This window comes from Sycon ciliatum, chromosome 4, assembly GCF_964019385.1.
Source record: "Sycon ciliatum chromosome 4, ocSycCili1.1, whole genome shotgun sequence".
Lineage (NCBI taxonomy): Eukaryota > Metazoa > Porifera > Calcarea > Leucosolenida > Sycettidae > Sycon > Sycon ciliatum.
The window spans coordinates 37,040,172-37,157,671 of NC_088646.1; the positions used below are offsets into that span (position 1 = coordinate 37,040,172).

The window sequence follows — 117,500 nt, forward strand, 5'->3', positions numbered from 1 at the left end:
TCAACCAACGCGCAAAGATCATTATCGATCGCACAGTCAGTCTTGCACCACAACTCAGAATTCTTCGATGACGCATATTTTGGGTCTTGGGTGACGCGCATGACGCAATGGTCAACCGTTGCGTGGCAACTATCCGAAGTGTTCAGCTCACGCACAACCTTGTCCTTGCTGTTTTGTTTGCCGGGCCCGCGGGTTTGATGTGCGATGCCTATCGCCACACTGCCCCCATGTCCAATGCGAGGCCCGAGGGAAGACCGATACATGGCCATGAAATGGGCCAGACTGGGCCTGGGAAAGCAACAAAAAACTTGAAGGCACAGAATGGGAGAGACGTACATGATTGCATTCTGTCCGTGCAGGAGAGAGGTGCAGCTCAAGCTAAAGTGCTTCCTTCTGCCTGGTGCAGCCGTGTCAGTGGCGGCCACAGTTTGGTAGATCACGACGTGCTGGTGCTGGCGCTGGGCTAGGCTAGGCCGGTGTATGCACAGTCCCACTCATGAACTCAGTGGATACCGTTCAAACGAAAGTTTAGCGTTAGCATCTTGCACCATTCACTTGTACATCGAAGTGTTCGTGAGTCGTAAGCAATAATCAGCGGGAAGACCTTGCGGGCTGGGTCGTCCGCTCGACAATGGCGTCGCTTGAGGAGACTGTGAAGCGGACGCAGGATATGTTCAAGGAGTTGATTCGCAAGCCGCCCTTGACGGACAAGCTGCTGTCGCGGCCGCCATTTCGTTACCTGCATGACGTGTTGATGGAGGTGAGTGGCTGATGCATTCATACAGTCACTGTGTCTCTGTCTGTAACTTACTTACTTGTCTCATAATACCGTGTGCGGTCTCTGCGAATGTATCGACTATTTGTACTGATACCGCCGTCCCACCCCACCCCCAAATGCACAGTGACTAAAGTCAAAAAAAAAGAGAGAAGAAAGTGCATGAAACATGATTGTACAGCCTAACGGTTCCTACTTTACTCTCTTCATCAGTATTCAATCGGACAATCCCCTTTGCGGTCCCCGTCACCAGGTCACTAGTCTAGGTGTCAGTAGGCTCTGCCAATGTATTTCCTATGCCTGAACACACATTCCTGTACTAGACGAGTACATTCATGTATCAGATTCAGCACTTACATCTATGCCTTTGTGGGGAGTTTGAGAGTTCAGCAAATCATAGCTCTTTTTTTCCAGCAGCCCCCCCCCCCCCCTTGTGTTCAGAGATTGTGGGTTTGTTTGCGGAGAGGTAGTGAGCCTGGTACAGTAGGTATCGGTTGTAGCGTGGGTGTTTGAAAAACGACTTTCTATTCTTATTTCCGATATTTTTTACACACGATAAATCAAGTGTGACATATCATGTGCATTTGCGCAGAGGCAGGAAGATCATCGTACATGCAATGTAGTGTTAGGTGCATGCGGCTGGTTATAGTCACATAGGCTTACCATGTGGCTATGCAATATGAGTTACATGACCACAACAGTTGAACCTGCAGCACTACGACCCAACGCGAGTCAGATCAGAACTGCATTGGACGGATATTATTACTACAGGCGATATACTTTGTACTAATCTGGCTTGTTTCGCTACACAAATTCCATTCTTAGGACCGATATATTCTACTGTACGATAAAATTGCTTGTAAGAATAAATGTGCACTTGAAACCCACGTTATGATTATGAGAACATGAGAGTTCATTCTTGTAACACTGTACACGCTGTACACTGATGTCTACATGTACATTAAAACGTTACACTGTGGGTGCTCGAGTGCTGCCGTACAGAGCTGGAGTCGATAACGCACAGACTAGAGTCCTAGGCTGACACACTGGCATAGCCATTCCAAACCTCTCGCACTTTACATGTAGTCCTCTAGATATAGGCCACATGTAGGGTGTTTGCCCGGCAGTGTCTGGCTTGCTTCCAAGCATATTTCGACTGAAGAAGAATCAGACACTGATAGGGGTAGGGTGGATATAATTTAAATCGCTTCACGTAAGTTGCGTCCATATGCCCAAAGCTTGCTTTCAGGGGACGCACAGAATGCAAGGTAGGACAGACACCGGCACGCATTGTGCTTTTCTCCATGCCTGTTTCTTGTGTGTGTGTGTTGTGTAGCTTGGACGCAAGCACAAGTTTCTGAAGGGACTCTACTCAGGTGCAGAGCTGGACTCTGAACAATTGAAGGTCGGTGCATGCATTGGTTTAACTGTAGATTGATACTTGTACATGTACATTGCAGTGGAACTCACTTAGTACATACACATGCTCCGATAAGACGTACATTTGTATTGTACAGTCCTGCCCAATGAAATCCAGTCGCGACGTCACTCAAGTAACTGTTAGTTTGCGCCTTGCATCAATAACATGTACACAGTAGTCATGCAGCCGATATGCAATGTGTCATGTTGTGAGTAACAGTTACTACACACTAACTACAGTATTAATCAGCGGGTGGCACTTCGATGTTGTCTTGTAATTTCTTGCGTCCGCTCAACAGGAAAAAGAAGCCAAGCTTGCATTCTTACAGAAGAGTATCGATGCAGTTTGTAAGTATGCCTACAGAAGAGGTTTCTCTCCTCCTCCTCCTCCTCCTCCTCCTCCTCCTCCTCCCCCCCCCCCCCATCTCACCCTCTCCCATCCCAGAAATAATTAGCCTTCCAATATTGGCCTACCTAGGCCAGGCTAGGAAAATAATGATAATTAATTGATACTGTTGCCTCCCCCCCCCCCCCCCCCTCCCCCAATAAGGGGCTCTATAAACTCTCATGATGTTCCATGGTTAGCAGTGTTTGCTGTTTGCAGTTTTCCTGTCCTGTAGTTATTGCAATGCACATGTACGCAAGGGTATTCCCACACTATGGCTTCTGTACAAGAGCAGTGGCTTGCATATCTACTATGTATCTGTTGGTACAGCCGCATGTGCTTAATGAAATCTGAGCGAAATCTTTAAACGTACGTGGGTAACAAACTGTATGGTACCCTGTCCAACTCTATGATGTCTTGTCCAATTCCCCTTCCCCCAACCATCTGTACGGTGCCGTGCCCAGCAGGCTGGTACATGGCAACAGGTACCGCACTGAACCGATTTAACCTTTCCCCACAAGGTCGGACTTTGCTGAGCACAACGTTCATGCTGTACCATGAGCTCTTTGTACGTGCGGTGAGTGGCTCTTGCGTCCAATCATGCCTCCTCTGTTATAGCTTTGAACATGATGGGATGTTTCCGACTGTGCATGTGTCTGTGTATCTCTGCGTGCAGCAATCATACAAGGCGCACCGGTATTATGCAAGGCAGCAAAGATGATCTCCGGTCAAGATGCGGACAAGACTAACGAGTTCCTGCAGCAGATGGCGCAGTGCATTATCACTAAGGTAAGTCAGTGTACGGATTAGGCTACATCGGTATATCAGTGCTGTTGATCTGCACCACCAGAAGCTAGAGGCAGCAAAGCCAAAAACAACACCTGTATTATGTGACCACCTGTCTTGGGAGACAATTCATCTCAGGCCCTGCACCACTTCTCAACATGCAGTCTGACCTGTGTTGAAAGACCACCTGTCTTGAAAGACCAGCAGTCCGAACCCGTGATTCGAAGGTCGCCAAACACCGTGACGGGGTAGAGAGTAGAGGTTGAGGCGTCACTGCACCACGGAATGGACCTTGGAGCATGCTGAAATGGAGTATTGGTGTGTGCACTGAATGTTGTATCTCACGGACGCAACCATTCACTTTTTCTTCTCCGTTCTGTTACCCATTGCGCTGCAGAAAGACAGCTCCGATGCAGTCAAACAGGTATTGGCCGGAAAGGGAGCAAAGAGCAAAGAGCCATCAAAGGCAAAAGAGTCATCGTCACGTGACAAGAAGAGCAAAAGCACCAAAGAACCCACAGGAACCGCGTAAGGCTCTATGACTGGATACTTACTGGAATACTACTTGTATGTGCACTGCCTTGTGCCTTTGGTGCATGTATTTGGCGGCATCTACTAGTATTTTCAGGGAACTCGGGAAGGGGACAGTAGATAAGACAGTTAGAAACTTCACTATAACACAGGGTCCTGCAATGTACTCCGTGCACCTTGGGGCGAGGGGAGGGGGAGGGGAAGGGGGAGGGGCAGGGCAGGCATCAGCACCGTATTATTCCACTTCGGCTACCGCCCCACACAGCCATATATGGCATAATTCACTAGGTACGACAGTATAACCTGAGATAACGTAATGCGCCCCGGGTTCTAGCTAGAAATCAATACTCAAAGCCCCCGCATACCAACACATACAAGCCAGGGACATCACACATGGTACAACCAGTATGACCATGGTCAAATCCGATGTTTTTCCCCGGGGACACCCCGACCCCATCATACCAATCCCCACTGCCCTGTTGCGCCCCATGCAAACCGTGTATGGTGTATGTTGCACAGCTGCGTGGTTGTGATTATGATCGTGATCGTCTGTACAGGGAAGCAGCAGCGGCGGCGGCGCCATCGACGGTGGCAGAGGCCGCTGCCGCCGTGGCTGCGGGCGAGGACGCTGGTGCAGCACGCGAAGGCAGGAGAACAAAACGCCCAAAGGAGGTGCGTTGGCGGCCAGAAGTGGTTTGCTCAGCATGCAGTGATCACCGTTTTAATGAGTTTGAAGACTTTATCACCATAAAGCAACTGCGTTTTAGTTTGCCAAAGACTTAAAGATATTTGAACAGGCCATGGTTAGTGTGATTGTGATATGAATGCGAACATAGTTTTATTTTAGGCATTGCTTCAGTAAAAGATAAATTTAGAATTCAAGTACATTGTGCGTGTACAGTACTGTGGCATGATCAGTCTGTACTCTGCAGTACTGTGGCATGATCAGTCTGTACCAGTCTGCAGTAGACACTACACCGATGCATCACTGTGTACATTCACTGCATGTATAGCTGTTAGCCTGCCAGTACTGCAAAGCCATTGACCGGCAATGTGCACACTTGCCCACAGGACGAGAGCAAGGCGTCCAAATCCCGAGACAAAGACAAGGAGAGAAGAAGAGAGGGCAAGTCGAAGGACGCCGGCGAATCCCACGGCAAAAAGGAAGAAGGGAAACAGGATGACTCTCAACAAGACAGTCGACCGAGCAGAGACGAGGACAAAGAACGGCGCCGCAGGGAACGCAAGGAGCGAGAGCGAGCAAAAGAGGTAGCTGAACATGTTGTGTGCATGGGTAGCTGTAACTGTTAAAAAATAAAAATAAATATAAAATTAGCTTTTTTGCTCTAGTTTTTCTGCTGCACATCATTACTGCACTGCGATTGGCTGTGATTAGAGAGGGGTGAAGAGGACGTCCTACTGGTGAATGGTTGATGTTCTATCAAGTACTGTAAAACGGGTAACGTTTGCGACAATAAATGTTTGCGTTTTACAAATTGAGACTGGTTTGCGCTGTTTAATGTTTGCGATTGAATACACACATATTGAATACATACTTCTTTGAACTTTACATGGCGCGAGTTTGCGTTGTTCAAAGTTTGCGATTCGGGGCCTCTCGCAAAATTCGCAAACATTTTTACGTTGCAATAGTTACCCGTTTTACAGTAACTTGGTCACTGACCATGCACAATGCAGTTTAGAGACCCACTTGCCGATGCCTATTTCCTTTTATCCACACCTGGATGCAGGGCAAGAAGAAGGAAGAAGAGGTCGACGAGAAGACAGCAGCGGCGGCAGCGGCAGTAGCAGTAAGTCCCCGACACAAACACAGTACATGTACAGTCATGCCCCTGGTGATGCTAGTACAGTCAACTTTACGTATAACCACACTTGGAGGGGCATCAGAAAAGTGTCCATATTCGCAAAGCATCCTTATATCCAAGTCTCATTATAACTTATGTAAACCGTTAGAAGGGACTTTGCTCTGGGCATGGAAATTCTGTCGTTATTCGCGAATTGTCGTTATATCTGCAGTCGTTATTAGCCAAGTTGACTGTACACTATTTACATCCGTTTGTTCATGTACCGGCTTGCCGCTACGCTGCACCATTCATTACTATGCGTTCGTGGCACTCGGGTTTTCCGTATTTTTTAGTAGGGCACGACCTCTGCTCTGTCTGCATCCTGATGTTTCAATCTTGACTGTGCTCTGTCTTTCTCACATATAAGACAGAGCATGGCTGTGCACTTTCCCCGGTGATCCTGGTCAGTTTAGTAATGTAGGTTATATACCCAGTGTAAGCTGTTATCAACGAGAAAACCTGACCTCTCCTCACGGACTCCAAGCTTTGCTACCATGATTACAATGCACAGACGGGTACTGGCGAACATGAAGGTGACGTGTGAGTGTGTATACCGTTTGAGGTAGACAAAACTGGCCTGTGTGCAGGGGTCCATCTGCCAACCACAAGGAAGGAGATTGCATCAAGGCTTACGGAAATCGGAATACCCAAATGGGAGAGCAAGGCAATCAGATGATGACAATTGAGTTATGGCAGTAATTCACCTATTCACACAACTATGTCATCGCGTCTTTGGTACTGAATTTGATCATTTGAAAATCTTTGGTATTTGATGTTGCTGTCTTTGTGTAGGCCGAGGGAGCATCAGCAGACGGAGGTGAGAGACCGCCGTCGCCAAAATCTTCCCGGCGTGGGAGACAGGAGGCCGATAAGCCATCTCCCCCGACCGGGAAGAAATCTGGCGATGCGACCGGCATTCAGGAACCCGACTTCCTTCGGCCACCACTCCCACCAGGACAGCGTAGCTCAGGGTAGGAGAGACTGTTTTGGATTTGGAAAGAAACATGCAATGAAATGATTCATACACAATAATTATGTAGTACCTGGTGGATGCAACCCGGCAGTTCTTGGTCTGTTTACTTGTGGATCAGACACTGAGTTCCTTTTTTGTTTGGATTTTGCACCTGCAGTGTATATATTTCTTGACTCTTTCCTTGCTCTTGATTCGGTCTAGGAGTGGCAAGCAGCAACAGCAGCAGCAACAGCAGCGAGGACCTGGTCGACCCAGCAGTGCACGTCCAGCTCCTCCTAAGGTCCGCTCTCGACAGGACTCGGCAGGGTCTGAGGACGCCTTGTCCAGGTGTGTGTGTGTGTGTGCGTGTGTGTGTGTGTGTGTGTGTGTGCACGTGCATGTGCATGTGTGTGTGTGTGTGTGTGCGTGTGTGTGTGTGCACGTGCATGTGCATATGTGTGTGTGTGTGTGTGTGTGTGTGTACGATATTTCCCCGACTATAAGTTGCGACCCCCAGTTTCAGGTTTGAACCATTTAAAAAATAATAATATATTTGTATAAGTAGGATGTCACACTGGATTGGAGGTCCTATCCCTTTCTTTGCCCTTGAAGTTGTAGTTGAAGTTTAGTGTAAAAGTCGCGACTATGTCGGTTCGGAGGAACACGGTATATGTGTATGTGTACTGTGTATATCCGTCCGCTTGTTTGTGTCCTTACTGACGGACCGTATCACGTCTCCACATGTGCGTTCCACTGCACCGTGCTAACCAGAGTCAGCTCCAACGTAACCGTCCAGCAGCCACCATTGGTTGTGGACAACAACGACGACGATGACGACAACGAAGATATGTTCGTGGTGGACTCTGCTGTAGCGCCGAGTGTCGAGGAACAACCGGTTGGTACTGACATACAAGTAATCGAAATGAGTTGGGGGGGGGGGGGGAGGGGAGATGGGGAGAGGGAAGTGGGAGGGGGGGGGGCATCCTTCTTCTGAGTTCAAGTTAACATCTGCTTTTCTGTTTACAAAAATACATAACATTTAATATGCTCAAGTCTATAGTAGACTCTGTACCACAGCAAGTCGAACTCCATGAAGTATCCTGACACAAAGTTTAAATGATGGTGATGCTACAGCTAATATGCATGGGTCTGCATGCTCAGTAAGTCTGGGACATGTGCACCTTTGGAATACTCTGCTACTCTGCTGTGATGTATGTCTTGCATATCGTGTCAGACTGGACCTACGCTAGATGTCAGTGACGATCCTTCGGAGCATGGTAAGCAATCAATACATGACGTGTATGGAGTGGAGTGCGGCGTGTTGTAGTCAATGTGAACACGGTTTGCTCAGTTCCTGGAAGAGTTATCACACATCCAGTCTCACGGGTACTGTCATTACTACTTGTAGTATGCTCTCGGAGGATGTGATTAAGTCACGGAGGTGTAGCCGAGACTAGTTCTTTGGACAATGGCCTTCATAGACTTGCAAGCACTGTGAAGGGTCTGGGATGGAAGTTGTGAGAGAAGCAGGCTGTGAAATATTTTCAAACATTGCAGCAATGGTTTGGTTTCCCTGGATACAAGGTATAATGTAGTCAGGGGCGTCGGAACCGGTGCGGCAGGTGTGGCCAAAGCCACACCAATAATTTCATCTAGTGATTTTTGAAGCAATGGAATATGGGATACAAGTAGTTGAGCCCGATTTCCCTAACATTTTCCTAACGGAAGAGCCCTGGACCCTTCATCCATTCATGGCCGCACCAATGTCGTTTACTTTCCGACGCCCCTGGTAGTGCACTGTTCTGTTGGAATTTGACACTCTGGTATGCAAGGTGCGCTACAGTAGCATACCAGATGTGTACTGGATATCTCGTGTTCTGCACGATTCTTCATGGGAAGCACGCACACGCACGCACTCACGGACACAAACGCACACACACACACACACACACACACACACACACACACACACACACACACACACACACACACACACACACACACACACACACACACACACTTGTACTGAACCTGGAACAAAGGTGGATGCTGGTAATGTTCCTTTTCAATGTTCTTATTCTGCATCTACGTACGCTCAACCTGATGCTCTGCAGGTATGCTTGTGCGAAAGATTCTGGATACGCGGAAAGAACAGGAGCAAAGTCTTGCCAAGTCCGCTCCAGCACAGGTAAGGCGCAGGTTGCACTGGCTATTTACACCTGCTGTAACATCGAGTTGTGGCAAGTGAAATGAAATCCCGTGCACGCAGCACCGCTTGACTGGCCTGAGTGTGGCAACGCGCAGCGGCACACCGTGCCTGCAAGCTTGGCAATCCGGTGCAACCTCCGGTGCCGCTACACTCCATGTACTCCGTGATGGTTGCACATCATTCCTGAATGGAATGTTATTTACTGTGACTGTTTAAAAATATCCTCAGCCAATCCCCTGTGTCTTGTTTCTGTGTTTGTTTCCACATGTCTCTTTGTAGGGCTGTGTTCCCAGAAAAAAGAAAAGAATAAAGTTTACTTATTCAAACTGGTTGGACTATTTGTACTCTGGACCATATCAACTTGTCAGGGTCGCTTCTTTTGATTGATCACATCACTTGTTAGGAGGAGGTGGCTCTTGTTTCAGTGGGAGCAATGCCGGGATTGACAGCCCAGCACTATGCTAAGAGTTCTGGCTGCGTGTCACTTGGTCAATATGAACATGACATATGAACTGATTTGGCCTAAGCAAAAAGTGTTATTCCTGTTCTCCTTGAAGCTTACCTGCAGCCTTGGGTGTAGCTGGGTCCTTGCGACTTTTGCAATGCATACTTACGTTTCCATTGCTTTGCACATGCATGCGGTGATCTGTTCTGTTTAGGAATCTGCCGCCAGCATAGCACAACGGAGAAAGCGAAAAGAGAAAACCGAGAAAGAGGTGGGCGAGCATTTGCTGGATCACGTCACCATGACATCATTATTATTATTATTATTATTATTATAGACAACACCTCATGGCATGAGAAGAAAATCAGCCAGTACGGGAGATGTGGGTGTTAACCAACCATGGTGAATAAAAGAAGAAAAGTAATGGTCAAGACGGAGAAGCATGGGAGGGACATTTGATGGTGAATCTAGTGAGCAGATTTAAATGCGTCCAGGGTACTGGCATTGCGCGTAGTAGCGGGCAGCGCAAGCCAAGCAGAGTAAGCAACAAAGAGTGGAGAGCGTACAAGGGAGGACGTTATGACATCATTATGACATCACTGTTACTGGCACTTACTGCCGATGATTCTAGAATGAACAGCCATGTGCATAACCGAATTACTTGCTGTATTTCCATTTGCCAATGCTGTTGGAGCAGTGCAATGAAATCTTCTTGTGTGGTGTTGATGGTGTGTTAGGCTATGCAGGAATTGGTACAAGATCTTGTTTAAGAGGTCCATACTCCATAGCTAATTAATGCATGATACGGGTCGTGTTTAGCGAAAGCCAAACCTTAGAGAACTTCCATACAAAGTTGGCAACAATGTCAAAAAGAGATTTCCTTCAATTTTTATGAAAGCTGCAAGGTTCATTCTGCTGGCTGCAGCCCATAATTATGGTGTTTGTGTCATGATGCAGTGAGCATTGCAATGGACCATTTCTGGGCTGCATGACTTGTTTGTGAGTGACGACTATCATGCATGACCACTCTGGGTGTTTCCTCGCTGCCCATCTCCAGGTTGCCTCTCTGCGAGAAAGTGTACAGGCGCTGTGCCGTAGCGCTAACCCGCTTGCTAAAACCGTGGATTCTATCCAGGTATGTCACAATGTACAGTTAAACCTGGTGTAAGCGACCTCTGTGTTTAGCGGCCACCTGCTCTTAACGACCGTTTTTTCCATGCACCGACAGTTCTACACAGACACTGTGGAACCTGGTTCTAAAGACCACCTGGATTTAACGACCGCGTTTGCTTGCACCGTGGGGTGGTCGCTTAAACCAGGTTTTACTGTATATAAGATCCAGGTATGTCACAATGTACGTACGGTAGACGGCATCAGAGACGACCCGGAGCATTATTAATGGAGTGTGCACGGTGCATTTCTCTCACCTTGTGCTGGTTCTAGTCACGGTGCAGCAGCAGATCCTCAGTCATGCACAGTCATCTGAATACTGTTTGCTATTTTTAGGCAATGTACTTCCCTCGTGCCGCGATGATTCTAACGTTCCCGGTCATCGAAGCCTCCCCACCTACTTACTCACTGATAAGTATGGGTCATGGTGGGTGGATGCAGGTTTCAGGTTCTAACCAAAAAGGCAAATACCAGCTTAGCACAAAAGAATGCTGGTCCTTGTGAACAGGTGGTCTCACAGTGCAGGTGTAAATATGATGCTAAAGTTTGGTATTGGTCCCAAGAAGATTGGCCTCTAAAGACAGGTGGTCTCTAAATACAGGTGGTCTCTTGCAGCAGTGATTGCTAATGACAGGTGGTCCCTTACAGCAGTGATTGCTAATGACAGGTCTACTGCGTCTCATGGACACACTGTGACCCTCTATGGAATTGCTGATGGTTGGCCTGGGTATGTCGTTGAAACTTGCGCTTCGATGCCCGCAGCACAACAAAACAAAACGTAAGGTGTTCTGCAGCACTGGTGCTTACTGTCAGCAAGAGTACATGAAAACCAGAGTGTGCAGCTCGGATGGGTTGCTGTCACAGCGGAATTCCGTGATTACATCATTTTAGTGATGTAGTGCGTACAAGTAGGATTCAAGCAGGTCTCTTTCTGCACAACTGCAGCTCAGTTGTACGCACTACGCCATTTCCCGCCTCTGATCTGCGCCAAATATGATGTAATCACGGAATTTCGCCGTGACAGACACCCATAGCAGAAAAGGCCCCAAGCTGCACACTCTGGTTTTCATATACTCTTGCTGTCAGTCAAGCACACCGCACCACTGTACAGTTCCCGACTCAGTACTGTTTCCCCGGTGTGTTTGCATGACACCCTCGCACGTGCAGGAGGACGTGGAGAGCATGCTCCGGGAGCTGGATCACTGGCAGGAACAAGGACAGGTCAACTCGGCGGATCTCATCAAAGAGAAAGAGTAAGCGTAGTTCACTTCCCTGACAGTTTATGTTGCACGAGGAAGTGCAGAGCTGTTATGTGTATTCACTGTCACAAGGGCTCTACACATATCTTCAAAAAGGGCATGGTCACGCTGAGCTTGCATCCTTTTTAGTGTTTAAAAGCACTCCGGCTAGTCATCACATGTATGTATATTATTTGTAGATTCATCGGCTGCTAGAACACATTTAGGCACACATCAGTTATTCTATTCCCGTGTCTCGCTTTGTATCCGCTGGTAGATTAACCGAGAGTGAACTGGAACCTCTGAGACAGAACCTGACTGATTTGGAGGCAAGCGTACTTGAAAAGGTAATTGTCTATGTGTGCTGTGGTATATCTTGCTCAGCTACGTCAAGTCTTTCAGGTACACACCTGAAGTGCCTGACACTTTGTGTTCTTGTGGCGTGTGTATTTGCACACCGTTAATCTGCGTGTGTGTGAGTGTGTGTGTGTGTGTGTGTGTGTGTGTGTGTGTATGTGTGTGTGTGTATGTGACATTATACACTGGATATTACAGTAACTATGGTGATTGTGTTACTGTGGTGACTATACTACCACAGTGACCGCATGCTATGGCAACTCTGTCACTATGGTGACTGTGTGAGTTCTTGATCTGTATGCCGTGTTGTGTGCAGATGGATTTGATTTCAGTGCTGAAGGCTAACATTGCCAAGAATGACCAGCAGATCAACCAATTGGTCAGCGGAATAGCGTTGTCGAGCCGCCAGTGATGCAGCATGAATGCAGTGCGCTATCGGCGGTGTAGCAGTGTCTAGGCCCGGCATGCACCTCACAGCTGTGCCAAGTGTAGTCAGGCCTATAGCGTGGAGAAGGGACCTTCATTGTACCCAACTATCCATGCCCTGTACAAGAGTGGCTGTATGTGTGCTACCGAAGGCTGGCCAGACCATGGTGCAATTAAAGTAGCTCGCTATGTCATCCGCCTAATTGTTTTGCCAGTAGCCCGTCATGCTATGGCATCGCCGACCAAGCACTGGCTTGCCCACCAACTGCTGATATGAGTATATAACACAAGCCTGTTGAACGCCGCTGCCGCACATCCCGGGACAATCAAGCGTGTACGTGAAGATACCGTGATAACAAGTGTACTCCGACTGCTACTGGTACAAACATGTCACTGTATGCGCATGGCAGCCGTGTTGCCTTCCATCCAGGCAGGATCGCAAACACAAATAGAATGATAACAAATAACAACAATAACAATAACAGCACGTTTGGAAAAGTTTTGGGGGAAATTTTGCATTTCTGGACCAAGCCAGGGCCAATGAAATTCACGTCAGATTCCTGCCTTGAGATGCTTATTATTATTATACTATTACCCCGTGTCACGTACAAGGCACTGTGCCAGGGTGGGGTGCCTATGATTTGTGTGCAAAATAGAATATTTTTTGGCTGAAAAACAATCAAAACGAGCGAATTGTACATGTACATAACAACGCTCAATGGCAGTGTTGTAGAGAATGTCTCCGGTATGTACGTTCACGAATATGTGGCTCAAATCATAAAAGCTGAACTGGATTACTTGCCGAACAGTGCGACTTGTACTCCGTTGTATTGCAGCTCACTGGTATTGTGAATGCGGGATGTTGCTTTGGATCTTTTGTTTATTGGAGAGGATGTCTCTGCATGGAGGCTGGTTTGCACAAGGTGCTGTCCTCGAAACGTGAACCGCTGCTGAGCGTGAGTAATTTGCTTTCTCACGCAGTAGGTTTGTCATTCCGTGACACAGGACATCGGGTGTGAGGACAGAGCACAAGGCAGCATGAGTGCTTCGCCATGGTAACCATGGCAGCAGAACATCACTGTTGAAGGGCTTGTACCGGGGTTTTCCCCTTGGCTGCCGGGTCGGTGGATTGTGTTTGTGACCAATCCCATGGTAGACATGACAGTGTGAGTGAGTGGGCCCGCCATTAGAGGGTATAGGAGGAAGTAACAAGTTCAGTATGGTGGCTGCATGCGGGTGTGGCTGCGGCAGCTACAGTACTAGCCACCTATCCGGTTGAGTCTGCAGTTGCTGTGCGAGTCTTGTTAACCAAGACCATTGTAAGATGTGGACCCGCGGCTTGCAAGGAAATCACAGCTAAGACTTGCGACCGGAGGTATAGTGGTGACGATGGCTCGAAGCGGCGGGGAAGCCCCCGGCAGCCGGTCCGTGTCCAATATGCATTGGCATGCTAGGACTGAAGGGGTGCAGAATGGTCTTCGACTCGTGACCGCCGGGCGAGAGAAGGGACGAGACACTGCCGGCTGCATAGAGCACCGGCTCACCCGCCATACCCTGCTTATCGTAGCCAGTACTGCTACTAACGGCCACTGAGCCGGCATCGCCTGGACCGCCGCACCGCAGCGGGTCCCTACCAAAGTGTGGCATGGCCGCGGCGGAACCGCTCAGCGAGGTGCGGCGCACCTGCGGCCGTGGCCCGGTCTTGACGCACGTCTCGCGATCTCCCAGGGCACGGTACAGCAACTCTGGCGGGCAGGTGAACTTGTATACGTAGCGCTCTCCGGACACCTTCTGCATGATGCCCTTGTCGTAGTAGTAGCGCAGCGAACGTGACAGTTTGTCGTAGTTCATGGCTGGACGGTGCTTAATCTCGCCCCACCGCACGGCCACTTCCTCCGGCTCCAGGAGGCAGAACTCCAGTTGACTGTGGTCCGTCCACTTGATCAGTGTCGCGTCACCGGTGGTTTCATCGAGCAGTGACAAGAGGAATTGCCACAGCTGCATTGCACCACGACCTGGACAATACACAGACCAAGAACACGCGGCAGGGTAAACCAGCATGGACTTTCGGAACACTTTCAACTCCGAATGATGTACTTTGTAGTAGTGTTGTACATACCGGTACAACACTGAGATAGGCAGGCACCACGTGCACACAATACTCTTTCTGCTGTTCAGGTTAACATGCTTCAAGATACTGCAGGCAGATTTTCCGCTCTACAAAGCAATGCATTGTAGAAAATCAGTCTGCCAGTGTAGTCTGCAATACATTAGCTGTAGTATATTTTGGGACAGGGTAAGGTTGGTATTCACAGAGAATAACTTTGGAATAGTCTGTGGTTCCTGTTACGATCATACTGAACAGCCAAAGCTCAGTCTGTGTTTCACACATACACACACTGGTAAATATACCCCACACTGTAGACCGCATGACTCAGTCCCGGCTGCATACTTTGATTGCTATAGACAGCATTGGCATACATGTCCCATTGAACGCTAAAATAGCCTGGTGTCTTCTTCGCATTTCAGGTGGCTTAGGACTAGTTAGTAGCACCGTCTTTAGCGGTTTAGTGCTAACTTGATGAGGTCGTAGCCAAGGTCTAATTCCAAAGACCACCTAGTTTCCTGTTGGAAGTAACATCGGAGGCATGGGAAACGCTTTGGGGTGGGTACAACAAGGATAGCAACACGTGCTAAAATGAGCCAAGCCGCTGGACTGTAAACATCGTAATGATGTTTCCTGGAGATTCTTGGCTGCTTACTAACTTCCCCAGTACTAGACGTTTCTGCTTGCCTTGCAGAAAGGCACACCGTGTGAGACAGGCGCGCGTTCTCATTTAGTCCTTTTGAGTATGGTACTGCAGTCCATACATCCGAATTGGATTCGGTGAAAAATGGAGATATTGTTAAAAACAACATGGACCACGTATAGATTTCCACCATCTGGCATGTACACAAACCGACCCGGTAATAGGCCCGCGATAACGCTACCACCAAACACATGCATGCTTGCAGACAGCACCCGCCATCTGTACTTACGTTGCGGTAGTCTGACGTTCTTCGGTACTTGTAGCCGACCAGTGGAGAACATTGGCGACGGAGTGCCTCCCATTTGGTCGGCGTGGCCGAACTGCTCTGGCCCAACACCCGCCATGTTAGCTGCTACTCCTCTCGGCTGTAAGGTCGTGTACATGCCACATGTAGACACGGAGGCTAGATCGGCCGCCATAAGCCCGCCACCGTTGCCTCCACCGCCGACTACCGGGTCCAGACCATTGGCGGTGACGTGCAGTGCCGGCTTGATATCTACGGACAGTACATGGGCCGCAGATGTACAAAACACCACAAGTCTCAGTATTGTCGTCTTTATAGAAAAGAAAAGGACCAAGGAACTACAACTTTCACGATAATGAAAATGTCCACTAACACCACCAGTTACTTGACGATCAGCTCATGCGATAACATTGCACGACACTGACCAATGGTACTGACTACTGATGTTCCACAACTAACTGCCAATCAGCTCTAGCACGTCTTGGATGCGCACTCCAACAGCCTTCCAAATAGGAAGGTTCTAAGTTTTAGGAATAACATAGGAGGGGAACCTATGTTAGTCCTATAACTTAGAACCTTCCAACTTGGAAGGCCGTTTGAGTGCGCATCCAAGACGTGCTAGAGCTGATTGGCAGTTAGTTGTGGAACGTCAGTACCATTGGTCAGTGTCGTGCAATGTTATCGCATGAGCTGATCGTCAAGTAACTGGTGGTGTTAGTGGACGTTATAGCGTAACTTGTTTTACTGCCAGAAGTCGTCTTCATATAAGGAGTCAGATATGCCTGTTTGTTGTACGACTTTAAATAAATCCAACCAACCAACCAACTTGTAGTTCCTTGGTCCTTTTCTTTTCTATAAATGTATGCTTGGCTCTTCATCCGAGTTTATTATCATCTTTCATTATTATTTTTGTGTGTGTATTAGATTTAGAGTGATCGATCAAGCTAGGGCGAGGGAGCGTAATACTCTGATTTTTTTTAAAGACTGTCCTTAGTGTCTTGGACTCCTGCGCCTGCTAGATGTGGCACAGTCCTGCCCTTTCAACTTTTAAAGCCGAAGGTGTAAAAAATACCAAAATCGCTTGTAGTTGTCCGAGCACATGCACCGTATGAAACCTACATGTATGTTTTTGCACCCCATCAACCAACTCACGCAATCATTTTTATAATTACACTATCAGCCCGGATCATCCATTCGCGCTATGATCCAAGCTTGCAGCCTATATCAATCTTATCTTCTGAAAATTGTAGTCAAGTTGCTGTCTGATGATCGGTTAAAACCGTGAAACTCGGAGTTACAGAAGAAAAACTTTTCGTCCCTCTCAAGTGTGTGTGTGTGTTCCTATGGTAACCAAACATTTTTCAAATTCTGCCTACGGTAACCGTACTACCCTCCTGGGAGTAGAGTGTGGACCCCGTAACCTAGGTTACCTTGGCTGAAGAACTGGTGGCCTGCTGCATTGGGAAGTGTAGCATTTGCCAGCTGCAAAGGTGTGCCTGTGAAATCCACTGGTGGAGCTGAATCGTGATCCCAGGGTTGTGGCAGGAAGGCTGCGTGTAGGGCCAGTGGATTGTTGCTGTTGCCCACGAGGCCAGCAGCAGCCACTGCAGAGCCCAGTGACTGAGACTGGCCATGCATGGCATGCTGATGCTGCTGGTGGGAGTGCTGCTGCTGCTGTTGATGATGATGATGCTGGTGCGGGTGAGAGTGGTGAGGGTTGTGAGAATGGCTTGCTGCTGGTACGCCACCACCACCACCGCCACCGCCACCGCTGCCATGGTTGTTTCCTTGTCGTAAGCCATACTCATATGTTGCATTGAAAACCACCCGCATCGACGGGTGGGCCGAGTTGCCAGCATTTGGGTGATACGCGGCGGCAGCAGCAGCGGCAGCGGCAGCAGTACTGGCACCAGCGCCACCAGAACTGCTGCTCCTACCTCCAGTAGCCGTGCCGTGTGCAGCCAGCGTCAGATCCGCGCCTGGCTGCTGACAACCGACGATGTGAAAGGAGTTCGAGGGCTGAGCGGACGCCACGTTTGCTACAAGGCCGGACGAGGAGGTGTACACACCGGATGAATCGCTAAATGCGTGCGCCAATGCCTCGTCAGCTGCGGACGGTGCTGCCACGACATGGGCAAAGACCGGATCCGAGTTGAGGTTCTTCAAGACTTCATCCAGTAACTCTAGAGTGCATGCCGTAACAGAGAGAGAGGAGCAGAAAATGATGATGATATCCTCTGCAGGAAACACAATCGATCAGGCACTGCCAGAAACGAGAGTCACACAGACTTCACAGAGCATTCACTGCCCTGAAAACCTACTACTACTGGCGTACTTGGATAGTGGTATCGGTAGGAGCAGGTGTCACAAAGCTTGAAACCACCACACCGCACTCCTGACTCGCCGCAAGCAACGTCCAACAAACCACATGCAATGCAAACGGCAGAACACGCAGCGACTGGAAAACAGCAAGAAGAAGAATCCGAGACTAATGTCACCTGGTAGGCGCACAAGTGAAATGAGAAAATAACGAGTGGGGATCGGTACACAGTACACAGATACAGATACTGAACATTTTCTTACCTTCGTCGTCGTCCTGGCCACCTCTACTACTGTTGGCATCGGACAACGCGAACGGGTTCAGGGAAGCCGGGAGGGAGCAGAAGGCAGCGTCTGCATTTTCCTCAGAATCTAGCGTCTGTTCCGCTTGTTCGACCTACCACGAAACAACACAACATGCAGCACCATCACTCTCACAGAATCACGGTAATTGTTATAGCATTCTGGAGTCCAATGCCTGGCGGCCGATCGTGATAATTGACACGCCACACGCATACATGTATATGCATGGGCAGTGAAATCATAATGAGCTCAGCTCCAGAAGCACTGCACCATGTAGATCTGTGTGTCGCCAGCCAAGCGAAACAGATGGTAGCGAGAGGTGCAAGGACAATGATGGACTGGTGGACTGATGCAATGATGGACTTGACGACTTCATGCATGTAGAATCCACATGAGCACAAACAGACTCCCGAGGCCTGTGTGCCGTTCTAACTTCTACTTCTAGCTTGCGGGTGGTGCCCAGGCTGAATCAAATCCTTTGATAAGCTATCCCGCTGCAATTATGTATTGATTAGCGAATGTTGTGAGTCGATAATGTTAGCAGGTAGACCTACTACACACTACAACACACTACTACACACCAGTCGCTACTGCACTACACTTTTTTTCTCATTTCTACCTTTTTTCTTTTTTTTTGGCATTACTTTACCCTACAAGTACAACTAATTACTTTCAAGTCTCCCTTCTCATGTTCAGCGTCACCTGGCCACAGTGCGGCGATGCTATTCAGCCATTTTCAGTGAACAGTCTGCGGACCTCACCAGGAGTAGTTGAGTCGCATCATGTCAGGCTCATGCGCGTCATGGTCATACAACATTTTGCTTTGAATACAATCATGTACAATGCATACGGATAACCGAAATGCAATGATACCTATTCGTATACTAGTATCTATGTACGAGTACTGAATTCACACCACATGCATATACATGTGCATAGAGTGTCTCGCCCGCGGCCTCCCTTGGGTCTGTTCCATAATCGGCAAGTCCGGGCGCACGAGTTAAAGCCAGTTTTTAGGCCATTGCTGATCTCTATTCAAGGAACTCTTCTGCTTTGCCAAAGCGCACGTCTGGATTGTCCAAACAGTAGCCAGCAAACACCCATGCTATGCTGGTCAACACACACTGCAAGATTGTGTGGTGTGCAGCAACAGCGCACATGTGCACATCAGCTTCAATAGCTTCTCAATAGGCCTCCGTCTCCTATCAAGTCTAGCGCGACCGTAAAGGAGGCCTGGCGTATCACATGGAAGGTCGCACAGTCGTCTGTCTGCACATGACAGTGTGTCACAGGTTCGACTCCCACAATTCCGACTCTGCACATCATCAATTTAGTGGAAGTGTATTACCGTATTTGTACGAGCATTTCGAACCCCAAACAAAGCAATTACTGAATTAGAAACCAGTCCACAACATTCCTTCTTTCTCTTCACATTGACTCGTGGTGGCGTGCACAGGAGTGGTGCATAGCGGAGATTACAAGCGTAAGCGGCGGCGAGGAAATCCACTAACACTAACTTACCGTGATGTGAAGCTTGTCTCCGGTCACTGCTACGGGAACACGGGGAAGGTCGGGAGCACAGGACGAGAGCACCGCCGCTGGCTGCTGTTGTTGCTGGAAATGTCGCTCTTGCTGATCTTGTTGGTGGTGGTGATGGTTTCGATTTGGTCCCTCTTCGCTGTCGCTGCTACTACTGCTGCCGCTGCCAAAGGTGCTATTGTCACTGGTGCTGTCACTATTGCTACTGCTGCTACTGCTGGTGCTGGCGCTGTTGGGGATGATGATATTGTTCTTGTCGCCACTGGTATTGTTGGTAGTGAGATTGGGCGATGCTGGATCGCTGCTGGTGCTCGACTCACAACAGCTCAGGTCGCTGGTGCTACTGGTGTGTGCTTCTTGTGCAGTGCTGGTCATAGTGCAGCCTCACAACCTAACGACACAATTGCGTGAAATTGTCTATCTACTGAATAGAGAATGGCGCGTTCTACGATGTACAGCCTATCTGCTTCCAAACATTGATCCGGTTACAACTCTAGGTACACGGACTGTAGTCGAGACTGAAACAAGGGTAGAAACACCGATCGACAGCTTGTACATCTACGCCTACAGGTAATACTGTAATACTAGTAATACTTGTAATATCACTCTACTGCTGGTTATACTGGTGCTGAAACTGTCACCGGTGACCTAAAAGAGGACTCCCCTTCGTAGTGTGTCAAATTAAAACCGATCGTTCATCTCAAGTTCTCCAGGATGAAGTGCCGAGCTGGAACTATGTCCGACCAAGACATAAGACATGCTGAAGGATGAAAAGCTAAGTCGGGCGATATAGGGTTCATCCAGGCTTTGCTCAGCGCCACGATTCAGTGAGAGAACGATGCGGATTGCGGTGGACTTGAAGGGTGGCGAGAAGCCAGGGGGGTTGTGATGTGCCCGTTGCATGGCTTTGGCCTGTGTGCAGCAAGTCTGTGCGGTGTGTCGCCTGGACTATATATCTTGGCCGTATATATGCGTGTGCGTGTGCGTGTGGTGTGTGTGTGTGTGTGTGTGTGTGTGTGTGTGTGTGTGTGTGTGTGTGTGTGTGTGTGTGTGTGTGTGTGTGTGTGTGTGGTGTGTGCGTGTGTGCGTAAGAATCCAAAGGAAATGAGCTTCATGCAATTCTCTCAGCTTTAACACGTATTATCATGCCATCTCCGCCATCCGGAAGATGGTGACGAACATTGGACCTTGGCCTGACTGAGCTGAGGCCCTGTATCCTCCCTAAAAATATGCATCTATTGTTGTTTTGATGCTGAGGCGTAGAAGCTAGCAGTCACAGCCAGTATGCTTTGGTAATGGTCATTGGTTATTGCTCCTGGACGTGCAGTGCGTCGCCCTTCTCAGCTTCTGACATTCCACAGCACCCCCGAGAAGCTTCGTGCAGAGGTCGTCCGATCCGGCTGGTAAAAAATAGAACGTGTCTATAGCAGTATAGGGCATCACTTGTAGAGTAACTCCTCGACTGTCAGCTGCGTGGGTGGTGGTGAAAGCCTCGCTGGGCCCAGTGCAGTGCAGCGATACCGGAAGGCACGCGCGCAGACAGCTCTCTTCTCTTCAGTTCACTTTCGAACAGGTCCCGGACGCCAGCTGCTTCCTAGTTGGCTGGATCACCTAGTCTGACTCACTCGCTCAGCTGACTCACTCTTCAACATCAAAACTAGTTTCCACGCGCTTTTGAGGTTGATGGCTGTCATCGGGCCCAACTCCGCTGCCTCCTTGCAGATTGCAGTGACCAGTCGTGGCCGTGTGAGCTAAGGGTGCAGCTCACAGCCTCCAAGACACCATCACTTGTCGTAGGACAATGCGGGTCTACGGCTGAGAGGCGGGTGAAAGTGAAAGACGTAGCGTCATCGTAATTTTACTTGTATAATTGTCCCAATGGCGCCCTCAATGCTGTTACTGTGCTGCAATCGAGGGGAGGGGTGCGTGCGGGGTCTGCAAACAATCCGCGCTCCAATAAGATTGTACACAAAACCCGCTACCACTACGTTACTGTAGCCTAGAGCCAGTAGAGGTAGCCCCTTACCTTGCTCATGCAAATCGCGGCATGTCTTCCTAGTACTGTACTTGTTACTGTGTGTATGGATCAGTACATGTGCCGTGTGGTCAGAGCTTCTTGTCGATAGAGTTGTGTAGCCTAATAGCATTAGTATTACATGTGCAGTTGTAGGCATGTGTTATGTGTGTGTACGATCGTGTACCACCGTCTTGACCTGTTTCAATTTGCAACAAGGTCAGATCGGTGGTGAGTGAGAGAGAGAGAGTTCAGTAGGTTTGGTACAATGATAGCTACTGAGCTGGCCCCAAACGCTGGCCGAATCGAGTATTACTCCAGGCTCAAGTGCCGGCGAATTGTGAACGAGTTGAGACGCTTACATCCAGTATTCTGCGCCTAAATATAACCTACGCAGAACGCGTGGGCAGACTGTCCACAACAATACTCAACAGTGTTCTGTGCGTCCCTGTGCCTATATTAATCTCCTATTGTCTTCGGTGGTCTTACAAGCCTTGAACTGATCTCCTTTAAAGACTGAACACAAGTTCATGTGCACTCCTCATACTGTAACGTTAAGTCTAAGTCTAAGAGAGCGCGGGTGGCGCCACCTACAGTACATTGTACATAGTGAAACTATCAAAGAGCATACTATGACATGAAACAGCATTGCCAGTGGGAACTACGGTGCTACAATATCAAAACAGTGACAACTTTTGTACATACAAGTACATGTACGTCTTCCGCACACACAGTTCAGGCTTCAGCTAGGCAATATAGATGTGCAATGTACATGAACCGGTCTTCCACACCAGCATAACATCCTTTGATAGTCAAAAATCATTCCATTCCTTTTTTTCTTCCATAAAAGTTTCTTCATACATGTATATAACGTTCATAGTCATACACATGTAGGAAGGCATAGCTGCCTAATTATGACTATTAGAAAAACATATAATTATATAACAACAGCAGCAACGCCGGCTAGGTGATCTTTGTTGTGCTCACGCGCTTGGATATTGAAGTGTGGGTGGATGTCGTGTTTGCAGACTGCACTCGAAGCAGGTAACGATTTCAGGTGACGGTATACATGACTGTACAGTTTTATCACCTTTCTTAGTACCGCGATCCTCACTGGCTATGGCACTGAATCGGTGTCCCGCCATACTGGGCTTTAAATAGTGGGTTATTTTTCTTGATGTTCATATCACCTGATGAGTGCCTGAGATGGCATGAAACTTTAAGTTGTGACTGATCAGGCCATCTGTTGTTCTGACTAGTGTGACTGTACACAGTCACTCATGTACATTGTGATGTATTATTCCCGAATCCCTCTTGTTGGTCTCTCTCAAGTCGTTGCCAGTCGTGCAGCTATGGAGATAGTATGTAGTATGTAGTACCCACCGTTCTCTTGCCAGGCTAGCTATGATGTACATGTAGACGCTACACAGCCATACACAGTTGCACATACATGTACATGACCTTCAACAGCATCAATATCACTTGCGCGATCATGATACAAGAAGGAATGCCGAGCCAACTATCACGGTATGTAAAAAAATTTAATTATAATCACCATTGAATGCCAATCATGTACAGCCATGTACTACTAGTACAATTTAATGCTGTGCGCCGCAAGCAGAACATCCTACTACCCTGACTTGGTCCAGTGCAGTGGTTGTGAACACACTCACGTTGAAATCGTATCCTACTACAAGTGCAGTAAGTCAGTGAGTGAAGTATCATCTTGATCGTGTAGTTCTGATGTGGTGTAGGTGCGGCTGGGCGATGCCGTGAGAGTGACCTCGGTGAACTCTTGATCGCATCCCATCGTCATACAATGATCATCAAGGCCCCAGCGCTGCAGCAGGAGTCGAGGCACAAATATGGGAAGATCTTCCGTTCGCATTCAGTGCAGGGCTAGCTGTGAAGGCTGATCGTATCCGATCGTCCAGTAACGCCTCTACTATTACAGCGCGTGCTGAAAGGAGTCTTAGCCTGACTTACATGTAGCTGTAGGTAGCCAAAACCGCTACTGTCAGTTTCGGGCTGTCGGGGTCTGTTGTATACACATTCTTGGGCACAACTATTTGTGGATTGACACAGATCGTCTCCCCGCCATATTGGAGCGCCTGAAAACTATGTATTGTCTTGTTATAGTTGCAAGGTGGATCAATCTCACCCGGAAGGTTCCGTACCCCGACAATGTCCTCTGTCCTGTTACATGGCCTTTAACTACTTCCAACCCGAGCAAGCGACAGCCTAAGTTACCCTGCCTTTCCGTATCGATACTCTACATTGTGTGTCATTCCACACTGCGCCTATTTCCTATTCCTTGGCGACCTACGCCGTGGCTGTATTTGTGATACAATGTTCTTGCAGTTGAAAGCGAGCCTCGCATCCTGCTTGCTTTAATGACCTTGCTGTGCATGTATTGTTTAGGACACCGTCTGTGGTGCAAGATAATAAGCAAAACGACACTTTTGTCTTGATCGGTGATGATGTGGGAGCCTTATTAAGTTAACAAAAGCAAGGCTTCAGAGCAAGAACGTACAGTCATCTGGTGACAGGTCAGGCAAGTGCTGCGTCTCGAGCTCCTGTCTTCGGTTGGGCCTCACTTCACTTGTCCTTCCTTCCCCATTTAAGAATATCCACGTTAGGCAAGAAGTGTTTCAGCAGGCAACGATAAGACAGTAGTTTACCCTGTTAGAGCACTCAATGACCGTACCGTGATGGGCAGAGCGCAATACACAAGACGTACACAAAGAACGCAATACACAAGAGGTACACGAAGGAAACTCTTGCACAACTGTACATTGTTTTATGATCTATTTCATGGATGACACAACCTACTCGTGAGAAGAGGAGAGAGGAGCTGCAGGACAAGACAACAATGGGAAGAGTTGGGGCTCCAAGAAGGAACCTGTGCAAAAAGGTCTCGGCGTCACCGCGAGCTTGCGCACCATGAGTTTATAGCCAGGTAAAGGAGAGAAAACAGAATGGAGGCGAGGCTATTGTGAAAAGTAAGGATGCGTGGAGAGAATGATGGGAGCGCAGAAGATGTATGGATGATCAGGGGTGGAGGACAGGAGCATTCTAGATGCTAGAAGGGGTGCACGAATATTGATAGTTGTTCCTAGCGGGAGTCAGTGGCCCAAAGCCAATGACTACGGAGAATATGGTGGTGGACATTTGCCTTGAAAGCTTGGAGGCCGCGGAGTCTTCTTGAGGGATGGCTGTATGGTGAACAGGGAAGCCTGGAGCGTATTCTCGGCCAGGTTGACGCTGAACGGAAATGAATGTACATGATTCTTTTATTGTATTTTATTTTTGTAGCCTTTGTAGGTTTATTATAATTGAGAGTCATGCAGCTACATGTACAGTCGTGATATTATTAGATAAACCGTTGGTGGTTGACAGCATGTTAACATGTTACAAGGCGGAAGAACATCGTGTTCGGAAACAGTGACCTTACTACAAGCATCCCCGTTGGTAGAGCCTGATAGTGATACGTTACTATTTACGACGGGGCGTGATGTGTATCTATATTCATTACGTCATAGTTGTACTGCATGCACGCACACACACAGATTAGTTGAGTGTGCTTCTTTTTCCTGTTGTTCTTTCTCATGACATGTTTTGTTTCCGTTCCCAAGTCTTCACGAATAAATAGTAACGTATCATGGCGCAGTGAACTTGTTCTTTCCTGTGTCCGTGCCTTGTGTCCGCACCTTGTAGTGTTTGCACGGGCCCAGTTGTTTTTTTCCGTATGAAGTAGTAGTTTCCGCGATCGAAACTCTGTCTCAGTTGAATTATTTTAGTAGTGTACTTGTTCGTACTCGTGGACGAGTGACTAATCGTAATGGAACAATCACAGGACGATACCGGATTTGACCTGTCCTCCGCGACCGAGCGACAGCAGGAATCTCAAATGGGTGTCCTGATGAAATTTATGGAGCAGCAGATGCGTGCAGCTGAGGCTCGTGATAAGGCGATGCAAGATCTGTTCAAGAATGTTCAGAGCAGGTCGCTATCACCATCGCAGCCTCAGTTCACTCCGCAGCCCTCAGCACCAGTTCAGTCCACCTCGCAGACCTCAGCACCACGGCCAGTGAACAGTGTTTCCTGCCCACACCTATTGTCGTCTGCGACGCTGGCTGATTTTCACTCCTTCGTTGAAAGCTGGAGAGATTTTAGTGTTTGCCAGCATTTGGCCAGCCAGGCTCGTGAGGCCAGAGTGGCAACACTCCGTCAGTGTTTCGATGAGGAGCTGCGACGTTTTATCCGAGAGGATATTATCTGCATACCAGCTTCAGCTGACGTCGACCTGATGCTGGAGCGCATTCAGGCGTATATCAGACGGCAACGTAATCCACTGTTGGACCGCATAGAGTTTTACCAGCGTGTCCAGCAACCTGGAGAATCATTTGATGCGTTTTACACAGCCCTGTGTGAACTACAAAGTGCATGCGACTTCTTGTCACACAGCCTATGTGGAACGTGTGATGCTCGCTGCTGTGCGCAGTGCAAAGGCCTCGGCCGTACCCTCAAGGAGGAATCTCTGCGCGACCGCGTCGTAATTGGTGTGCGGAACGATGAGACGCGGCACAAGTTGCTCGCAACTCATGGTCTCACGCTCGACCAGGCTGTCACCCTCTGTCGGACGGAGGAAGCAGCATACCACACCAAGGCACACATGCCCAGTCCTGGCCTCCAGGCAAGTGCTGCTAAGCAGTCGGCGTACAAGCAGCAGAAACGTCACAAGCCAGCTGACTCTAAGCCAAGTGAGACATCAAGTGCGACCAAGTCCACTTGTCCAAATTGTGGTCGTTCTGACCACACGAAATCTGTATGCCCTGCCAAGGGCAAGAAGTGCAACTCCTGTCATGGCATTGGGCATTTTCAGCGAATGTGCAAGAGCCAGAAACAGCCCAAGACTAGCTCTGCTGCCAAGCTTGGCCAGCTGAAGCTACAGCGTGCATCTCGCGTGGACCGTCGCACAGTACCTGTTTCGACCATGCTGCAAACAGAGGATCAGCCATCCCAACTGTCCTGGACACCAGACACAGGCAGTGACGTTGATGCCATTGGCGAGGAGCACCTCACGCAGATCGGTGGGTTCGTCGAGAACTTAGATGACGACCACGACTGTGTGCAGGCTGTGACCGGTGAGCCGCTACGCAACCTGGGCAAGATACGTGCGACTCTACGAGTCGGTGAGACGCAGCATGAAACCGTCATCCATGTGTACAAGGGTCTACACGATGCCCTGCTGTCTCATACCTCATTGCGTGCGCTGAAGTTTCTCCCACCTGATTGGCCAGTCCAATTCACCGCTGAACACGAGGGTGCATCTTCACCCAAGATCTGTGCAGCTGTTTCGTCATGCGCTCATCCTAGTGATGCTGAGTTAGCGCGGACACGTGAGCAGCTCCTGCAAGAGTTCGCTGACGTTTTCTCGGATTCTGGTCTGAAGCCAATGGAAGGTCCGCCAATGGAAATTGAGCTACAGCATGATTCTAAGCCTTCCTGTGTGTACACTGCTCGACCAATACCGTATGCGTTCCGTGACCAGATCAAGACTCAGCTCGACGGCATGGTCAGCGACGGGATTATTGAACCAGTGACGGAGCCCAGTGAATGGTGCCATCCGATTGTCATAGTAGACAAGAAGGGCAGCACTGAGAAGCGCCTCACAGTTGACTTCAAGCGGCTGAACGACCAAGTCCGTCGTCCCGCGCATCCCGTACATACGGCACGTGACGTTGTCTCTGGAGTTGGCTCTGCTAAGTTCTTTACGAAGCTCGATGCAAGGCACGGCTACTGGCAGATTCCTCTCAGTGACACTGCTCAGGAATTCACCACGTTCATCACCCCGTACGGCAGATATCGTTATCTGCGGAACCCGCAGGGTCTAATATCTGCTGGGGATGAGTTCAACCGGCGCACTGATGCTGCGTTCTCTGCCATCCCGCGTCTCGGCAAGGTAGTCGATGATTGCCTAGCGTACGACGACGACTTTCTGTCGCATGTCAGCCACGTGCGCGAGATTCTGCTCTGCGCCAGGGAGCATGGTATCACGTTCAGCCCCGCCAAGTTTGTGTTCGGTACGCAACGTGTCCATTTCTGCGGCTACAATGTCACGCCTGATGGCTGGGTCGTCGACGATGATAAGACGTCCGGTATTCGCCAGTTTCCAGTACCCGCCAACAGAACCGATCTCCGTTCGTTCCTCGGTCTAGTGAACCAATGTGGCGAGTTCACTCCACATCTAGCCGAGTTGACCAATCCTCTGCGTGGCCTGCTCAAGACCTCCCGTGAGTTCATGTGGGACGCTAGCCACACTGCAGCGTTTGAACGGACGCAGGAAGCTCTCTTGTCCCCTCCGGTTCTCGCTTTCTATCAAGTTGGTCAAGACCTCCGGCTTGAAACCGATGCATCCGCTCTAAGAGGTCTCGGATTCGTGCTTTGGCAAAAGCAGAATGATCAGTGGCGTATTATTCAGTGTGGATCCCGCTACCTGTCTGATGCTGAAACACGTTATGCTGTCATCGAGTTGGAAATGCTCGCTGTAGTATGGGCCGTGCGCAAATGCCGCATCTACCTGTCTGGTGCGCCATTTGAAGTAGTCACCGACCACAAGCCCCTGATTCCGATCATCAACTCATATTCGTTGGATCAGATCGAGAACCCGCGTCTTCTACGATTACGCCTCAAGCTCCAAGCCTATCAGCTGCAGGCATCTTGGCGAAAAGGTTCTGAAAATGCCTTCGCCGATGCGCTGTCCCGGAATCCTGTTGGCATTCCTTCCACCACTGATGAGCTTGGTGAAGCCCCGTCGCTTCATTGCCGCAGCATTCAGATCTGCATGGTGCACTCGGACACTGAGCCGAATGCGAATCTCAAGGTTGCAGAGCTGCGGGAAGCTGCAGCTGCAGATGCCACGTACCAGTCATTGATTGAGTGTATCTTGACTGGATTCCCTGATCGCCAGCAGAAGTTGCCTGCTCTGTTACGTGCGTACTGGAATGGACGTGAGCATCTCTCCGTCGACCATGGCATTGTGTTGAAGGGCAACCGCATTGTTGTTCCTGAATCATTGCGTGCTCAGGTATTGCACAACCTCCACGCTTCACACCAAGGCCTAGTGCGTACTAAGTCTCGTGCGCGTCAGCTTGTATACTGGTCCGGTATCACCAAGGACATTGATACACTCGTTCGTTCTTGTCCTGCTTGCCGCGAACACCAGTCGTCCCAGCCAGCTGAGCCCCTGCTGAACGACCGAACCCCAACACTCCCGTTTGAATGTGCATCTGCCGATTTGTTCACTTGTCAAGGTCACGACTTTCTTGTGTATGCAGATCGTTTGACCGGTTGGCCCTGTGTCGCGCGTACTGGCCGCACCACCTCATCGCATGACGTGATACTCGCATTCCGTCGCTGGTTCTCTGATGTTGGTGTTCCTGCTGTGCTGTGTACAGATGGTGGTCCCCAGTTCTCCTCGCATAAGTTTGCTGAGTTTTGTAAGCGCTGGCAGGTAAACCATGTCATGTCCTCTCCCCACTACCCGCAGAGTAATGGGCACGCCGAAGCTGCTGTCAAAGCCATGAAGCGTCTTATCACCAAGACAACCGTGAATGGCAATCTTGACACAGATGACTTCCGCCGAGGGCTACTGGAATGGCGAAACACACCTGGCTCCTCTGGTCAGAGCCCCGCTGAGCTCCTATATGGCCGCTCTCTCCAGTCATTCGTCATTGCACATTGGAAGGAGTTTGATTCATCCTGGCTCTCCAAAGCGACGACACGTGATGAGACTGCCATGCCATCCGACGATTCCGTCACAGACAAGTCGTCAACTCGTCGCTCGTTGCCGCAGCTCCGCCTCGGCACCCACGTGGATGTTCAGCATCTGCGCACCAAGCAGTGGTCTATTCGTGGGGTCATTGTTGCTGTCGGTAATCATCGGGACTACCTAGTGAAGTTGCCGAGTGGTCGCATTTATTGGCGGAACCGCAGATTCCTGCGTCCGTATCGCCCACTTGTGCCTGCACCGCTTGTTGTCCAACCGGCTGCTGCTGACGCCTCTTCCCCGCCGCCGCCGTCCCGCCGCAGCGCACGTCAGCGCAAGCCACCCCAGCGTTTAAACATTGGTTCGCATCATGGACAGTCCTATGATTGACACTCTTGATCACTAATGTCAATTTCTGCTGTCTCTGCTTTGTTGTTTTCATTCTTCATTTTGTTTTATTTATGATAGATGTTGCTGTCACAGGTTTCGCAACATCTCGACGGGGCGTGATGTGTATCTATATTCATTACGTCATAGTTGTACTGCATGCACGCACACACACAGATTAGTTGAGTGTGCTTCTTTTTCCTGTTGTTCTTTCTCATGACATGTTTTGTTTCCGTTCCCAAGTCTTCACGAATAAATAGTAACGTATCAGAGCCCTGGTCTTGCGACCATCTGAACCGTATGGGACTGTTAGCCCCGGTTTTGACCCTCTGTATTCTGGAGAGTTGCCTTTGTCTTCTTGTTGTTGTGCCGTCAGTCGTGTATTCTTTGTTCGCTCCTGGTTGTCTTCTTGAATCATCTTGATACTCAGTCCTCACAAACCTTGTAGCGTTTGTTCTGTTCTTCTTTCTTCTCTTTTTTTAATACTTTTTCTTTCTTTTTCCAACTTCTGCCAATGGCATACCTCTCTCAGCTCGTCAGCTGACAACAGTTACTGTCACCATCATCACACTGTCGTGAGAAGGTGCTCTCTGTAGACGAGGTTGGTGATGTTCCGACGCGGCCATGGATGCCTATCTTCACCATGTTGATTCAAGAAGCCATCCAGGAGCGAACAAAGAATACACGAATGACGGTACAACAAGAAGAAGACTAAGGCAACTCCCTAGAATACGGAGGGTCAGAACCGGGGCTAACACCCCTACAGTTCAGATGGTCGCAAGACCCGGGCTCTACCAACCGCGGATGGTTGTAGTAAGGTCACTATTTCCGAACACGATGGTCCTCCACCTTGTCACATGCTGTCAACCAACAACATGTACCTGTACATGTGCTATTACTATTTTAGTATTAGATAAACCTTGTTGTTTGTTCAAACATGTTGTTAGTTGACAGCATGTAACAAGGTGGAGGACACCGTGTTCGGAAACAGTGACCTTTCTACAACCATCCACGGCTAACACCCATGCGGTTTTTTTTAAATATTGAAAATCAAAAACCTTCAGACATGTGAATGTGCACATATACAGTGTCCATACGGTTCAGATGGTCACAACCGACCGGGGCTCAAACCTACCAACCGTGTGGATGGTTGTAGAAAGGTCACTGTTTCCGAACACGGTGTCCTCCATCTTGTTACATGCTGTCAACCGATAACAGTCATAATAATAATTATTATACTAATATTATTAGTACTAGTGCGTTTGTGCAGTCATCATGGTCATTGCTAGCTGTATGCGTGTATTGTGGCATGGCTATGGGGAGTATGGCTCTGCCTGTGGCGTGTGTTGTTGTGCCACCAGCAGACTGTGACCTGCATGCTGGCGGCAGACTATCACTCTTGCGTTCTGGTGTGCAGGGCTGGAAAACGAGCACGCCCGCCCTCACTGTCCTCAGCGACGACGCGATCGACCTGCCAGCCGCACAGAAAATGAAAACCATGCCATGCCACTGCCAGCTACGAGCACCTTCAAGGTTTACCAATATTGCCGTAGCACAGTCAGTATTGCCTGTAGCTTTGGTCTTTGATTTTGACTTTGAGCATTATTTTTATCATTACATGCATAAGCGATTACTATGACCGATACTGCATGCACTTTATGCGGGTGGGGTATCATAATATTATGGCACCGCGGCAGTCTAGCGAAGTGAGTTGGAAAACATGTGCACATGTATGTTGTCCATGGCTCAGCTCTACAATGGTTATCGTCCTATCTGTCCTGTCGTCGTCAATCTGTTCGTTTTTCATGGATCCTAACGGTTATCTGAACCTATGCCCGTAACCTCTGGTGTACCACAGGGTTCGATACTTGGCCCATTGCTCTTCCTATTGATTTGCCCTCTATAGTTACTGGTGTCAGCCTCTTTGCTGATGAACGGCCCTTGTCTACTCTGATAGCTCTCCCGATCCGCTTGTTATTACGATGCAGACTGGGGTAAATTCCACAGTGACCTGGATGGAAACTTGGAAACTCAAGCAGAACCTAGCCATAACGGAGGCTATGTTTGTCTCCCCCTCCCCAGCCCGCCAACCCGTGCATCTCCCTGGTGTCAATTGTCCTATTAAGTTGAAATCGTTACACAGCATAAATAAAACAGTCATCTTGGTGTAATTCTTGGCAGTCAGCTGGCCTGGTCGCCACAAGTTGACTATATCCGAAAGCGCACTAGCACTGCTCTAGGCATGCTGCAACATCACTGTGGCCACTTGAATGATGGCTGCAAAATCCTATTTTACAAGGCATGCATCCTACCAATAATTGACTACTGTGACACCTCGTGGTCTGGCTTATCAGTAGCTCTTACCGACTCCTTGGAAGTTCAACACCAACTGCTTCTGAAGATCCAGATTCTGTTTGGCGAAGACCGCATGTATCCCTCCCAATGTTTGTACAGGCTTGCCCATGCATGCCCCCTTTCAGTTCGACCCCAGCATCATCTTTTTTTGTATCCTCATCCACAGAATACGTCTTTGCAAAGTTCCGCAGCATCTCACGTTATACAATTGGTTTTCGACTTTCCGTCCTCTAGCCAAACACGTTATCCCTTACCCCTTAGCCCTTCACCGTGCTTCATCATCTCTTTACCTCAAATCCCCTATGTTCTCTGGCTATGCCCTTTGGAGTAAACTGTCCTCCCAGATGAAAACCTCGGACACGACAAGCGAGTTCACGATTGATGTTGGGCTGTTATTTTTTGCATCTTTCGTTTGTTTGTTTCGTTGCAGGGGTGTTTTACTGTGTGACTCCAGAATTGTTAGTTCTTATTATCTCAGAGTTGTAACAAAGCTTTCAATCTCTCTCTTGTGTAGTTCTTATCATCCAAATTGCCAACTTGCGTTGATTGCGCAGTTCTTGTGTTCTACATGTATATATCGAGGTTCGCTATGACCAATTCAGGTTGCATTGTGTGTTCTTTGTTTTCATTGCATTTTCGAGCATTACATTCATTGTGTCACTTTCCCGTACAAGAGGCTTTTTCAGACTATAAGTTACTGGTTTTTGTAGGAAAGTAAGGTCCGCACGTTCGCGCTACCACCGGCCGAGCAATTCTTGACAAAGAAAACCAGCTTCGGAAGTTTCGCTTGCGCTTGTACTGGAGTGCTGCCCACTATCATGGTTGGGTGCGTCCCAGTCTACCCTCAACCGGCTGGACCTAGTACAGCACCGAGCCCTAAACTCACATTGACATACCTCTACTTGCACATGACAAGTTGCTAGTAGTTGCACTGGATTGATGATCCCCCAATCTTGATCATCATGATACCCCCGCGGGCAGTTGCTAATCAACACTGGCGCTCCGATCGCCATCACTCGGCATCAGCAAGAGGATCAGCACAAGCACCAACTAGCACAGATACTGCCCGCTGGAGCTCGTAATACTAATAGTGCTACCAGATCATTCCCCCCCCCCCCCCTCAGGCAGGATCCAAGAGCAGAGAATGGAGTCGTCTCCCCTCTCAGACTCTACCCTGCTGCGCCACCTTCCCTAACAGAAGAGAATGCAGGCATTCAAGGAAGGCAGTTACAAGTCTCTCAGCAGTCGAGACTGGCCCTCAGCCACAGTCACAGTCACAGATGCCCTCTGACCCTCCCTGAACACCCTCTCCGCTTGCACCCTGGCTACCCCACTTTACCCTGTAACATGTAACAATCATCTTTCCATTTTTCCCCTCCATGTACATGTATCCTCGATCCCCTTTGTCTTCTCTTCCCCACTCTCAGTCTCTGGTGCACTGAAGAGTCGCCTGGGCCATGGCCATGTCAGACTATGGCATATCGATCATGACCGTATACAATGTAACTGTTAGTCGCGGATAAGTAGGTCACATGTACATGTAAGTAAATTACTCAAATCTGTGGACAGCAACTGTTTCGCTCTGTTAGAGCTCCTCGGCACAGCTCAGAGGACCGAAGCGCAGCTCTTCGCAAATGAAATACGTTTCCGTCAAGCAAAGCATTTTTATAAAGAGCTGCAAACCCCGCCAAGAGTGCTCGAAATGCTCCAAGAGCAGTGAGCGTTGCACAAGGCGAGCGGCAAGGGTTCGCGCTATTTAGGTATTAAAATAATTATCGTGTCCGTTCCCGAAGGCCAGTCGTGGATAGGAGCGACTTACAATCTCGAAGGGTCGGCTGTGAGGTTTTGGAGACGATGGTGGGCAGGACAGTGCCCTTGTATTTTCCTGTTTTTTGGTGTTTTTTTGTTTTTTTTGTTTTTTTTCTCGTTTTTTTGCGTTTTTTTTCACACATACAATTGTTTTCATTTTTTGGTGTTGTGTTCTAATCATTCGCCATGCCACTGTCAATTGTATTCTGTTTGCCCGTAAAAGAGGCCTTTATGATAGGGACTTACCATGAGTCACGACTCTGCCACTCGTCTCTATGTAATGATTGTAATCAAGTCAAGATATACATGTCATGTAGATCTACTTGTAGATAATGATTGTTTGTCTAATACATGTACTAGTAATAGTGTTGCAGGTTGTCTTGTATCTTGGGCGAGCTAACGAGTCAATGACTTCTGTAGCGGAGGTCGAAGTCCATTGAGAAGTGACAAGTCAAGTAGTCATGGCCGCGCCGAGCGCTGGCCTTGCAGCCATCCGCGAGCATGCACTGCAAGTCTGCATTGCAAGTCTGCATTGCAAGTCTGCATTGCTGCGGTCCACTTTTACAGTGACTGTGTTGGTTTGTTTGTTTCTGTTTTACTTCACCTTTGACCTTGACCTTCGCCCATCGCCGGAGCGATGCTGCAAGTCATAGCAACTAAGTTAGTTACCCGGTACTTGTGTGCTGGGATTGCACCATTCAAGAGGCCAGATACAGCAGTACAGGCATAGCACTTCTGCTTTCTCGTCTAACCATACTCTCTCCCCCCCCCGGTCATTCCATCGGATTTCAATGGCCACAACCATGACAACAGTGGTATGGGCGCTTTCACACATTTGGGCCCAGGTTTTATACCGTAATTCTCGAATGGACAGAATGCACGGATTGCGGGCCTTTTGCGGGACGAACTGGACTACACGTAAAAATCGTAAAAGGGGATCACGTTTTTCATCATCGTGGGATCACGCGGCGTCTGGAATTAGCAATTCCGCCCTCTCTTCAGAATTGACGGAATTGGAATTGAGGACGTAATTTGTGTAATCGAACAGTTCATTCACCAAGTAATCGAACGCGCCCAGTCAGTACAGTACTAGTTGTAGCCATGTTGGTACGTCATCATCATGATCATACATGGACCTCTTCGCGACTTCGGCCTTCCTTCTCCGGTTGTCATGACGGAATCCATCAACGCGTTGCTACGACTACGTTTTGGGTAAATGCGATGCTGTTGTTATGGTTGTTGCCACGGACTGCAGACAGGTGACCACTTCGATTTTTTTCGACTTCGAGCTGGACTTCTGGCCTTACTCACTAACTCAGTCGAGTCTCAGATGTAGCGTTCTGAGTTCGGGAGACTAACCAGTCATTTCCCGGGGAGGTTGTTGTTGTATCGCTGTGTTGTTGAGCTCCCCTAGTTAGCGAGGGTCAAGGTGGACCGAACTTTTGTCTACCACCTTACACTTTCTGAGGTGTTCGTTACTCTAGATGAACTTCACTGTGAACGAAGGTTTCAGAGGGGTTCGTGCTCATCCATGAATCGCGTGTTTTTCCTGTAAATAAACTGCCCAATTGCTGATTGGAGTCGAGCCCCGGATAGTCCATCATAGCTCCTGTTCTATATGCCAAACTGTTAGCGAGTGGTGGCAAAGACCATGGCTCAAGCAGAAATAACACCCCGCTATGCGTTCGGAGTACGTCCCGACATACCCGGTAGCGTCGTGTTCAGCAGCGATCGAAGCCTCGTCTACTCGTGCGGCAAGAACCTGGTCATTTACAACACGGAGACGCTCCAGCAGCAGCTCATCAGCTACGCCACTGCCGGCGGCGATGTGGACGGTCTCAGCGCCGTGTCTATCTCTCCGAGTCGCCGCTTCCTGGCGGTGGCGGAGCAGGGTGCGAGCAGCGAGGCACACGCCCTAGTGACAATCTGGGACTTGCACACGCTGCGCCGGCGCAAGGTGATGCAGATCAAAGAGAGCCAGAGTCCGACTGTGATCAGCATGAGCTTCTCAGCGGATAGTAAGTATCTAGCGACGCAGAGTTCCAAACCAGATTGGTCTCTGACGCTGTGGAACTGGGAGAAGCCCAAGAGCATTGCCACAGTCAAGTCCTCCAATATCACCACAGCAGCTGTGTACCAGGTGAGGGTCAGACAGGTACTGATCATGAATACAGCGTGGCAGTAGTGACAATGGGACAATGGGACAATGGGTAATGGGAAGTACTGCTCTGAGTCTGGATATTGAAATCCAGTGGAGTGATGGGGGGGGGGGGGGGGGGTACCCTTACTGCCTTAGGCCGTACACACAGTACACAGTGTATGTAGTTCCCCGTCACACTGTGAACATGGACCGGCAGTGCTCATGGCTGCAAGGCCACCACCCCGTGACCGCTTCATTTCTCAACAGATTCCAATGTCCACAACAGTGGTACCACTGTCCTGTTATTGTGCTGCTGTGGCCAGTGACTGGTAGAGCATGAAAGGACCAGCTAGCCTCTTTTCTGCCGGTCATTCCAATACTCTATACAGTCTGCATCGGCTACAGTGATATTGGTACGAAATATCCAAAGCAAAACGTATTTTATCCGGTACAAATATCACTATAACCAATATTATCGGATGTAATGATATATCGGATATTATGATGGCAACAAAGAATCAAAACATGCATAACACACTATATTATTATCGGCTATAGTGATAACTTTAAAATGATACATGTAGCAATAATATCAAAGGCCCTATTTTTTTACTTTCTTCACGTTGCTTATTTTTATAGTGATACATGTACATGTACGTAACAGAATTTTTTATGGAAATGCGGGCACTGTCAACTATGCAGCATGCTCATTTGTCAAAACGGCATGCTGGAAGTATTTCCTTGCCTTTCATGTGTCGATCGAAAAAAGAAAAAATCGATCGTATCGCATTATAGTGATGCATCGGTTATAGTGATAAAATCACGGAAATCAAAAGGGTACGCTATAGCCGATACAGACTGTATATCCCATTACAGGTACTGTATTAAAGGGGAAGTTAAGGCAAAAATTAAAATTTCACCAGTTGTAGTCTTCGGGGTGCTGAGTCGAATGGTCTTGGTCCGAGAAAGCTGAGACGCTCCCTTCCTACTTGAATCCCAATCGAACTCGCGCACTTCCACCGAAACTGGGTGACTGCGCCCTACTAGATGGGGATTTGTATGCAAAATGTCACTAAAAGCGCCATTTCGTTCTTATAAAAGCACGGATGACCGCGATTGGCCCATATGTTGTAGTCTTTTGGACGCTGAGTCGACTGGTTTTGGTCCGAAAAGGCTGCGATGCAGCGTTCCTCCTTTATTCCCAATCGAACATGGTTGAACAAGCGGTCACGTGCTCCTGGGTGCCCAAATCACCTGGTCACCACGCCAGCAGGCGACAACTTTCACACCAAGGTTCAACTCGAGTGACAGGACTGCACCCAAAAAAGGTCAAACAGGCTAGTTAGTTGTACCCTGCAAGCACGGTGACCAGGTGACTGGCGTACGCAGGAGCACGTGAAGGCTTGTTCAACCATGTTCGATTGGGAATAAAGGAGGAACGCTGCATCGCAGCCTTTTCGGACCAAAACCAGTCGACTCAGCGTCCAAAAGACTACAACATATGGGCCAATCGCGGTCATCCGTGCTGTAGTAGGGCGCAGTCACCCAGTTTCGGTGGAAGTGCGCGAGTTCGATTGGGATTCAAGTAGGAAGGGAGCGTCTCAGCTTTCTCGGACCACGACCATTCGACTCAGCACCCCGAAGACTACAACTGGTGAAATTTTAATTTTTGCCTTAACTTCCCCTTTAAAGTCGACAAAGTTTCGGCCCATTCAAATTTCGGCCTGCCAGGGCTAAAACCCATTTTGGCAGCATCAAATTTTCGGCTTGGACTGCTGCTGCCTGTATACACTGTCACACTGAATCTTGAAAAACAATTTTCGGCCAAAATGTCCAGGCCGAAAATAGCACAGTAGCTTGTAATAAGTGTGGATATTGAAAGTATCCTGACAGTTATCAGCATGCTACCCTTGGCAAAGCCATGGGCAACCGAGCCGCGTACCGGCCCTTATGTGTTTGAAATGCAATACTCCTACTGGGGAACTGCACCATTGGAGCACATAGCAATGTTATACGGTTAATCGTGCTAGTGAAGCCGAACACTCGAAGCGGAAAGCAGGATATAAGGGATGACCTGATCAGCATTATCTGCACATTTTCAAGTCTTGTGCATGTGCTGGAAGTCGGAATAGAAGTGCCGGGTTGTTTTTTCTTCGAATAACCTGTTACCTTACGAAATGGACAACACACACTGACAGGTTACTAGTGCCCTGTTCCCATATCTTGTACTGTGATAGTGTACTTTCGCATTTGTGTGTATACGTCCATTTTTCACACTTGTAAGTATGTGTACGTACAATCCTGGCCAGAGAAATCCAGCCTCGGGAATTATACATGTAATAGCGCCGGTGGCTACCCGGTCCTAGCACTGCACATGCTCCACTTGGCGTACTTCAGCGCAGCCCTGCTTCATTCATGAGGTCAGGTTTCCCCGGCTGGCCAGAACTGTATATGTCGTGCACGTTTCACACCTGCAAGTTCATGTACATGTACATGTACATGTATGCATGGCAATGCGCATTGTGTTTGTACTTACCTATTAAAGACTGTGCTGTTTTTTGTTTGCACTTGCCTGACCATGCTGCATACTGCCGGTGCCGGACATCCATCGCATAGGTGCTGTTCAACCTGGTGGACAACACTCTGCTATCGGTGGTCGGTGACGGCATCCTCAAGGTGTACCGCTATAGCGAGAATGCACTGAAGGTGATCAGCGGCTTCAAGACTGAGCCGACGGTCATGCGATGCCAGCACTGGGTCGCCGAAGACAAGCTGCTGGTCGGAAACGATGCGGGCGAACTACTCATATTCCTCAAAGGAGAGCTCAAACAGAAGCTCATATTCGAGATGCCGTTACCGGAGACGGAAGAACTTGATGGAGATGGGTAAGCTGAACAAAATTGTACTACTCCGGAAACTTTCACGAGAGATTGAATTTTCTTAGCTTGGCAACCAACGCATCCACAGGCGCAATCTACCGTTCTGGGCCAGAGAAACTCGACCTAATGACTAAAGTTGTGTCTCGTTCGAGTGCAATGAATAGTGTGTGTGTGTGTGTGTGTGTGTGTGTGTGTGTGTGTGTGTGTGTGTGTGTGTGTGTGTGTGTGTGTGTGTGTGTGTGGTGCTAGGGTCACGTAGCGTCCGTTGCTATTGTATTCATGAGGTAGAATTTCTCTGGCGAGAACCTACACCACATCAAGCTATCCTGTACACTGTTTGAAGACAGCACACAATCCGAAAAATCGAGGATCTGGATCCGGATTTGACCAAACATCACATCCTTGTACTATGGGCTACAGTTGTGGCTACGCTCGCTGTGAGGTTTTTCTCCCTGTGCCTGTTTGTTTGCATACCGTCCATGTGTGTGAGCACAAGCATACGTGATCAGTGATCACATACGTATCATGTGCCAAGTACTATTCATGTATTGTTGCAATGCACAAAAAAACCAGTGGACTGAAGCATCCAGTATCTGAGCAGGTTAGTACCCATGGGGCTCTCGGATAATGGATACTCCACTGTATTGAGTGGTTGGGTATCTATCACATGACCGCTCGGGACAGCCCTGTTGGTTCAAACTTGCATTTACAGGTCACATGATGTCGGCCATGTTGGCTCCACTGTCCACATTCCATGATCACTTTCTACGAAAAGCTAGTAAAATGACAAAGATGAGAAACCACTCAAATAAATAATTATTGTATTTGTATTTGTTACATTTCCAACACATGCAAGACTCAGTAAGGCTATGATCTTTTGGTCAGATCCGGATCCAGATCCAAATCTCAGATCCGTCGGATCCTTCAGAATCAACCGATCACTTTTTCTCGGACCTTGGCTGTTCGTACGAAAAGTCGACTAGTTGTACGGCAATGAGTACAAAAATGATTTTTACCCGCCATATACGCACAAAGGTCACATTTGGATCCGATGGATCCAGTCAACCCTGCTCCCGGGGCAGGGTTGCTCGGATCCAAATCCGAAGGATATGGATCCGGATTCGGCCAATCGATCACTGCAGATCCAGTGGACCCGACGGATCAGGATCTGGATCCGACCAAACGATCACGGCCCAAGACTACTGGCCAATTATAGAAATATTTTTTACACATGTACACATACTATTTCACTGACTTTGAACGCTGTGCACATCGTAATTGTGTTACTTTTGCAGCCAGCGAGTTCACGAGCCTCTTGAGGGCGACGATGCCTTGAACGCCAGACGAATCCACGCCCTGGTGTCCGGCAGTCGTCATGTGTATGTCTCTTTCAATCACAGCATGCAGTACTTGGAGAGAAGTGAGGACGGACGATATGAGAGAGTAAGTCACATGGTCTTACACGGATTGTATGCCTGCAGTGTTGCAAACACGCAGGCTATTTGAGCCGTTGGGGGAAGGTGGTGTTGGGGGCCGGGTACCGGGGACTTTGAGCTCGATGGACACACGGACACCTTCTTGCGTAAGCCACTGGACACTGACTGCATCACTTGACCATGCTTCGGGGGTCGGCATGGTAACCATTTTCCCATCATGTGGCTCGCTATGTGTTTCTAGTTCTATCAGGATCTGTCGAGCCCAGCTGTTTCCTATTTCATCCATGTGTGTGTGTCTGTGCGTGTGCGTGTGTGCATTAGTGCGTGGGTGTGGGTGTGTGTGTGCATGTGTATGTTTGTGTGTGTGTGTGTGTGTGTGTGTTTCTTTCTTTCTTTCATGGTCCAGGCTGGTGAGCTGGCTCTGCCGCTTCCCAAGGACACGCGTCTCGACTCTGCTCATGACATCATCCAAATTGTTCGGGCGCCAAGTGATGATGTAATTGCAGCAGTCACCCGTGGCAACCAGATTTACACGGTCCCGTCTGGGTTCTCGGGCACTTTGAAGGTACTTTGGTCACTTCATGTTGTTTAGCCACTTAGTCTCCCCAAGTATTGCAGCCACACATGAAAGCTGGAAGAAAGATTTGGAAAGAGGGAAAATCTGAAAAGTTTCGTGATGATTCCGGATGAATCTGACAATGTCTTGTGTATAATGGGAAAATTTCTTACATCTGTTCTACACATGTTCTGTCTTTTTCTTCTTCCCCTCTGTGACCTGCATTAGGGAATGGGGAACAACCTGACGCGCCTGACACCGACGTTCCACAGCAAAGCGATAACTGGCATGAGCATTTGCGTGTGGAAGTCGCTCATCGCCACTTGCTCCACCGACAAGTCCGTGATCCTCTGGGACTTTGAGAGTTGGTAAGGCGTACGGTACTGCATGTATTGCCGCTGTTGCATGGTGTGTTTATTTGCATGGTGTGTTGCCTTGCCTTGCATGGTGTACAGTCCACTTCGCTTATAACAATACTCGGCGGGGCATCAGAAAAGTGTCCTTATTCGCGAAGTGTCGTTATACCCGAAGTCTCATTATATGTAATTACGGTTGGATGGGACTTTGCTCTGGGCATGAACATTCTGTCGTTATTCGCGAATTGTCGTTATATCCGCAGTCGTTATTAGCGAAGTTGACCGTAGTGCCTTGCATGGTGTATTGCCTTGCATGGTGTATTGCCTTGCATGGTGTATTGCCTCCATTGCACAGTGTTCTGATGGTGATCACCACAACACATTACTAGTAACTTAGTCCCTGTTCACAGGCATCTGTGGTAATATCCTGCTTGACTTGTGCCAGTGAGAGGGACTGACTTGTATCCCAGTTGTGTCAAGGCTCCTGACATGGATCTCTATGATAATAAAACCAGGAGTGCTTAGAAGGTTCTGCTATATGCCTCCCCATCCCCCTCCCACCTTTCTTTATCCACCCGTCACTCAGTCTGCAGGCAAGTGAAACCAGTCCTTAAGTGAAGCAGAGCAACGGTCACTGGACGTTCCAGTGTTCACAAGGCTATGCCGCGTATAAAGCCCCATCTGAAGGCCACTTAGCTCCATTGTTGGGGTGCTTAGCCCCATCTCTGGGCCTCTTAGCTCCCGGGCCATCTTTGGGACATTTAGCTGAGTTAGCCACTCCATATCTGGGCCACTTACCTCCATCTCAACATCACATAGCGCCGTCTCTGTTCAATTCATGAGCTTGGAATTCACACTCCATTGTGTCCTTCCCTGCGTATTTGCGTCTGCATCCGTATGTGTTTTTTTTTGCACCCGTATAATCATGTGTCTGCACCCCTCCCCTCTTTGCATTTCGGTTGTGTTTTCTAGCCAGCAGGAACTGGCGATTCAAAGCAAAGAAGAGGCGTACAGCGTGGCCCTGCATCCCAGCGGGCTGTACATGCTGGTCGGATATGCGGACAAGCTGCGGCTCATGGGCCTGCAGATCGATGGCATGAGGGAGTGCAAGGCGTTCACGATTCGAGCGTGCCGAGAGGTAGGAATGCCATGGCGACTGCGGGTCAGGTCTGGTGACAGTGTATGTTGCCATGGTTACTTGTACACTGTGCTTGTACCAAGTGACAGGTTATGTACAGTTAAACCTGCACTAACCGGATGCGCTTTGGTGCAGCGGAAACTGTCCTTATATGACAGGATTCCGCTTGATCCAGGGATGCACGTTCGACCCACAGCACTTTGGTGCATGAAAATTCGTCCGATGAATACAGGATTCCGCTTGGTACTGTACAGGGTGCGGCAAACACAGGTGTTATTGTACTACATGTAGCTGTGCACATGTCTATGTTAGCACTGTTACACTGGGAACGCTACCAAACCCTCTCGCCAGATGCAATTATGTGCTCGCAGGAAGCTGAGCGCACGTGATCGAAATAACTAAAAGTTGTGCAGCTGCCAGTTATGCAAACAGATTTCAGTTCACAGATGCAAGCATGTGTATGTGCATGGTTGATGTGCTGCTAGTGGGTTGCCTATGTAATGATAGCCAGTACAAATGGGCTTGGCACTTGTTTTCTTCTTGGACTGGTCAATCTCCTGAACAAGAAGCTGTCGGACTTAATGAAAACCTAGTGTTCACCTGGGCAGACTTGTGTGTTTTTCTGTATCGGCTGTGCCCGCCACTGTGCAGTGTGTGTTCAGCAACGGTGGCCAGTTCTTCGCTGCCATCAATGGCAATCTCATACAAGTGTTCAACACGTATACGTATGATGTCGTGGCCAACTTCAAGGGACACAGCAACAAGGTGAGTGAGACGACCTTGACTATACGGAGTATTTAAAATAAAGGTGCTGCATTGTGGAGAAGCAAATTCGCTGTGACAGCTGTTGCGCTCGGCTGAAGGTGTTGCTGCTTTCATAGCTATAAAGGTTATGTGAATGATTTAATGGGACGAGTCAGCGGAATCGCTGATGGGCACTAAGTATACAACGTGAGTCAGCGGATTCGCTAGTGGGCGCTATGTATGCAGCGTCAGTCGCTAGTGCCGAGTCGCTGTGCCGCGACTTTGCCAAAGCATCTCAACTGATGATGTCATCGCATAACCTCTTTAGCCTGTTAACATCTTTCACATGACAGATCACATTACCCTATGGGCAACCATGTTGGCTGCAACTCCCATCAACCCCTGCATCTTGCAACTCCCATCAACCCCTGCATCTATGGGTCACATGATGTCAGCCATCTTGATTCCACTGCCCACATGACATGATTACTTTCTGCACAAACTTGGTCACATGACAAATATGTGAAACCACTCTATGCCAGTACTGTACTCTGGTGTAGGACTTAGCTCGTCATGCATGCATGAGTGAATAGATCTATCAATAGTGTCCATATACTGTGTTATGTGTGTATCCATGTTTGGTCTCCTGTTGCTCATGACAACCGCTCCCGGACCAGTCCCAATTTGGATTCGGGAACAATCTGGGTGTTCTAGAAAATGATAATATGATGTGGGTGATTGTTATAACCAACCAACCTGTGCATGCTTTGGCAGATCCGAGGCTTGCAGTGGAGTCCAGATGACAGGACACTGATATCCTGCGGACTGGATGGCGGTGTGTACGAATGGCTGATTGATGAAGGCAAGCGTAATGGAGAATGCGTCACCAAGGGACACCACTACTCGAGTCTGCTGTACACGTCGGATCTCAAAAACATCCTGGTCGTGGCTGCAGACAGCAGCATCAAGGAGATCAGCGCGAAGGTGTGTATGTGTGCATGTATGTGCCATGTGTCTGTATGTGAGTATAATATTAAGTTACAGTCCATATCAACTATGCGGCTCGAAGCTGAAGGTATCATGTCACTGCCAAGCCGATGACATGACAACGCTGACGTTTGGACCGAGTAGCAGTCTAGGATCTAGTTACTGCATGGATATGTAGCCTGTACACGTTTGGTGCAGTTGCCTTCATTTTGTAGCGACACCTCCGCCAGAACCAGCTTGCCTTGGCCCTTGTAGCCAGGGATCCATTGCTGGTGGAGAACAAGTTCACACACTGGCATGCGACCTGAGAGCTAGCCTGAGGGGGATTCCCACCAGATGCTGCACTTTGCTAGATTGGATACAATTTTACTGTGACGCGAATAACGTTATTTTTCCTGATGTCATCACTTAAAGTCCAAACCTGTGGTATTTGTGATTGTTTGCCGGTTATGCCTGGCTTACGTATGATGGCAATGCCCGGCATACTATGTGACGGCATGGAGATTCTATTCACCTTGGCTGTATGTAACATGTAACTTGCATTAGGATTTCATCAGTGGGTATACATTTTCATCATGGCATCTGACTATGCACTGCAGACTTCGGAGGTACAACGCTCCTTCAAGACGATCGCCCCGATCACTCAGATTACTGCTGGCCATCAGGGTCGCATGATGTTTGCAGGGGCTGCTAACGGGACTGTGCTGTCGCTCAAATGTCCCTTGGCGTCGGCCATCGAGCACAATGAGCTGATCGCACACAGCGGCGCCGTTAGCAAGGTGAGACCGGGGACATGGTGCCGTGGTACTGCGTGTGTACCTGTGTGTGTGTGTGTGTGTGTATGTGTGTGTGTGTGTGTGTGTGTGTGTGTGTGTGTGTGTGTGGTGTGTGCGTGGTGTGTGTGCGTGCATGCGTGCATGTATGTGTGTGTGTGTGTGTGTGTGTGTGTGTGTGTGTGTGTGTGTGTGTGTGTGTGTGCATTCTAGAATCTCTGGATTCTGCTTGATATGGATTGAAGGGGCTCAGACTGACACGCTATTCAGGCAGCTGGCATACACCAATGCATGATCCAAACATAGGATGACCTCATTGAAGTACATTATGACCTCATGGAAGCATAGGATGAACTCATTTAAGGACAGGATATCCCCATTTCAGTTAAAGCATGTGATGACCTCATTGAAGTGCAGGATGACCTCATTGAAGCACATTATGACCTCATTGAAGCACATTATGACCTCATTGAAAACACATGATGACTTTATTAAGGCACATTATGACCTCATTCAGGCACATGACATGATTGTAATAATGGAATTTTAGGGTGGCATTAACCTACCTGGGCTGCACACTCTCAAGGGCAGGGCTGTAGCCCAAAAAATGCTGGAACTTGATACAATTACAAATTTCCTTTAAAAGACATACTGATGATAGTACACCATCATATACCATCCTGGCAAAACCTGAGAGATACTAGAGTACCTGCCGCACCCCCTTGGATCTGCTCCTGCTCTCTTGCTTTCATGTACTCTTGCCCAAGCCCACCCGTGACTCTCTGGATATGCGTCTGTAGCTGATAAGTTTATCGTACATTGGCCCTTGTGCTTTTCTTGCTGTTGTCTTAGATTGCTTTGTCTAATGACGGGCAGCATCTCTTCACGGCTGGAGAGGATGGATCTCTTTTCTTCTTCAAAGTCCAGGCCGGGGATTCGTTCGGAGGCAGCATCTCACGGACTCAGTACTCGGATGATGTTCTCATACCCAAGAACATGCTGAAGGACAAGGTGGGCTAGTTTTCTTAAATGATTAATTCTAGGCCATCATAGTACTCTTTGGAACACGCCAATTTGAGAGATCTGACGTTGATTTGCTCATGTGTGTGGATTTGTGGATATCAGCGTCTGGAATTGTATTCTTATAAACCGTATTCTAAGTTTTAACTGTTTTGCGTTCTTCTCCTCTCTGTGAGCTGTATTTATTCAAGCATCCACGTGTACATGAATCTGTATGTGTGTGTGTGTGTATGTGTGTGCGTGTGCCATATGGCGCAGTGGTATGTGCAGCGATTTCCAATCGATAGGTTGCGGGTTCGATTCCCGACGATTATGGTCACACACGTCTTTCTTCTCTTTCTCAGACTCTTCCTGACTTTTCTTTCATTCTCCTGGGTGGTTACCAACAGCCAGTGCATGCCGGAGTATGTGGTGTGATGTGTGTGCGGGAAAAAATAAAAAAGACCAAAAAGTAGGGATTCACTGGCCAGAAAAAGTCACTTCATAGCTGTGTGGTGTAGACCAGGCTGAATAGTGGCGGTCAATTCTTCAGCCTTGCAAGCTGTTGAATGGTGCAATCCCAGCACAAGCTGCTATGGCTTCTGCTGTAGCATCGCTATTATCGCCTCCGGCGATGGGCGTCCAATGGTCCAATGGTGTGCGTGTGTGTGTGCGTGCACGTGCATACACGTATGTGCATTTGTGTGTGTGCATGTGTATGTGTCTGTGTGTGCGTGTGTGTTTACGGTGTGTGTGTGTGTATGTGTGCACGTGTGTGTTACGGTCTGTGTGTGTATTTGTTTGTTTTTCACTGTACAGGACAGCGCACTGCATGATCTCAATCAACGTGTGGACGAGCTACAGGTAGAGAACGAGTACCAACTGCGTCTGAAGACCTTGGCTCACAATGACGTGCTGATGGAGATGACTGAGAAGTTCCACAAGGAAATGGAGTCGCTGCAGAAACAGCTTACGGTAAGCAGGCAGAACCCACATCTCAGTCAATGCTGTGCTTGCTGGAGCTGATGGCTGCTAAAGGACTTACAAGTGATGATATCAAACACAACTGGGTAGTGGTAATGCAGTTTAAGATTGGATTACTACTCTTGGGCCCACTTTCCGGAAGTCTTTGTGTGTACGGTCCCCTCTGAGTGGCCTCATGTCGCATGCTGGTGGGATTTCTCCTTCACCAGGCGGGGTGTGTGTGTGGTGGTGGTGGTGGTGGTGGTGGTGGTGGTGGTGGTGGTGGTGGTGGTGGTGGTGGTGGTGGAGGTGTGTGTGTGTGTGTGTGTGTGCGTGTGTGTGTGTGTGTGTGTGTGTGTGTGTGTGTGTGAAGGTGGGGGGGGGGGGGGGGGGGATCATATACAATGACTGCCCTGGCTCCAAGTGTTATGATGTGGAGAGATGTAGACCCACACAAAGACTTTTAAGTAGTTCCTGAAATTACACCTATGTCAATGTGAACACAGTTTCTAGTAGTGCAACCAGGCAGGCAATGACAAAAGACTAAAACTTGGCGCAATTATCTGTGCTGGCTCTTTTCCAGGCCGTCACGAATGAGAAGTCAAAGATGCAGAAAGCGTACGAAAAGGAGAAGCTATCGTTCCTGGAGAACAAAGGCCAAGAGTTTTTGGAAATGGGTGAGTCAAGATGGATTTGTTGTGGTCGATGAATTTATTTTGATTCACTGACCAAAACCGACAAATATATCTAATAACAATGGGGTGAATAAGGAGAGGCACAGTGCCATAAATGTATGACTCCAAGAGAGTGAGAGTGATTGAGAGATAGTCCAACCTACCATTTACAACAAAAACGTTTTTTCCTCAGAAGAATACATCCTTTGGGTCAAGTGCGTGGAACATACGGCTTGTCAGCTCAAAGCCTGTCGCAATTTCTTTCGCACACAGCTACTACCGTAACTAAATCATTGAATCCTTCTTGAAGTTATGTTGATGAGGGTGTTCTGGGCTGGCTAAATGAGGAGAAGACCTTCTTTCCAATATGGTATTGCAGGAAGCGGACATGCAAGAACATTGCAAACTCGCTGGTCAGTACACGTGGTGCTTAAGTTAAAGCAGCTTTGTTCCTTCTGTGGAGGAGTCCCACAATGTTTTTTTTTAACGGTTCGCTTTATTTTACAACCTTGTGCTTTGCAGAGACATCGAACAACATGAAGTTGATGGATGAGTACGAGAAATATGAAGAGCTTCAGGCAAAGTGCCAGCGGCTTGAAGAGGTAACGTGTTTGTGTTTGACTGGCTTTGCCGATTCCGCACTGAAGATACATGGTATGGTATGGTATTGATTTATTTGAATTCGGTATCTCAACAGTACATTGTACAACTTGGGAAGATCCGAATGACATAGATACATAAACATAAAAGTGGAGTACTTCCTCCGCGTCATCGAAATTGTCGCAGTTTGACTTTTGACATAAAACGGGGTATTTACTCACCAGCACTCGTACTAGAGGCAAGGAATTGGACATAGGCGATAGTCATCAGTATAGGGTGAGGGCAAAGTTCTATTTTCTGTTATTGGAAGCTGGAATTTTTGAACTAGACGCAATTTCTTCGCTGATGTCGCTGCGATGGTAATTTCGACACGGTGAGATCAGTCAGGCGTGGCAGCCTGCACATTTCTCGTGCTTATGGCCATTCACTCAAGCCTCATCACTGTTTTACCTTAGCTGGGGTGAGAATGACTTCGTGGAACAAGTGGCAGCGCTTAGAGAAACATCGAGGGGTCAGCAAACTAAACGCCTGCAACAGCGATAAAATTTGTCGCTCTGGCCGAGACACTCAGTACATGATTGTACCTGCAAGAGCCGTGTAGACTCTACACGTAGTGCTAGTGATGCACGCGCAGGTGCCGTACCATGGTATACCAGTGAATCAGGGCCGGGCAGTGATGCTGAAAAAGAGGGCGCGCTGGATCCATGGACGTGATAGTACACTTACCTGCATGAGCTGTGACCACACAGCTAAAATAAATGGGCATGCCACGGCTAAAAAAAGTTCATTTCAAGATCGAGGTGATTCCGTCGACGGTAATCAACCGACCTCGCAACGATCGTGTATTCTTACTAGGCTTCGTTGGTGGTGAAGTAGAAATCATCCAGAGCTAGCAGACGACAAGCATAGCAGCTCTTGTCCTGTGGAGAAAGTCAAAGCGTTTGAGATGAGGCGCGACCAACTTTCAACCTTCCTTGAAATATTTCGGAACGAAATTTTTGCGTCCATTGACATCAGCGACGACGAGGACTTCATTTCTGCATGAAAACTCTCAGTCCAACTGTCCTGGAACGTTACTCTAGTCTTCAGACTATCATACTGTGTAATAAGTTTTGAATGGCTTAGCTTATGGAGTTGTCAGTAACAAGTGACAAGTCATTAGTCAAACTGCGACAATTTCGATGACGCGGAGGAAGTAGGTGCTACAGCGGATCATTTTATCGCAGATTGTGGGACTAAACTAATACCAGTATGCAAGTACACAAGAAATAAAAGCTGAATAAATACGACTGCATGACATTGGAGAAAAGCACCAATTAGAGCAAAACAAAGCGACAGATCACTCATCGAAAACATTTTCAAAAAGGAGCTGTTTTAACCGGGTACATTGTCGCCCGTCATTAAGAAGGCAGGCAAGATGGGCGGGGATACATAACCTCCATGTTGCCTGTCTTCTCTGCAACATCAGCCCTGTGCCTATAATCAAGGCTTACCTGCTGACAAATGTATTGGTATGAAAGGGATGTACAAGTAATGTGTTACTACTTCATCACACGTACTTAATATACACATTAATACCGTAGTACACCGTGCACCGTGAGTATTAGTGCACATACTCGCACTGCCCTTGTCTTCTCCTCCTTGCGAATGGACAACTTAAAACCGTAACTATGCCTTCGAGAATATAAATGTTACAATCATTATGATGATGGCATGAATCGCTCTCATGACCACGCAGGAATATGCAGGTTTTTTTGGGGGGAGGGGGGCGCATGACAGCATCATTGACAAAACAAAAATAATAGTGTGCTGTGTACAAGCAGTAACTACTGCACTAGGTTAGGTGATCAACTATATATGCTTACTCCGTTATTTCGTGCAAATGTGCGAGCATGCGCACACACGTATTCGTGTACGCACCTCCATACCCCGGATGGTTTGCTGCTGTCACAGACTCACGAGAAGAAAATGAAGGACCTGACACAGATGAACGAGGCAGCGCAGCGTGAGATCCGCCTGCACTACGAGGCTAAGCTGAAGGAGATGCACGACGAGCTGGAACATGTAAGTATGCATGCCACTGTCACCTCTCTCCTCTCCTCTTTCTTCCACTTCCTTTCTTTCCTCTTTTCCTCCACTCCCTTCCTCCCCGGGCCTCCTCAAGGTATGTCACTGGCATTCGCACATGTCAGTACGTTATCCCCGGCAGCTCAACAGCTGAGTATGCTCGGCTGCTAGTATTTTGCCGAAACCCCAGGCCCGTGGCAGCCTCATTCCGGTTGGTCCGGCAATATCCAACCCGAGTCAATTAGCACCCCCCACCCCCACCCCCACACACACACCGTTATGCTTCGTACTTTGCAGAGCAGGCACATTCTACATGTACGTGTATATTGAGCCCTGGCAATCGCGACGCTACCTGCATGTTCAAAGAATCCTGACTTACTTAGTCATACCTTCTTCCCAGTAGATTCTACGATTACCCATAGGTACATTTTTTTGTGAGAAAGTAAGCTCTCACTTCATATCTGCAAGGAATTTCTTTTGATGATCACATTGCTTACAATTACGCATGATGGCTCCTGACCGAAAATTTCGAGCCAGAAAATAGTGAATACGCCGGCTACATACAGACACCTCTCAAGCTTGAACCGATTTTTTGTCCCAACATTGGTCCGGCAACTACCGGACCTGCTGGACCGGTCGCTACGGCCCTGAATCTCCTTTGTATAATTTACCGCCATAGTTTGTACCTGTGTTCTTGTCCTGTAGGCGGAGGATCTGAGGTCTGAAATGAAAAGAGATTTTGAGGAGATGAAGGCTCAGATTGAGGAGGACTGCGATCGCGAGATTCTCGACGACGCCAACATGTTTGAGACGAAGATGAGAGAGGCGAAAGAGCAGAACATCAAACTGGCTGGAGAGGCAGGTGTAATGAAGAAGAAGGTGAGTTCTAGTCGGGACTGAACTGTGATCCCTGACATGCCTGTTCTGAACAAAGATCAAAAGATTAACGAAGGGGGGGGGGGGGGGGGTGCATATGCCCTTGTGCCCCTCACAGCCTATGCGCCTGCAAACAAAAGATTGAAAAGAACATGGCTCTCATATGGGGACTGTCAGTGCATCACTGCTGGTTGTCTGTATGTTAGCTGATCCCAGCTACACGTATCCTGTTGGGTTGTGGTGGAGACTGCTAGGGTACTGAGGCAGTCTCATCAATGTGCGTGCTTCACTGCCCCCGAATAGCAAATGTCTTGCTTGCTATTTGTGTGTCACTAGAAAAGGCTTGTGTGTAGTGTGAGATTGGGTATGGTACTCTCCGTACATCTACATGCATACACTTCGTACATGTAGATGCATACATGTCGTACAATTGCGTGCATACACTTCGTACATAAACACGCCGCACACATGTACATGACGATTGTATACACGTTGCATGCATGGCCCCTGCCAATAGTTGAAAAAATCCATTCTTTTGATTAGGTGAACTCGCTTGCCAAGGAAATCACTGAGCACAAGGCAACGATTGAGAAGCTGCAAGGAGAGCGGAGTAAGTTGCAGGGCGTCATCAAGACGTTGGAAAAGGACATCCAGGGGCTGAAGAAGGAGATGCTGGAGCGGGAGGAGACAATCTCGGACAAGGTCAGTCGAGAGGGTGACAATGCTTCACTTCTCATAGAACTGGTGTATCTTCAAAACAACAGACTAATCTTCAGTTTCACAAGAAGAAAGACCAGGTTTTCATTACGCATGCGCAATATGAGACATGTGAACTAGGTAGTCGTAATATTATAACTACCTGTACATAGCAATAACCACTAGTGGTTGACGCATTCCGTTGAAACTAACTTTGTCGCATTGGGTAAAGTACTTCTGTCATTGCTTCAACTCCTGTCTTTGCGTGAAATATCTTTGCTTAACAACATCGTTGATTACACCGTTGATTACGTGATTGATTTGTTCTGAATCTTGGCTGGCAGGAGAGACAAATCGTTGACATTCGGAAGAAGAATCAGGAGTTGGAGAAGTTCAAGTTTGTCCTTGACTTCAAGATCAAGGAGCTGAAGCGGCAAATCGAGCCCCGTGATGCCACCATAGCACGCAAGGAGAGCAAAATCAATCGGGTGAGAATCAATGACTGCCGTTGGTTTGGGGTGCTTCTTGTCAACAAGTGCATGTAGAATGCCGTACTATTGGGATGTTGGAAGCTATATGCACACTCTCTAAAAGTTAGGGGTGCAAGAGAGGTTGTATTGACATTCAGTACCTCTCTTGCTCCAAGTTGAACCTGTACTGTCTTACCATATAAGGCATGCTGTCTCTGCTGCTTTCCTCTTAGATGACTGCCGAACTGTCAGCGTATGAGAAGGCATACCATGCGTACAAGCACGAAGCCACTGGCTACAAGCAGAAGCTAGAGTCACAGGAGGGTGAAATGCTACAGCAGCAAGAGAAGGTCAGAGCCGGGGAAAAGGCCAGAGGCATATGAAATTTGAGCTGTACCATAGCTGCTTCTGTTGCTCGTGTTATTGTTGTTGCGTTTTTGTATTGAATTCTTTATTCTCACGATGGAACCATCGCCAATAAGAGATGTTGTTGTTGTTGTTGTTGTTGTTGTTGTTGTTGTTGTTGTTGTTGTTGTTGTTGTTGTTGCTATCTGCTTCGGAATCACTGTTTCTTGCATGTTTTTGTTGGCCCAGATCCGCGTACTTGGACTTCTTATCAAAAACTTGAAGAAAGACCTGAGCGATGCCCTGGGTCTCATCCAGTATCCCAAGGAGTTGAAGAAATCCGTCATAACAATGGGAGAAACATATCTCCCCAAGGACAAGAAGCCGGTAAGCCTAGCCAAGCCGCAAAGCACGGCCGCACTGTATGGCGTGTGGCTAAGTCCTGTGATTAGTTTACTGGCTGCCGGCTGGATGTGCGCAAGTCGGCAAGGTTACGGGCGCGAATCCTGTAACGTTCAAGATTGTGATCATTGATCGGTCCCAGGTACACTCAGCCTTGAGGTGTACCTGCCAATGCTGGGGAGGAAAGTAATTGCAACCTTCCTCATTTACACATATTCCTCCCGAATGTTATGCTCAGTTCCACCTTTTTACCGTATTGTCCGGAGTTTAAGCCACACTGGAGTATAAGCCGCTCACAGATTTTTTGTCATGAAACACGGACGTCTATCCTATATATCACTGCTAATTTGACCATGGTAGTATTTTAGCCACACCGACGTTTTTAGGTGAATTACCAGTGTTTAAAGTGTGGCTCATATTCTGGAAAATACGGGACACTAAAAACTCCACAGCCCAAAGATACACTCGAGGGTGATTTATAATGGGGGAAGCATGGCATGCCGTTTGCCGCAAAATGGAAACAAGTCTGAATCCACTCTTCAAAGTTTATAAAATGAATATGGAAATCATTGACTTTCATCTCTCTTTCTTCATGCAATAGTCAAACCAAAACAAACCTCAACCACCGAATTTGTTGAACTCTGGGCAGAGCTCACACTGGTCCGCGTGCCGTGTTGCTAGGCAGTAGCCAGCTGTCAACCAAGTCGTATGTTGGAGTCAATGATGTGTGTATATGTGTGTGTGTGTGTGTGTGTGTGTGTGTGTGTGTGTGTGTGTGTGTGTGTGTGTGTGTGTGTGTGTGTGTGTGTGTGTGTGTGTGTGTGTGTGTGTGTGTGTGTGTGTGTGTGCATGTGTGTGTGTGTGCGTGTGTGTGCTTGTGTGCGCATTTGCTTCATAGGAGGAAGTTGTCCAGAAACCGTCAATGATGTCAGAGTCCGAGAACTCTGCGTACGTCATTAATTGCCTGGAGCGTAGCAATGAGGCGCTGGATAAGACACTGTCAAAAGACCGCAAGATCCACAGGGAAGAGAAGGCGCGAATCTTGGCAGTAAGGTCATGATGTGCCAATGTCATATTTGCAGCATACTGAGTTAGTATGATTTTTTTAACCCTGTGCGATTGCTACAGTGACATGGAAGGCGAGTGCGCTTAAAGCCCCTTAGGGGATATCCCTGCTAGTGCTTGTATTGTCATGTATCTAGCTGATGATTATGAATTAGGAACAAAGTGTGACATTTGGACAGGAGGCATGGTGCAAAATATCGCGTTTGTCGGAGCATAATGCGCACCCGGGTATAATGCCGCAGCCCCGTTTTTGACAAAAATTATAGCCAGTCAAGGTCTAAAAGTCTGGGGAATGCTTCAGCTAGGTGCGACTTCCAAAAGTGACTGCGGCGAAACTTGGCAGGTACAGGCTCGACTCTCGTAACCAGTAAATGATGTAGGGTACAAGTACTTGAAGCATTTGGTGATTGTCGGGTCAAAGAGGTGACCCACCGGCAACCCGCTTGATAAATAATTCCCTTGACAAGTGTCTGGGGCCTTGTACATGCATTTCAATATTCGGAGTATGTAAAGTGCACCCACGATTTTGAGCCCGGAATAGTGCTTTTTAAACGCGCACTATGCTCTGGAGGACTTCTGGGTCCTCCCCCCCCCCCCCTCCCCCTTTTTGATGCCTGATTGCAAGGCTGACACCAATACCTCTTGTCGGTTCAGTTGCTCTCAGCACGCTGGCACGTTGTCCCTACGTCCTCTTTGTCTTGTTTCATGTTGCTCTCCACATGTATCCCAGTAGGACTGTGTTTATATTTAGAACAAAGACAAACAAACAAAAAACATGTTATTGCACAAGATCGATTCAGCTTGTCTTACTGATTGCGGTAAACAAAAAAACAGCCGAGAATCATTTCCGCCAGAATCAACCATCCCTACTTCCTTCTTGTCACAATAGCATCGTGTCTGATCCTTAGCCAGCAAGAACACGACAAAGTGTGCTGGTGTGACTCTCGATGGATGTGCTTCTCTTTTCTGCATTGTCGCATAGGAAAATGTTCAACTCATCAAAGAGATCAACGAGCTGCGAGGGGATTTGAAGTCGACGAGAACGCGCGTGCACGATTTGGAAGTCGCCGCCAAGTCTCAGCGCACGTTGCGCTTGCAGCAGGTAGCGGCCTCGGCATCGGCAGTGGGTATGACTGCTGGTTCTAGCAGTGCCAGTTTGACGGCGCTGGGTGCGAGCCCGGTGGCTGGATACGGCACCGCTGTCAGCTTGCCACTCGGCCGCCAGGACAACGCCGGCCAGCAACGTGTCCACACCGGCACTGCCGGTCCTGACGACGTGTCTGAGCTGCGGCAGGTCATCGAGCAGCAGAAAGAGGAGCTCACAGCGCTGCGGGTCAAGTACCGTGCCGCCCTGTCTGGCCAGAGAGCAACGGTTGTCAACTTCCCTATGATACGCTCCACCTCGGTTACTGGTCAGTGATGCGGTCGGATGAGTCTTATTATGCATAGATAAGACACTCAGTGCTGTTACTGTGCTACCTGCAGCATGCTGTGTGCTCAGCATCTTGACGGCAGGGGCACACGGCATGTTGGTACCGGACTTGATGATGTGCAGTGCATGATTACATTGTACCCAATGGTAGGTGGCTGGACGCTGGACGGCCTTTGTCCACAACCTCATGGGAACTTGACTCTAGATCGGCGGACCGTGACTTCCTGCTAACACACTTGGCACGAATCTCAGCGTTAACTTGTATTCACCTGCTCTTGCCATTCTTCTTTCCAATGGTGCAAGGATTTCTCATACTCATAGGATGATTATTGCCACCGAGATGTGATGAGTTCCATAAGACCCTGAGAGTACATTAGAACTTACATCTAGAGTTTTCCCTAACTGTCAATCAAATTTAATCCAAAATGCTAGTCATTGTTGAACAAATGGATAGTTGTCCTCATCTACTTGCATCTATTCGAGTGGCTGTACGTACATTTCTGATAAAGCTTGAAATGTTTTTGTCACAATACCATTATCAGCGGTACGAGCTGATTCTTTATCAAAGACAAGGCTAGAGCCTCAGTGTACGAACATGCGCATGCGTATGTGTGTGTGTGTGTGTGTGTGTGTGTGTGTGTGTGTGTGTGTGTGTGTGTGTGTGTGTGTGTGTGTGTGTGTGTGTGTTGGCCAGCTACAAGTATCGTTCGTTCGGTTGGTAGGTTCACGTATGCCAGATAGTGTTGGATCTATAACCCACGGGCTCAGTGGCTTGAAGGTGTATTGTTGTACCTGTCACCTTTGTTGGTTTCAGGGTTCGCATGCTTTCTTTTAGAAGTATACTTCGAAGTACATACATTGTACCTGTTTTAAAAGTTTTAAAAGCCAATATCAGATTCACTGTGATTCAGCCACCCACACCGGGTTTCTTTAAACTAGTGTAGGTGCACTTTATAGTTAGTCAATCAGAGTGAATAAGAATCAAGTATTACTATTACCTTCACTGGGGGCAGGTGTAAAATTAATGAAGTTGGATCCTGGGGCAGGTACAAGTACAAGTCATGTACATTGCATTGTACTACGACACCTCGTGTAGCGAGTGAAAAGTGCAAGCTGTCATGAAGTGATGAGCGGTCAAAGCACATGACACAACACTCAGTGATACTGATAGATCAGATCTCTTCGGCGGGGTTTGCACGGCTCTAATGTCAAGCCAGGTACCTCTAATAGTAATACTACCAAGATTATCATCTCTGCCTGGGATCGAGCTGGAAGCATGCATGACTGACTGGCTGATCGGACCACGGACCAACAATACCCACTACATGTGGTACAATGACTTTGAGCAATGCTCGAAGAGCGACAATGAGAAAGAAAAAAGTCCGCACCAAAAAAACGGAGAAGAAGAAACGTTCTTCGTATGGAGATCAGCGGAGTCGGAGAGAAGCTACGGCTGAAAGTGTGATCATTCATATGCATGTCTGTACATGTACAGTGTATGTGTAAACATGCTGAGTCTGTGTTCATGCCTGAAGGCAATATCAGTCGATATGCAGTCAATAGGCAGTCGTTATCACTCCCTTAGTATTGACTCCCATAGAATTTTGCCATACCTAAGCAGTCAAATATTCCTGCATATTTCACTCCTCTAATAGGGCTATATTGACCGCTTATATTTGACTCCTTTTTAGCGATTGAACACATGCTTTGGTTAGTCGTGATAAATCTAATATTGACTTCGTACTTGGTCAGTATGTAGGAATTAAAAGACCTCGTAAAAGACCTCGGCTTCGCCTCGGTCTTTTACTCGGCTTTTATTTCCTATATATCGTAAAAGACCTCGGCTTCGCCTCGGTCCTTTACTCGGCTTTTTTTTCATATTTTGACCTCGTACTCAGTCAATATTAGATACATAGCATTGAGTCTAGTCGATATTTGAGTCCATTGTTCCACCTGGAAGTACGAAGGAACTACCATACAGTCATGTATTACCTTCACTACGGGCAAGCGTAGATGAAGTATTAATTGGATCCCATGACAGATAATATCTTGATGCTGTCAATCCTTTTTTTCTCCGCCTTGCGCTCACCCACGTACTGAGGTGTGTCCGGCCCACACGTGGGATTACTTCCAAGTCTACCCACACTGGTGTGGCCACAGTCTGGACATTTCAGGGTGTATGAGCCTTTACTTGGCTTTAGGCGGTTCCACTCCACTACATGTACTACTCCCTGCACAGATTGCCATGGTTATTTGACGCGCTTCTTCAGACCAAGTCACCATGGTCACCCCGTTATTTCCAGGATATTCGAACCACATCGGACTGGTAGTGCCAAGTGGTAAGCAGCAGCAAGCACCTGGGGGCGCTTCACGATGATTGACTCTTCACTTTCCTGATCATTTTAATGATGTTTGTCGTCGCACTAGCTTCACTCTTGGAGCACTCACTTACCACTATTCCCACCTTCCTCATAAATCCTTTTCTATCATTACTATCGTTTGCTTACGCCGGATCCGGACCGAGCTAGTCTAGCCAGATGGCACCACATTATGGCATGTTGAACTGTCACATTACATTCAAGGTGGATTTTAACAGATGTCACGAGAACCGCGTCGCGTGACTACATGTAGGTAACAGTCCGCGCCAGCCTCCGCGTCAGTCCGCGATGGCGCGATCCGCCATGGGAGTGACCAGGGAGTTGTAAAAACAGGTTTTTACAACTCAACAGGTTTTTACAACCAAACCGGTTTTGCAACTAAACATGTTGGTAAGAGGCCCAGCCCCTGACACAGATAACATTCGAATTCGCTGTGGGAATGCAGCCCTTGCAGTTGTGGAACAAGCGCGGTACCTGGGCGTAATGGTAGATGGGCAGCTCTCCTGGGAGCCTCACGTCAATCACACAATCCAGCAGGTGCGGAAGTCAGTAGGTGCGCTGTGGCGGAGCCGCCGAAGCCTCACCCTGGCGTCAAAGATCCTGTTTTACAGGTCGATGATCCAGGGTAGGTTGTCGTACGCTTCCAACGCCTTTTATCCGTCACTTCAAATTGGCAACATGGAGCCCCTCACACGTCTAACGAAGTGCGCTATCCGCGGCTTCTTCGGTCTGCCACCGTGGTCGCGCACGAGCCCGATCTTTGAACAGCTCCGCCTCACCACCCTGGAGGACATGTTTAACATTAAGCTCCTCATCTTTGTCCGTCGTTGTCTGTTCTCCCGAGCTAGCTCCCTCTTCACCAGCTTCTTCATGAGAGTTACTGGTGACCGCACTCGGGGAGCAGCACATCACCTCGTTCGAGTACCATTTTGGCCCGGTCCTGCGGGTCGAGCGACCATGCAGTTCATCGGCGCAGTCCTGTGGAACCAGCTCCCGCCTGATCTCCGTTCCGAGCCCAGCCACCTTCAGTTCTGTGCCCTGCTAAAAGCGCATCATGGCTCCGTTTAAATGCTTTTCGGCTAGTGTGTTTCTGTGGTATAGCGGACTGAAGAATAGTAAACGTGTTTTGCAATATATGTATGAAGCTATTTTGTATATAGTATGTTCCCATTCCGTTTTTGCTTTGGTGTAGCCCTGAGGTTGATTGCTTATTTATTTCTACCCTTCCTCTCTCCATACTTCTGTCCCCCCCCCCCCCTCTCTCTCATTCCTTCTGTCGTCCACATGTATCAAAGGAGGCGAAATCGCCTGTTTGTGGTGCGACGATAAATAAACTTCTACAACAACAACAACAACATGTTTTTACAACTCCCTGGGAGTGACGCGCACGCATGGCAGCTGTAGCTCGTGATCGCATCTGCTGAGCATATTCCGGATATTGTTTGTTTGTTTGGCTTTCTTCAGAGTGGAGTTCCAAAACAGGCCTAAACCTAATGACAATGGTCCCACTGATAATAAGAGAAGAGAAAAATATATAAAAATAAGCGGACAAACAGAACAAAGAAGAAGATAAGTTAGATAACTAATATGAGCACGGCAGCAGGGGAAAAAATGTCACAAGCACGGCAACCGGGAAGAAAGGAGAGAGAGAGAGAGAAAAAAAAGCTTCACTACCTTCACTCTTGGAGCACTCACTTACCGCTATCCCCACCTTCCTCATAAATCCTTTTCTACCATTGCTATCCGCATGTTTTGCCTCTGCTCGACTACGCAGCTAGTCTAGCCAGATGGCACCACATTATGCCATTTATGCCAAAGTGTCACATTACATTCAAGGTGGATGTCACGAGAACCTTGTCGCGTGGCCCCACAAGCGTCACACGCGTGACTACAGACATGGCAGTAGGGAACAGTCCGTCAGACTCCGCGTCTATGCCACCGCGACTGGGAGAAGTAACCAGGGAGTTGTAAAAACAGGTTTTTACAGCTCCCTGGGAGTGATGCATGGCTCGACTAGCACGTGATCGCATCTGCTGTGCATGCACATTCCGGATATTCCGGTGCTACAGTAGGCGGATAGCTCGGTTCACAGAGCTCTAGAGGCGTCACCGATCCTGTAGCTACATGAACACGACATGTATGAGCGGGCTCTGATGAGAAATCACATTCCATGATCCACTTTCCAGTCCCGATCCCCGCCGAGCGGGGCTGCACGGCCATGGCGCTTACCAACACTGGGCTGTGCGCTGAGCGCGACTTTGCTTTATATACTAGCATTTTAGCAATGCTACATCAGAAAGTTAGTTTATCACTCAACAGTTACAAGTACTACAACTGAAGTAGCGCTGAATCTACGGTACTTGAAGGAGAGAGAGAGAGAGAGAGAGAGAGAGAGAGAGAGAGACCGGCTGCACGTAATTCTGTAGTCAGTTTCAATTCTATCATCATACCGGTGGTGCACTTTCCGACTCGAAACTACCGGTACACCTCGCCTCAGCCCGGATTGTAGCCGATTATTCCGAACTCTAGCAAAATGGCCTCGCCGGCTGGGCCAGCTCAGGTCCCTATCCGAATGTATCATGTCACGAATCAGCTTAGTCAGAACAGTGACGGAACCCCACCCACCTGGCCTGAACTGCGCCTGTGCTTTCCGAATTGCATGAACTTTGATGGCGACCTGGCAGGACTTCCCGTGGTGTGCATGACCACAACGTGTTACGATACTAAAGACGCCTTGCCTACAACATCGCCCTACCCTTGCAAAGCGAAGAGTGGGGTATATCACCACCGTGTCCACGTTCCGTTTCACCTGGAATCCTATCATTTGTTCCTGCTCACAAAGTATGACAGCAAACGCAGCGAAGACAGCAAAGACAGCGAAGACAGCGAACCTCCCGGCGGTCAGCGACAAGTACTTTGCTTACCCAAAAGTGAGGCTGACATGTATCTCCACGAGCGGGTTCTGTTAGTGCTGCTTCGAATCAAATACAAGGAACTAACCGCCGAGAACGACTATAAAATCAGCGACAATGAAAGCCTCTTTCCTGTCGTCGATGGCACTGGACCACCTCGTACTAATACCAAGTGCTACAGAGCTAACGTATACAATTACCCTGGAGAGAAAAACTTTGTAAACGTCCACTTTGTGAGGCCAGTTTCCCTGTCCGTCGTCGCGGGCAAAAATTGGGACACGGTGGAGCGCAGTGATGCTGGAGTACCCGCCAAGGTGTATACAAAGGGCACCACCTCACTACGAGAGTGTCTAGTGTCTTGGATATTGGAAGCGGCCAAAGACAAAGCTCTGAAAGCTAAGCGTGTCGACATAATGGATGGTTTTCGGAATGCTGTATACCAGGTATACACCGAGGAAATTCCTCGAGATACGCCGTGGAAGAAGTGGAAAGAGGTCATCAAAGACCGCCTACTTGGTGACAAGGCCATGTCGTCAGTGTTCCATGACGAACAGCAGGAAGATAGTCTCGCCGCTGCCTAACGCTGGCGTTAGTCACTTGGCGGTCAGCGAAAACAAATGACGCACTCTGTGATGAGTCACAGGTACTAGCCTCACAGGTGGACGAGGCAGGCATGCGTTGTGTTTGCATGTGGACGATTCCCAGGCATGGTCCAATCTGCATTCCCTGGTCAGCGGCCCTGGTGGAGGCTGTTGTTACTTTTCATTGCACTGTTGTTTGTGTTGCTTCTGCTGTCTTCTTTGTCACCTAGTATCTACTACATAATTGTACTCTAGCATCAAGACTATGAATGACGTCATGTTTAAGCACTGGCCAGCCTTACCTTCTTGGAGTTTTGAGGGAGTTGGAGCTGCACCAGACTTACATTTGTTGATTCGTGCCTCCACTGGTCTTCTCAGTCTCACTGGGTACAGTAGGTACCTGTACTTGTGCAACTGTGTAGCCGTATGCCCGGCTAACTTTTACTTGCATCCACTGTGCCTCGCTGCGGCTTGTTTACAAATTCTTCACATTTCGCGCATTCCATTTCCTCCACATGTACCCATACCTGCCAACCCAGCCAAAGCAAATCCCTTGCTGGCGTTAGTCACACACCCAGTTTCCCTTAATTTTCTTAGATTTTTCTCCCATTTCCCTTATTTTTCTGGTTTTCATCCTACTGTTAGGTACCTCCTCCCGTACCTTTTCTAGCTGGCCTGCATGCACTTACGTACTCACCTTTTGTCTCCTTTTGCTCCGTTGGCCTGGGTAGCTACTTGCGCGCCCATATTTGCCATAGCTACTAGGCTTTTCCACATTATGTTTTGCATAATTTTTGCATCTTGGGGGTAAAAATGAATCCCCGTTGTAAAAATGCATCTTTCGTGATTTTTACCAGATTTTCTTCAAAAACAAAAAAAGTTTGTGTGGTTTTTGTCAGATTTGTAACGTGCGTGATCTAAGGCTAGGAGGCTACTACCCACAGTCAGTCAACCAACGTATCTGAACTTACTCCGGCACGGCCTGGAGGTTACTGTGAATGATCTTATATCAAAGTGAAAGTGAACTTGTTCTCTCTCAACCACGACTCTCTCGTATGAGATGCAAACTAGAGAACTTATACAGAATCTAACAAGGCTGTTGGCAAGGGGGGCCAGCTAGGAAGCTTCAGCTGGGGTCTATTGCGGGAAACAAGCAGCAGGCAGCAAAACAGCTAAAGAATGTATGCGATAGTGTAGCAAGCAACCTGGAAATGCCATTGATTACTCGCAGCGCCTCAGTGCTACAAAGGAAGCATTGGAGCATGAGGCTGATATCGCAGTGCAGATAAGTCCATACAACTGCACAAGGACCTCTTGCAAATGAAGCATAGCGGCACAAGTATTGTATTTTGGAAACAATGAAGACTACTGATAATTAGTGTTGGTCTAGCTACTCTCCAGTGTGTAGTGGCGCCATGCAAGGATCATGGAAGAACAATCGTAAATGTAGGAAGTACTGTATGCTTCTAAACAATAAGAGTCATGCAAAATACATGTACTACTAGTCATGTGTAAACTGTAAAGCAGGGATACTACAGATTTTCTTCAAAAATAACAAATTTGGCGTGATTTTTGCCAGATTTTCCTCAAAAACAACAAATTTTGCAAGTGCTAGCTAAACTTTAGCCGACAGGCATTTTCTTCTGCTGGCAAAACTTGACCTTGCCCCGCACCTGACGTAACCTGACTCTTGTCAGTCTCGAAATATTCCCGGCACTGGGCCATGGGGCCGGCAGGCGGCAGTGCATGATGATGTGCATGCATGCACGAGTACATGTCCAGTCCTGTAGGGTTCCCTGTGATGCCAACATGTACATGCTTCGAACCAGGGAGTCGTAAAATACCGGTATTTTACGACTCCCTGCTTCGAATGAATTTGGCAGCCATCTTGTTGCCATGGCAACGGGTGAATAATTTTCGCACATTGGGTGATTTTTTGAATTTTTTTAGATTTTTTTCAAATCTATCCATTTTTGAGAATAACATCATTCCCCAAAAAAATTTTTTTTTTTTCATACGTAATGACTGATAGAATGCTACACTTGTGAAGAAAAAGACCCCCCCCCCCCAAAAATCGAGTTTCACATCCACATCTTTCCAATATTTTTTCGAATAATGTGGAAAAGCCTAAGTAGTAATAGCTACCCGGGCCCTTTATCTTGCCGTTTAGACTTGATCTCTCTCTCTCTTTCTCTTTTCTCACTCGTCAATAATCACCATGTAGTCGTTTCGTTCGTCTTGGTCTCTTGTCTCGTCGTCTATAATAAATGTCGTTCCCACTAACTTGTTCCCGTTGTCAGTCGTCCTGTTTCGAACTCAACATTGGCGCCCGATTATTGATCGACTCACGACCCTGAGATCATCCCATGCCCAGCCGTCCTCAACCGCCATTCGTCTTGTCTATGTCAAATTGTCAACCTCGTCTCGTCCATGTCAGTCTCGTCTCTCCTACGCCAACCTCGTCTCGTCTCTATCAACCTCGCCTCGTCTCTATCAACCTCGTCTCTCCTACGCCAACCTTACTTCGTCTATTCTCGTTCAAGCCATGCAGGTCAGCTATCTTTCTCTCTTTCTTTTTTTGTATGCTTCTTCGTCAAATTTATTTTCCTGAATTTTTTGTAGTGTGTGCGCGCGCGTGTGTTCGTAAAACATTACCAAGTTAGGGGTCCGATCATGGTGAGCCACGCTCTAATTTTTTGGATGTTTAGCAAAAGTGTAACTAGGCTGTATTAGCCGTGCAAAATACTAGTAATTCACGTTCCTCGTCAAACTCCAATAGTTATTACACACAATAAGTAGTACAGGAATGACCTGTAGTGCATTTTTAGTAAACACTTTCGTGAGATCCGTGCGCGCGTGCAGTATGTGTGTGTGTGTGTGTGTTTTCTCCTCCAGTTCATTTTTTTTAAATCTTTTTCTCTCTTTTTTTTCTCTCCGCGAGGACGCGGGATTTTTTTCATGGAGGGGTGGTATGTTAGGTACCTCCTCCCGTACCTTTTCTAGCTGGCCTGCATGCACTTACGTACTCACCTTTTGTCTCCTTTTGTTCCGTTGGCCTGGGTAGCTACTTGCGCGCCCATATTTGCCATAGCTACCCAGGCCCTTTATCTTCCCCTTCTTGCCTAGCCTTGTCTTGCTTGCCTTGCCTGGTCTTTGTCTTGCTTGCCTTACCTTATCCTATACCGAACCTCTGAGATTCCTTGTCGTTGTCGACTTGATCCGATCGTCCCATTGTGACTGTGCCTGTCCTATCACTACAATGAAAACTTCACAACCACTAGTGAAAAATGCTGTCACACCACAAAACAACCTTTTCAGTGCCAATAACGGTAGTTTTTTGATCAAAGTCAAAGATCCCCGGTATGCGGATAATGCTCGAAAAGGTGGCAGATTCTGCTCGAAAAGCAGTGAAATTGGCAGAACTATACAAACCGTATGGCGGGCAATTCCTCGAATTCTGCTCCATTTCTTTATCCACACACCAAACATGCATGAAACTTACCAGAAAAAGTACCGAATTCTGCAAATTTTTCTGCCGGCATATCCGCCAAGACCTACCGGTAGTAACCCTAGTTTTCCAGTAGTATACTGGGAAAACCGGTATGATTGGCAAGTATGTACAGTACCTGGTATCACCACACTTCATTATTACTACATGTATTATTAGCTTAACCATCACACCGACAGTATGCTCTCGGCGTCTGTTTAGCGCAGCTTCACGAGAGACTCTGAGCATAACTATAACAACTATACTAAACAATCAGCTCATGTTATAACATTGCACGACACTGACCGACGGCACTGATGTTCTACAACTAACTGGCTATCAGCTCTAGCACATCTTGGATGCGCACTCCAACACGCCAACAGCCTTCCAACTTGGAAGTTTCTAAGTTACAGTGAATAATGAATAAACATTGTCCAATGGTCTTGCGGCCAGTATCGTCATCGACATGCATGTACCGGCACATGTACATCCGCCAACGGTTATACGTCCTTCACAGCTTAGACTTTCAGCTCGTGCTTGTCTTGGTTGCGCTCACCTTCCCCTCCTATGTTATCATAACTAACGTGTTACTTAGAACCTTCCACTAGTTGAAAGGCTGTTGGAGTGCACATCCACGATGCGCTAGAGCTAATAGCCAGTTAGTTATGTAGTTGACTTGTAGAACGTCAGTACCATCGGTCAGTGCCGTGTATTATGTTATCGCATGAGCTTTAGTAACTGGTGGTGTTAGTGGACATTATAGCGTAGCTTGAAGTTCCTTGGCCCTTTTCTTTCCTATAAAAAAAGGACAGGGAGTATTCCACACAGCATCAAGGCAGGAGACGTACTGCACTGTGAAGGACTGTGTTACAGACCAGAAAAACAACTCCCTAGTATAATGAGGGTCAGAACCAGGGCTACCACACATACTGTTCAAATGGTCGCAAGACCGAGGCTCTGACAACCGTGGATCGTTGTACATGTAGTAAGGTCACTGTTTCCGAGCACGGTGGTCCTCCGGGCTCCGGCCCTCCGCCTTGTAACATGCTACAGGTCGTCCCCCGTTAATAAATAAATTTAGGAGTGACAGGCAGACCCCTTCGCTGGCTCATCAGCTACCTCAGTGAGCGGACACAGCGAGTTTGTTTCGGGGCCAGCAGCAGCACAATCACCTCTTGCAGCTGCGGTGTGCCCCAGGGATCAGTGCTCGGCCCGTTGCTCTTTAACGTGTACACAAGAGATGTTCCTCAAGTAGCCCAATCCGCAGCCACGATCCAGTTCGCCGATGACGTCGCAGTATATTGTAGCGCTGACACGACTCAGGCTGTTGCCAGTACGCTCTCCACCGCAGTCTCCTCCTTGGCTGCATGGCTGGAAGAGCGAGGACTGATTCTGAATGAGAAGAAGAGTCAAGTTCTCACAGTCTTTCCTGGTAGAGACGCTGGACCCCGGGTCACAGTCCTCTGTCGCAGCCAAGCTCTGCCGACAGTCACCAGCGCGAAGTACCTTGGCGTCATCATTGACGAGGGGCTGAACTTTCAGCAATACCTGAAAGCCATTACAGCAAAGGTGTCCCGCAAAGTAGGTGCCCTCTGGCGGTCTCGGAGATGCTTGAGCCTGGCGGCCCGAGTCACCTACTTGAAGTCCGTGGTGATGCAGGATCTGACCTACGCATCAAGTTGTTTCGTGTTCTGTCTAACTGCCCAGCAAGCAACGGATCTCCAGACGCTGGAGAACAAAGCGGTTCGCGCAGTTTTTGGCGCTCGGCCATACGACTCTGCTCAACCTCTGCTCCAACGGGTGGAACTCTACCGAATCTCAGAGCTGCACAAGCAAAAGGCGCTATTGCTCACCTGGCGATGCATCCACGGCATTGCGGGGAACCGGCTCTGTGGACTGATTTCAAGGTCACCAGATCGGCGTACCCGCTTGCAGAAGGACATCGGAGCGCACTACCACCCGCCGCAAGCCGCGCTGGTCAGGCTAGGTTCTCTGTTGTCGCTCCCAAGCTGTGGAACGCACTACCCAGCGACATCCGCACCATCCCCCAACGCAGTGTGTTCAAGATGTCAGTCATCCCACATACGCTCGCTCCATGAAACGTATCACCCATTATTCCAGTCACTGTTGCTGTCGCATCCACTCGTATGTCGCATCCACTCGTAGTCCACGTCCACTGATGTCGACCGATGTAGCTCTCTTGCTACTGTGTAATAGTGACATGTACCCAGCTAATGTCTCTGCTTCATTCAGGGAATTCAGAATAGGAAGTCTGCTGTACCACCCGCTCTTTTCTTTTTACTTTTAAAAGCGATTATTTGTAACATGGAAATTTGTTCCTTGGCTCACCATCTGAGTTCTTAAAGCTATTATTCATTTTCTGCTGCCCTCGGTTATTTCTTTTATTAGTATTAGTATTTTCTTTATACATGTATGACTGTATACATGCGACCGTGGCAACGTAAACCTATAGTCTGTTTCAAAAAGATTTACAATCAGGTTTGAGTCTTAAAAAGTATGAAGATAAGGGAAATTTGGACAACAAAATACATAGAATGGCTGGTTAGGACACGGCAAATTGTTCTGTGAAGGTTTCGGAACAATTGGACCAACCGTTAAGGAGTTAGAATTTCGGCCAGGTTTCCGGCCTTTTCCCATGGTTTACAATTTGCCCAGGAAGCCAGTATCGATTTGTTATCAAAACCCACGATTTATCCTTTCCTTTTTGGCCTTGTGGTTATGAATGCTGTCTGCTGACCATGAAGTTGTGAGTTCAAATCCCAACCTATCCTCAAGTCAAACTTTTTTTCATTGTTTTGGTGATCAAGCTGGTACATACAAGACAAAGAAGATGGCTACACCAAACGACTTGTTGTTGGAGCTCGCGCTTCCTGCCGAACTGACACTTGACTGGCTCACGCCATGTGAACACACCCACCACACTGAGTGAATTATAATGGAAGTCATCGCGCTGTAGCTTTTAGAGATTTATTTTAGTATTTCAAGATCGCCAATTTATTTGAATTTAGCAGTCAACGCCGTCTTCTATCAGCGTTCACAAGCGTCTGCTTTTCTCAAAATGTCGTCGAAGTCACACGGATACCTTTGCCAAGTCATGGCCTTGGGAATATGTCCGTGTCGATGTCGTTTTCGTCACACGGTGAGTAAATTGCATCGCAGCTCAAAGGAACTATTTTGGTCACAAAACGAATTGGGACCCATGCAGCTCGTCAACATTTACAACACTTTCGTTTCGACATGTCCTCTCTGACTCCATTATCGATACGAGGAAGAACTCGTTTGTTGTAAACCAGACGTGCATGACAGTATCAACGTGAGTGAGTTGTCAATTTTCCTGCTTTCGCGCGGAATATTTCTTCGAGTTCACAGTGAGTTTTTCCAGGCAGCGCTCGAGTGCTCATACGGTAAGACGCCAAACTCCGCAGGCGATCGCCAGGATTGTAAATCTTTTTGAAACGGACTGTAGTACAGTTGCTGCTGCTGCTGGTGCGACTACATGCTGCTGACATGACACCGCGTGGCCAGGCTGTGTGCGCTTGTGCATGTGGAAGCAGGCCCACGGTACGTGTACATGTGAGTTACCTAGTACTAGTGATGACAGTGATCATGGTGATGACAGTGATGATGTGGCGTGTGGTGTTGAACCCAATCTACCGACTGTAGAAAACGCCACCAACACTGATGCTGAGCAGTACAACCTGGAAGATGAGCTGCTGCCCAAGGAGATTAGTGATGTAACGGAGGAGTTTTTTTAAATTTTTTTTACGAGAAACCACGAACCTCGAGAACAGAATACTGCATGGTAGAGGTGGTTGCAGACGCAACTGTGGTGGTGAAAACTGGAGCATCTCCGCCGAGTTGGAGAAGAGGTATCGTGCAGAGGTCGTGGCCGACATAGCACAGCGACAATGCCTCCCTAATCCAACAAAAAAGCATGTACAAAATAAATTATTATACAGTGTTACCGCCATGGTCAACTCTCAGCTCAAGCTTGTGTGTCGCCGGCTATTTCCTGATGGTGAGGCGTCGCTCCATGAGATCAATTGCCTCGTGTATGCTGGTGCTTGCGTTTGCATATCGACTATCCAAGGCAGTCAGAATCATCCGACTGGCAATGCCAAGCAAAACGGAAGTGACAAGGACCATCCACCGCAGTGGCAGATCCGATTGACAAAGGAAATCGATCAACTCCGCTCGGATGTTTCCCGACTCACCAGCATGCTACGATATCCATCGGAGAAACATCATGACTTCTGGAGGAGATAATGAAGTTGAAGTCGGAAACACAGACGAGTTGGAAATGAAGCTACAGGGAAAGAAAGATCGACTTCTTGCGCTAGCAGCCAGAATGCGTCGATACCGAGAAAATGAAAAGGCCAAAAAAGCCAACAAAATGTTCCAAATGAATGAGCGTGCTTTCTACCGGACGCTTCGGGAGCCTGCACACTCTGTTAGTGGTGCTTTAAATCGATTGGAGACGCCGCAATTTCCAGAGGCGGGTGAAGCCACCGAATTCTGGAGTGATCTTCTGTCTACACCTGCGCCGTTCATCGCTGGTGAGTGGTATGTAAGGCAAGCAGAATATTATGAAGAACACGTCCCTGTGCAGAGTAGCGCAGTTATCACCCAGGACATCCTGGCTGACTGCCTACGCAAACTAGCCTTGTGGAGGGCTCCGGGCCATGACAAGTTGCATGGGTACTGGTGGAAGAGGCTGACAAGCCTGCACTCTTACCTTGGGAGAGCCTTCCAGAGGGTGATAGATGGCCACAGTGACATTCCGGGATGGTTGACGTCTGGCGCTACTACTCTCCTTCCTAAGACTTCTCCACCTTCGGCAATGCCCAAAGATTATAGACCAATTACGTGTCTTCCGATACAGTACAAGCTCTTTACCGCCGCCATATCGAAGATTATGCGGCAGCACATCAATCAACATGAAATACTTGCAACGGAGCAGCGCGGTTGTGCAGCAGCTGGTCTTGGTTGCAAGGAGCACCTGATGGTGGATAAGATGATTCTGGAGGATGCCCATACGAAAGGGCGAAATCTGGTCATGGCATACCTGGACTTCAAAAAGGCGTTTGATAGTGTGTCGCATGAATGGATTCTACATGCTTTGACGATGTATCGATTCCACCCGTCTTTGGTCACAACTATTGCCCGTAGCATGCAGAACTGGAGAACGACAATGCACATATGCGACCAGGGAAGATGCAGGGTCACTACCGGCAACATGTCTATAAGAAGAGGCATATTTCAAGGTGACACATTATCCCCGTTACTGTTTTGCCTGGCGCTAAACCCAATCAGTTTTGAGCTGAACCGATTGCCTTTGGGGTACAGAGTCAGCTGCAGAGATGCCGAGTTGACTATCAATCACTCTTGGTACATGGACGACATTAAACTCTACGGGAAAACTACAAAGGATGTGACTACCCTCCTGTCTACCGTGTGTGGCGTTGGTGATGACATCGGCATGAATCTCAACCCGGCCAAGTGTGCCGTGCTGCACGTCAGGAGAGGAAAACCAGATGAAGGATGCTCTATCCAGGTTGGCAATGAGATCATTGCAGAGTCGCTACGACTCAATGAAACATACAAGTACCTTGGAGTAGTGCAAGCAGCCATGATACCTCACCCGCAGCTCAAGACGCAACTCACTGCAGAATACAAAAAGAGATTGTATTTGCTTCTTAACAGTGGATTGAATGCGCGAAACATGATCAAGGCCATCAATACGTATGCTCTGCCGGTTATGACATATAGTTATGGAATCGTAAATTGGACCGAGGCTGAAATCAAGACCACAGATCGAGCGACAAGATCAGCCTTGACTGCGTCTGGATTTCACCACCCCAAAGCCTCAGTCAACAGGCTATACATGAAGAGGGGAGATGGAGGCCGGGGCTTGGTCTCTTGTGAGGATATGCACGGCCGGAGCATGTGTGGCCTGGCCCGCTACATGAGTACCAGCCCAATAGACAGAATAAGCCTGCTTTATCAGTATCATCAACAAAAACCTACAACAAAAAGCCACTCAATAACTGCAAAGGCCGCTAAGTTCCTGTCGAGTTTGGATCTGCGAGCAGCTGGACCAGCTTTACCCAATAAGCATACCATTAAACAAGCGTGCGCTGAGCGAAAATCCAAAACACTTTCCACTATGCCGCTGCATGGGAGATATTGGAGCGGATTGGAGGAGAATCACCTAGATAAGGAGCTTACCTTCATGTGGTTGAAATCAAGGACACTGAAACCTTCAACTGAAGGCATGATTATGGCAGCACAAGACCAATCCCTCAAAACGAAAAATTACCAATACGCCATAATGAAGTCAATTGCTCGAACTGATGCCAATTGCAGGCTTTGCAAGGGCAGCTTAGAAACAATTGACCACATTGTCAGTGCCTGCCCAGTTCTTGCTCGGACCAGTTACATCGAACGTCATAACCGGATAGTAAAGTATGTGCACTTCGAAATGTGTAGAGCACGAGATCTACCTACTGGTGCTTCACGATTCGACCACCAGCTCAAGGCATTGGTCAAAAGTGATCGGTATCGGCTCTATTGGGAGTATTCGGTTCCAACTGACCTGAAACTATCAGCAAACAGGCCCGATCTGCTCCTTGTTGATGGCAAGGAGCGCATCGCCTACATTATAGACATCAGCGTTCCTGGTGAGAACAACATCAATAAGAAAATGGCTGAAAAGCGCTCGAAATATTATGATTTGAAGCCGGAGATTTCGAGGATTTGGTCCCTCACCCAGGTTGACGTGGTCCCTGTGGTTGTCGGTGCACTGGGAGGCTTGGTGAGGGAGACTCCTCAATGCCTCCGGACTGTGCAGGGAGGAGACCTGGCTATTGTACAACAGGAGGCTATACAAGGTTCGATTAAAATACTAAGAACTATCCTTAACATGTAGATGCACCTCTGCTGCATTTGCATGTTCAATAGCTAAGAGACTTGAATAACGACTGATAAAGACTAATATTTCCTTTGTTACTCCCTTCATTGGTTGATGTATTTTGCCTGTCGCTGCAAATTCTTTATTATTGTTTTGATGTTGGAGTTCGGATTGAGATTCTTTCCTTTCTTCCCCTTTCTTCAACTATTTCTTGTCCCTTTGGTTTTTAGGTTTTATTTATTTATTTATTTTTGTTTGTTTTTTCACTTTCTTTTTGCTGTCCCACCCATGGAAATATTTCCCGGTGGGTCTGGCTTATCGCCTTCGAAAGAAGTGAATAAAGGAGAGATAATAATAAAACAGGTCGCGTAATGAAGCAGCATAACGATAGATGTGCAAAGTCATGATGCCTGGTCCGCTTCTGTCCTGGGTTCACTACCCCGTGCGTTGCAGCCGCGAGCAAAACCAGCTCAGGCTGAGAGTTCCCTCCACGATTGCTTGTCCAAAGCGCGCATTCTGAGCCCACTCAGATCAGTCCATGGTCTTCAGTGGCATGTCTCTGGCAGCTGTGCTTGCCTTGACTGCCGTGGCCAGGTTCGATTTCGGGCGTCCACGCACACCGGTGACATTTCGATGGAAGTAATTGTCCATTGCCTGCTGTGGCGGGGCATCTGAGGGCATCCTCAGAACATGACCCAACATCCGGAAACGGCGGACAGCAACGGTGTGCGAAAGTGGCTGTGTGTGTGCTCTGGAATAATTATAGGTCTTTGTTGGAGATGATGGCGGGATACCTAATTCCGAACAAGTTCCGTAGTTGACGTCTATGGAAGGCGTTCAGCTTCTCCAGTGCAGCCTCTGTCAGTCCCCAGGTTTCGCAGTTGTATAACAGTGTTGGTAGGACGATGGCATTGTAGAGACGAAGCCTGGTTTCCTCGGATACAAGTTGACGTCGTATCCAGAGCGAATACATGCGGCCATACGATGTTGATGCTTGGTCCATTCGTCGGCTCAAGTCCTCCTCTTCCCCCAAGAGAGAGCCAAGTTGCTTCGATCTTCGCCATTCGGTGCTGTAGGCAGAGATGTGAAGCCACTCTGTTTTGCTGCTGTTAACGTTGAGTGACCAGTCACCCAGGCCGTCAGCTATCACGGGTAGGGAGTTGGCAAGCCATTGTCGCTCAGTCGAATAGAAGGAAATGTCATCGGCATATCCTGTTTCCTGTGGTATTGCTGCATCAGTGTCTGGCCGTGGTGGTAGTTTGCTTCGAGTCTCCCTCAGTGCTGCTTCCAGGTAGCAAACAAACAGAACCGGGCTCATTCCATTTCCTCATGAAACGTGACCAGCTGCCACTCTAATGTTACCATACACCTACAGTCCGTTTCAAAAAGATTTACAATCCTGGCGATCGCCTGCGGAGTTTGGCGTCTTACCGTATGAGCACTCGAGCGCTGCCTGGAAAAACTCACTGTGAACTCGAAGAAATATTCCGCGCGAAAGCAGGAAAATTGACAACTCACTCACGTTGATACTGTCATGCACGTCTGGTTTACAACAAACGAGTTCTTCCTCGTATCGATAATGGAGTCAGAGAGGACATGTCGAAACGAAAGTGTTGTAAATGTTGACGAGCTGCATGGGTCCCAATTCGTTTTGTGACCAAAATAGTTCCTTTGAGCTGCGATGCAATTTACTCACCGTGTGACGAAAACGACATCGACACGGACATATTCCCAAGGCCATGACTTGGCAAAGGTATCCGTGTGACTTCGACGACATTTTGAGAAAAGCAGACGCTTGTGAACGCTGATAGAAGACGGCGTTGACTGCTAAATTCAAATAAATTGGCGATCTTGAAATACTAAAATAAATCTCTAAAAGCTACAGCGCGATGACTTCCATTATAATTCACTCAGTGTGGTGGGTGTGTTCACATGGCGTGAGCCAGTCAAGTGTCAGTTCGGCAGGAAGCGCGAGCTCCAACAACAAGTCGTTTGGTGTAGCTGTAGCGTTGGCACGCTAGTAACTTACACAGCTGCAGCGTGTCTTTCAATGTATTGGTCACGCGTGTTGCACCGCACCCTGCACTTGCAACTCTTACTACCGTGCTTGCAGACCCATGACGTGCATAGTAACTAGTCTCACTGTGTTCATGTATTACTCCCACACACTAGGATGACCTGAGGAATACTAGCACATGTACCCTGTAGACCCTTTTGATACATTTCACTTTCGACCTCCTTTTCATTTATCTACACACATCCTAATGAGACTTCCTTAGAATTCCTAATGGCTGTCTTCCCGGTACCTCTTTTACGCCCATTGCCCACACTGTTATTCAGCTCCTTCTTCTGCATAGAATCAAATGGCATTCCTTGTGCAATGACTGTGGCCCACACATCTTACTGTGACCTTTCTTCTTCTACTCTACGTATCCCCTGGCTATAGGCTAGCTTACTTACACTAACAATTCCTCACCCTATAAAAGCTGCTGTTCACAATTCTCTTCATGTCAGTTTAGAGTTAGAGTTCAACCTTCAATCCAGTCTTTAGTAATAATAAAGTTAACAACAGTGTGTTCACTGAGATCCATCTGCATTTGCCTCCGAGAGAGACTGCGGCCCGTTACAGAATTGGTGGCAGCGGTAAATTCATTTTTTTCATTCTATAACTTACTTTGTTACTTTCCACGTTACTTCGATACGATGGCTCAACCTAATGTACCTGCCGGGGCACCCGCCGCCGCGCCCGCCGCAGCCCCAGCTCCGCCCGCTCCTGCCCAACCACCGAGAGGGGCGTACCATGTGCAGCCGGAGAAATACAAGGGTCGCCTGGAGGACAACTTCGCGTCCTGGCTGATGCATTTCGACCAGGTCGCCGCGGTAAACAACTGGACCCCCGTCCAGCAAACGCAGTTCCTGGGCCTCGCACTGGAGGGCGAGGCCCAGCTGTATTACCAATCGCTCCCTGCGGCCACCAGGAACGGAGGCCGCCAACAGCTCGTCCAGGCGCTCCAAGCTCGGTTTGAGCCAGCGCAGCGCGTCGACCTCCATCGCGCAACATTTCAAGCTCGTCGCCAGGCCAAAGAAGAACAACTGGGGGCTTTCTGTGAGGCTGTTCGCTCCCTGGCCCGGCAAGCATACCCCCAGATGGCCGCGGGGGACCTCGACAGTCTAACCAAAGACCAATTCATCTCTGGGCTCGACTCGCGGGGCATGCGGGTCCGCGTTCGGGAGCTCAACCCGCAAACGACCGACGGGGCACTCCAGGCCGCGCTCCATCACCAGGCAATCATTCCTCACCCTATAAAAGCTGCTGTTCACAATTCTCTTCATGTCAGTTTAGAGTTAGAGTTCAACCTTCAATCCAGTCTTTAGTAATAATAAAGTTAACAACAGTGTGTTCACTGAGATCCATCTGCATTTGCCTCCGAGAGAGACTGCGGCCCGTTACATAGCCATCTTCTTTGTCTTGTATGTACCAGCTTGATCACCAAAACAATGAAAAAAAGTTTGACCTGAGGATAGGTTGGGATTTGAACTCACAACTTCATGGTCAGCAGACAGCATTCATAACCACAAGGCCAAAAAGGAAAGGATAAATCGTGGGTTTTGATAACAAATCGATACTGGCTTCCTGGGCAAATTGTAAACCATGGGAAAAGGCCGGAAACCTGGCCGAAATTCTAACTCCTTAACGGTTGGTCCAATTGTTCCGAAACCTTCACAGAACAATTTGCCGTGTCCTAACCAGCCATTCTATGTATTTTGTTGTCCAAATTTCCCTTATCTTCATACTTTTTAAGACTCAAACCTGATTGTAAATCTTTTTGAAACAGACTATAGCTGCAGTAGCAATAGTAGCACTAGTAGTAGTAGTACTAGCAGTAGCAGAAGCACCAGCACCACCGCAGCACCCCGCCAGGCCACGGTCGCCTAGCGCTCCAGTCGCCATGGCTTCCTCACATAGCGCATCCCGAGACGCCTCTGGACTGGTCTCCGTCCTTGCTGGTTCTTCTGCCGTGCACTGCTGACGAATGGCCTCGACATCGGCGGAGGAGAGTCGTCCGCTCTTCCGAATTTCTCGCAACTGGTTGGCCAAATTTACCTCGCTTACCTGTCTCTCCAGGCCCCTGCCACACCAAGCATCGTGCATCCGTCTCATGTACCCACGAGACTGGACACCTCCAGGCGTCGCAATTGCGTAGCACTCAGCCAACACTCTCACTTCCTCCTCCGACCAGCGCTTTCTCCGGGCCCCCTGGCCCCCATTTCCATCCATTATTGAAATAAGTATTACAATGAACAAAACGTTCAATTTTCTGAGCGGACGAGCCATTGAGCCACGCTAAGGAAGCTCTGCTCATCAGAGCTCAGAAAGTGCAACCGTTCACATCGTTAGGAAAATTATTATTATTATTATATCTGGTGGTGACAGTCAATTTTTTCTTCAGACTTTTCCCGTTTGTCTCTTTCCCTCAAACCAGTTAATATTATTTTTTTATTTTATTTATTTTTTTGTGTAAGTGCAAGCCTCTTTTACGGGCAAAAATTAACACAATGTATTAAAATGCAATACAACATACACTGGAGAAGAAATCAGGAAAATAAAATATGAGCTCAAAAATGGAACGAAAAATAGCAAATAGAATCAAAACTCACGATGGAATCAAACTCATGATGGAAACTACAACCCAATGAGTTGGAAAACCAACCACAGAATTAGATATTGGGAATAGAGGCAGACACAACAACAACCGAAATCAGTACACCAAAAATCTGTCCTACAAAAACAAAGGAAGAAGAAAAACAAGAAAGACGAAGTCCAAAGAATCCCCAAAAAAGAGGGGAGAACGGGATGAAAGAGGACCGGAGAGCGGCAAACCCCAGGAGGACTTAGCGTCACGTAGTGGCGGGAATGCGGGCCTCCACAGAAACGGCATCCACATCCGCCGCCAGACCAGGTGCACGGAATGCACGGCGACTCCCACGAACCATCAGGACGGAGTCGCGGACAAGGCTGAAAGCCAGGTCCGTCCGCAGCTTTCCCATCACGAGGGGATAAGGCTGCGAGAGCTTGGTGGAGAGCTTCGTTCCGAGCAGCTTCAGGAACCGGGTGGCCTCCTTCGCCAGGGCACCAGCAGAAGACAAGACGATCGGGGTGAACGACGCGTGCTCAACTTCCCGGATCCGGGCACCGTATGCCGACTGCTTCTGACGCTCGTGCCATTGGAACACCTCAGCCAGCGGGCGAGATCGGTACGACTGTGCGTTGGGATAGAACACCCTTACATCAAAAAATGCATCAGTCTGTACCGACCAAAACCCCCTGGCCTTGATGTCCGGTCTGGCGTCGTCCGCAGTGAGCAGGGCAGGACCATGGTCAAACGTGCGGACCGTCGGTAGAGGTTGCAGCGGTGGCTCCAGCTGCACATCCTCAGACACTTGAGAAAGAAGTTGGCCCAGTCTAATGGTGCAATCTGTGATACGGATGCAAAATTTGAAGCTCTGTATGTATCGTTCCCAAGCCAGTGTATAACGTCAAAGCCAGAGTTAACCTTTCTGTAGATGTAATAGTAGCAGTGTAAGAACAGAATATCAGTGTCTGTGGGACTGCGCTGTGGTGGTTTCAGTGGTCAATTCGAAATCGAACATGTCGCTCGAAGGGTTGACACGGGTGCTTTCCGCTCTGGCAGGAGCTCCACCAGGGGAGGACTCTCTCAAACGGAAGCATGTCACCCGGAGTGTGGAGACATCACCAAGACCTGATGCTGAGATAGTGACAACGCAGCCGAAGTCACCTCAAAGCCAGTCATCCCTTGGTCCAAGGAAACCATCTGACACGGATTATCCAATTAGTAGCAATACGCCCGCCTTCTCACCCGTCCCTGGTCGCACTTTCCCCTCCCACCTAGCGACACCTACCGAGGGAATTGTAAGTGCAGACCACCTTGTTGAGCAATTTCGTACATGTATGAGCACTTTATTGGATGGCAAAATGACAACAATTCTCAAAGCTATTGAAAATAATTGTTCTCAAATATCAGATTTGAAACTCTCAGTGGAAGCACGTCTTGCAACCCTCGAAACACGGATTGATACGGTAGAGAACTCACACCATGATACGGTACGGGAGTTAGAGGAAAGCGTGGCATTCCTCTCTGCCAAGTATGATGAGACCAGGGAGTAGTACAATACGTAATATGGTATTGTACTACTCCCTGGATGAGACAGAGATAACAAGACAAGCTGCCACCAACAGCAATGATCAGCAAAATGCCGCAATACGTTCACTTGCAAATCGGGTTGACAATGTAGTTAGAGATGTGGACCAAGCTATGTTCCAATTATCCACCAACATGGACAGCTTGAAGCAGAATACAAGTGGCTCAGCAGCTGCAAGCGAAGACATAAAGAAGACCTGCCAAGACCTGCATAGACGAGTTCAGATCCTCGAAACCCCAAACCGGACCCCCTGTGAGGCATGCCCTGTCGTACCACCTGCCCAAAACCAGCCTCCCTTACCCGTACCCCAACTATGCAATACGGTACGAGAGATTGTTCAAGAGGACCGCAGGCAGATTGAAATCCGAGACAACGCCATCATCTCGGGTCTCCCAGAGGTGGACAACGAAAATCTCCCACAACTCATTCGTACTTTGGTACCTGAAATCAACCCTGCCACAATCGAGGTAAAGCGAATTGGCAAGCCATCTGGGGACAAACCAAGGTTAATTCACGTAAAAACCAATGCAGATACGAAGGCGCACCTCATGAAAAATCGTTTTGGCCTGAAGCATGGTGCACATAACGTATACGTTAATCATGACCTGACAAGAAAGCAACAGGAAACTCGACGCCGTACCCTACCAACATTCAAGAAACTCCGCGCCAATGGTGTCAAATGCTCCCTTCCACTTGACAGCATACTTGTCGAAGGTAAAACAGCTTCAGATGCAGAAATTCAGAGGTTACTGCAGACCAACTCGGCATAGGAACCCCGGGGATCTCCGAAGCAAAAAGCATGCCGAATATGTATTTCCAACTGTTGTAGTCTCCTGAGTAAACAAGCCGAAGTATTGAACCTATTGACACAAGAATCTCTGGATATTCTTTGTCTAACAGAAACGTGGCTAAATCCCACCATTCCTGATAATGTTGTAACCATACCAGGTTATAAACTATACCGAAAGGACAGAAGCAGTACATCCCTACCATGGTCACAGCTTGGTGGGGGTGGCGTAGCAATCTATGTTAAGGACCACTTGAGCTGCGATTTTCACCCAGAATTTACGTATGGTAGCTGCGAAATGATGACTGTTGAGATCAAGCATCCAAGCCGACCTGTTTTCTTATCTGTTTGGTACCGGCCCCCAAGACAACCTATACGTTCTTTAATATCTACGCTCGATCAGCTCTCTGATCTGTTTGACCAACACAATAGCGTAATTGTAGGCGACTTCAATGCCAAGAACCGAGCCTGGAAAGACACTGACACCACAGACTGCAATGGTAGGGCTCTGCAGTCGGCTTTCGTGAAGTTCGGTTTCAATGTGATAAATGAAGGGACTGGTACACGACCTAATCTTAGAAGCGGTCAAAACCCGTTGCTCGACATCATAGCAACCAACATACCAGACATGATATACTCTACACACACACTTGAGCCCTTATCTGATCATTGTCCTGTCATTGCCTCGCTATCTCTCTGCACACCAACCCAGCGTCGAAAATGTCGACTACGCAGAACAACGGATTTCGCCAGACTGCGCATACTAATAGAACAGGAACTGTTTCTTGAGCGCGTAATGGGGACTGAACTTGTGGATTCAGCTTGGAAAGCGTGGGAATCTCATTTTCAGAATCTAGTAGACAGATCTTCTATCTTGACCAGTCAACAGGAGCGTCGAAAGCAGAGCTGGTACACGCCAAATCTACACAAACTGAAGCGGAGACCGAATGTACTGTACCGTGCCTACCTGCGCAACCCTCAGTGTATTGAGGCGAAAGCAGCCTATTGCTTATCGCGGAACTTTTACAGAAAGAAGCTTCGAGCGGCCAGACACGCTTTCCTTGACCGTGAGGCTGCTAGTAGTATATCAAAGAAGTGCAGTAAGGGTGGATATGTATGGTGGAAAAGGGCCAAGCAGTTTTGTAACATTGCTGGCAGCAAGTCGTCAGTCCCTGATCTTACAGATGGTGACGCCAGCGCCACCACGGAGCATGAAAAATGCGATCTTCTTGCTCAACATTTTGCAGCCCAGTGTTCAGTGCCACCGGCAGTGAATGGACAACCCTCTCAAGCGCCATCATTAAGTGCTTGCACCACTTTGTACAGCATTTCTAAATTTAGTCCTGGTCAAGTCCATTACGACCTAACACACCTATCCCCCCGAAAATCCACCTCAGCAAATCACATGATACCGATACTACGCTCAATGGCAGATTTACTGTGTGAATCCCTCTCATTCCTGTTTAACTTAAGCTTATCTACTTCGTGCTTCCCCAATTCCTGGAAATCGGCCTCTGTTACCCCATTATATAAAGGCAAAGGAAGTGCCTCTTCACCAACAAATTATCGTCCTATTTCACTGCTGCATCCCGTCAGTCGCCTTTTCGAATACCGGATAGCACTGAGTCTCAGCAGCTTCCTGCATCGCAACAAATTAATATCACCGTCCCAATTTGCATATGTTCCACAGCGATCAGCAACGGACCAACTTATCCTGCTTACTCACCAGATGGCTCGTGTCTCGGCCTACACAACAGATATGATTGTGCATTTCTTGACTTCAGGAAAGCCTTCGATAAGGTTCATCATCCAACCCTGATTGAGAGGCTGAGTACTTTTATGACTCGAAACTCAGTGAAATGGCTTGAATGCTATCTCAATCAGAGAACGATAGCTGTCAAGATTAAGGAGACGATCTCTCCCCAATATCTTTTGAATTGTGGTGTCCCTCAAGGCTCACATCTTGCACCCCTGCTGTTTTTAACCTACATCAATACCCTTCCCGACACATTGACCCACAGCGCCCCTTATCTATTTGCTGATGATGTTACACTGCTCAACACTCATAACATCGGTTTACCTGTTGGTGAGAATCTGGCCAATTTCCAGTTGGATTTAACAAGCTGCCAGCGCTGGGCTAGAGGCATTCACGGGGAGTTTTCTGCGGCCAAGACCACCATGTTCTCCAACTATGCTCCTCCACCCTCTTCGTCTGTCCAAATGGACAACGTACCACTCAATGTTAAAAGTACCGTAATCCATCTAGGCGTTGAGATCAGCACTAATCTTAAATTCCAAGACCATTTCACTACTGTGTTCAAAAAGTTTCGCCAACGTGTAAATTTGTTATGCTTTATGGGCCGTCATCTATCGCATGCACATATTGCCCTACTCTACAAGTCATATGTACGACCCACAGTAGAGTACGCTATCCCTGTCTGGTGCTTCAGACTTACTGCTAGCCAGCTAGAATCGCTTGACATTTTACAAGCAAAGATCTGCAAATGCCTGCTGCGGTCTGCGAAGATTGATTTTGATCGCTATGAATCGAAGAATAATTTAAATAGGCTGTGTAATTTGGAATCCCTTCACTTCCGACGCACTTACATTTCCATCACCGTTTTGTTCAAGTATATCCATTGGCACCCAGATTATCTATCCCGCTTTGACATCAATATCTCTTCTAGCGCACGCCGACCAAACAAACTGATTTTCAATTCTCATGGCCGCATCTCTTCCTCTCTCTTTCTGCATAAAATCGGAAAGCTGTGGAACTGCCTTCCACCAAGGCTGACATCCCAAGATTCACTTTCTAAATTTCAGCAGCAATATCGCTTGCACGTGAAAAGTTTTAAATTTGACTGTAGTGGTATATCCCTGGACATTTAAATTAATTGTTTTATTTTTAACAACCCAGCCCTGTGTTCATTGCTAATTTATGTAGCATATACTGTAACACGTGTAGTTTTCCTCACTGTTTATTTCTATTGCATGATTTGCATCAGGAGATCCCCTCGACAGGCCATCGCCTCTGGGAGATCCTTTAATAAAGATTATTATATATTATATGAAGAATGCGATGTAGGCCTTGACGGATTATGCTAGCATAATTTTTCGCATAATTCCTATCAAAATCGAATAATCGCATAATTCGAGGCAAATTGCATACGAATCACATAAAATTGGAATAATCCGCCTGTTTGCATCAAATTCCATACAGTTGTACATGTTCTACAAGTACAAGTACAAGTAGATGCACCAGGAAGTCGTAGGTTTACGACTCCCTTGATAACATTTATTTATTTTATTTATTTATTTCTGCACATGTCCAGTCCACTACAATCAGTGACGGTCGTAGCTAGGTCGGACGGTGCGTTGACCCCGTTGAACTTTTGCTACTACAGTACAACGCCCTGTACAAAACAATTCCCCTGTTATTTTGCACAGAACCATTATACATTAGCAGCATATGTGAGCATAATGCGGCATAATATGATAACTTTTAGCATAAAAATAGCATAATTCTGCAATTTTTTCAGCAATGCGAAAAGCATAATTTCACGAAAATATTAGCATAATCTGTCAAGGCCTAATGCGATGTCGAACATATCAACGTCCCACCCGTGCCCGCCCTTATGTTCTCCAACGCTCGCAATACAAAAGGCCAACTGGCTGAAGGGTAACACGGGCTATTTTATACAAGCATGCGCATGAAAACGCACAAAAACAAAATAAAACATAAATTATTCACTACAAAAAAGCTGTCACATGCTAGGAAACTAGGCCAAACACGTTGATATGTTCGACATCGCATTCTTCATATAATCCAGAATAGCTGGCAACCACTGCGTGGTCTGAGCCATTCTGCAACTTTATCCCTGCAGTTGCATCTTTTCTCTGCTCTCTGTTGATCATCTTTCTGCTTCTTCCGCAAGACCGAATTGTTGTGTGCCTTTAGTACACCAGACATGTTCTGCATGCAGCTGTAACTTACTTTTACTGTGTTACTGTTGAATATTTTGTTTAGGCGTGAGCGAGGTGGGAAATGCTTCTCGACGAGGTGTAAGAATCTTTGCGCGACATTCGTGGCTACTGTTTTGCTGAGCGGAGGATTGTACCAGATGATGTTTCGTCCGCGGTTTTTCTTCTTTTTCTCTTCATCTTTTTCTCTCTTCTTCATGTACACGATCTGCTCGGCGTAACCGCTGGCCTTGAGCGCACTGTTGTACAGAGGTGCCGCCTCCAGGAAGATGTCTCTGTTGGACGAAATATCTGTCAATCGTCTGCTGATAGACTTGGGTATTTGTTGGATGATGGTTGGCGGGTGGTTGGATAGTGTGTGGATGTACATCGGCGTGTCATTTGGTTTTCCGTAGGGGCGGTAAGTCCCGTCGGCTAGATTGAGTGTTACGTCGAGGTAGTTTACGACCTTCATGCCGGCATCGATGGTAATTGTCAGTTAGCCCCCTTGTCGGGCATTGGTTGTGAGACTTACCACCTCACCCTCGCCGTTAGGCGCTGCATCTGCCACCCTGGTAGCACAGGCATGGTGGTGGCCTGGCACATGCGAAACTTCCTAAGCTGGTTGTGTTTCTCAACGCAATTGTATAGCCGGTGGTAACGCGGACGTGCAAACTTTACTTTTTTTTACATACAGGCGCCTCTAGCTTGACCCGATTTTTTTGTCCCAACATTGGTCCGGCAACTACCGGACCTGCTGGACCGGTCGCTACGGCCCTGAACCCCCTTTGTATAATTAACCGCCATAGTTTGTACCTGTGTTCTTGTCCTGCAGGCGGAGGATCTGAGGTCTGAAATGAAAAGAGATTTTGAGGAGATGAAGGCTCAGATTGAGGAGGACTGCGATCGCGAGATTCTCGACGACGCCAACATGTTTGAGACGAAGATGAGAGAGGCGAAGGAGCAGAACATCAAACTGGCTGGAGAGGCAGGTGTAATGAAGAAGAAGGTGAGTTCTAGTCGGGACTGAACTGTGATCCCTGACATGCACGTTCTGAACAAAGATCAAAAGATTAACGAAAGGGGGGGGGGGGTGCATATGCCCTTGTGCCCCTCACAGCCTATGCGCCTGCAAACAAAAGATTGAAAAGAACATGGCTCTCATATGGGGACTGTCAGTGCATCACTGCTGGTTGTCTGTATGTTAGCTGATCCCAGCTACACGTATCCTGTTGGGTTGTGGTGGAGACTGCTAGGGTACTGAGGCAGTCTCATCAATGTGCGTGCTTCACTGCCCCCGAATAGCAAATGTCTTGCTTGCTATTTGTGTGTCACTAGAAAAGGCTTGTGTGTAGTGTGAGATTGGGTATGGTACTCTCCGTACATCTACATGCATACACTTCGTACATGTAGATGCATACATGTCGTACAATTGCGTGCATACACTTCGTACATAAACACGCCGCACACATGTACATGACGATTGTATACACGTTGCATGCATGGCCCCTGCCAATAGTTGAAAAAATCCATTCTTTTGATTAGGTGAACTCGCTTGCCAAGGAAATCACTGAGCACAAGGCAACGATTGAGAAGCTGCAAGGAGAGCGGAGTAAGTTGCAGGGCGTCATCAAGACGTTGGAAAAGGACATCCAGGGGCTGAAGAAGGAGATGCTGGAGCGGGAGGAGACAATCTCGGACAAGGTCAGTCGAGAGGGTGACAATGCTTCACTTCTCATAGAACTGGTGTATCTTCAAAACAACAGACTAATCTTCAGTTTCACAAGAAGAAAGACCAGGTTTTCATTACGCATGCGCAATATGAGACATGTGAACTAGGTAGTCGTAATATTATAACTACCTGTACATAGCAATAACCACTAGTGGTTGACGCATTCCGTTGAAACTAACTTTGTCGCATTGGGTAAAGTACTTCTGTCATTGCTTCAACTCCTGTCTTTGCGTGAAATATCTTTGCTTAACAACATCGTTGATTACACCGTTGATTACGTGATTGATTTGTTCTGAATCTTGGCTGGCAGGAGAGACAAATCGTTGACATTCGGAAGAAGAATCAGGAGTTGGAGAAGTTCAAGTTTGTCCTTGACTTCAAGATCAAGGAGCTGAAGCGGCAAATCGAGCCCCGTGATGCCACCATAGCACGCAAGGAGAGCAAAATCAATCGGGTGAGAATCAATGACTGCCGTTGGTTTGGGGTGCTTCTTGTCAACAAGTGCATGTAGAATGCCGTACTATTGGGATGTTGGAAGCTATATGCACACTCTCTAAAAGTTAGGGGTGCAAGAGAGGTTGTATTGACATTCAGTACCTCTCTTGCTCCAAGTTGAACCTGTACTGTCTTACCATATAAGGCATGCTGTCTCTGCTGCTTTCCTCTTAGATGACTGCCGAACTGTCAGCGTATGAGAAGGCATACCATGCGTACAAGCACGAAGCCACTGGCTACAAGCAGAAGCTAGAGTCACAGGAGGGTGAAATGCTACAGCAGCAAGAGAAGGTCAGAGCCGGGGAAAAGGCCAGAGGCATATGAAATTTGAGCTGTACCATAGCTGCTTCTGTTGCTCGTGTTATTGTTGTTGCGTTTTTGTATTGAATTCTTTATTCTCACGATGGAACCATCGCCAATAAGAGATGTTGTTGTTGTTGTTGTTGTTGTTGTTGTTGTTGTTGTTGTTGTTGTTGTTGTTGTTGCTATCTGCTTCGGAATCACTGTTTCTTGCATGTTTTTGTTGGCCCAGATCCGCGTACTTGGACTTCTTATCAAAAACTTGAAGAAAGACCTGAGCGATGCCCTGGGTCTCATCCAGTATCCCAAGGAGTTGAAGAAATCCGTCATAACAATGGGAGAAACATATCTCCCCAAGGACAAGAAGCCGGTAAGCCTAGCCAAGCCGCAAAGCACGGCCGCACTGTATGGCGTGTGGCTAAGTCCTGTGATTAGTTTACTGGCTGCCGGCTGGATGTGCGCAAGTCGGCAAGGTTACGGGCGCGAATCCTGTAACGTTCAAGATTGTGATCATTGATCGGTCCCAGGTACACTCAGCCTTGAGGTGTACCTGCCAATGCTGGGGAGGAAAGTAATTGCAACCTTCCTCATTTACACATATTCCTCCCGAATGTTATGCTCAGTTCCACCTTTTTACCGTATTGTCCGGAGTTTAAGCCACACTGGAGTATAAGCCGCTCACAGATTTTTTGTCATGAAACACGGACGTCTATCCTATATATCACTGCTAATTTGACCATGGTAGTATTTTAGCCACACCGACGTTTTTAGGTGAATTACCAGTGTTTAAAGTGTGGCTCATATTCTGGAAAATACGGGACACTAAAAACTCCACAGCCCAAAGATACACTCGAGGGTGATTTATAATGGGGGAAGCATGGCATGCCGTTTGCCGCAAAATGGAAACAAGTCTGAATCCACTCTTCAAAGTTTATAAAATGAATATGGAAATCATTGACTTTCATCTCTCTTTCTTCATGCAATAGTCAAACCAAAACAAACCTCAACCACCGAATTTGTTGAACTCTGGGCAGAGCTCACACTGGTCCGCGTGCCGTGTTGCTAGGCAGTAGCCAGCTGTCAACCAAGTCGTATGTTGGAGTCAATGATGTGTGTATATGTGTGTGTGTGTGTGTGTGTGTGTGTGTGTGTGTGTGTGTGTGTGTGTGTGTGTGTGTGTGTGTGTGTGTGTGTGTGTGTGTGTGTGTGTGTGTGTGTGTGTGTGTGCATGTGTGTGTGTGTGCGTGTGTGTGCTTGTGTGCGCATTTGCTTCATAGGAGGAAGTTGTCCAGAAACCGTCAATGATGTCAGAGTCCGAGAACTCTGCGTACGTCATTAATTGCCTGGAGCGTAGCAATGAGGCGCTGGATAAGACACTGTCAAAAGACCGCAAGATCCACAGGGAAGAGAAGGCGCGAATCTTGGCAGTAAGGTCATGATGTGCCAATGTCATATTTGCAGCATACTGAGTTAGTATGATTTTTTTAACCCTGTGCGATTGCTACAGTGACATGGAAGGCGAGTGCGCTTAAAGCCCCTTAGGGGATATCCCTGCTAGTGCTTGTATTGTCATGTATCTAGCTGATGATTATGAATTAGGAACAAAGTGTGACATTTGGACAGGAGGCATGGTGCAAAATATCGCGTTTGTCGGAGCATAATGCGCACCCGGGTATAATGCCGCAGCCCCGTTTTTGACAAAAATTATAGCCAGTCAAGGTCTAAAAGTCTGGGGAATGCTTCAGCTAGGTGCGACTTCCAAAAGTGACTGCGGCGAAACTTGGCAGGTACAGGCTCGACTCTCGTAACCAGTAAATGATGTAGGGTACAAGTACTTGAAGCATTTGGTGATTGTCGGGTCAAAGAGGTGACCCACCGGCAACCCGCTTGATAAATAATTCCCTTGACAAGTGTCTGGGGCCTTGTACATGCATTTCAATATTCGGAGTATGTAAAGTGCACCCACGATTTTGAGCCCGGAATAGTGCTTTTTAAACGCGCACTATGCTCTGGAGGACTTCTGGGTCCTCCCCCCCCCCCCCTCCCCCTTTTTGATGCCTGATTGCAAGGCTGACACCAATACCTCTTGTCGGTTCAGTTGCTCTCAGCACGCTGGCACGTTGTCCCTACGTCCTCTTTGTCTTGTTTCATGTTGCTCTCCACATGTATCCCAGTAGGACTGTGTTTATATTTAGAACAAAGACAAACAAACAAAAAACATGTTATTGCACAAGATCGATTCAGCTTGTCTTACTGATTGCGGTAAACAAAAAAACAGCCGAGAATCATTTCCGCCAGAATCAACCATCCCTACTTCCTTCTTGTCACAATAGCATCGTGTCTGATCCTTAGCCAGCAAGAACACGACAAAGTGTGCTGGTGTGACTCTCGATGGATGTGCTTCTCTTTTCTGCATTGTCGCATAGGAAAATGTTCAACTCATCAAAGAGATCAACGAGCTGCGAGGGGATTTGAAGTCGACGAGAACGCGCGTGCACGATTTGGAAGTCGCCGCCAAGTCTCAGCGCACGTTGCGCTTGCAGCAGGTAGCGGCCTCGGCATCGGCAGTGGGTATGACTGCTGGTTCTAGCAGTGCCAGTTTGACGGCGCTGGGTGCGAGCCCGGTGGCTGGATACGGCACCGCTGTCAGCTTGCCACTCGGCCGCCAGGACAACGCCGGCCAGCAACGTGTCCACACCGGCACTGCCGGTCCTGACGACGTGTCTGAGCTGCGGCAGGTCATCGAGCAGCAGAAAGAGGAGCTCACAGCGCTGCGGGTCAAGTACCGTGCCGCCCTGTCTGGCCAGAGAGCAACGGTTGTCAACTTCCCTATGATACGCTCCACCTCGGTTACTGGTCAGTGATGCGGTCGGATGAGTCTTATTATGCATAGATAAGACACTCAGTGCTGTTACTGTGCTACCTGCAGCATGCTGTGTGCTCAGCATCTTGACGGCAGGGGCACACGGCATGTTGGTACCGGACTTGATGATGTGCAGTGCATGATTACATTGTACCCAATGGTAGGTGGCTGGACGCTGGACGGCCTTTGTCCACAACCTCATGGGAACTTGACTCTAGATCGGCGGACCGTGACTTCCTGCTAACACACTTGGCACGAATCTCAGCGTTAACTTGTATTCACCTGCTCTTGCCATTCTTCTTTCCAATGGTGCAAGGATTTCTCATACTCATAGGATGATTATTGCCACCGAGATGTGATGAGTTCCATAAGACCCTGAGAGTACATTAGAACTTACATCTAGAGTTTTCCCTAACTGTCAATCAAATTTAATCCAAAATGCTAGTCATTGTTGAACAAATGGATAGTTGTCCTCATCTACTTGCATCTATTCGAGTGGCTGTACGTACATTTCTGATAAAGCTTGAAATGTTTTTGTCACAATACCATTATCAGCGGTACGAGCTGATTCTTTATCAAAGACAAGGCTAGAGCCTCAGTGTACGAACATGCGCATGCGTATGTGTGTGTGTGTGTGTGTGTGTGTGTGTGTGTGTGTGTGTGTGTGTGTGTGTGTGTGTGTGTGTGTGTGTGTGTGTGTTGGCCAGCTACAAGTATCGTTCGTTCGGTTGGTAGGTTCACGTATGCCAGATAGTGTTGGATCTATAACCCACGGGCTCAGTGGCTTGAAGGTGTATTGTTGTACCTGTCACCTTTGTTGGTTTCAGGGTTCGCATGCTTTCTTTTAGAAGTATACTTCGAAGTACATACATTGTACCTGTTTTAAAAGTTTTAAAAGCCAATATCAGATTCACTGTGATTCAGCCACCCACACCGGGTTTCTTTAAACTAGTGTAGGTGCACTTTATAGTTAGTCAATCAGAGTGAATAAGAATCAAGTATTACTATTACCTTCACTGGGGGCAGGTGTAAAATTAATGAAGTTGGATCCTGGGGCAGGTACAAGTACAAGTCATGTACATTGCATTGTACTACGACACCTCGTGTAGCGAGTGAAAAGTGCAAGCTGTCATGAAGTGATGAGCGGTCAAAGCACATGACACAACACTCAGTGATACTGATAGATCAGATCTCTTCGGCGGGGTTTGCACGGCTCTAATGTCAAGCCAGGTACCTCTAATAGTAATACTACCAAGATTATCATCTCTGCCTGGGATCGAGCTGGAAGCATGCATGACTGACTGGCTGATCGGACCACGGACCAACAATACCCACTACATGTGGTACAATGACTTTGAGCAATGCTCGAAGAGCGACAATGAGAAAGAAAAAAGTCCGCACCAAAAAAACGGAGAAGAAGAAACGTTCTTCGTATGGAGATCAGCGGAGTCGGAGAGAAGCTACGGCTGAAAGTGTGATCATTCATATGCATGTCTGTACATGTACAGTGTATGTGTAAACATGCTGAGTCTGTGTTCATGCCTGAAGGCAATATCAGTCGATATGCAGTCAATAGGCAGTCGTTATCACTCCCTTAGTATTGACTCCCATAGAATTTTGCCATACCTAAGCAGTCAAATATTCCTGCATATTTCACTCCTCTAATAGGGCTATATTGACCGCTTATATTTGACTCCTTTTTAGCGATTGAACACATGCTTTGGTTAGTCGTGATAAATCTAATATTGACTTCGTACTTGGTCAGTATGTAGGAATTAAAAGACCTCGTAAAAGACCTCGGCTTCGCCTCGGTCTTTTACTCGGCTTTTATTTCCTATATATCGTAAAAGACCTCGGCTTCGCCTCGGTCCTTTACTCGGCTTTTTTTTCATATTTTGACCTCGTACTCAGTCAATATTAGATACATAGCATTGAGTCTAGTCGATATTTGAGTCCATTGTTCCACCTGGAAGTACGAAGGAACTACCATACAGTCATGTATTACCTTCACTACGGGCAAGCGTAGATGAAGTATTAATTGGATCCCATGACAGATAATATCTTGATGCTGTCAATCCTTTTTTTCTCCGCCTTGCGCTCACCCACGTACTGAGGTGTGTCCGGCCCACACGTGGGATTACTTCCAAGTCTACCCACACTGGTGTGGCCACAGTCTGGACATTTCAGGGTGTATGAGCCTTTACTTGGCTTTAGGCGGTTCCACTCCACTACATGTACTACTCCCTGCACAGATTGCCATGGTTATTTGACGCGCTTCTTCAGACCAAGTCACCATGGTCACCCCGTTATTTCCAGGATATTCGAACCACATCGGACTGGTAGTGCCAAGTGGTAAGCAGCAGCAAGCACCTGGGGGCGCTTCACGATGATTGACTCTTCACTTTCCTGATCATTTTAATGATGTTTGTCGTCGCACTAGCTTCACTCTTGGAGCACTCACTTACCACTATTCCCACCTTCCTCATAAATCCTTTTCTATCATTACTATCGTTTGCTTACGCCGGATCCGGACCGAGCTAGTCTAGCCAGATGGCACCACATTATGGCATGTTGAACTGTCACATTACATTCAAGGTGGATTTTAACAGATGTCACGAGAACCGCGTCGCGTGACTACATGTAGGTAACAGTCCGCGCCAGCCTCCGCGTCAGTCCGCGATGGCGCGATCCGCCATGGGAGTGACCAGGGAGTTGTAAAAACAGGTTTTTACAACTCAACAGGTTTTTACAACCAAACCGGTTTTGCAACTAAACATGTTGGTAAGAGGCCCAGCCCCTGACACAGATAACATTCGAATTCGCTGTGGGAATGCAGCCCTTGCAGTTGTGGAACAAGCGCGGTACCTGGGCGTAATGGTAGATGGGCAGCTCTCCTGGGAGCCTCACGTCAATCACACAATCCAGCAGGTGCGGAAGTCAGTAGGTGCGCTGTGGCGGAGCCGCCGAAGCCTCACCCTGGCGTCAAAGATCCTGTTTTACAGGTCGATGATCCAGGGTAGGTTGTCGTACGCTTCCAACGCCTTTTATCCGTCACTTCAAATTGGCAACATGGAGCCCCTCACACGTCTAACGAAGTGCGCTATCCGCGGCTTCTTCGGTCTGCCACCGTGGTCGCGCACGAGCCCGATCTTTGAACAGCTCCGCCTCACCACCCTGGAGGACATGTTTAACATTAAGCTCCTCATCTTTGTCCGTCGTTGTCTGTTCTCCCGAGCTAGCTCCCTCTTCACCAGCTTCTTCATGAGAGTTACTGGTGACCGCACTCGGGGAGCAGCACATCACCTCGTTCGAGTACCATTTTGGCCCGGTCCTGCGGGTCGAGCGACCATGCAGTTCATCGGCGCAGTCCTGTGGAACCAGCTCCCGCCTGATCTCCGTTCCGAGCCCAGCCACCTTCAGTTCTGTGCCCTGCTAAAAGCGCATCATGGCTCCGTTTAAATGCTTTTCGGCTAGTGTGTTTCTGTGGTATAGCGGACTGAAGAATAGTAAACGTGTTTTGCAATATATGTATGAAGCTATTTTGTATATAGTATGTTCCCATTCCGTTTTTGCTTTGGTGTAGCCCTGAGGTTGATTGCTTATTTATTTCTACCCTTCCTCTCTCCATACTTCTGTCCCCCCCCCCCCCTCTCTCTCATTCCTTCTGTCGTCCACATGTATCAAAGGAGGCGAAATCGCCTGTTTGTGGTGCGACGATAAATAAACTTCTACAACAACAACAACAACATGTTTTTACAACTCCCTGGGAGTGACGCGCACGCATGGCAGCTGTAGCTCGTGATCGCATCTGCTGAGCATATTCCGGATATTGTTTGTTTGTTTGGCTTTCTTCAGAGTGGAGTTCCAAAACAGGCCTAAACCTAATGACAATGGTCCCACTGATAATAAGAGAAGAGAAAAATATATAAAAATAAGCGGACAAACAGAACAAAGAAGAAGATAAGTTAGATAACTAATATGAGCACGGCAGCAGGGGAAAAAATGTCACAAGCACGGCAACCGGGAAGAAAGGAGAGAGAGAGAGAGAAAAAAAAGCTTCACTACCTTCACTCTTGGAGCACTCACTTACCGCTATCCCCACCTTCCTCATAAATCCTTTTCTACCATTGCTATCCGCATGTTTTGCCTCTGCTCGACTACGCAGCTAGTCTAGCCAGATGGCACCACATTATGCCATTTATGCCAAAGTGTCACATTACATTCAAGGTGGATGTCACGAGAACCTTGTCGCGTGGCCCCACAAGCGTCACACGCGTGACTACAGACATGGCAGTAGGGAACAGTCCGTCAGACTCCGCGTCTATGCCACCGCGACTGGGAGAAGTAACCAGGGAGTTGTAAAAACAGGTTTTTACAGCTCCCTGGGAGTGATGCATGGCTCGACTAGCACGTGATCGCATCTGCTGTGCATGCACATTCCGGATATTCCGGTGCTACAGTAGGCGGATAGCTCGGTTCACAGAGCTCTAGAGGCGTCACCGATCCTGTAGCTACATGAACACGACATGTATGAGCGGGCTCTGATGAGAAATCACATTCCATGATCCACTTTCCAGTCCCGATCCCCGCCGAGCGGGGCTGCACGGCCATGGCGCTTACCAACACTGGGCTGTGCGCTGAGCGCGACTTTGCTTTATATACTAGCATTTTAGCAATGCTACATCAGAAAGTTAGTTTATCACTCAACAGTTACAAGTACTACAACTGAAGTAGCGCTGAATCTACGGTACTTGAAGGAGAGAGAGAGAGAGAGAGAGAGAGAGAGAGAGAGAGACCGGCTGCACGTAATTCTGTAGTCAGTTTCAATTCTATCATCATACCGGTGGTGCACTTTCCGACTCGAAACTACCGGTACACCTCGCCTCAGCCCGGATTGTAGCCGATTATTCCGAACTCTAGCAAAATGGCCTCGCCGGCTGGGCCAGCTCAGGTCCCTATCCGAATGTATCATGTCACGAATCAGCTTAGTCAGAACAGTGACGGAACCCCACCCACCTGGCCTGAACTGCGCCTGTGCTTTCCGAATTGCATGAACTTTGATGGCGACCTGGCAGGACTTCCCGTGGTGTGCATGACCACAACGTGTTACGATACTAAAGACGCCTTGCCTACAACATCGCCCTACCCTTGCAAAGCGAAGAGTGGGGTATATCACCACCGTGTCCACGTTCCGTTTCACCTGGAATCCTATCATTTGTTCCTGCTCACAAAGTATGACAGCAAACGCAGCGAAGACAGCAAAGACAGCGAAGACAGCGAACCTCCCGGCGGTCAGCGACAAGTACTTTGCTTACCCAAAAGTGAGGCTGACATGTATCTCCACGAGCGGGTTCTGTTAGTGCTGCTTCGAATCAAATACAAGGAACTAACCGCCGAGAACGACTATAAAATCAGCGACAATGAAAGCCTCTTTCCTGTCGTCGATGGCACTGGACCACCTCGTACTAATACCAAGTGCTACAGAGCTAACGTATACAATTACCCTGGAGAGAAAAACTTTGTAAACGTCCACTTTGTGAGGCCAGTTTCCCTGTCCGTCGTCGCGGGCAAAAATTGGGACACGGTGGAGCGCAGTGATGCTGGAGTACCCGCCAAGGTGTATACAAAGGGCACCACCTCACTACGAGAGTGTCTAGTGTCTTGGATATTGGAAGCGGCCAAAGACAAAGCTCTGAAAGCTAAGCGTGTCGACATAATGGATGGTTTTCGGAATGCTGTATACCAGGTATACACCGAGGAAATTCCTCGAGATACGCCGTGGAAGAAGTGGAAAGAGGTCATCAAAGACCGCCTACTTGGTGACAAGGCCATGTCGTCAGTGTTCCATGACGAACAGCAGGAAGATAGTCTCGCCGCTGCCTAACGCTGGCGTTAGTCACTTGGCGGTCAGCGAAAACAAATGACGCACTCTGTGATGAGTCACAGGTACTAGCCTCACAGGTGGACGAGGCAGGCATGCGTTGTGTTTGCATGTGGACGATTCCCAGGCATGGTCCAATCTGCATTCCCTGGTCAGCGGCCCTGGTGGAGGCTGTTGTTACTTTTCATTGCACTGTTGTTTGTGTTGCTTCTGCTGTCTTCTTTGTCACCTAGTATCTACTACATAATTGTACTCTAGCATCAAGACTATGAATGACGTCATGTTTAAGCACTGGCCAGCCTTACCTTCTTGGAGTTTTGAGGGAGTTGGAGCTGCACCAGACTTACATTTGTTGATTCGTGCCTCCACTGGTCTTCTCAGTCTCACTGGGTACAGTAGGTACCTGTACTTGTGCAACTGTGTAGCCGTATGCCCGGCTAACTTTTACTTGCATCCACTGTGCCTCGCTGCGGCTTGTTTACAAATTCTTCACATTTCGCGCATTCCATTTCCTCCACATGTACCCATACCTGCCAACCCAGCCAAAGCAAATCCCTTGCTGGCGTTAGTCACACACCCAGTTTCCCTTAATTTTCTTAGATTTTTCTCCCATTTCCCTTATTTTTCTGGTTTTCATCCTACTGTTAGGTACCTCCTCCCGTACCTTTTCTAGCTGGCCTGCATGCACTTACGTACTCACCTTTTGTCTCCTTTTGCTCCGTTGGCCTGGGTAGCTACTTGCGCGCCCATATTTGCCATAGCTACTAGGCTTTTCCACATTATGTTTTGCATAATTTTTGCATCTTGGGGGTAAAAATGAATCCCCGTTGTAAAAATGCATCTTTCGTGATTTTTACCAGATTTTCTTCAAAAACAAAAAAAGTTTGTGTGGTTTTTGTCAGATTTGTAACGTGCGTGATCTAAGGCTAGGAGGCTACTACCCACAGTCAGTCAACCAACGTATCTGAACTTACTCCGGCACGGCCTGGAGGTTACTGTGAATGATCTTATATCAAAGTGAAAGTGAACTTGTTCTCTCTCAACCACGACTCTCTCGTATGAGATGCAAACTAGAGAACTTATACAGAATCTAACAAGGCTGTTGGCAAGGGGGGCCAGCTAGGAAGCTTCAGCTGGGGTCTATTGCGGGAAACAAGCAGCAGGCAGCAAAACAGCTAAAGAATGTATGCGATAGTGTAGCAAGCAACCTGGAAATGCCATTGATTACTCGCAGCGCCTCAGTGCTACAAAGGAAGCATTGGAGCATGAGGCTGATATCGCAGTGCAGATAAGTCCATACAACTGCACAAGGACCTCTTGCAAATGAAGCATAGCGGCACAAGTATTGTATTTTGGAAACAATGAAGACTACTGATAATTAGTGTTGGTCTAGCTACTCTCCAGTGTGTAGTGGCGCCATGCAAGGATCATGGAAGAACAATCGTAAATGTAGGAAGTACTGTATGCTTCTAAACAATAAGAGTCATGCAAAATACATGTACTACTAGTCATGTGTAAACTGTAAAGCAGGGATACTACAGATTTTCTTCAAAAATAACAAATTTGGCGTGATTTTTGCCAGATTTTCCTCAAAAACAACAAATTTTGCAAGTGCTAGCTAAACTTTAGCCGACAGGCATTTTCTTCTGCTGGCAAAACTTGACCTTGCCCCGCACCTGACGTAACCTGACTCTTGTCAGTCTCGAAATATTCCCGGCACTGGGCCATGGGGCCGGCAGGCGGCAGTGCATGATGATGTGCATGCATGCACGAGTACATGTCCAGTCCTGTAGGGTTCCCTGTGATGCCAACATGTACATGCTTCGAACCAGGGAGTCGTAAAATACCGGTATTTTACGACTCCCTGCTTCGAATGAATTTGGCAGCCATCTTGTTGCCATGGCAACGGGTGAATAATTTTCGCACATTGGGTGATTTTTTGAATTTTTTTAGATTTTTTTCAAATCTATCCATTTTTGAGAATAACATCATTCCCCAAAAAAATTTTTTTTTTTTCATACGTAATGACTGATAGAATGCTACACTTGTGAAGAAAAAGACCCCCCCCCCCCAAAAATCGAGTTTCACATCCACATCTTTCCAATATTTTTTCGAATAATGTGGAAAAGCCTAAGTAGTAATAGCTACCCGGGCCCTTTATCTTGCCGTTTAGACTTGATCTCTCTCTCTCTTTCTCTTTTCTCACTCGTCAATAATCACCATGTAGTCGTTTCGTTCGTCTTGGTCTCTTGTCTCGTCGTCTATAATAAATGTCGTTCCCACTAACTTGTTCCCGTTGTCAGTCGTCCTGTTTCGAACTCAACATTGGCGCCCGATTATTGATCGACTCACGACCCTGAGATCATCCCATGCCCAGCCGTCCTCAACCGCCATTCGTCTTGTCTATGTCAAATTGTCAACCTCGTCTCGTCCATGTCAGTCTCGTCTCTCCTACGCCAACCTCGTCTCGTCTCTATCAACCTCGCCTCGTCTCTATCAACCTCGTCTCTCCTACGCCAACCTTACTTCGTCTATTCTCGTTCAAGCCATGCAGGTCAGCTATCTTTCTCTCTTTCTTTTTTTGTATGCTTCTTCGTCAAATTTATTTTCCTGAATTTTTTGTAGTGTGTGCGCGCGCGTGTGTTCGTAAAACATTACCAAGTTAGGGGTCCGATCATGGTGAGCCACGCTCTAATTTTTTGGATGTTTAGCAAAAGTGTAACTAGGCTGTATTAGCCGTGCAAAATACTAGTAATTCACGTTCCTCGTCAAACTCCAATAGTTATTACACACAATAAGTAGTACAGGAATGACCTGTAGTGCATTTTTAGTAAACACTTTCGTGAGATCCGTGCGCGCGTGCAGTATGTGTGTGTGTGTGTGTGTTTTCTCCTCCAGTTCATTTTTTTTAAATCTTTTTCTCTCTTTTTTTTCTCTCCGCGAGGACGCGGGATTTTTTTCATGGAGGGGTGGTATGTTAGGTACCTCCTCCCGTACCTTTTCTAGCTGGCCTGCATGCACTTACGTACTCACCTTTTGTCTCCTTTTGTTCCGTTGGCCTGGGTAGCTACTTGCGCGCCCATATTTGCCATAGCTACCCAGGCCCTTTATCTTCCCCTTCTTGCCTAGCCTTGTCTTGCTTGCCTTGCCTGGTCTTTGTCTTGCTTGCCTTACCTTATCCTATACCGAACCTCTGAGATTCCTTGTCGTTGTCGACTTGATCCGATCGTCCCATTGTGACTGTGCCTGTCCTATCACTACAATGAAAACTTCACAACCACTAGTGAAAAATGCTGTCACACCACAAAACAACCTTTTCAGTGCCAATAACGGTAGTTTTTTGATCAAAGTCAAAGATCCCCGGTATGCGGATAATGCTCGAAAAGGTGGCAGATTCTGCTCGAAAAGCAGTGAAATTGGCAGAACTATACAAACCGTATGGCGGGCAATTCCTCGAATTCTGCTCCATTTCTTTATCCACACACCAAACATGCATGAAACTTACCAGAAAAAGTACCGAATTCTGCAAATTTTTCTGCCGGCATATCCGCCAAGACCTACCGGTAGTAACCCTAGTTTTCCAGTAGTATACTGGGAAAACCGGTATGATTGGCAAGTATGTACAGTACCTGGTATCACCACACTTCATTATTACTACATGTATTATTAGCTTAACCATCACACCGACAGTATGCTCTCGGCGTCTGTTTAGCGCAGCTTCACGAGAGACTCTGAGCATAACTATAACAACTATACTAAACAATCAGCTCATGTTATAACATTGCACGACACTGACCGACGGCACTGATGTTCTACAACTAACTGGCTATCAGCTCTAGCACATCTTGGATGCGCACTCCAACACGCCAACAGCCTTCCAACTTGGAAGTTTCTAAGTTACAGTGAATAATGAATAAACATTGTCCAATGGTCTTGCGGCCAGTATCGTCATCGACATGCATGTACCGGCACATGTACATCCGCCAACGGTTATACGTCCTTCACAGCTTAGACTTTCAGCTCGTGCTTGTCTTGGTTGCGCTCACCTTCCCCTCCTATGTTATCATAACTAACGTGTTACTTAGAACCTTCCACTAGTTGAAAGGCTGTTGGAGTGCACATCCACGATGCGCTAGAGCTAATAGCCAGTTAGTTATGTAGTTGACTTGTAGAACGTCAGTACCATCGGTCAGTGCCGTGTATTATGTTATCGCATGAGCTTTAGTAACTGGTGGTGTTAGTGGACATTATAGCGTAGCTTGAAGTTCCTTGGCCCTTTTCTTTCCTATAAAAAAAGGACAGGGAGTATTCCACACAGCATCAAGGCAGGAGACGTACTGCACTGTGAAGGACTGTGTTACAGACCAGAAAAACAACTCCCTAGTATAATGAGGGTCAGAACCAGGGCTACCACACATACTGTTCAAATGGTCGCAAGACCGAGGCTCTGACAACCGTGGATCGTTGTACATGTAGTAAGGTCACTGTTTCCGAGCACGGTGGTCCTCCGGGCTCCGGCCCTCCGCCTTGTAACATGCTACAGGTCGTCCCCCGTTAATAAATAAATTTAGGAGTGACAGGCAGACCCCTTCGCTGGCTCATCAGCTACCTCAGTGAGCGGACACAGCGAGTTTGTTTCGGGGCCAGCAGCAGCACAATCACCTCTTGCAGCTGCGGTGTGCCCCAGGGATCAGTGCTCGGCCCGTTGCTCTTTAACGTGTACACAAGAGATGTTCCTCAAGTAGCCCAATCCGCAGCCACGATCCAGTTCGCCGATGACGTCGCAGTATATTGTAGCGCTGACACGACTCAGGCTGTTGCCAGTACGCTCTCCACCGCAGTCTCCTCCTTGGCTGCATGGCTGGAAGAGCGAGGACTGATTCTGAATGAGAAGAAGAGTCAAGTTCTCACAGTCTTTCCTGGTAGAGACGCTGGACCCCGGGTCACAGTCCTCTGTCGCAGCCAAGCTCTGCCGACAGTCACCAGCGCGAAGTACCTTGGCGTCATCATTGACGAGGGGCTGAACTTTCAGCAATACCTGAAAGCCATTACAGCAAAGGTGTCCCGCAAAGTAGGTGCCCTCTGGCGGTCTCGGAGATGCTTGAGCCTGGCGGCCCGAGTCACCTACTTGAAGTCCGTGGTGATGCAGGATCTGACCTACGCATCAAGTTGTTTCGTGTTCTGTCTAACTGCCCAGCAAGCAACGGATCTCCAGACGCTGGAGAACAAAGCGGTTCGCGCAGTTTTTGGCGCTCGGCCATACGACTCTGCTCAACCTCTGCTCCAACGGGTGGAACTCTACCGAATCTCAGAGCTGCACAAGCAAAAGGCGCTATTGCTCACCTGGCGATGCATCCACGGCATTGCGGGGAACCGGCTCTGTGGACTGATTTCAAGGTCACCAGATCGGCGTACCCGCTTGCAGAAGGACATCGGAGCGCACTACCACCCGCCGCAAGCCGCGCTGGTCAGGCTAGGTTCTCTGTTGTCGCTCCCAAGCTGTGGAACGCACTACCCAGCGACATCCGCACCATCCCCCAACGCAGTGTGTTCAAGATGTCAGTCATCCCACATACGCTCGCTCCATGAAACGTATCACCCATTATTCCAGTCACTGTTGCTGTCGCATCCACTCGTATGTCGCATCCACTCGTAGTCCACGTCCACTGATGTCGACCGATGTAGCTCTCTTGCTACTGTGTAATAGTGACATGTACCCAGCTAATGTCTCTGCTTCATTCAGGGAATTCAGAATAGGAAGTCTGCTGTACCACCCGCTCTTTTCTTTTTACTTTTAAAAGCGATTATTTGTAACATGGAAATTTGTTCCTTGGCTCACCATCTGAGTTCTTAAAGCTATTATTCATTTTCTGCTGCCCTCGGTTATTTCTTTTATTAGTATTAGTATTTTCTTTATACATGTATGACTGTATACATGCGACCGTGGCAACGTAAACCTATAGTCTGTTTCAAAAAGATTTACAATCAGGTTTGAGTCTTAAAAAGTATGAAGATAAGGGAAATTTGGACAACAAAATACATAGAATGGCTGGTTAGGACACGGCAAATTGTTCTGTGAAGGTTTCGGAACAATTGGACCAACCGTTAAGGAGTTAGAATTTCGGCCAGGTTTCCGGCCTTTTCCCATGGTTTACAATTTGCCCAGGAAGCCAGTATCGATTTGTTATCAAAACCCACGATTTATCCTTTCCTTTTTGGCCTTGTGGTTATGAATGCTGTCTGCTGACCATGAAGTTGTGAGTTCAAATCCCAACCTATCCTCAAGTCAAACTTTTTTTCATTGTTTTGGTGATCAAGCTGGTACATACAAGACAAAGAAGATGGCTACACCAAACGACTTGTTGTTGGAGCTCGCGCTTCCTGCCGAACTGACACTTGACTGGCTCACGCCATGTGAACACACCCACCACACTGAGTGAATTATAATGGAAGTCATCGCGCTGTAGCTTTTAGAGATTTATTTTAGTATTTCAAGATCGCCAATTTATTTGAATTTAGCAGTCAACGCCGTCTTCTATCAGCGTTCACAAGCGTCTGCTTTTCTCAAAATGTCGTCGAAGTCACACGGATACCTTTGCCAAGTCATGGCCTTGGGAATATGTCCGTGTCGATGTCGTTTTCGTCACACGGTGAGTAAATTGCATCGCAGCTCAAAGGAACTATTTTGGTCACAAAACGAATTGGGACCCATGCAGCTCGTCAACATTTACAACACTTTCGTTTCGACATGTCCTCTCTGACTCCATTATCGATACGAGGAAGAACTCGTTTGTTGTAAACCAGACGTGCATGACAGTATCAACGTGAGTGAGTTGTCAATTTTCCTGCTTTCGCGCGGAATATTTCTTCGAGTTCACAGTGAGTTTTTCCAGGCAGCGCTCGAGTGCTCATACGGTAAGACGCCAAACTCCGCAGGCGATCGCCAGGATTGTAAATCTTTTTGAAACGGACTGTAGTACAGTTGCTGCTGCTGCTGGTGCGACTACATGCTGCTGACATGACACCGCGTGGCCAGGCTGTGTGCGCTTGTGCATGTGGAAGCAGGCCCACGGTACGTGTACATGTGAGTTACCTAGTACTAGTGATGACAGTGATCATGGTGATGACAGTGATGATGTGGCGTGTGGTGTTGAACCCAATCTACCGACTGTAGAAAACGCCACCAACACTGATGCTGAGCAGTACAACCTGGAAGATGAGCTGCTGCCCAAGGAGATTAGTGATGTAACGGAGGAGTTTTTTTAAATTTTTTTTACGAGAAACCACGAACCTCGAGAACAGAATACTGCATGGTAGAGGTGGTTGCAGACGCAACTGTGGTGGTGAAAACTGGAGCATCTCCGCCGAGTTGGAGAAGAGGTATCGTGCAGAGGTCGTGGCCGACATAGCACAGCGACAATGCCTCCCTAATCCAACAAAAAAGCATGTACAAAATAAATTATTATACAGTGTTACCGCCATGGTCAACTCTCAGCTCAAGCTTGTGTGTCGCCGGCTATTTCCTGATGGTGAGGCGTCGCTCCATGAGATCAATTGCCTCGTGTATGCTGGTGCTTGCGTTTGCATATCGACTATCCAAGGCAGTCAGAATCATCCGACTGGCAATGCCAAGCAAAACGGAAGTGACAAGGACCATCCACCGCAGTGGCAGATCCGATTGACAAAGGAAATCGATCAACTCCGCTCGGATGTTTCCCGACTCACCAGCATGCTACGATATCCATCGGAGAAACATCATGACTTCTGGAGGAGATAATGAAGTTGAAGTCGGAAACACAGACGAGTTGGAAATGAAGCTACAGGGAAAGAAAGATCGACTTCTTGCGCTAGCAGCCAGAATGCGTCGATACCGAGAAAATGAAAAGGCCAAAAAAGCCAACAAAATGTTCCAAATGAATGAGCGTGCTTTCTACCGGACGCTTCGGGAGCCTGCACACTCTGTTAGTGGTGCTTTAAATCGATTGGAGACGCCGCAATTTCCAGAGGCGGGTGAAGCCACCGAATTCTGGAGTGATCTTCTGTCTACACCTGCGCCGTTCATCGCTGGTGAGTGGTATGTAAGGCAAGCAGAATATTATGAAGAACACGTCCCTGTGCAGAGTAGCGCAGTTATCACCCAGGACATCCTGGCTGACTGCCTACGCAAACTAGCCTTGTGGAGGGCTCCGGGCCATGACAAGTTGCATGGGTACTGGTGGAAGAGGCTGACAAGCCTGCACTCTTACCTTGGGAGAGCCTTCCAGAGGGTGATAGATGGCCACAGTGACATTCCGGGATGGTTGACGTCTGGCGCTACTACTCTCCTTCCTAAGACTTCTCCACCTTCGGCAATGCCCAAAGATTATAGACCAATTACGTGTCTTCCGATACAGTACAAGCTCTTTACCGCCGCCATATCGAAGATTATGCGGCAGCACATCAATCAACATGAAATACTTGCAACGGAGCAGCGCGGTTGTGCAGCAGCTGGTCTTGGTTGCAAGGAGCACCTGATGGTGGATAAGATGATTCTGGAGGATGCCCATACGAAAGGGCGAAATCTGGTCATGGCATACCTGGACTTCAAAAAGGCGTTTGATAGTGTGTCGCATGAATGGATTCTACATGCTTTGACGATGTATCGATTCCACCCGTCTTTGGTCACAACTATTGCCCGTAGCATGCAGAACTGGAGAACGACAATGCACATATGCGACCAGGGAAGATGCAGGGTCACTACCGGCAACATGTCTATAAGAAGAGGCATATTTCAAGGTGACACATTATCCCCGTTACTGTTTTGCCTGGCGCTAAACCCAATCAGTTTTGAGCTGAACCGATTGCCTTTGGGGTACAGAGTCAGCTGCAGAGATGCCGAGTTGACTATCAATCACTCTTGGTACATGGACGACATTAAACTCTACGGGAAAACTACAAAGGATGTGACTACCCTCCTGTCTACCGTGTGTGGCGTTGGTGATGACATCGGCATGAATCTCAACCCGGCCAAGTGTGCCGTGCTGCACGTCAGGAGAGGAAAACCAGATGAAGGATGCTCTATCCAGGTTGGCAATGAGATCATTGCAGAGTCGCTACGACTCAATGAAACATACAAGTACCTTGGAGTAGTGCAAGCAGCCATGATACCTCACCCGCAGCTCAAGACGCAACTCACTGCAGAATACAAAAAGAGATTGTATTTGCTTCTTAACAGTGGATTGAATGCGCGAAACATGATCAAGGCCATCAATACGTATGCTCTGCCGGTTATGACATATAGTTATGGAATCGTAAATTGGACCGAGGCTGAAATCAAGACCACAGATCGAGCGACAAGATCAGCCTTGACTGCGTCTGGATTTCACCACCCCAAAGCCTCAGTCAACAGGCTATACATGAAGAGGGGAGATGGAGGCCGGGGCTTGGTCTCTTGTGAGGATATGCACGGCCGGAGCATGTGTGGCCTGGCCCGCTACATGAGTACCAGCCCAATAGACAGAATAAGCCTGCTTTATCAGTATCATCAACAAAAACCTACAACAAAAAGCCACTCAATAACTGCAAAGGCCGCTAAGTTCCTGTCGAGTTTGGATCTGCGAGCAGCTGGACCAGCTTTACCCAATAAGCATACCATTAAACAAGCGTGCGCTGAGCGAAAATCCAAAACACTTTCCACTATGCCGCTGCATGGGAGATATTGGAGCGGATTGGAGGAGAATCACCTAGATAAGGAGCTTACCTTCATGTGGTTGAAATCAAGGACACTGAAACCTTCAACTGAAGGCATGATTATGGCAGCACAAGACCAATCCCTCAAAACGAAAAATTACCAATACGCCATAATGAAGTCAATTGCTCGAACTGATGCCAATTGCAGGCTTTGCAAGGGCAGCTTAGAAACAATTGACCACATTGTCAGTGCCTGCCCAGTTCTTGCTCGGACCAGTTACATCGAACGTCATAACCGGATAGTAAAGTATGTGCACTTCGAAATGTGTAGAGCACGAGATCTACCTACTGGTGCTTCACGATTCGACCACCAGCTCAAGGCATTGGTCAAAAGTGATCGGTATCGGCTCTATTGGGAGTATTCGGTTCCAACTGACCTGAAACTATCAGCAAACAGGCCCGATCTGCTCCTTGTTGATGGCAAGGAGCGCATCGCCTACATTATAGACATCAGCGTTCCTGGTGAGAACAACATCAATAAGAAAATGGCTGAAAAGCGCTCGAAATATTATGATTTGAAGCCGGAGATTTCGAGGATTTGGTCCCTCACCCAGGTTGACGTGGTCCCTGTGGTTGTCGGTGCACTGGGAGGCTTGGTGAGGGAGACTCCTCAATGCCTCCGGACTGTGCAGGGAGGAGACCTGGCTATTGTACAACAGGAGGCTATACAAGGTTCGATTAAAATACTAAGAACTATCCTTAACATGTAGATGCACCTCTGCTGCATTTGCATGTTCAATAGCTAAGAGACTTGAATAACGACTGATAAAGACTAATATTTCCTTTGTTACTCCCTTCATTGGTTGATGTATTTTGCCTGTCGCTGCAAATTCTTTATTATTGTTTTGATGTTGGAGTTCGGATTGAGATTCTTTCCTTTCTTCCCCTTTCTTCAACTATTTCTTGTCCCTTTGGTTTTTAGGTTTTATTTATTTATTTATTTTTGTTTGTTTTTTCACTTTCTTTTTGCTGTCCCACCCATGGAAATATTTCCCGGTGGGTCTGGCTTATCGCCTTCGAAAGAAGTGAATAAAGGAGAGATAATAATAAAACAGGTCGCGTAATGAAGCAGCATAACGATAGATGTGCAAAGTCATGATGCCTGGTCCGCTTCTGTCCTGGGTTCACTACCCCGTGCGTTGCAGCCGCGAGCAAAACCAGCTCAGGCTGAGAGTTCCCTCCACGATTGCTTGTCCAAAGCGCGCATTCTGAGCCCACTCAGATCAGTCCATGGTCTTCAGTGGCATGTCTCTGGCAGCTGTGCTTGCCTTGACTGCCGTGGCCAGGTTCGATTTCGGGCGTCCACGCACACCGGTGACATTTCGATGGAAGTAATTGTCCATTGCCTGCTGTGGCGGGGCATCTGAGGGCATCCTCAGAACATGACCCAACATCCGGAAACGGCGGACAGCAACGGTGTGCGAAAGTGGCTGTGTGTGTGCTCTGGAATAATTATAGGTCTTTGTTGGAGATGATGGCGGGATACCTAATTCCGAACAAGTTCCGTAGTTGACGTCTATGGAAGGCGTTCAGCTTCTCCAGTGCAGCCTCTGTCAGTCCCCAGGTTTCGCAGTTGTATAACAGTGTTGGTAGGACGATGGCATTGTAGAGACGAAGCCTGGTTTCCTCGGATACAAGTTGACGTCGTATCCAGAGCGAATACATGCGGCCATACGATGTTGATGCTTGGTCCATTCGTCGGCTCAAGTCCTCCTCTTCCCCCAAGAGAGAGCCAAGTTGCTTCGATCTTCGCCATTCGGTGCTGTAGGCAGAGATGTGAAGCCACTCTGTTTTGCTGCTGTTAACGTTGAGTGACCAGTCACCCAGGCCGTCAGCTATCACGGGTAGGGAGTTGGCAAGCCATTGTCGCTCAGTCGAATAGAAGGAAATGTCATCGGCATATCCTGTTTCCTGTGGTATTGCTGCATCAGTGTCTGGCCGTGGTGGTAGTTTGCTTCGAGTCTCCCTCAGTGCTGCTTCCAGGTAGCAAACAAACAGAACCGGGCTCATTCCATTTCCTCATGAAACGTGACCAGCTGCCACTCTAATGTTACCATACACCTACAGTCCGTTTCAAAAAGATTTACAATCCTGGCGATCGCCTGCGGAGTTTGGCGTCTTACCGTATGAGCACTCGAGCGCTGCCTGGAAAAACTCACTGTGAACTCGAAGAAATATTCCGCGCGAAAGCAGGAAAATTGACAACTCACTCACGTTGATACTGTCATGCACGTCTGGTTTACAACAAACGAGTTCTTCCTCGTATCGATAATGGAGTCAGAGAGGACATGTCGAAACGAAAGTGTTGTAAATGTTGACGAGCTGCATGGGTCCCAATTCGTTTTGTGACCAAAATAGTTCCTTTGAGCTGCGATGCAATTTACTCACCGTGTGACGAAAACGACATCGACACGGACATATTCCCAAGGCCATGACTTGGCAAAGGTATCCGTGTGACTTCGACGACATTTTGAGAAAAGCAGACGCTTGTGAACGCTGATAGAAGACGGCGTTGACTGCTAAATTCAAATAAATTGGCGATCTTGAAATACTAAAATAAATCTCTAAAAGCTACAGCGCGATGACTTCCATTATAATTCACTCAGTGTGGTGGGTGTGTTCACATGGCGTGAGCCAGTCAAGTGTCAGTTCGGCAGGAAGCGCGAGCTCCAACAACAAGTCGTTTGGTGTAGCTGTAGCGTTGGCACGCTAGTAACTTACACAGCTGCAGCGTGTCTTTCAATGTATTGGTCACGCGTGTTGCACCGCACCCTGCACTTGCAACTCTTACTACCGTGCTTGCAGACCCATGACGTGCATAGTAACTAGTCTCACTGTGTTCATGTATTACTCCCACACACTAGGATGACCTGAGGAATACTAGCACATGTACCCTGTAGACCCTTTTGATACATTTCACTTTCGACCTCCTTTTCATTTATCTACACACATCCTAATGAGACTTCCTTAGAATTCCTAATGGCTGTCTTCCCGGTACCTCTTTTACGCCCATTGCCCACACTGTTATTCAGCTCCTTCTTCTGCATAGAATCAAATGGCATTCCTTGTGCAATGACTGTGGCCCACACATCTTACTGTGACCTTTCTTCTTCTACTCTACGTATCCCCTGGCTATAGGCTAGCTTACTTACACTAACAATTCCTCACCCTATAAAAGCTGCTGTTCACAATTCTCTTCATGTCAGTTTAGAGTTAGAGTTCAACCTTCAATCCAGTCTTTAGTAATAATAAAGTTAACAACAGTGTGTTCACTGAGATCCATCTGCATTTGCCTCCGAGAGAGACTGCGGCCCGTTACAGAATTGGTGGCAGCGGTAAATTCATTTTTTTCATTCTATAACTTACTTTGTTACTTTCCACGTTACTTCGATACGATGGCTCAACCTAATGTACCTGCCGGGGCACCCGCCGCCGCGCCCGCCGCAGCCCCAGCTCCGCCCGCTCCTGCCCAACCACCGAGAGGGGCGTACCATGTGCAGCCGGAGAAATACAAGGGTCGCCTGGAGGACAACTTCGCGTCCTGGCTGATGCATTTCGACCAGGTCGCCGCGGTAAACAACTGGACCCCCGTCCAGCAAACGCAGTTCCTGGGCCTCGCACTGGAGGGCGAGGCCCAGCTGTATTACCAATCGCTCCCTGCGGCCACCAGGAACGGAGGCCGCCAACAGCTCGTCCAGGCGCTCCAAGCTCGGTTTGAGCCAGCGCAGCGCGTCGACCTCCATCGCGCAACATTTCAAGCTCGTCGCCAGGCCAAAGAAGAACAACTGGGGGCTTTCTGTGAGGCTGTTCGCTCCCTGGCCCGGCAAGCATACCCCCAGATGGCCGCGGGGGACCTCGACAGTCTAACCAAAGACCAATTCATCTCTGGGCTCGACTCGCGGGGCATGCGGGTCCGCGTTCGGGAGCTCAACCCGCAAACGACCGACGGGGCACTCCAGGCCGCGCTCCATCACCAGGCAATCATTCCTCACCCTATAAAAGCTGCTGTTCACAATTCTCTTCATGTCAGTTTAGAGTTAGAGTTCAACCTTCAATCCAGTCTTTAGTAATAATAAAGTTAACAACAGTGTGTTCACTGAGATCCATCTGCATTTGCCTCCGAGAGAGACTGCGGCCCGTTACATAGCCATCTTCTTTGTCTTGTATGTACCAGCTTGATCACCAAAACAATGAAAAAAAGTTTGACCTGAGGATAGGTTGGGATTTGAACTCACAACTTCATGGTCAGCAGACAGCATTCATAACCACAAGGCCAAAAAGGAAAGGATAAATCGTGGGTTTTGATAACAAATCGATACTGGCTTCCTGGGCAAATTGTAAACCATGGGAAAAGGCCGGAAACCTGGCCGAAATTCTAACTCCTTAACGGTTGGTCCAATTGTTCCGAAACCTTCACAGAACAATTTGCCGTGTCCTAACCAGCCATTCTATGTATTTTGTTGTCCAAATTTCCCTTATCTTCATACTTTTTAAGACTCAAACCTGATTGTAAATCTTTTTGAAACAGACTATAGCTGCAGTAGCAATAGTAGCACTAGTAGTAGTAGTACTAGCAGTAGCAGAAGCACCAGCACCACCGCAGCACCCCGCCAGGCCACGGTCGCCTAGCGCTCCAGTCGCCATGGCTTCCTCACATAGCGCATCCCGAGACGCCTCTGGACTGGTCTCCGTCCTTGCTGGTTCTTCTGCCGTGCACTGCTGACGAATGGCCTCGACATCGGCGGAGGAGAGTCGTCCGCTCTTCCGAATTTCTCGCAACTGGTTGGCCAAATTTACCTCGCTTACCTGTCTCTCCAGGCCCCTGCCACACCAAGCATCGTGCATCCGTCTCATGTACCCACGAGACTGGACACCTCCAGGCGTCGCAATTGCGTAGCACTCAGCCAACACTCTCACTTCCTCCTCCGACCAGCGCTTTCTCCGGGCCCCCTGGCCCCCATTTCCATCCATTATTGAAATAAGTATTACAATGAACAAAACGTTCAATTTTCTGAGCGGACGAGCCATTGAGCCACGCTAAGGAAGCTCTGCTCATCAGAGCTCAGAAAGTGCAACCGTTCACATCGTTAGGAAAATTATTATTATTATTATATCTGGTGGTGACAGTCAATTTTTTCTTCAGACTTTTCCCGTTTGTCTCTTTCCCTCAAACCAGTTAATATTATTTTTTTATTTTATTTATTTTTTTGTGTAAGTGCAAGCCTCTTTTACGGGCAAAAATTAACACAATGTATTAAAATGCAATACAACATACACTGGAGAAGAAATCAGGAAAATAAAATATGAGCTCAAAAATGGAACGAAAAATAGCAAATAGAATCAAAACTCACGATGGAATCAAACTCATGATGGAAACTACAACCCAATGAGTTGGAAAACCAACCACAGAATTAGATATTGGGAATAGAGGCAGACACAACAACAACCGAAATCAGTACACCAAAAATCTGTCCTACAAAAACAAAGGAAGAAGAAAAACAAGAAAGACGAAGTCCAAAGAATCCCCAAAAAAGAGGGGAGAACGGGATGAAAGAGGACCGGAGAGCGGCAAACCCCAGGAGGACTTAGCGTCACGTAGTGGCGGGAATGCGGGCCTCCACAGAAACGGCATCCACATCCGCCGCCAGACCAGGTGCACGGAATGCACGGCGACTCCCACGAACCATCAGGACGGAGTCGCGGACAAGGCTGAAAGCCAGGTCCGTCCGCAGCTTTCCCATCACGAGGGGATAAGGCTGCGAGAGCTTGGTGGAGAGCTTCGTTCCGAGCAGCTTCAGGAACCGGGTGGCCTCCTTCGCCAGGGCACCAGCAGAAGACAAGACGATCGGGGTGAACGACGCGTGCTCAACTTCCCGGATCCGGGCACCGTATGCCGACTGCTTCTGACGCTCGTGCCATTGGAACACCTCAGCCAGCGGGCGAGATCGGTACGACTGTGCGTTGGGATAGAACACCCTTACATCAAAAAATGCATCAGTCTGTACCGACCAAAACCCCCTGGCCTTGATGTCCGGTCTGGCGTCGTCCGCAGTGAGCAGGGCAGGACCATGGTCAAACGTGCGGACCGTCGGTAGAGGTTGCAGCGGTGGCTCCAGCTGCACATCCTCAGACACTTGAGAAAGAAGTTGGCCCAGTCTAATGGTGCAATCTGTGATACGGATGCAAAATTTGAAGCTCTGTATGTATCGTTCCCAAGCCAGTGTATAACGTCAAAGCCAGAGTTAACCTTTCTGTAGATGTAATAGTAGCAGTGTAAGAACAGAATATCAGTGTCTGTGGGACTGCGCTGTGGTGGTTTCAGTGGTCAATTCGAAATCGAACATGTCGCTCGAAGGGTTGACACGGGTGCTTTCCGCTCTGGCAGGAGCTCCACCAGGGGAGGACTCTCTCAAACGGAAGCATGTCACCCGGAGTGTGGAGACATCACCAAGACCTGATGCTGAGATAGTGACAACGCAGCCGAAGTCACCTCAAAGCCAGTCATCCCTTGGTCCAAGGAAACCATCTGACACGGATTATCCAATTAGTAGCAATACGCCCGCCTTCTCACCCGTCCCTGGTCGCACTTTCCCCTCCCACCTAGCGACACCTACCGAGGGAATTGTAAGTGCAGACCACCTTGTTGAGCAATTTCGTACATGTATGAGCACTTTATTGGATGGCAAAATGACAACAATTCTCAAAGCTATTGAAAATAATTGTTCTCAAATATCAGATTTGAAACTCTCAGTGGAAGCACGTCTTGCAACCCTCGAAACACGGATTGATACGGTAGAGAACTCACACCATGATACGGTACGGGAGTTAGAGGAAAGCGTGGCATTCCTCTCTGCCAAGTATGATGAGACCAGGGAGTAGTACAATACGTAATATGGTATTGTACTACTCCCTGGATGAGACAGAGATAACAAGACAAGCTGCCACCAACAGCAATGATCAGCAAAATGCCGCAATACGTTCACTTGCAAATCGGGTTGACAATGTAGTTAGAGATGTGGACCAAGCTATGTTCCAATTATCCACCAACATGGACAGCTTGAAGCAGAATACAAGTGGCTCAGCAGCTGCAAGCGAAGACATAAAGAAGACCTGCCAAGACCTGCATAGACGAGTTCAGATCCTCGAAACCCCAAACCGGACCCCCTGTGAGGCATGCCCTGTCGTACCACCTGCCCAAAACCAGCCTCCCTTACCCGTACCCCAACTATGCAATACGGTACGAGAGATTGTTCAAGAGGACCGCAGGCAGATTGAAATCCGAGACAACGCCATCATCTCGGGTCTCCCAGAGGTGGACAACGAAAATCTCCCACAACTCATTCGTACTTTGGTACCTGAAATCAACCCTGCCACAATCGAGGTAAAGCGAATTGGCAAGCCATCTGGGGACAAACCAAGGTTAATTCACGTAAAAACCAATGCAGATACGAAGGCGCACCTCATGAAAAATCGTTTTGGCCTGAAGCATGGTGCACATAACGTATACGTTAATCATGACCTGACAAGAAAGCAACAGGAAACTCGACGCCGTACCCTACCAACATTCAAGAAACTCCGCGCCAATGGTGTCAAATGCTCCCTTCCACTTGACAGCATACTTGTCGAAGGTAAAACAGCTTCAGATGCAGAAATTCAGAGGTTACTGCAGACCAACTCGGCATAGGAACCCCGGGGATCTCCGAAGCAAAAAGCATGCCGAATATGTATTTCCAACTGTTGTAGTCTCCTGAGTAAACAAGCCGAAGTATTGAACCTATTGACACAAGAATCTCTGGATATTCTTTGTCTAACAGAAACGTGGCTAAATCCCACCATTCCTGATAATGTTGTAACCATACCAGGTTATAAACTATACCGAAAGGACAGAAGCAGTACATCCCTACCATGGTCACAGCTTGGTGGGGGTGGCGTAGCAATCTATGTTAAGGACCACTTGAGCTGCGATTTTCACCCAGAATTTACGTATGGTAGCTGCGAAATGATGACTGTTGAGATCAAGCATCCAAGCCGACCTGTTTTCTTATCTGTTTGGTACCGGCCCCCAAGACAACCTATACGTTCTTTAATATCTACGCTCGATCAGCTCTCTGATCTGTTTGACCAACACAATAGCGTAATTGTAGGCGACTTCAATGCCAAGAACCGAGCCTGGAAAGACACTGACACCACAGACTGCAATGGTAGGGCTCTGCAGTCGGCTTTCGTGAAGTTCGGTTTCAATGTGATAAATGAAGGGACTGGTACACGACCTAATCTTAGAAGCGGTCAAAACCCGTTGCTCGACATCATAGCAACCAACATACCAGACATGATATACTCTACACACACACTTGAGCCCTTATCTGATCATTGTCCTGTCATTGCCTCGCTATCTCTCTGCACACCAACCCAGCGTCGAAAATGTCGACTACGCAGAACAACGGATTTCGCCAGACTGCGCATACTAATAGAACAGGAACTGTTTCTTGAGCGCGTAATGGGGACTGAACTTGTGGATTCAGCTTGGAAAGCGTGGGAATCTCATTTTCAGAATCTAGTAGACAGATCTTCTATCTTGACCAGTCAACAGGAGCGTCGAAAGCAGAGCTGGTACACGCCAAATCTACACAAACTGAAGCGGAGACCGAATGTACTGTACCGTGCCTACCTGCGCAACCCTCAGTGTATTGAGGCGAAAGCAGCCTATTGCTTATCGCGGAACTTTTACAGAAAGAAGCTTCGAGCGGCCAGACACGCTTTCCTTGACCGTGAGGCTGCTAGTAGTATATCAAAGAAGTGCAGTAAGGGTGGATATGTATGGTGGAAAAGGGCCAAGCAGTTTTGTAACATTGCTGGCAGCAAGTCGTCAGTCCCTGATCTTACAGATGGTGACGCCAGCGCCACCACGGAGCATGAAAAATGCGATCTTCTTGCTCAACATTTTGCAGCCCAGTGTTCAGTGCCACCGGCAGTGAATGGACAACCCTCTCAAGCGCCATCATTAAGTGCTTGCACCACTTTGTACAGCATTTCTAAATTTAGTCCTGGTCAAGTCCATTACGACCTAACACACCTATCCCCCCGAAAATCCACCTCAGCAAATCACATGATACCGATACTACGCTCAATGGCAGATTTACTGTGTGAATCCCTCTCATTCCTGTTTAACTTAAGCTTATCTACTTCGTGCTTCCCCAATTCCTGGAAATCGGCCTCTGTTACCCCATTATATAAAGGCAAAGGAAGTGCCTCTTCACCAACAAATTATCGTCCTATTTCACTGCTGCATCCCGTCAGTCGCCTTTTCGAATACCGGATAGCACTGAGTCTCAGCAGCTTCCTGCATCGCAACAAATTAATATCACCGTCCCAATTTGCATATGTTCCACAGCGATCAGCAACGGACCAACTTATCCTGCTTACTCACCAGATGGCTCGTGTCTCGGCCTACACAACAGATATGATTGTGCATTTCTTGACTTCAGGAAAGCCTTCGATAAGGTTCATCATCCAACCCTGATTGAGAGGCTGAGTACTTTTATGACTCGAAACTCAGTGAAATGGCTTGAATGCTATCTCAATCAGAGAACGATAGCTGTCAAGATTAAGGAGACGATCTCTCCCCAATATCTTTTGAATTGTGGTGTCCCTCAAGGCTCACATCTTGCACCCCTGCTGTTTTTAACCTACATCAATACCCTTCCCGACACATTGACCCACAGCGCCCCTTATCTATTTGCTGATGATGTTACACTGCTCAACACTCATAACATCGGTTTACCTGTTGGTGAGAATCTGGCCAATTTCCAGTTGGATTTAACAAGCTGCCAGCGCTGGGCTAGAGGCATTCACGGGGAGTTTTCTGCGGCCAAGACCACCATGTTCTCCAACTATGCTCCTCCACCCTCTTCGTCTGTCCAAATGGACAACGTACCACTCAATGTTAAAAGTACCGTAATCCATCTAGGCGTTGAGATCAGCACTAATCTTAAATTCCAAGACCATTTCACTACTGTGTTCAAAAAGTTTCGCCAACGTGTAAATTTGTTATGCTTTATGGGCCGTCATCTATCGCATGCACATATTGCCCTACTCTACAAGTCATATGTACGACCCACAGTAGAGTACGCTATCCCTGTCTGGTGCTTCAGACTTACTGCTAGCCAGCTAGAATCGCTTGACATTTTACAAGCAAAGATCTGCAAATGCCTGCTGCGGTCTGCGAAGATTGATTTTGATCGCTATGAATCGAAGAATAATTTAAATAGGCTGTGTAATTTGGAATCCCTTCACTTCCGACGCACTTACATTTCCATCACCGTTTTGTTCAAGTATATCCATTGGCACCCAGATTATCTATCCCGCTTTGACATCAATATCTCTTCTAGCGCACGCCGACCAAACAAACTGATTTTCAATTCTCATGGCCGCATCTCTTCCTCTCTCTTTCTGCATAAAATCGGAAAGCTGTGGAACTGCCTTCCACCAAGGCTGACATCCCAAGATTCACTTTCTAAATTTCAGCAGCAATATCGCTTGCACGTGAAAAGTTTTAAATTTGACTGTAGTGGTATATCCCTGGACATTTAAATTAATTGTTTTATTTTTAACAACCCAGCCCTGTGTTCATTGCTAATTTATGTAGCATATACTGTAACACGTGTAGTTTTCCTCACTGTTTATTTCTATTGCATGATTTGCATCAGGAGATCCCCTCGACAGGCCATCGCCTCTGGGAGATCCTTTAATAAAGATTATTATATATTATATGAAGAATGCGATGTAGGCCTTGACGGATTATGCTAGCATAATTTTTCGCATAATTCCTATCAAAATCGAATAATCGCATAATTCGAGGCAAATTGCATACGAATCACATAAAATTGGAATAATCCGCCTGTTTGCATCAAATTCCATACAGTTGTACATGTTCTACAAGTACAAGTACAAGTAGATGCACCAGGAAGTCGTAGGTTTACGACTCCCTTGATAACATTTATTTATTTTATTTATTTATTTCTGCACATGTCCAGTCCACTACAATCAGTGACGGTCGTAGCTAGGTCGGACGGTGCGTTGACCCCGTTGAACTTTTGCTACTACAGTACAACGCCCTGTACAAAACAATTCCCCTGTTATTTTGCACAGAACCATTATACATTAGCAGCATATGTGAGCATAATGCGGCATAATATGATAACTTTTAGCATAAAAATAGCATAATTCTGCAATTTTTTCAGCAATGCGAAAAGCATAATTTCACGAAAATATTAGCATAATCTGTCAAGGCCTAATGCGATGTCGAACATATCAACGTCCCACCCGTGCCCGCCCTTATGTTCTCCAACGCTCGCAATACAAAAGGCCAACTGGCTGAAGGGTAACACGGGCTATTTTATACAAGCATGCGCATGAAAACGCACAAAAACAAAATAAAACATAAATTATTCACTACAAAAAAGCTGTCACATGCTAGGAAACTAGGCCAAACACGTTGATATGTTCGACATCGCATTCTTCATATAATCCAGAATAGCTGGCAACCACTGCGTGGTCTGAGCCATTCTGCAACTTTATCCCTGCAGTTGCATCTTTTCTCTGCTCTCTGTTGATCATCTTTCTGCTTCTTCCGCAAGACCGAATTGTTGTGTGCCTTTAGTACACCAGACATGTTCTGCATGCAGCTGTAACTTACTTTTACTGTGTTACTGTTGAATATTTTGTTTAGGCGTGAGCGAGGTGGGAAATGCTTCTCGACGAGGTGTAAGAATCTTTGCGCGACATTCGTGGCTACTGTTTTGCTGAGCGGAGGATTGTACCAGATGATGTTTCGTCCGCGGTTTTTCTTCTTTTTCTCTTCATCTTTTTCTCTCTTCTTCATGTACACGATCTGCTCGGCGTAACCGCTGGCCTTGAGCGCACTGTTGTACAGAGGTGCCGCCTCCAGGAAGATGTCTCTGTTGGACGAAATATCTGTCAATCGTCTGCTGATAGACTTGGGTATTTGTTGGATGATGGTTGGCGGGTGGTTGGATAGTGTGTGGATGTACATCGGCGTGTCATTTGGTTTTCCGTAGGGGCGGTAAGTCCCGTCGGCTAGATTGAGTGTTACGTCGAGGTAGTTTACGACCTTCATGCCGGCATCGATGGTAATTGTCAGTTAGCCCCCTTGTCGGGCATTGGTTGTGAGACTTACCACCTCACCCTCGCCGTTAGGCGCTGCATCTGCCACCCTGGTAGCACAGGCATGGTGGTGGCCTGGCACATGCGAAACTTCCTAAGCTGGTTGTGTTTCTCAACGCAATTGTATAGCCGGTGGTAACGCGGACGTGCAAACTTTACTTTTTTTTACATACAGGCGCCTCTAGCTTGACCCGATTTTTTTGTCCCAACATTGGTCCGGCAACTACCGGACCTGCTGGACCGGTCGCTACGGCCCTGAACCCCCTTTGTATAATTAACCGCCATAGTTTGTACCTGTGTTCTTGTCCTGCAGGCGGAGGATCTGAGGTCTGAAATGAAAAGAGATTTTGAGGAGATGAAGGCTCAGATTGAGGAGGACTGCGATCGCGAGATTCTCGACGACGCCAACATGTTTGAGACGAAGATGAGAGAGGCGAAGGAGCAGAACATCAAACTGGCTGGAGAGGCAGGTGTAATGAAGAAGAAGGTGAGTTCTAGTCGGGACTGAACTGTGATCCCTGACATGCACGTTCTGAACAAAGATCAAAAGATTAACGAAAGGGGGGGGGGGTGCATATGCCCTTGTGCCCCTCACAGCCTATGCGCCTGCAAACAAAAGATTGAAAAGAACATGGCTCTCATATGGGGACTGTCAGTGCATCACTGCTGGTTGTCTGTATGTTAGCTGATCCCAGCTACACGTATCCTGTTGGGTTGTGGTGGAGACTGCTAGGGTACTGAGGCAGTCTCATCAATGTGCGTGCTTCACTGCCCCCGAATAGCAAATGTCTGGCTTGCTATTTGTGTGTCACTAGAAAAGGCTTGTGTGTAGTGTGAGATTGGGTATGGTACTCTCCGTACATCTACATGCATACACTTCGTACATGTAGATGTATACATGTCGTACAATTGCGTGCATACACTTCGTACATAAACACGCCGCACACATGTACATGACGATTGTATACACGTTGCATACATGGCCCCTGCCAATAGTTGAAAAAATCCCTTCTTTTGATTAGGTGAACTCGCTTGCCAAGGAAATCACTGAGCACAAGGCAACGATTGAGAAGCTGCAAGGAGAGCGGAGTAAGTTGCAGGGCGTCATCAAGACGTTGGAAAAGGACATCCAGGGGCTGAAGAAGGAGATGCTGGAGCGCGAGGAGACAATCTCGGACAAGGTCAGTCGAGAGGGTGACAATGCTTCACTTCTCATAGAACTGATGTATCTTCAAAACAACAGACTAATCTTCAGTTTCACAAGAAGAAAGACCAGGTTTTCATTACGCATGCGCAATATGAGACATGTGAACTAGGTAGTCGTAATATTATAACTACCTGTACATAGCAATAAC

General features: G+C 47.8%; 8 protein-coding genes across 8 annotated transcripts in view; 6 read left to right on the plus strand and 2 right to left on the minus strand.

Annotated features, from left to right (window-relative positions):
- The window catches only part of LOC135815966 (AFG3-like protein 2), an 18,078-nt gene extending 18,065 nt beyond the window's left edge, over window positions 1-13 (minus strand). The window contains exon 1 of the mRNA XM_065329322.1: window positions 1-13. This exon is cut by the window's left edge and continues 165 nt beyond it. The gene's annotated coding sequence lies outside the window, so the exon portion shown is untranslated.
- A 263-nt stretch (window positions 14-276) lies between these two features.
- LOC135815968 (TRAF3-interacting protein 1-like) lies at window positions 277-13,427 on the plus strand. The gene is made up of 18 exons (XM_065329324.1): window positions 277-760; window positions 2,112-2,180; window positions 2,494-2,542; window positions 3,256-3,368; window positions 3,763-3,893; window positions 4,454-4,568; window positions 4,968-5,165; window positions 5,645-5,704; window positions 6,551-6,729; window positions 6,933-7,058; window positions 7,482-7,605; window positions 7,945-7,987; window positions 8,825-8,898; window positions 9,579-9,635; window positions 10,422-10,499; window positions 11,702-11,787; window positions 12,050-12,119; window positions 12,446-13,427. The coding sequence occupies exons 1-18, from the start codon at window positions 632-634 to the stop codon at window positions 12,539-12,541; spliced, it is 1,797 nt and encodes a 598-aa protein (XP_065185396.1). The 5' UTR covers window positions 277-631; the 3' UTR covers window positions 12,542-13,427.
- Window positions 12,895-20,583, minus strand: LOC135815967 (ecdysone-induced protein 74EF-like). Its single transcript, XM_065329323.1, has 5 exons — window positions 19,753-20,583; window positions 18,193-18,325; window positions 17,040-17,792; window positions 15,595-15,861; window positions 12,895-14,570 (listed from the first exon to the last, which is right to left on the minus strand). Exons 1-5 carry the CDS (start codon window positions 20,143-20,145, stop codon window positions 13,912-13,914), a joined length of 2,205 nt encoding a protein of 734 aa, XP_065185395.1. The 5' UTR covers window positions 20,146-20,583; the 3' UTR covers window positions 12,895-13,911.
- Window positions 20,584-25,625: 5,042 nt separating this feature from the next.
- LOC135813553 (uncharacterized) lies at window positions 25,626-29,945 on the plus strand. Its single transcript, XM_065326644.1, has one exon. The coding sequence runs from the start codon at window positions 25,626-25,628 to the stop codon at window positions 29,943-29,945; it is 4,320 nt and encodes a 1,439-aa protein (XP_065182716.1).
- A 5,497-nt stretch (window positions 29,946-35,442) lies between these two features.
- On the plus strand, window positions 35,443-56,236 carry LOC135815970 (cilia- and flagella-associated protein 57-like). Its single transcript, XM_065329326.1, has 21 exons — window positions 35,443-36,246; window positions 38,863-39,131; window positions 40,421-40,568; window positions 40,968-41,126; window positions 41,346-41,485; window positions 42,446-42,611; window positions 43,263-43,376; window positions 44,130-44,339; window positions 44,942-45,121; window positions 45,968-46,126; window positions 46,934-47,089; window positions 47,661-47,754; window positions 48,274-48,353; window positions 50,305-50,415; window positions 51,124-51,297; window positions 51,838-51,996; window positions 52,335-52,478; window positions 52,694-52,810; window positions 53,055-53,192; window positions 54,106-54,255; window positions 55,255-56,236. The coding sequence occupies exons 1-21, from the start codon at window positions 35,758-35,760 to the stop codon at window positions 55,690-55,692; spliced, it is 3,795 nt and encodes a 1,264-aa protein (XP_065185398.1). The 5' UTR covers window positions 35,443-35,757; the 3' UTR covers window positions 55,693-56,236.
- A 4,131-nt stretch (window positions 56,237-60,367) lies between these two features.
- On the plus strand, window positions 60,368-95,136 carry LOC135815974 (uncharacterized). The gene is made up of 2 exons (XM_065329330.1): window positions 60,368-61,637; window positions 94,314-95,136. Exon 1 carries the CDS (start codon window positions 60,616-60,618, stop codon window positions 61,573-61,575), a length of 960 nt encoding a protein of 319 aa, XP_065185402.1. The 5' UTR covers window positions 60,368-60,615; the 3' UTR covers window positions 61,576-61,637; window positions 94,314-95,136.
- On the plus strand, window positions 83,779-88,897 carry LOC135815973 (cilia- and flagella-associated protein 57-like). The gene is made up of 7 exons (XM_065329329.1): window positions 83,779-83,971; window positions 84,508-84,666; window positions 85,005-85,148; window positions 85,364-85,480; window positions 85,722-85,859; window positions 86,767-86,916; window positions 87,916-88,897. Exons 1-7 carry the CDS (start codon window positions 83,819-83,821, stop codon window positions 88,351-88,353), a joined length of 1,299 nt encoding a protein of 432 aa, XP_065185401.1. The 5' UTR covers window positions 83,779-83,818; the 3' UTR covers window positions 88,354-88,897.
- Window positions 95,137-116,441: 21,305 nt separating the features above from the next.
- The window catches only part of LOC135815972 (cilia- and flagella-associated protein 57-like), a 6,087-nt gene continuing 5,028 nt past the window's right edge, over window positions 116,442-117,500 (plus strand). Inside the window, exons 1-2 of the mRNA XM_065329328.1 lie at window positions 116,442-116,632; window positions 117,168-117,326. Of these exons, the coding sequence (XP_065185400.1) occupies window positions 116,480-116,632; window positions 117,168-117,326 (312 nt within the window). The 5' untranslated portion in view covers window positions 116,442-116,479. The remainder of the gene's footprint in view (window positions 116,633-117,167; window positions 117,327-117,500) is intronic.

Excerpts from the sequence above, each read along its gene's own strand:
- LOC135815970 (XM_065329326.1), top strand. The coding sequence starts at position 35,758 with ATGGCTCAAGCAGAAATAACACCCCGCTATGCGTTCGGAGTACGTCCC. Across the intron at positions 44,340-44,941 it reads TCAAGGAGATCAGCGCGAAG|ACTTCGGAGGTACAACGCTC; the intron begins GTGTGTATGTGT and ends TATGCACTGCAG. Across the intron at positions 50,416-51,123 it reads TGCACGACGAGCTGGAACAT|GCGGAGGATCTGAGGTCTGA; the intron begins GTAAGTATGCAT and ends CTTGTCCTGTAG.
- LOC135815973 (XM_065329329.1), top strand. The coding sequence starts at position 83,819 with ATGAAAAGAGATTTTGAGGAGATGAAGGCTCAGATTGAGGAGGACTGC. Across the intron at positions 85,481-85,721 it reads TGCTACAGCAGCAAGAGAAG|ATCCGCGTACTTGGACTTCT; the intron begins GTCAGAGCCGGG and ends TTGTTGGCCCAG. Across the intron at positions 86,917-87,915 it reads AGAAGGCGCGAATCTTGGCA|GAAAATGTTCAACTCATCAA; the intron begins GTAAGGTCATGA and ends ATTGTCGCATAG.
- LOC135813553 (XM_065326644.1), top strand. The coding sequence starts at position 25,626 with ATGGAACAATCACAGGACGATACCGGATTTGACCTGTCCTCCGCGACC.
- LOC135815968 (XM_065329324.1), top strand. The coding sequence starts at position 632 with ATGGCGTCGCTTGAGGAGACTGTGAAGCGGACGCAGGATATGTTCAAG. Across the intron at positions 9,636-10,421 it reads AAGAGAAAACCGAGAAAGAG|GTTGCCTCTCTGCGAGAAAG; the intron begins GTGGGCGAGCAT and ends GCCCATCTCCAG. Across the intron at positions 12,120-12,445 it reads AGGCAAGCGTACTTGAAAAG|ATGGATTTGATTTCAGTGCT; the intron begins GTAATTGTCTAT and ends TGTTGTGTGCAG.
- LOC135815974 (XM_065329330.1), top strand. The coding sequence starts at position 60,616 with ATGGCCTCGCCGGCTGGGCCAGCTCAGGTCCCTATCCGAATGTATCAT.
- LOC135815967 (XM_065329323.1), bottom strand. The coding sequence starts at position 20,145 with ATGACCAGCACTGCACAAGAAGCACACACCAGTAGCACCAGCGACCTG. Across the intron at positions 18,326-19,752 it reads GAGACAAGCTTCACATCACG|GTCGAACAAGCGGAACAGAC; the intron begins GTAAGTTAGTGT and ends GTTTCGTGGTAG. Across the intron at positions 14,571-15,594 it reads GAACGTCAGACTACCGCAAC|GTCGTGGTGCAATGCAGCTG; the intron begins GTAAGTACAGAT and ends TGTATTGTCCAG.